Raw genomic sequence first — 144179 nt, forward strand, 5'->3', positions numbered from 1 at the left:
GTAACCATATCAGGGTTCTTAGAGATCATTTCACTGCCACAGTTCATCCAAAGTAAACTCAATGCATGTAATTCCTTCCATTTCATCTTGTGCTTATTTTTATTGACCGCTTTAAATAACCTGTTTATAGGTCAAGTGATCTTTTATCTCTTTGCCCTCTTGGCCTCAGAAAGGCTCTAGAATATTCTAACTACATTTTAAGCCCCTCCCCCAACTCCTAAGTTTTACCACAGGTTCTCCACCAATCACATATCACTTTTGAAGAACACCTACTGCCCCTCAGCTTAACTCCTGTTTTCCAAATACCCAAAATTGGCCCTCAGAGTCCTGCAGGTGAGTAGCCCCAGGATACATATGTTGCCAGTGGACAGAAGAAACATAACCCAGTATTTCAGCCTCCTAGTCCCATGCACTAACAGCTGGACCACACTTACCCTCCCCAACACCTCTGCTATGACACCTTCCTTCTTGGCACGTTTCCTTGCCATCCCTTGCTCTGGTCTTCCATTCTCATCCTTTAATTTTTCTTTCATCCCTTTTCTTCCCTCCCCTTCATCCACATGCATCACAGGCACTGGCTGTGGTTCTGATCCCATTTACACTAGTGTAAGTCAGGTAGCTCCAATGGAGTTACCGGGTGTAAAAGTGGCATGAGAACAAAATCAGGGTCATCATTTACAGGAAGCATTGAGTCACTTAGACTTCAGTTTGCTTCCCCGATGTATCATTCAAAATAAATGATCAAAAGCAAACAATTTTCTTAATGTATTCAAGCTGTGTATTTTTCTCCCACCTGCTAATCTACCCATGTCCCCAGAGCTCTTGAGCCTGCTAATTTTCCATCAGCTGCCTGCCCACCTGAAATGAAGCTAATGCACCCAGGAGACTTTGCTCTCATCAGTCACTGTGTGACATTTTCTAGGGTGTATAAGTGCTCTTATAGGTTAATCTCCAGTAGAAAATGAAAAAAGACTCGGCACCTGGAACCAGGAGGGGTTTCTTTTTAGAGGAAGATGCTTTTGCCACATGGTGAGAATAGTCATATGACTATTACAAGGGGGCTATTATTTTGGGTGGGAGGGCAGAGATAATTTTAAGGAAGCATTTGAGTGTGTATATGGGGTTATCTACTCCAGTGCTGTTTTAGCCTCATAAACTGTCTACAAGTGGGTGATGTTCTCCCTTTGATTCTAACGGGTCTGATTCTTCACTGCCTTGCACCTAGTGGAGCCATTTACCACTATGCAAAGTGGGTTTTAAATCTCTTTGATGTGGTATTGTTTTACCCATAATTTGCACAGGTGAAAATGTCTGTGCTAAGTGAAAGACAGCGGAGAATTAGGCTCCATTGTGTTTAATGATGTTACTGGAGATGGGAGAGTGGGGAAGGAGCATTGCCACGGTGTGTTGAGGGTTTCTGGGTGCTATTTCTCACTCTTTTAGGGTGCCTTGCCCTCTTCATTTCTTCATATTCTCCATTTAGTAACACTCTTTCCCCAGAGAAGAATCTCCCCAAACACTCTTTAAACACTTGTGCAGGGGGGGGAGGGCAGTTCAACATTCTAACTTGCAAACAAAATCTTAGCGGGTGAGAGTGGAATCAGTTGAGAAGTCCAAAGTCCCCCTCCCTCCTTTTGTCCCTTTGCACTTTGTCACACTGAAATACTGCCCCCCCCCAGTGGGTGCCTAGGTAGCAGCTGATTCATCCCACGGGCTTCCTCACTAGAATCTCTATTTCCTTTTCAAGGTGTACAATTTCTCTGCACGGCTAGTGCCCAGGACTCATTTTAAGGATCAGTGTTCTTACTGAGTGCAACTGGAAATCCTCTCTGAGTGTACTGAGGTTCATATGTCCCTGCTAAGCTGGAGCCATCTGTACCAACTAGCGTGTGTAGTAATTAACCTGCAGTTTCCACATAGTGTTCCAAGTCCATATGTGCCTTTATAACACAGCAGCTTTAACTTCCTAAACAGCAACAGTTTGGAATGGAGAGGTATTTAGTTTTTATTAAAGGTTCTGGAGTCAAGATTCCAGTTCTATTTTAACACCCACGTCAATAGTAAATCCAAGCTGCTGCTTTATTTGTTTTTTGGGCCAGTTTTCAGTTTTGATTTTGAAAATATTACTTTGAAGAGAATTATTTATATGTGCATGTTTCTCTGTGCAAAGCTATGTGTGTAGTATATGAAGATCTCTGGGAGCTTTTGGGATGAAATTTAAATGTCAAATGTTGTTGTTGATAAAATTAACTCCTCATTAATCTGGCTCAGCTGAAGGCAACAAATACTATACCACTGCCACAGAAATGGTTACTGCTATGCTTCCAGTTACTGGGAGTGCCTTAAATCAAAGCCCTGAGACTGAAGGTGGTGTATAGAAAACATGACCTTCATTGCTCATTTCTACACTACGTGATATTTACACAGCACTAACTAAACTCCTGAAGTTCTGTCCCATCTTAGAGTAAACAGGGGATAGATTCTCTGGGGCATAGTCTCTTTCTCAGCTGTTCCAAAGTCAGGAACATAGAAAGGAAATGACCAGAAAATTAGTTACAAGTGAGGTTGAAGTTTGAGGTTTGTCAGTCTGATTCTGTTGACTTTGTTTGACTTACTAGTATTAAAGTATGTAGTGTTGTAGCTTTGTCAGTCCCAGGATATTAGACACAAGGTGGGTGAGGTAATCTCTTTTATCAAAAGCTTGGTTCTCTCACCAACAGCAGTTAGACCAATAAAAGTTATTACTGCACCCACCTTGTCTCTCTAATATTAAAGTTCTAGTAACTACATCTGCTTATGTTTGATGTATGGGGAAACAATAATAGTAAATACTAATGCAGATATGTCTGCTGTAGACTGCATGTATTGTGTGGCGTTAGGCTACATCTAAGAATTGTTATTGTTTGTTGTGTGGCTTCCAAATATTAAGCAAAATCCCCTCCCTCAGCTTTTGCCAGTCATCTTTCAGAGGGAACAGTGTTTCTCCACTCTGTAGAGCTCAGCTCTGCTCTGCGCTGTGCTAGCTGCAGTCCAGTCCATAGCAACAACTTTGGAGCTTTCAAGAAGTGTTGATCTTGCTCATTTAAGTATTGCTGCAATTACCACCCTTACTGAAGGAGACAGTGAACAGATTCCTGGCAGCTTGTGTTTCATTCACCAGACTCTAAAAATGATAGCACCAACCTTGCCTTACAACATTAGCCACAGGCCAGGGCCACAAAGCTAAGAACCAGACCCAAACTTCTCAAATGTTTAGGGATGCTTGTATCCAGAGTTCTGGTTGAGCCCAGCTCTTTAGAATTTAGTGAATTATTTTAGCTAAAATAAGCCAATCATGCTGGTTTACCTGGAAAGTGAATGAGCTAAAGATGTCAAAATAGGAACCCAATTATCAAATCAAAATATTTAGAGAAACTCAATCACAATCATCATGATGAAGAAATGAAAAAGAAAAACTCTGCTTAACTGCATTAAGGTGGGGTTTATTAATGTTAAATAACTGGAACTTCATGAACTGCATCTGCTGACAAATGTTTCTCACAGCTAGATATTCTAAATAACACTGCAGGTAAGCCTTATAGTATGGTGATGCCAGAAATAAACCCAAGCAGTCAAGAGTACAGCAAACTTAATTTTTACTCTGAAGCAAAAAGCAGATCTGAACTGTAGAATATACAGTACCACAGAGAAGTAAACAACAGTGTGACATGGGAGAAATGACATCACCTGGAAGGCACAGACAGTCATTAGAAATCTGAGTCTACAGTGCCTGTGATGAAGACACACAGAACTCTCACCTGGGGCTTTTCAGAAAATATTATGGCCCTAGGGAAAGGAACAATAAAATATCAGTCTGTGGGTGGACAGAATTGTGGACACAGTAGCTTCAAACTACAGGAAAGGGGAACACTAGAGTATGAAATAAAACAGAAATGGGATGCTGCTTTTGATTGTACAAAGGAAAAAGTTAATAATTCAATGAAAGAAGTGGAGAGACCAGTTCTAATACTCATAACAGTTTATCATGGTATTGCTCTGGATTGTCATTCCATTTTAGGATTTTCTAGAGAGCTTACTGCATCTACGTTCTGTTTCATTGCTGTAGGGTGAAGAGATGGTGACGGCAAAAGATATTTGCTGGTAAGACTTGTGTCAAATTGCTGCTTACTGTTGGTGACAGGCAATTCCCTTGAATTTCAAACCCAACAACATGTTCATAGTGTTGTTTCTCCTGACATCTTGTGTCCCTAAAAGGATGATTTAGAAGGGAGCAAAATACAGCACATGAATAAGAGTCAGAATGCTGATTCTGAGAGTGACTGAAAGCAGGTCATCTGCCTTCTTTTCATCCCTTTCTTTGCTGAAACCCTCTACGCCTTTTTTTTTTTTTTTTTTTTTTTTTTTTTTTTTTTGGCCTTTAATTTCCACTGAGTCCAGCGTCTATTTGTGCGTGTGTGGTGTATCTGCAAATGATATTAACAAGACATGGCAGCTATTTTTTAAAATAGCCCCACTATTTCTGCTCTATTTTTTGGCACCAGGAGTTTGCTTTTTCCTGAGATGAACTCCACTGCTGGCAGGAAACCTGCCCAAATGGAAGAATTAGAGAACTACCACAATTAGCTAATTCACCTGACTGGAGTTGTCCAGTAGGAGTAGTTCATTATTGTGGTGTCTGATCAGATCACTCTCAACAGCTGAATAGATATTTTCATTTGCCTCCAAAGTAGCGAGGCCATCAGAAGAATTAATTGAGAGAATCCAAACCCACCTTATGCAAACTCCAGTGCTGGAGGCAGTCAAACAGATCCTCTATAACTTGCTTCATGTCTTAACTCCCTTTTAAGCAGTTCTTCCAGGCTGTTCTGAATTAGTTTTAGTCCCTTCCCTTAACATGAATAGGTTTGTGAGATTGAAAAGGTATTTTGTGTTTCTCAGAATTAATCTTCTGCTGTTGCCTGATTAATTGACTTTGTTTCCACTTACATGAAGTGAACCTACCATCACAGAACTCATTAGCATTTAGCGTCAAACTTGAGCTCATTGTATTTTTCTTTGCAAAATTGTACTGAAAAAGATGATGGCCATTATTATAAATGACCTTCCTTAACTGGGAATTCCAGAGCACTTCATCAAAAAAATGCATAACTGCCATTAATCCTAGCAGCACTCCAATTTATCGATGTTGAGAGACTCCCTCACTCATTTTTATTGTTTATATTTCAATAGCAGCCAATCAGGATTGGGGCTTTACTTTGGTAGGCACTTTACATAGGCGTCCCTGCCCCCTAAAAGGCATATAGATCATGGGGGAGAGTGTTACATCAGATGAGTAGTGATAAGAGTGATGGCAAGTATATGCATTGTTGCTGTAGCTGTGGTGGTCCCATGATATTAGGGAGACAAGGTGGGTGAGATTGTCTCTCTCACCAACAGAAGTTGGTCCAATAAAAGATACTATGTTTTGTGCTTCCACACAGCCCTTCTTCAGGTGTGGGAAACATACAGAGCTATGTACAGCTAAATACAAGGCAGAACAAATTGTTTAGCCTAAGTACATTTCCCACACCTGAAGAAGACCTCTGTGGAAGCTTGAAAACTTGTCTCTGTCACCAACAGAAGTTGGTCCAATAAAAGACATTGCCTCACCCACCTTGTCTCTCTAATAGCAGGTAAATGTCAGGTTAGCTCCGTGTCTTTAGACACAAAAGTCTTTATGGTTTTACAACACATTTCACAGAAGGGGACCCAAAGATTAAGGCCACTTGTCCAAAGCCATAGAAGGAGTCCATGTCAGAGCAGAGATTAGAACCAGTGTAGCTATTTGGAAGGCAAATTCTTCTTGAAGTTACACCTCTGCAACTCCACTGGCTTTAGGTGTAACAAAGAAGAATTTGAACCTCGCTGTCTTGCCTTCAAGCAACAAGTGGTGGGAGGGTCTGATTGTGCACTGCTTTGCCCCACAGGGAGTCACTGACTCCTATGCAAAGAGAAGGCAGAGAGTGTGTAAATGCTACCACAGCTGTAAGCATGGGGAGCATTCTGACGGTAGCATTTCACACCTATTTGGTCCTAATTTTGCATGGGAGTCAAGGACCACACAAGGTGTAGGACTGGAGAATCAGAATCAAGCTTGCTTTTCTGCAACACATGTTCCAATGGCCATAATTTTAGTGGGGAATCAGAAAAGACGTTTCCTTCCGACTTTCAGCCTGCTCTGAAGAGCAGGAAGGGGAAGAGATGAAGGCCCAAACTGCCTCCGCTTTCTGAGCAGTCTCCTCTTTTCCCTGCTCTCTGCCAATGCTCTGCTCAGCAGGCGGATCTAGAGGGCAGAGGAGAGCTTTCTTCTGCCAGGAGGCTGCATCCCCACAAGGCTGTGCTGTGTTTGTGGAGGTGTCCTGGATCTAAGGGAGCAGTGCTACACCCCCAATTTTGGAATGGTCTCTTGGAAGAACCCCTGCAATCTGTCAGACCCCAAGGGGTCTCACTCTTCCTTCAGGGTAGGCCTTGCCTCCTGAGACTGAACCTGGGGCCTCAGCACTCCTGCTTCACACCAAGAGCTCTGCCCAGCGAGTGCAGCTGAGATAGACCCCTGGTAGAGACTTGCCCACTCCTCAGGGATTAACACATCTCACTAAGTATTTGTGGTGACACTTGAGCAGCGTTTTCAAAACAGGCGGGTGTACTTAGTCAACTGGAACGCAGCATAGGATGGCCGTAGCTCAGCATAGAGAAAGGAAGGTTAAAGCACTGACCATTCTGGTCATTCCAGAGCAATCCACCAGCCAAGCTGGACTGAACTCCATTTTCAGACTTTCTGTGGCTATGTCTGCACTTAAAATGCTACAGCAGCACAGCTGCAGTGCTTCAGTGTAGACACTCACTACAGTGATTGAAGGGTTTTCCTGTCACTGTGGTTAATCCACCTCCCCATGAGGAGGTTTTTGATGGAAGGCACCATCTACACTAGGGGTTATGTCAGCATAGCTACATCTCTCAAGGGTGTGGATTTACCCCTGAGAGATGTAGCTGCACTGATATAAGTTTTCAGTGAAGACAAGACCTTAGCCTACTCTGAGAGCAAACTTAATCCTGTTTCCCCAGTGGGTAGCAATGTAAAATGTAGGGGGAACCTGAGGCACAAATAGGATTAATAAAAAATATTACAAAAAATTTCCACTTCCTCACGGGGGAAGAGAGAGAGGCCCCACTCGGAATCCAGGGGCAAAGGTACCTCTGCCAGGGGGTGAGTCCCCATCTTCAGTGGGGAGATAAAGAGCCCCTGGTGTTGGAGGAGAAGAGGTGTAAGGCACCTACCCATACCCATGGGGCTCAGGGAAAAACCTGATCAATTTAACTACCTGCCTGTACTCTCAGCTCTACAGGATATTTTCCCAGTGAAAGAGCCTTACACAACTCTAAACATCTATTTATTAGCCATACAGAGAAAATACATATGCCAAGCAAACCTGTTATGCTCACCACTCCCAATTCACAAACAAACTTCACCCAATGGGCAGTCAGGATCCATTCATCTGGGGTGCCAGTGATGCCTCTGCACGTCACGGTCAGGCAGAGGGGTAAGAGTTCTGGCAGCTGGATGCTGAACTGCAGTCCAGCGATGGTTCCCCAAAGAGCATTGTTTTTCATTTTCATTATCTAGGTAAAACTAGCCACCTCCTTTAACTTTACTAAACCTATCTCATTATTCAATACCCCTCGGTAACAGAATTTAATCAGTCACATGCTGGCACCTATATTTTCTCCCTGCTAAGTCTTTTTTTTTTTTTTCCCCCATTTTATTCCTTATGACCAAATTGTAACTTAGTTATGATCTTCTTTGTTTGTGCAGATGATTCACCATAAATTCGCTGGTCAGAGCCTATCTTAACTATCTTACCCTTTGCTGAGTCTTTCTGTATCCTCCCTAAACTTCCCAGTGCCTGGGAGTCTCTACTTCACAACCCTGGGTGTTGTAACTCTGGGTTAAGGGCATTTCTGAGGTGGGGGTGCTTTACCAGCAGTAGAGCATTTTTTCTTAATGTTTGTGATGAAATTCCCGAGTTTCACCCAAGGCTGGTTTAATATGGGCATGAGTTAAGTCCCAGACCTATAGGATGGCCCCTGGAACCTTTTAATTGCAGTGTGAAGAGTTCGCTGCAGGTTGATCCCTGCAGCATTTTCTTCTTTCAGAACCCCATCCCTGGAACTTTGATGTCTGTTCTGTATTAGGCATTGAAGGTTGTTAGATATGATAATATGGAAGCCAATAATTGAAGAATAAAATATACAGAACATAGCAATCTCATTAAATGATTAAAAAGGATCCTCTTCCCATCAGTCTATTACTGTTCTAACTGCCTCTATCGCACGTGTATTAATTTCTTCCATTACAAGTAAGGTTCTACCCAATCAATATATTTCTGCAAATGGCTCACGTACCGAATCAATAGTAATTTAAGAGTTTAACTCTGAATGCAGAGCTAATCAAGAAAGAAGGATGTTTTTTAAAAGCAGGGTTTTACATATAAATGATCTTTCCAGCTTTAAAGTAAATTTTGCTCCTGTGATCAGACCAAGCAAGTTCAGAGGAGACATACATTCAATAATCTAATTTAAAATCTCCAAGAACCTGCTTCCAAGATCATCATTATCACTGAAGGCTACAAGTGCCATGGGTATAAAATGGGTTGGTAAAGTTGTTTTGCCCTCATGAAACGGAGTGCACTTAGTAATGTCTATAGGTGTGTACGAAAATGACTCAAAAAGCTTGAGAGAGCCTGTGATGTAACGATTAGCCTCTAGACGCTGCCGTGATGAGTTCATTAAAAAGGAAGAGGAGGCTAGGTAGACGGTGTTCAGCAGTAGGCTCGAGACTCAGGCTCTGAATTTAAAACAACTGAAATAAGAAATTGTATATTATATTTTGAGTGACAAAAAGTATAAATTTTAAAATGGAGACTTATTCCATGCTCAACAAGCAAAGTAAAACTTATTGTAGGAAACTAATTTGTGGACTACAGACTAACCATATAAATTGCATAAAGCTCCTTCAAGAATGCATTGTACAAGAGGAAGTAACATTAATTGAAATGTTTAATCAATTTGTAAATTATAATGGCTTTTTTTTTTAATACGGTTGTAGAAACAAAAACAAATAACGGTAATTACTGGGACTGGTTTATGCAGTGACCGTTGCAATCCATTGCCATCACAGCTATTAGATTTGTTTCAGTATAAAGAAAAATACGTTTTCAGTACTGGACTTTTTGCAAAAACTTAACATCCTTCTATCCAGATATGGTAGCATCAGATTAAAGAACATGTTAATTTCCAGTTATTGGTTTTCTTTTAGCATCTCTGAAAAAAATTATTGTCATTTAAAGATAGGATTTTTTCCTAATATACAGCAAGGACATTGAAAAACAGATAATCAGTTTTTATTTGTAAACTTGCAACGTTTTTATCACCTCTCTTTTAAAAAAAAAAATGAATCTGATGCATTCTGGGATAACTAGAGCAAATCAGGGAAGTGCAAATGAATGGCATGAAATGAAATTTTAATGTTAAGCATTTTCTCCAAATATTGTTGGAACTTCCTCCATGTGTTTTTATAATAGCAGTGGTTTGATCTAGAAGGCTACTTGTCCTAATGACAAAGGTGTCAAACAGAGAAGGAGGATGGTCTTGTGTGTAAGGCATTGGACTCAGACTCAGGAGATTGGAGTGCATTTCCTAGCTCTCTCAGTCTTCCTGTCTGACCTTGGGCAGGTCACTTAATTTCTCTGTGCCTCAGTTCCCCATCTGTAAAATGGAAATAATAATACTGCCTTTCTCCACCCTTTGTCTGTCTTTTATATTACTATGTATTTATGTAATGCCCAGTATGGGGTCTCCTGATTTCAGCTGGGGCCCCTAGGCACTACTTATGTACAAATAATGTTCATAAACATGTATCCTTGCCTTTGTAGCTATGGGCTTTGAACTGAACCAACCAATTATCTGGACTACTGAGCGCCATCTGGGCTGCTCCAGTGCAGGGCTTGGGCTCATCTCCTAAACAGCTTTGTTACAAATCATAGCTACCTCTGCCCCTGAATAATTTTTCATTTATCAGCGCTGCAAATCTTGAGATAACAGTCCAAGCCTCTTCATGACTGCTCTGTTTTGACACACATTCCGGGAAATACTCATCATTACTCACCCTTGCTTGGGCTGTCTCACTGATTCCATTCTTGTAACAGTACATAACCATGTGTCTGCATTAATAACTCTTTCACCTGTTTGTATAAAGAGGGAAGCTTCCCATTTTGAATGTTAATCTTTGCAAGTGAGTAAAGCAAATACATTGTGTTTTTCTGCCACGACTTTGGGGTTTTAAAGGTTAAAGCCTATTGGGATTAAAGATTAGAAAAGCTATTGAACATAGTCTCCCAAGAAGTGATGAGACTACTATATATTTCTATTTAATGGACATCGTCGTGCCTTATTTGTATCTCTTAGTCACCTTTCTAATTGCATTTCTTGCACAAGTACTATAGTGGCAAATACATTAGTTTATTAATATGACTATCCTGTTTACAAGCCTCTGCACTTGAAATTTTATATTAATTTCTCCCACCTATTTCCAAAAAGCACAAGGATTCAAGCACAAGGATTCATTTTAAGCGGGCACTTATTATGTTAAGGTAATGATTACTGCCTTTGCAAGCAAGTACATCTGTTATTTCTCTGACACCTTAGTGGTGTAGTGTAGCAATTTCCTCCTATCTTCTGCATTTCATGTTTTATCACAAACATATCTTGTGACTCACCTGTGCTGCAAAATATGTTTTCATAAAATCCTTCCAGTGTTGATGTGAACTGAATGAAAAATAAAGGCTAGGTTCTGATCCCATTTACACCTATGCAAATCAAGAGTAATTCAAACCAGCAGCGTTACTCTTGATTTACACTGGTGTAACTGGGATCAGAATCTGTTCCTAAATCTTTAACTTTGGCAAAATGTTTTCTTCAGCTGCACTGGTAGTGAGTGTCCATTTCAGTCATCAATTGTGAATGCAGTAGAGTTGGCATGCGCAGCCCCTAGGATGGAGGAAGTCAGTCAGAGTATCTCCAGCCATCCCTTCTGGTAGCCTTAAGAAGTGGCACTGCTCAGCTCTGGAGAGAGACACTTGCAGCTTTTCTTGACCCAAGGGAAGGTCAAGGGAAAACAAAAAGGAGTGAGAAAGGTGATGGGGGGGATTCTGGATGGTATGCCTCTGAGATATCCTTCCATCCGTCCCCGATAGCTATGCTGTGCTCCAGGGTTTGTAATTACCATGACTGACAGAGGGCTCTCTCCTGCCAAGTGCTGTGTGCTCTTATTTTCATTGCTTCAATAGGAGCTGAAGGAGTGCCACACCTTGAGAGATCAGGCCCATGGTGACAAGTAGTCTTTGATTACGGGTACCTAGGCAAGAGGCTGTGATTGGGTCACAAGCCAGCTTCCTTGAGCCATAAGGCACTTATTGAGTCACCATGTTTCCTATAAATTAATGGCATCAGTAAGAAACTGGAAATGCAATGACCGGTAACAGATGTTATTTTCCCCTTTTCAATAGACCAGCAGCATTATGCTGTGGGAGGAGGGCATTAAATCTTGATTCAGAGCATAGCTTCTTTTGAAAACTAAATTTGATCGTCTCTGTATCTTCCAAGCAGCCTGGCTGTAAACTCGTTAATGCTGCCTAAGTGAATCATACCTCATTAAATACTGGAGCAGAGCTGGAGGTGAGCTGACCAGGTTGACCAAATGTCTTTATTAATGGTTAGAGGCCAGATTTTCAAAAGAACCCTGCACCCACAGCCAGACACAGATTTTCAAAAGAGCTCAGCTCCCATTTAGGCACCAAAATAAATAGCCAGATTTTCAGAAAAATGCAGTAGGCTGGGTTCTGAGCCCTTTTGAAAATCTGGCCCTATTACTTTTGGTACTTCAGTGGCAGCTGAGCTCTCTTGAAAATCTGGCCCCAGGGCTTGGAGCTGAGAATTGTAAAACCTGATGCTGGCAGGAAGTTGCTGAATCTGCCTTGCCACTAGGCTGTCTAGGGCTGTTTACTAGGACTCTTGTTTTAGAGACAAGGAGTGAACTACACCTGAAAGGTGGGTTGATGAGGAATAGCCGGTTGCTGCCTTATGAAACCCAGTTAGGTGCTGCTCAGAGTTAAACCAAGGAGCTTGCTAAAACCCAGAGCCCCTTAGGAAGCAAATGATTCTAGGGAGCAGCTAAAGGTTTGAACTGTATTTTGAGAGGGGTCTTTTCTTTTCAGTGTGTGTAAAAAGAATTTGTTCTGTCTTACAATGTGTGAACACTCAAACCTGGGAATAAAATCTTGGAAGGAAAATAACAGTGCAGCTGTTCCTGTTGAATCATGTTGGTCCACTGCTAGCTGAGTTAGCTGCTCGTCCATTTACAGCAAATCCTTCCTTTACCTGCGTATTTCAGGAGTGTAAAGGGGAAATGCGCTGTGCATGTGTCTGGATGAGGAAGAATGAGGCCATGACACTTTTAGCAGTGGTGTCTTTTTTAATACAATATTATGTTCGTATCCTTGATGCATGTTTAAAGCAATGGCTGGCTGAGTGCGTTAATTAAAGGAAAAGTTAAGATAGAAAGGATAGCTCCAAACTGGACCACTAAGCAATGCTGTTCATTGTCACTGGCAGATCTGCAGCACTGGTTTGGGAAGTGTGAGAGTGATTGGCAGTAGGAAATCTAAGCTGGGAAAGAAAAAAAAGTAGGGAGCTAGTGAAGATATTGGAGGGAAGGCAACTGGAGCATTCTATATGACTGAGGAACTTTTCTTATATGGAGTAACTGGGTGACAAACTGGTGTTGGTGAGATAGGAATAGACGGTGAGGGGGCGCTGTATTATATTATATTATACACACATCTTGTTCTTAACAACAGCTTAACTGGTTTTGTTCCAGCTTTCAAGAGAATAAGAAATAGCCTTCAGTCAGCAGCCAAGCCTGGAAAATTTTAGACCGAAAGGCGAAAGCTGCAATAGGGAGCATATATGGCCCTTTTGCAGTGAGCAGACTCTTAATTAGCAATGTTACTATTCCATTCAGCACCACAAGAGAATATGATGGAGCCAGATGATTGTAAAAAGTGGAGGTGGGGAGGAGCAAGGTTTTAGGCAGTGCTTCCAGAACTCAGTCAGGCATGTGAAATTCACGTCTGTCCATGCTCAGGAAGAGCAACCAAATAAATTGCTCTAGGCTTTAATTGTTTTATCAAAGTGTTTCATTGTCCTGTCACCCCAATTACTAGCTGTTTCACCTATCTCTAAGGGAGATCAGCACAGATTGACAATCTGTTTCCCTTGAGCTGCTAATTGCAGATCTTCATTTTTGAAAAGAGGGGCTCTCTAATTGCATACCTTCTCCCCTGGCTGCTGCTTCTCCCTTTCCTGGAACACCCTGTCACCATCTGCTCTTGCTTTCATCTTCAGACCTAAGAGGTGTTTCCATAGCACCTACCATATCCAGCATTTCCTTTGTTGTGAAGCATTTTCCAGCTAATTAATCTGACCATGAAGGACAGATTCCACAGGATTAGCTTTCCTCCTTCCCTGTTTGATTCACATTTTGCATTCCCTCTCTCAAACTGCCATTTGGATAGATTTCAGAATCTATTCAGTCAAATATATCTCTTTCCCACTGCTCCATCCATCCGAACACAATCTCAAGGGCTAGCACATGTGGAACACCTAGTTGTCATTAAACTGATAGCCCAGAAACACAAGAATGATGATCATCTCACAATAATGGGTCTCCCTGCAGTATATTTCCCTCTTCCTTAAAAAAAAAAAAAAAAAAAAAAAAAAAAGTCTCCTTTTTATGCAATAATTAACTAGGCTGCTGTGTGTTGCCAAACAAAACTGAGGGCTTCTTGGGAGAGTAAAGGGCATATTATATTGCATCTGAACACAAAATAGCAGCAAAGAGGCTGAGGTTTTTCCAGTTAAAAGTACAATTTGCAGACCAGTTATAACAGATGTGTGTTACGTACAATAATGGTGAATTGATGCTGGTTTTAATGGTGAATTGATGCTGTGTATCCTGCAGGTTAAGTGAACCCTGCTCTAAGCAGTGAATGCCTAGCTCCCATTGACCTGCCTAGAGGTTATGGGTGTGCACTCCCGCTTCCCCCCCAGTTTATAGTCTCTTTCTCGTCAGTAGTCAGTGTATCTGGAAATGATTTAAATTTCAAAAAGAACATAATGCCATTTTGTTTCACTTTATTCACAAAAGCCTCTGCGAATGTGCTGTAGTTACCTAAATGAAAATGTTACAATGAGGGGACATGCGAATAAAAGGCCTGATCCTGCAAGATCCTGAGCACTTTTGTCTCTCGCCAGTGCCAATGGACCCTCAGCATCTTCCAGGATCGTCCTGAATCTTTAGCCTAGTGACACTGCAAATGAGGGGTAAATATTAAGAGTCTGGGAAAATGGAGGGAGAGGAATCCCGCTGTTAATTAAAATCTCCGAAGTCTGAATAATACAAAGATACCAAGTTAAAAGCTCTGTTGTCATGACAACGTCGCCCCAGATACTCTTGGATGAGTCACGCTCCCTTTACTGCTCTGCTTATGTTCAAAGCTGCTTGCATATGTATGTGATGGGAGCTAATCTCCCAGATCTGTCGTGTACAGTGAGCACAGGCTTCACTGAACCAGAGAGAAAAAAGAGAAAATATGGCTGAGATCTGGATTAATTATACTTGAAACAAATGGAATGCCTGATAACTGAATTTAGTCTGATGGGGTAAGGTACCAGGCAATACAGTCTAGTGGTTAGAACAGGGGATGGGGATTCAGAGCACTGGCTTGTCATCACAGATGTCTATCAGTGACTTACTGTGTGAATTTGAGCAAATTATTAAACCTCTCTATGCCTCAGTTTCCCCATCTGTACTATGGAAAGGATATGGTACTCACCTTTGTGAAACACTTAGAAAGCTTTGGATGAAAAGTGTTACACAAAGTGCAAAGTATTAGTATTTATTAATGATCTAGGAATGCCCAGAAAACATGCAACCTGATGCTTGTATCAGTCAATCGCACACACAAAATGCAGAGTCCTCTTCTAGGGTATTTTACAAATAAAAATGTGTTGATCTTACAAGGGTACAGCCTTCCTAAGAGGCTGTGTCCTAGAGATTGATGGCCAGCTGGAGTTAGTGGTTTCCATCCTTTCCTCCAAACCAGTCCTTAATCACCAGAAAATGTACTTGATTGTTATTGCTTCATTAAATAGCTGGACTTGATACGGGAAAGGCAAGAGGGAATATTGCCAGCCTAGGATGCTCACTTTATTTGTTGCACCTGTTAGAAAATGGTATGATGAGTTTAAAACTGGGACCCCATTTTCAGTCCAACGTCTCCGCCACCCCATTAATTCATAATGATGTATTCTGTAATCCTGCCGTGCCTGCTGCTTTGTCTCGCAATGAGAACACAACGAGCAGCCCCCACCTACCAAACGCCACTCCCAGCTGCCTGAGCAATCATTTCTTGTGAACCCAGAGCACTTTAAGATGCTTGGTGCCAGACTGGACATCAATACCAGCAGTTGTTTCAAGGCTGTATTTCTTTTTGTCTCAGTCTTGCTGTTCACTAAGTGGGTGGAGCTGATTCCTTCCCAATTTCCCTTTACAATAAGGAGATATTAATTAATGTTACGTGACCGTGAAACAAAAAAGGGATTTCATGGGCATCCCCCATATTAAAACCCAAGGAGTTCGTCACCATTTATTCTGTGACAATGAATAGCAGAGAACAAGCAGTAATTTGCTGCTCACTTGGGTTTTGCTTTGCAGTTTATGAATGTGGTAAGATTCACATGCAGCCTAGTAACAGGAAATCCATACACACAGCTTTGCGCTAGCAGCAGGAAGAGTTATTTGAAACCCTGAAGAAGAGATGCAGTAGCATGGGCACTATTAGCCCCCATGGCTCTGGGACCTGATCCAACACTCTTTGCAATCAATTGAAAGGCTCCTACTGACTTCAGTGGTCATTAGATCAGCATCCTCTATGCAGGTGCCCAGCACTTCCTCTCAGCGTGGGAGGGGAACTCCTACTCCCCCAAAGTCTGCTGTGTGCTGAGGATGAGATTTTTATCATAAGGGTCCCATCCAGCAGTTAAACATGATTTAGACAAAAATCCCCTTTGGTTTCTGTGGGATATTTGCCCAGGTTAGGATGGCAGGATCAGCCCATCAAAAGGGTCAAAATGTCTTGCAAATTCATTAGTAGGCTGAGCCCTCGTTTACCAAATTCCAGCTAGGATGAATGTTTAAACTCAAGTTAAACATCCTGAAACCATGAACAGCTGATTGTTCAACAAAATCTAAGCGAGAAGGATACAAACAGCATCGCTATGGCCCAAATTGTCAGAACTGCAGACGCTTACAAATCCAGATATGTGCATGCACAGTTACAGTGAGGGAATGCGTAATGGTGATGATTATGTATGCAAAGCATCATTTAGATGGATCATCTGTCAGTTGATTTTGAATGGCAGCTAACTGGATATTTGCCTGTGCAGCTGCAGTGATTGTATGCACAAACACAGAAACAGCGACTGAGCAGTTTTGCAAATTATGGTCCTATAATTGCAAATTATGGGCCTGATCCTGTATTCATTCCTTGCACACCTGAAACTTTAAGGTCTCAATCCTGAAAAGTTGTAAGCACTCAAGTGGGAGTTTAACATTAAACTTTTGGATATTCCCCCCTGAAGTCAATGGGACTGGGTATGATGTTAACACTAAGCTTGTGCAGGATGGTGCCCCAACTGACTTCAAGGAAGTGCAGAATCAGATCCTCTAACTCCTGATAAAAGACGGTGTTTGCATTACATAGCTATTAAAACAACTGTCACGGATTTACTCATTTAATTAAGAAGTCAGAGTGAGAGGAGCAAAAGAATGAGACTCCCTCATTATTAGAGAGAACCTACTATGTTTCACGTGAACACGCCACTAAAAAGATAGTACATTGTGCAAACATCTGCTTGGAAAATGCACAATTGTGCTTCGTCTCTATTAATAACTCTCTAACTGCTTTTAAGACTAGGACTAGAACATACAGACGTCAATACTTGATGGCATTTGAATTAGAATTTATGATCATTTTTGGTTTTCATTAACCTGCACAGATTACATTGTAGAAATAACCTTTCAAAAGTTGTACCCTTCCAGTCTTTATGATGGCCACCTGGAATGGGGAGAGACACACAGGATAACCTCCCTTGCCTTTCTTTCTAGAGTTGTGGTGGACGTTGAATATTTCTTCTGACTTGCTTATGCATATGAGACTTTCACTCTCTTGTATGAGCCGCTGCATCAGTTCATCCCCATTTGTGCAGACTTGTGATGTGAACGTGACACACGGTGGCAAATTCAGAGTTGGGGTAACCAGGTAAAATTCCATTGACTTCAATGAAGTGCTGCTTAAGTATACCAGAATGCAATCTGGCCCAGGGTCTCCCCCAGCAGAGGTACAATGTCACTCAAAGTGCACTACAGAGCCAATGGGTCAAACGGAAAGCTTATTACAGTAGTTACCTCAATTACACTTCCTCATACACACTGCAGCTTTATCCAACAGACACACAGCAATCATTTCTGAGTATATTATTTTGAAGGTGATTATTTTTAGAAGATTTCCCCCTTACTTTCTAAAGATGGGGCTGTTCCTATTCCCAGGATCTATACACGGGACAGGATAAAGCTAAAGAAATGCTAAGAAACCTGCAAGCAAATGAGAAAATATACAGTAATGTCAAGTGCTAGTATGCCACCTAATGGACAAAAGTAGAAACCAAAAACTCTTTGTCAGGTGACAGTGATGAGAAAATTCCTCCAGGGTGGTTCCTGCAGACATGTTGTTCTTATCCCTCTGTTCTGCCCAGCATTGTGGTGATTTAATGATATGGTTGAAATGCCCATTAGACTGCCAATAAACCTTAATCAACGTGGGAAAGGAGCCCCCAGCGTGTGCAACTGCAGGATTAGGCATGTGGACCAGCAGGAAATACTAACAGTGGCCCACTGGACATATACCACTCAGTCATTGTCTAGCTCTGTAGCATTGTTATCCCATAGCTCCGAACGCTGTCTCAGATACACGTTCTGTACAGATGGGAACATGACGGCGTTAATGGCAGATCCCATCGTATCTTGTCGTTTTTACAGCATTCACTGGTACAGCTCGACTCTCACTCCAAAGGGAGTATTGGGGGGAGGGGTATGTAGTGACATCCAAGATGCAAGATCTAATTTGCACAATCTGAAATGTAGCTTTCAGATTCTACACCATTCAATATATCTGAAGGGCTTTCAATACCAACTGAAATCAGGAAAGACCAGAGAGGCAAATGATCTGTGCAATTGCTTTAGCCTAGCTGTCTTTATTTGTTCACCAAAGAGAGTCTCTCTAATGTCAGACTTGATAAAATCAGGCAGCTGGCTCTAAGAGGCAGCCAGCCCGTCATTAAGGGAGCCCCCCTCGTGTTGCTTTTGTTTGTGCTCATCTGCTTTACTAGAATGGACAAGCATAGCATGAATATTTAAAGCATTTCATTGTGGCTTGGATCCTTCCGAGCAAAATTCTGCTTTAAAAAAAGCCACTCAGGCAGGAATGAGATCGAGATGGAGGTGGGGGTGGGGGCGGAGGTTGTTTGCGGTTTTTTCTGCACAGCAAACCCCAAGCGCTAGCTAAGCCTCCTCTGTTTCAGCGGTAGTGGATGTTCATCTGCTTCTAAATGGATGTCAGGATGAAGAAAAAGCCTGTTACAACAGAGATTTACGGATTTCTATGCAGAAATACTGGCACCTAGTGGAATTTTGTTCATTAAAAGTACAAATATTACAATAATTATAGGAATTTCACATTTCCTCTTTCCTCCCTTCCCACCTCCCAATCAGCAGCAGTGCATGTTGACCATGAGCTACTTTTTAGACACCAGCCTCCTGGGGGGTTGGCTGCAACTTATCCCTGGGCCCTGGATATGGTACCCTGGATGCATACAGAGAAATTGAGACACACACAAATGAAGAAATTGACCAGAGCTACCTTAAATGTTGCAGAAGCCTTGGCAGAGTCACATCCCTGCCTCTGGAATGCTGGATTCAAGCTACACTGAACATTTTTCATGACAATACAAATTGACAAAATTTGGTTTTTTGATTGTACACAACAAGACGAGTGGGGAGCCCTTGCAGCTGTGCCCAGCAGCAGAGGGAGGTGAAGGTACACCAGTAAATTCAGCTTGCTACATTCATACTGCCATGAATTTCACACACATTGGAAGGATCCTGCACCCTTTGTAGGGGTAAAACTCCCACTTGATTTTACTTTGGCCTGTAATCACTGGTGCTCAGGCCCCATATTGGACAGATTTTAGAGTCGACAGGAATGAGGTCCAAGCAATCAAGACATATTCTCAGAGATAATGTGGAAATGGCTTCAGTCCCTTATCTTTCTGTAAGCGAAGAAGCTTCAGCTTTTTTTATATTACCTTTTAATTTTGAAAAGGCAGAGGAGCAGGTTGAGAAGTTGACTCCCAAAATGGAAGCTCAGATTGAAAACAAATGCCACTGGTCCCAGTCTTGTAGCCCATTCACAGCCAAAACTCCCACTGACTACAGAGAAGCCATGTGAAAAAAGGCTGCAGGACCAAGTCCCACCTTCCAAGTCCTTTGTGTTTGTGTGAAAGAGCCAAAGGCAGAAAGCAATAATTCTCTGACCTTCCTAACTTCTTCCACTCAAAGATCTCAAAGCACTGGACTCACTGATTCTCCTGCCAACTCCCTCTCCCTGGTGCTAGCTGCTGCATTAGCACTGTTTTCTGGCTTTAACAAGCACTCCCGTAGTTTCTTGTGAAGTTCATCATCAATTCTTCTGTCGAGTTCTCTGCAGAGAAACAAAGGAGGAAAGCCAGAAAGACACAGCAGCTGTGCTGTGAGATGACAGGAAGTCAAGGAAGATGATAGTGGCAATAAGGGCGGGAGAAAAGGCAGAAATTAGAAGACTAGTAAAGAATTTTCATGTCTGTATCCTCACAGCTTGTGTGGGCAAATAGGTGGGGGTAACATTAATCTATCAAGGGTAAACCTGGCCTGCAAGCAAAGCCACAGTAAAAGGGTAATGGCAACTGCGTGAGACGCTTGGAGGTGAAGGAGTGTCCACGTAAGCCCCTTACACACATCCAAAGGCATTCAGTGTTTCCCATATATCTGTCAGAGCACTGCCCTGAACGTGACCTGCCCTGTGGATTGAGAATCCCACGAGAGGACATCAGCCCTTGCACTGCCTCTGAGAGATGGCAGGTGATTCTGCCTCTCCAGGATGGCCTGTGTGAAGTCCACAAAGAATCCAAAGCCCGACTGGTTTAATTCAAAACAAGGGTTACTCAGGATCGAGAGAGATCGGATGACAAGACAATAAATGGCTAGTGATCTATCTAGGCTGACACTGCCGAAGCTTAGGCCAGGTGGGTCCATTTGAGTCTAGTTACGGTGACTAGGAAATAGCTCATGTTTCCAGAGAGCACTTCCCCTCTTCCTTCTGACCCATTCAGCCAGAACGGGGACAACTTCAATACCCCATTTTCCTCCTTCGCTCTGGGTTCCTAACATCCCCCCAGGGCTCCCACTGCGCTCATCCCTTTCATCTTCTCCCTAGTTAAGAACAGAAAAGCTTACGTTATTGCTGCCACTCCAAGCCCCTCTGATCACTGTGGCCACTGAGGCAGCACCAAGGAGACTAAGAATTGGGGGTGACTCATGTGACCCTGCTGTTTACATGCTTCGACAACAAGCCCTAGTGTGCAGGACAACCCCCCCCCCCCCCCCTTGGAGCTCACATGGGGATGGGAATACACCCTGTGCTGGCTCCTGGCTGCCTGCACTCCCTCGTTCCCCTCCCTCACACAACAGAAAAGCAGCATTTCTGCCTTGCATGTCTGCAAGAGCAGGGAGCAGGAGTTGGATTTGCCTTTACATTTTATACTGTGACACCGAAGCTGCATTGGCTGCCTGGCAGGTACCTAAGGGCTGCACTCAGTTTGCAATAAAGGGGCTGACCACAGCTACCCTCGGCCATATTTTACTAGTAAGTCTAGCCTGTAGTCTCACGATTGCAGGAGAAATAAAATCTACCAGGAGTTGAACTGAGTGAGGATCAGTGAAAGTTTAGTGATTGACGTCATGTGGAGGGAGTTGCTGAGCCTGTTGTGACAGGAACTCAAAAAGGCTTGCTATAGCTAGTGTGATTGGGAGGGGCAGGGGGTGGAGGATTGAGTTAGTCCAGAGACTGAGTAAAAGCTTTGGCTGGAAATTTGATTCCAAACAGTTGGAAAATGTTTTTGAGAATTGTTCTTCTATTGAGGAAATAGCTGTAGCGCAGTCATGCTCTGGTTCAGTCAGAGCTACTTTATTGCTGTTGGGCATTTCTGGAGTGGGCTCCTCAAATGTGGAACTGGCTCCCGCTTTCCTCTGCATGATCTCGGATCTGATAGCCTTCTGGGCATGCTGCGCTCCTTAATGGGCTTTGGGGTGGGCATCAGCTGGGAGGCTAGAGGGTTTTTCTGGCTATTTATGTAAGGGCACTCCTTGATATTGTATTGTATATTTTAAGGTACGGGGTAAGCCCCTACAGCCAGATTTACACAGTCAATTATTTGCCAGAAGCTGCAGATGGGTGTCTTGTGGGATTTACAGAAGCACCTGAGCAGATAAAGTGCCTAACTCCTATGGCTCTTAGAGCATTGAATGGACACCTGTAGAGGTTTGTACACATTGGAAGAAACCAATGGGGCAAATTCTGGCAGGGTGCTGCACAGATGACCACTGAAAGATCACACTCATAGCCAGATATATTCCACCCAAAGCCCATGGAGAGGCCATTTTGCAGGCCGTTCATAAAACGAGCTATGAAGGGATACTCCAAGGTGAGGTATGGCGTAAAATTTTTGATGCAAGCTCCTGATCTGGCAATAGCAACCGTGTGCTAACTACATACACACACCAGCAAAAACCCACACAAGGCTGCTACTGACCAGACTGTTACCACATGTAATTTCTCTGAATACAAAGGGCTAATTGCTGTACAAAAATATTTTACAGAAGAAAATGTCACAGGCGTCACTGTCCATTGAAAAGTAAGAGGCCCCATTGCTAATCTGATAAATTATAGATTGATTAATCTTGTAGGAGATAAGAGATCTGCTTCTTAGCTTTTAGAAAGCTCTATTTGACTGTTCTGTTGGATGAGTTTTCATCACTGACACATCTGCAGAGTCCAACGAAGTCAAGAATGAGAACAACTGAGATTTATTCTAAGATCCCAAAGCTAAGACTGTGAATTGGATTTTAGATCTTGCACAACACAAATGAAAAAAAAAATACATGTAGGGGTAAACTGAGTTCACAACAAAACCTTCTGAAAATCTTGCCGCCTTTTAGCTCAGATGAGATCTTGTACCAGCACTTCATTATGAACTGCACTTCTTTCTTTGAACCAATATTTACCACTGTCCTGCATAAACCTGCTGTTATAATTCACTGCGTAGTTACAAATTATTGGGATTATAAATGCAGAATAGTGAAGCTGAGGTTACAGAAAACATTAGGCTTGGTTAAACAAAAGAGCCCCACCTTTTTCTGCTCCCTCTGTTTTTTGTGATGTACTTAATCTGGGAGCCATGTCATTTTTAAAAAGGTCAGTATCACATATTTTGGCCTTGGAATAGCTCTGGGGTAACATTTTCATAAGTGACTAAGTAGCCTAAGACCCATTTTAAAAAGTGACATAAGCACCTTTTAAAGGTATTTAGGTGCCTAAGGATGCAGATTAGCCCCTCGCAGGATTTTCATATCCATCCACATGTCTAATTCCCTCTGAAGTTCTGTTACTTGGGAGACAGAAAGTGAAACTTGAATGATTCTCAAGAGTAGGTGAAAGCCATGAGTGCGAGGGTGGGGAAAGTTGCTTACTCCAACGTCCGTGACAAAGCATTGACAGTCTCTTAGCACAGCTGCAAGTAAACACACAAAGCCAATGTCCTTATGAAGGTTTATTTATAAAAGCCAAGATGTTTGGGAGTCACTGCTACATATTCTGATGATTCCTCTTCCCTTGTGTAAAATGCACCGCACTGTGCACATGCAATCATTTGTATTTCAGATCAAACATTTTCTTCTAGTGTTTAACACGTACACTTGACGTTCCTTAGTGCACTCTACAACACGCATAAATGTTAGGATATGCACAATGTTGAGCTTTTCCATGGCAAATGTTATAAAAAATACAAACAAATCCCAGACTATCCACAGGAGAAGCAATGTGCAAATGAGCCTAGCTACTCTGTTGTTTGTTTTGTTTAAAAGGGGGCCTTCATTTATACCCTGGGATCAGAGCTACCTGACTGGGAATCTAATATCTGCTTGGAATTGTACTTTAAAATGATCTAGTCAAACACTAAGCCCCTTCAGACTGGCCAACTGCTTCTGTATTGAGGTTAATATTTAGACCTGCTTTGTCCAGGGACCACTGATGAGTGCACCATGCTGCTATAACTATAGTGAATACACCTTTATATTGTCATACGTTGTTTGTCACTATGTTCACTATAAAATGCTTAAGGCTAAATCATGACCTCCTTGTGGATGCACAAGAAGGGGAGGTCCCCTCGTGATGTCTGTGCAGTCCCTTGTTGCAACTGCAGTCCCTGCGCTCTCCTGAGGTGAAGGACTGTTCCCTGCAAGTGCTCTTTGGAGTGCAAACCCTCCAAAAGAGACAAGGAGGGGCAGAAGGGAGGCTCAGCTATGACCCTAGCAGAGCTGGCTGGCCAGAGAAGGGATGTCATGCACTGGGTGCTCCCCTTGTGTATTCTGGAAAGCTCCGGTAAACACAATGCCTCCCAGATCTCTTTCCTGTCCCACACAGGGTTATTTCCCTCCCCCCATGCATGTTATTTGTCCCCCCACGAAGTTATTTGTCCCCAACATGGCCTGGGCCTTACGACACCCTCTGGCTCTTACTAGGTGAAACTCTCAATTGCCTGAAGAGTTTTACCCTTAGAAAACAGATATCTGTGCCTGGTGCCTGCAGCCACGGACGATGGAGGCCAGACTACCAGCACTCCCAAAGCCTGTTTCCTTGCTTAGCCCACCAAGTGGAATGTCACAAACTGTTGCTGACTCGAATCTAGCCACCGCACAATGGCTCTGCTCAAATAGACACAGGCTGATGTGCTGCCATACATCACAAAAGCAGCTCTACCAACCCACCCTTACAGAACTGCGGCATGCAAATACAGTGTCATTTACACTTTGAATGGAGGTTAAGACTATACATGCATCACGTTGGTTTGTCTTGAACACACAAGACCCCATTAAAAAACGTAACTGATAAAAAATCATTAAAATGTAAAAAAAACCCAGCCAGATGCACTTGGGATCTTCCCCCTCCCCCACCAAAAAAACCAACAACAAACAAACCAAAAAGCCTGAAGAAGGGAATAGATAGGAGGAGACAGAACAGATTTCTTTTCAGGCTGAAGATTATCCACATCAGAAATCTTTGGTTTTGGGGACAAAGATACTTGAATCAAATTTCTTCTCCCATATGGAGCCTGATATTGCAAACCCATAATCAAGTGAGAGTAGTTGTAATGCAGGCAAGTAGCCCCATTGGTTTTAAGGATGGCTCACGTAAGGCTATGCATGATCAGGACCATGTGAAGGAATTCTGTCTCCTTTTTTTACATAGACTATTTGGGTCTATGTCCATTCTGACAGCAAATCCTGCATTGCGGCGGGGGAAAACCCACTGGTAATTCCACGAGGTCCCCTCATAGAATTTGTTTCCCATTCTTCCCTTGAGGAGGAGGAGGAGTTTCTAACCTTGTGCTGGGGAAGGGAGAGGGCCTTGAAAGCTCCTCAGAACCCTAGACTCCTCAGGGTAACCCTGCAGATACCACTTTTATTGGCCCTGATTTAGCAAAGCACTTTACGCTTATCAGGAAATCAATAGGATTTAAGCATGTGCTTAAGTGCCTTATACAATCAAGGGCCATAGTGCAGAGATCCAGCTCTCCCCCACTGCACCCCTCAGAAGCGGTGCTGCCATTGATCCCTGCCATGTTACAAAAGGCGTACATGGCAGAGAGGGTGAATTTATGCTGCCTGAAGCAGCACTGACTCGCAGGCAGATTTCTGTTCAGGAAGCTGCCAGGTTCAGAGGGGAATATGCCACACACACTGACTGCTCCCCTGGCTCCCTCACCTCCTGATTTACAGACCCAAGGCCAATGTCTTTTGTGGGCTCAGAGGTGCCAGAGCATGCCAGAACACCACTCATTCCCTTTCCATAGTCCCCTGACCAGCACCCTTTTGCCAGCACAAGTGATGGGGAGCATGTAGGCCAGGAAGAAAGGCTAATGTTTCAAGGGTATCACAGGTTGTTGGCCCCAGTTAAACACCTTTAGCTTTCTGAAAGGATTAGTATAGCTAAACCAGCTAACAGTATCCTTCCTTACATTTAAATATGATCAAAGCGAACCCCTGGCTCTTTAACAGACTCAAATGTTGGCAATGACAAAACATATATATGGCTAGAACATAATGTCTGATACTATAAAACTATACACAGTACAATGAAATTATATTGCAAACTAAACACTCCACACAATCTTTTGACAACACCCCACGGATTTGTTCCAGTGCTGTTGCATGTTGGGTTTAATTACTGCTGCACAAGTATCTTCCATGTGTTCAGCACAATGTACAAAATTCTGGGCTAACACCCTGCTTCAGCAAAGCATTCAAACACGTGCTTAAGTCTACCCACAGGCACCAAAGTGCTTACGCACTATTACTAAAGTCCCACTGGAATCAGGCACGTGCTTAAGCACTTTGCTTAACAGGGAATGAGTGCTGAATCAGATGCTAACAATGTAAACTAGGTGATTGATACATTACTCTTCTTCTGATTTTTATCCACCTCTGGGTACAGCTGCTGCTGCCCTGGATTAAATATTTTACTAATTCTTTCTCTAACAGGTCCTGAGAACAATTCTTTAATTTATATTAATAAATGCACATAAGTACCAGAAATTTAAAAAAGTCAACAGTGGTTCAAAGCAAAACGAACATTGCTCAGTATACTGGCTTCCATTAATGAGATTTATAGCTGCAAACCTTGCCTTCTGTTTAAGAAAAAAAAAAATCCTCAATGAATAGAAAAATAGCTACGTGTCATCATTAAGGTATTCTAGGTTTGGCAACACTTATATTTTTACTTTACATCATGGAATAAGAATACAAATGTCAGTGTAATATTGATGACGTGATCGGCCTAACTTAAACAGATGTAAACAATAGACTTTGATCATACTCACAGATGGAATCTACCTTACACAAGGTAGAATCCTGCTGATTCAGCGGGGATCTGTACATGTGCGGAGTTCCAACTGCATGGATCCGAATGCAGGACTGGGGACGAAGGACATTGATCCTGCAAACCGGTATTGGCATAAGTAGTCCCTACTCACCTGAGTAGCCCATTGACTTCAGTGGAACTACTCACATGAGTGAGGATTATTCCCATCCTTAAAGCATTGCAGGACAGGGTCAGAAAGCCCCATTTTATATAGAGAATCCTTTATCAATGTAAAATGATCATTTTTAGCAGATTAAACAAAAAAGGACTAAAAAGATTCAATATGATTACAGCTGATGCTCAGTAAGACATATTTTACCTCTAGGTTGTAGATATCAGCTTAATATATTCCAATAAAACAATTATATTTTCATAAAAATAAAACTAAATATGAAAGTTAAAAACAATTTTAACAATGAGAGGGGATGGTAACGGAAATGAGCAACCTTTATTACAATGATTTTCCAGTGTCTTCCCTTTTGACCAGTGGATGATCTGAGACTGCTACTGTGTTGGGTGCCTTCAGTACCTCTTCACATCCTCCATGGCATGGCTACTGCCGGTCTCCTTCCACTCGCTTTTTACGAACTATGCCAGTAAAATAAAAAATCATACCTCAGCATTAACTTACTAAGCACCCGAGCACACTTCTAAACGTGACACTATTTGGGACTAGCAAACTGGGTTGTTTGTACTTCCCTTCTTAAGCACCCAGTCAAGGGAAGTGCCTAGCACCCTCAACTCTCACTGAAATCTATGGGAGGGAAGGCCCGTCAGTATCTTCTAGGAGGTGCAGGACTGTGTCCAGAGATTTCACAGATTCATAGAGTTTAAGGCTAAAAGGGACCTACGTCATCTGGTCTGAGTGACCAGATACCATAGGCCACAGAATTTCACCCAGTTAGCCCTGTATTGAGCTCAGAATCTTGTGTTTGGCTAACGCATATTTTCCAGAAAGGCATCCAGTCTTGATATGAAAACTTTACGCGATGGAGAACCCACCATTCCCCTTGATATTTTGTTCCAATGGATTCAATTTAGGTTATCAGTATGGCTTGTATAATGTGTTTTTTTAAAAAAGCCGTATTGCTCCAGCTAACTAAATTAATAGATACAGGTACTGTGTGCTGTGTGGCAGTGCTAGATTCTTTTCTTTGGATTCATGGAAGTGTGATGTAGCCAAAAATCAACAGCCATTCCAATTACAAAAGCTTCTCTTATGGGATTACAAAACAAGTAAAAACTCTGTTGTTTCATATGATAACACTGCATACAAATATGTCATTTGATGTCTTTGTGGGGAACATTTCTGTATGAAAGACTCAAACATTTTATAATATACTTTCACGTGTTACTGATTACTAACAATAAGGAAAATATCAAATCAGACCCAAAAGGAAACATTTTAGTCTCAGCATAGATCTCTTTATTGCACTGATCATTGGATAATACAGTAAACCCTCATTAACTCACAGATCTGCACTGAAAATGGATTATTTGGGGGGTGTGGGATGAAGTTTACTGAAGCACAGATCAATGACATTCTACTACTCTGCCCTGGGCAGAGCTAAACTGGGTGATGTCTTATTCCCTGAAATACAATGGAGGAGTCCCCAGACATCACCATGACACTCAGTAATGCACTGTAAGAGGGCCTGGGAAGTTCTAACTAGTCCGTGGTGCCAGTATCTGCACCAAAGCGTGGGATGCTAGCTCATTTTTCGTTAAGTTGTTACTGGGGCAAACCCAGACTGAAGTCAATGGGTGTTTGCCTGAGAAAGGACTGAATCAAAACTGATTAAGGACCTCAGGATCTGGCATTATTTGATTATGGTTTGCCTACAAAATGTATAAGGGGGCAGGACTTGGCCTGCAAGAATTGTGATGAATGTCTGTAGCATCTTACCTAGATCATTATTTTTAGTGATAGCTGCTGCTACTCTGGTTCTTGGACCTTGCTTTGTGAACTGGTATCCAAATTTGAGAATCTTGGAGTTCTCCTCAAGCATCTGGGCAATCTCCATCTCTACAGCTGTCCCCAGCTGCTGCCTCTGTTGGGTGACACACAGTGAAAAGAAAAAGAAACATCTACTCACAAAAGAAAGAGAAGTGGTTACATTCCAGTAACGTGCTATAATCTGGAGAGAGAAACCCATCTCTGGAGAACTTGCTCTGGGCTTTATTTTTAGCACTGGACAGTTTTGTTTTCTGTTACTTAGCTGCATGTGCTTGAAAACGAGGTGCAAAAAGGCTGATCCATGGGATTCTGCCTTGCCTCTTTGATAGATTCCAAATCTAAAATATTATAGAAGAACATATGGAACCTATAGAAACTAAACAAAGCAGACACCAGTTTACTGCCCACTCCTTACCTGGTTGTCAATTTTGATCTCTGTCAGGGTTTCATTCTCTTTTAGTGCATCGATCAGTGCCAGAATGCCAGCCCCAGTGATGAAATTGGATTCTATATTTAGACTTTTCAGTGTCTTGTTCACTTTCAACATATCTGCAAAAGCCTGAAGAGTCAGGAAGAGGTGGTATGAGTTTGAAACTCCAAAAGCTTCAGAGAACACCAAGAATCTGAATTGTGGTTAGTACCTACTACAGCATTGCAAACAGACTCATGGAGGAAGAGTGTATTCCTAGAAGAGAAGAGGTTATATTGCCACAGTGCACAGTCACAGGAAACATCTGGGAAAAAAGCAAACCCCTCCTAGAGATAAAGGCTGCTTTAGTGAACAATTAGGTCTTTTTAAGCAGGTTTTCAACTTACAATAGCAACAGGGTCATTGCTTCGACTGGCTGCGAGGCTGAACTTCTTCACATAGGTGTTGGTTTCCAAAGCCTTGGCAAATTCTTTCAGGGTTGGAATTGGAATATTCTACATTAAGACAAAATCCAGCAATCACTGCAGCCAATCACATCGCTAGACATTTACTTTGATTATTAGTACATTGATTAACACTGCCTCTCTATACAACTTCTTAGCCATCCCCAGTGCTTTACAAAGCCCTCTGGCCGGAGCGCTATAACTTACTCAGCTTGTGGCTGCCCTTGAAGACCACTCAATAGCTTGAGCTAGGGCAGAATGCAGCCACCACTCGTTAAGCAGGGCAAGCTGAAACAAAAATCTAACTGTGCTCTTCACTGGTTTTTGTATTTATTGCCAGGTGCAATTTAAAGTGCTGATTTATCTGTAACGTCCTAAGCAATCTGAAAACTGATGATCCTCGAGGCATCTCTTCTACTATGCACCATTCTGGAAGTTAAGACTGGTGGCAAGCTCTTGCTGTCTGTCTGCAGGGTTGAAATCCTGAACCTGAATGGCTTGGCCATAATATTCTCATCTTCAACATAGGCCCCCTCTTGTAATCTGACAAAGCCTGAGTTTGGCCCCATAGGATGGAGCATAAAATATATTTGTTCAATCTGGCTTTTTAGCTGGGACACAAATTTGCTGCTGGCTGGTGGGAGGTCTACTAATTGGTTGAGGATTTGTTACCCGCAGGTGAAAGTGAGTGGTGAGCAGTGGTATGGTTTTGTGGTTGTATTGCTGGGTCATTGGTATTGCTTATTTTTTTTAAATGTACCCATGTGCCCAGAAACTGTGTGATGAGGGGTGAATAACCAATCCATAAACCCTCAGTACAACAGGCAGTGTCAGTTTTGGGCATGAGCCTTAGTCTTGATATGGAATTTGACCCCTGGAGGTGAGATCACTACCACCCTTGTTATACTGATAGAAAGGATACAATGAATCAACTCAGAACCACAGTCCTGCTGGTCCTTTTAGAAAATTACTTAGTTTTAAAACTATATGAAATGAGAAAGGGGGAAAAAAATTAATGAGCTGCTATTTGTCATCACCTCGGAGCTCAAAGCAAACACTCACAAAAGTTTATTCTATTCCTAGATCCAACCAGTTACTCTAAACTGTGCAGACAAAAAACTAATTCTCCAGCTTAGGGGGTGGGGGAATGTTCAGGGTCTGAGCTTCCCAACTTCAACCCTTTTCATCTGTGGGCTAACTGAATTAGGCCAACAATTGTGCGGTGCCCCATGAGATATCTTGCTTTACCAGCTGTTAGAGAAACGAAGGCATAAGGGAACCCTTGCTTGGGGTTCTAATTGGCAGCAAATTCACTGTCAGGTATTGGTGGCCCTTGGAACAACTGGGACAGCTCCTGCCTGCCCCTCTTTCTCTCCTGAGTGTCCTGCTCCTCCCAAATATTGTTAATGCAGCCACACATTTGAAGACAAAACCCCACTCGTCTAAAAAGACTTCGCAAATCTTGTCATCTCAAATGAATTCTCCTGCAGCAAAAAGAATGAAGCCACACAACCTGTATCCAAATACCTTTATGTTGTTCAGATTGACTTCCAGGAGGCTAGGATCATTTGCTTTCATCCTTTGCAAACTTGCTTCCACATTGGTTGGATTAGGCGGCTCCTCAAAAACTGGCTTGACCTTTTCACCTTTGACCACATCTGAAAGACAGGATCCAATTAAACATTGAAATGATGCACATGCATCATCGGAAATAAATTGCATTTTCAAAACTCTCACTTATGTTTGTGTTGTGGATGTTAATATCCTGGCTGTGGAGAAACTCATTTCTGTGATGAAGACTTGTAAGTGGTGGAGCACTGTAGAGGAAGGATTCTGGATTTCTGACCAGTGTTTCTCTGAGATGCTAATGCTTTTGTGGCCAGTAAAGAATGGCATCAGATCCAGTTGGCAACTTTCTAGCAGGCCCATTAACATGGCCAGGTGAAGGTGACATGAAGTACATGGTATGAAATTCACTGTGCTATATATACTAGCATTAGTGTTATACACCAAACTGTGACCAGCCCTGTCCTCTCCCCCATTCTTACATCTCTCTGCAAGGGCCAGCTACAATGCAGTTGGGAGGACAGGCCCTTCTCTTTCCTAGAGCCCGTGCAGTGCTCTTCCAAGAGGTAGGGGCTAGGTGAGCATGTGGCCACATCTCACTCCCCTCTCCACACTGGCCAGCAGAGCAGGCTTGGCATGGACATACTGCACCTTCTCTGGTATTGGTGTAGCTGTTGAGCCGCTGCACTCTGCTAGGGTGCTGCCAGGAAGAGACTCTGGCTGCAATGTATCCCCTTTGCATTCCCTTCCGGCACATCTAAAGAACACCTATTTTCATTGAAATCGGAACAAAACAAAACCCAAACTGTGCCATTTGGGGTGGACAGTCACCCTTTCCTCCTTCCGTCACTGTCCTGCAGTGGGAACTGTGAGCTACTTTGGGTTGGATCCTGTCTTTCCTGCAGATCTTTGTGATCTCTTGGAAGTTCTGCCCTGCTGTGGCTCCATCACCACAAAGGAGAGAGTGTGGCAGGAAGTCTGCACTAGAGAATCTGCGGACGCAGTCGGGTCAGTTCCAGCTCCTTCTGTGCATCTGTCTTTGGGAAGGGAAGCCTATGGTATGTGAGTAGAGTCCTGAGCTGTGTCATTAGGGACAAATTCTGTCCTCAGCTTTATGTGCAAAGCTCCCAATGCAGTTACTCTGGGCCAACCATGTGCATCCGACTCTGAGGGAAACATTTAATCTATTGCACGAGATACAAAAGGGCAATATGGAAAGGAATCTAGGGGTTGTTACGGTCCTGCCATAAAACCTGCAAGGGGAGATGCGCTTGTGAATATATTTGGGTATGTGCCCTTTTCCTTATAAACAGACAGTGCTAACATCAAAGTCTGTGGCAATGAGGCCCCTTAGCGGTTCACCTCCATCTCTGACATTAGTAGCCGATCTATAAATTCAATTAGCTCTTGTAAAATTGCATCATCCGCACATTCGAAATAATAAAACTATCAACGCATGAAAAGCAGCTCTCTGCCAACACCAAGATTTATTAAGTCTTTGAATATCCCTGCTCCAAAGAGAAACAATTTTTAATGTTGGCAGCCATGTACTATAAAAGCAAATTGATCATTCCAGGAGATGCATAAAAATCATGGCATGCAACACAATTAGTACCTATAATTCCCCAGCTTATAATTATGGAAATGAATAATATACCTTGCCCACCCAAGCTGCTACAGCCAAGAAAGGAATGTGTTGTTGACCACAACTTTGTTTAAACATGGTTAGTTTGTAATGTAAAAAGCGATTTCCTAATCACATTCTATTCAAGGGTCTCGTGTTGAAACCTGAAAGTTTACATGTATTTCCATGAGTTGCAATGAGTGACACTCACCCTGGTGCACAGGCCAGGATAAAGCCAGTGCACCAATTAAATCACACTTAAGTTCTTAGTAGAACTTAAGTGGTATATAAGCCTTGAGCTGGATTTCACTGTTTGCCCAGATTCTAACCATTTTTGCTATGGAGCACGTCTCAGTCCACTCCCCAGAGGATCTCTCATATGCCTCCATAAATACTCCAGTAGTAGCCTTTACAGAAAGTTGCTGATGTTGTTAGGGATTGCTAATAAAATACATATGGAGAATTCACCATCTTTTGGATTCAAAGTAAAAACTACACCAAAACATTTTTGCATTTGTAGCAGCATTCTACTAAGCTGAGAGCCACGACCAGCCAGTAAAGGACTATTTGTTAGAGATTGTAACCCTGCCCCCCGGGTAGACTTTCTAGTGCACCATGTCTTGAGTAGTTAGCAGTGATTTTCTCCTCCTGTTGTGCTGCCTGCCACTGTCCATGAATTTTTATCTTATTTATTTAATTAGGGAACAGTTTTGATACATTAACAGTCAGCTCTTGAAATGTGATCCTGTTTTTGTACTGAAAAATTATACTTAACTAGGAAAAGTTATTGCTTTTGGACCAAGGAACAAAGTGATCTGACAAAGCAACTTTCTGGTTGTTAAAGTTGTGATTGGAGCATAGTTTAGCAAACCCGCATAGCTGACATTTTGACTCAGTACAACAAAAATAATCTCCAAGTTTATATGAATTCACAGAGTCATAGAAGATTAGAGTTGGAAGGGGCTCAGGAGGTCATTGAGTCCAATCCCCTGCTCAAAGCAGGACCAACCCCAACTAAACCATCCCAGCCAGGGCTTTGTCAAGCCAGGCCTTAAAAGCCTCTAAGGATGAGATTCCACCCCCTCCCTAGGAATTAGTAACATATGCAGTTGCATGTTCTGGGATAGCCTGCAACTTGCACAGAGCCCCACTGGGGAGGGTTGCAGAGCAATCTCGACCCTGGAAGGGCACTGGGAGAGACTGTGTTCTGCCTACCTCCATGCCCTCCTCTTGGGTGATCTCTTCACACAGATAAGGGAGGAGAGGAAAAGTCCCTGCTGACAATAACTGCTATTGTCACAGCCCATATAAAAAGGGAGGCTGCTTGCATGACCACCTTTTCCTTTGCACTCAGGGAAGGGCCCATCACAATCTAATACTGAAATGCAGAGAGGGACCCAAAATCGGAGCCCTGGATCTGAACATCCCTGAACTCAAGGTGTAGAAAAGCTTTGGATCCAAATTGTGCAGCTTCTCCCTAACTCTGTCACAGGCTGAGCCAAACCCCTGGAGCCAAGAACTCCAAAGATTAAGGGAAGTTCAGATCTTGATCTAAACTCTGCAGCTCAATGTCTTCTCTGATGAAAAGGAATCGATACTGAAAAGGAACATTATTTAGGTTTTTTTTAACAACTCTGAGTGTTCTTATTATTTTTCTGAGTACTTACACATCCTGCAGAATGTACTTAGCCACACAAAGAACACAACAGCCAAACAATACTATACTATCATTGAAAGTGTGCTGGGTGTTATTTTTCAAGTCCAACAAAAAAGCACAAGTGACAGATCAGTTGCAATAATAGAGAAAGCATTATTTTCAAGTACCCTCCTCACGCCCTCCTGAATGCAGCTTGGTGGAACTGACATATTGTGAATTGTACTGGAAACACTCTGCATCAATTTGTACTGACCTGGAATTGTCTCAACTAGGGATACTATCCAGTTACTACGTACTGACTTTAGAGCTCCACATCCATACGCCCATGGATGCATGGAAACGTAGATGCCTTAGCTTCCCATCCCACTCCCACACTTGTTATCCTGTGTGCTCCCAATCCTCTCTTCCACCTTTATATAGCATACGTTGCTGCTAAGGAAAGCTGAGCTCTCTGCTAGAGTGATTTATTTGTATAGCACACTGCTGATAGTTTAATTTTTACTTTAAATTACATTAAATTTAAGAGCTCCTTCTCATGATTAATGATGTTGGGTTAATCAAGGATAGGCCCAGTGATACTATACTGATTAGACAAACAACTCCCAACATGCTAAGAACAAAAGCAGATTGCAAAGGAAATCTGTTTACTTACTTCTCACACTTCCTTTTCCATCTTTACTGCTGTCTCCTTCTTCATCAAACTGTGGGTTGTTGACCATGTTGTGCACCCCAAGAACAGCTATAAATACGAAAATGCCAGTAGTAGAATCCAATGTTAATAAAGTTTGCAAAAGAAACATGCACTTAGTAAATTCCAGTTTAGTTCCCTAACTAGATTATCAATCAGAGAGTTGTTTGCTGTCTTGGGTCATAGGTGTTCATAGGTGAGGCTTGTTAACCTCTAATATTGAAAGTTGAAAAGTTGAAAGTCTGGAGAACTTGACTATTGGTTCTTTCCTACAAATGCACCAGTCAAGTGTGCATATGTGGTTATAACCTGATTCACTTTCATTCATATATGCATATCATAACCATCCTGGGATTTCTTTGGGTGCTAAAGTATGGGGAGCAGGGGAAAAGAAAACATTTAAACATAATGGAAGATACAGCAATAAGGATTTAAACGAGAACTAATAGACTGATGTAAGAAACCAGACTTCAGTAAAAGAGGCTGTAAATAAAATTTATCTTAGGATGGAGGCACTTTCTACAGTATTCTATCAGGAACCACGTAACAGTTGGGTATCTGATCCTTCTACTAGGAATTGTTGCCTGCTTGGACATGAGGAATCCTTTCTATCATGTAAAGGTATCCATGAATAAAGAATGAAAACCCCCCTGTGAATTTTTACCTCTACAATCATATTTTCCTTACACAGACACTGAAGAGTGTGACTGACTATTACACTGCTGTTATGAGCTATTTGGACACTCTGGTTGGTAGGGCCATGATACAATCATATACGAGTCTTTATTTGTTCTATACATTCTAGTACAGTGGGTTGCGTACTGACTAGAGCCGAGCAAAAACTGGAATTTCCATCCCAGGTCAAATTCTACATTTGTTTTGCCCTGAATGATGTACTACAGTAATATGACTCCCATGATTCACCACAGGGTTTGGTCAGAGGAGATACTGCAGTGCTTCATAGGAGACATGGTCTAGTAAAGGAGGACAGCACACAGAAGAGAAGCAGGGCATGCGGCATCTGAAATACAACTCCTGTGTTGCAATGTAGCATCTTAGGCAGATGCAGTTTAATGTTCAACTGACTCAGAATGAAATGGTTCAACTCAGTTCAACAAATAGAAATATTTTATTTAGATTTTCCCTATGGAAAATTGAAAAAAATGGAGTTAAGTTGACATTTTCCCACAGAAAACTTTAATTCTCTGAAAACTGAACTTTGTTTGGTTTTTTTTAAATCATTTCAGTGGAAAATTCCCAACAAGCTCTAGTACTGACCATTGTAAAACACAAACAAAAATCCTAATGTAGAGCCACATTTTATCCTTAGTCTTTTCATTCACACCAGCGGTAGAATATGGACCAGAAACTGTAGGTAGCATATTTTTGGTGAGATGCACATTGTGTGTAGCTGGACATTGTTCAGGCTGATTGAAATATGTTTGTTTATACACAGAGTTGTATCTCTTTTTCAAAATAGTGAAAAGAGTTGCAAATGTTCTGAATTACATTGAAGGCCCAATTCTAGAAAGTGCTGAGCACATCCAATGATGCTGTGGGAATTAAATGCAATGGAAGTGAAAAGACATTCATGCAGATCTACTCTTTGAGCTGGGGGTATGTTTCTATGCTTCAGGAGACGTACTGGCACTAACTCTCATCAAGCTAGTGTGCTAAAAATAGCATGTAGCACAGCAGCAGCAGGGGCTAACCACTCCAAGAATGTACATAGGGTCTTGATGGGTACATACTTGGGGCACTTATACTTGGAGCCACTTGTGCTGAGGCATCTACACTCGATTTTTAGCATGCTAGCTCGATGATAGCTAGCACAAGTGTCTCCTCAAGTTGCGAATCACACCCCCAGCTTGAAGTGCATACAATTAAGTGCATTAACTACACCCTTAGAACCAGGCAGGCTTGAACCCATCCTAGCACTTATGCACCAGTGTTCATGCCACATTTCTAACCTCTGTGCACGTCAGAGGCCTAGATTCCACAACGGCTTAAAGAGGGGCTGAAGATAACCAGGTCTAACCAGTGTAACTATAGAGCATGCTGTGACAACTCAGACTCCTGTTGGAAGGGCCAGGCAGTGCTGGGCTGAAGAAGATTGCACACTTACAAACATATTAACTAACCTGCCAGGTCATAGAGCTCAGTATCAGAGGCACTGGCCAGGGCTTCTTCTAATTCTGGCTCCAGGGTCACCTTCTCCTCGATATGGGTTTCTATGGGCTTTTCTTTAGGGACAAATATTTTTCCTAAGAGGGAAAAAATCCAAGTGAATATTGAATTATTGTGACAACTCTCCCCCATCCTGACAGTACAGGGAGGAGACCTGTGTAAATGATATTGTTCTGTATTGTGTACCAAGTGTATGTTTCCCCATTAATTTATACACCTTCCGCACATTTCTACTGTATGTTGGGGTTGTTTATTTTTGTGGAAACAAAGGTCCTAAAATCTATACTTTAGTGGCACATGAGGCAACCCATTTTTCCCACTACTGTCTGTCCAGAGCAAGATATTTGATGCCATGGTAAGCTGTCTCCATGATGGTTGCATTCTTTTTGATCATCCTGTGATAGGTCATTCTTTATCCTCCATGCCTTCTCTTCCCTCCAGGTGGGATCCAAACAAAGATGTATCTTGTGCATCTGCCACGGGGTAGCCTGATGGTACAGCCAAACCACTGTTGCTGTCTCTGTCTAATTATTGAGTCTGCAGTCTGCTGACCTTTGCAGCACAACACTTCCACATTGGTTAGACAATCTTTCCAATGAATTCCCAAGATTATTGTTAAACAACATTGGTGGAGTGCAGTCAGTTCCTGTTGTGTACTTCCACCATCTGCTACATTTCTGAGGCATACAGTAGTGTTGGGAGGACAATAGCATTGTACAATCTCATTTTAGTGGGTGGATGTATCTTCTTACTCTTACAGATGTTTGACAAACTGAAAAAATATCCACTGGCTTTGCCAATTCTTGCTTTCACTTTTTTTAGTGAGCTGACCATTAGCAGATATTGTACCTTCAAAATAAATGAAGTCCTCAACTCTTTCAAACTCTTCTCTGTCCGTCACTCATCTGACAGTGATGGTGATTACATATGCAGGTTATACAGAATGGTTTGGGAAAAGGAGATCCATCCTAAAGATTGCAGAAGTTTGTTATCTGCAACAATCCTAAAAAAGGTGATCACTTTATTTGTGATAACTGGAGAAGGGCATCAGGAACCAGACCAGCGATGACCAGCTGCTGGCCTGCTCCCTGATTAATTTTGCTGCTAGGCAACCAATATGCCCAACTGCACTGCCTTAGAATCAACAGAGCCTCTGACTGGCTGCTAGTTTAGTAGCCCTGCTTATAAGCCTGGCCCCCACAGCACCTGCTCAAGGTGCACTGGGCCTGCAGTTGTGCTTGTCCTTGGTCCAGTCCCTGATCTCGCTTTCTTTCAGCCCTTGTTCCAGCCCCTGCTCCCCTCTGGCTTTGATCCCTGGTTCCGCCTCTGTCTTATGACTCTAGTTTATCCTCTGGATCTGACAATGGGCTTCTGTCTCTCTGGTACAGACCCTTGGCTTGTTTTCTGGACTCTGTCCATCCTGGACCTAGCTCTAACTGCTAGGCTGAACTCTTGCTTCCATCACCAGGTCTGACCACCCATGTCAGATAAAATGCAGTGTCCGTGGCTGGGATTTTCAAGCACTCACCTTGGGCATTGACTTGTATGGATGTAGATCCAGGCCAATGCTGAGTACTAATCCCATCCATATGTGGATCTGTTTAAGGACAGTGTTTTCTGATGAGCCGGAGGCAATTAAAAAAATCCCTCTGGAGGAATCGTCCACTCAACAGAAGCCTGTACAAGGGCACACAAGCTGTGAAACCCATTCATAGGGACTGCACTACCTCCTACAGTAGCCCCATGGATTTCCTGTTTAATCCAGCATTCTGTGATATTCACTGCAGTGATTAAAATAATGTTTGTAAAGAACACCTTCCCAATGCCCATATGCTGGTCCCAGGACCATAGGGCACGAAACTAGGAGTGAAGCAGATGTATTTGCTACTTCTCCCCATAAACTGAAATAATGGCCACACGTTATCACCCAGGTACCAGGGGAAAGGAGGAGGAGGATTCAATTTCCCTGATGCTTTTGTGTAATTTCCAACTTTCCCAAAGGCATTCTGCCCTCTCTGTCTCATTAGCGAATCATATGATCAGTCTTCCCAGGGTCAGCTGTGCAATACTGGGGAAGCTGAGCTGGATTTAACCACATGTTCCCCAAGGCCCAAGTAGTTTCCCTGCCACAGATCCTTGTACATCCTATCCTAGACCCTTCCAATTCTTCCCCCACTGTATACTGCCCTTATGTACACATTAGCAGATGTTTCCATGTAGCTTTTCCCAAAGCCCAAACCATCAACCTCTGTGGTTCTTCCTGTCTATGACAGCTGCATCGGAGGAAAATCTAGGTCACTTTCATCAGGAACTCGATAACATTAAAAGTCAAGCCACTATTTTACGCTGTATTCATTCCTATAATAATTTACATTTTGAAAACAGACAACAGTCATTAGTAAGCAATGGGGCAACTGCACTGGATAATAATATCAATCTAATAAAATCAGTGATTCCCTCTTTGTTACTGTCCATACTGTTCTTAGACTCATATAGCAGAAATGCAGTTGAGCAGTTCCCTTTGTGCCTTAATCCCTAAACAACTAAATTTCAACCAGGTTTTAGATAATCCCATTGTACTGAGACAGCACGGGCCTTTGGATACAAGTGGATTTGGCCCATTGTCAGTTCTAAATTGTCTAATTCTTTCTGCAACTTTTGACACTGTAAATGAAATGCTTGAAGCATATCCTGGGCCTTTCTGACCCTGCTATGAAATAGCTTTATTTTCATTTGTCTCAATGGTGTTATTTTGTCACCATAAATAAATGTTCTTCTGATATTGCTTCTTTGAATTACCCCTCATGTGCCTTTTGCTTTTCAGAGGTTGCATGCTTCTGTGACTTAAATCTTTTTCAATTATGATCCTGATTAGCATTTCTAGGCAGAAAATACCCAGATGCATTTATTTCTTCCAGCAAGTGTGTCTGCAGCAATCTCAGTACTGCCAGCCTCCAGGAATGAGTTTAAAGACTGAATAGGCTCAGGAACTCTTGAAATGAAAACTGAAGACATACTGTCAAGGCTGACTGGCCCAGGAGTTTACGTGCCTTCTTGCCCACAAACACTTTAATTTTTAAAGGCACCTTCTTATTACAGAAAATATCTATTCTACAAGATGAATTGCATAAAATGCCAGCTGACAAGTGACTGATAAAAATAAGACTGTGTTTCTGTAGCACATTCTATCCAAGGATCTCAGAGCACTTTCCAGGCATAAATGTATTTCACTCTCAGTACATCTCTGTGAGATAGATGTGTCCTCATTTTACAGATGACATGATCCACAGACATCCCAGCAATATCAAAGAAAACAGTCAAGTGCAATGTTTGTGTGCATAGTAGATAGAAAACTCCTTGCAGCAAGAAATACTTGGCTCTGTTTCCAAATGAAGGCAGGTTACATTTGTTAGGCTATCCACAACTCAGAACAGTGCTGACAGATGGGATTTGCAGATGCTATGATGAAGGAAATGCAAATACTCCTAGCCATACCACAAGATTTAAAAATCTCCTTGTGCTGCAGCTGATCAGACTTAATGTCTGGTCATCATCATGCACCCATCTGTCTTGAGTCATCTGTGTACCAGGATGACTTAGAAGGAGCAAATCCACATTTTCAATGATAAGAGAACCAAAAGTAATCAGAATATCTAAGTAAACTATCTGTAGAATGGGCCACTGGCTGTAGAGTAATCGGCCTTAAAGAAACCTGACAGCCACTTAAGCCCATTGATGTTAGGTAGACTAAAGACCTTAAGGAGACCTGACCTGTCTTCATCCATGATTGGTGATACCAGTAGGCTATTGACCTTGCATTGAGTAGCATGAACTAGCCAGGTAATGCCCTGACCTCCAGAGACGAAATCCCAGACAAGGACAGCAGGGCTGACAAATGTTGACAGTATGGTCTATACCTTCTTTCCTGGTTTCCCATATCCCTCATCAGAGGGCCTAAGGAGCCCAAGACCACAGAAATGGCTCTCCCAGTTGCCCTGCTGCATAGTTCCTAGCAACACTGCTCAACCACTCAGCGACCTTCCAACAACATTAAAGAGGCATCGATGCCATAGCTAGGTTTAACAACAAGGTCCTGCCATTTCAGGGTTCCATATTGATAAAATGCTGATGAAATAATCTTTTGAATGGCTTACTGCAGTCAGCTTTTGTATAACCTAAACAAAATGTGCCACTGATTTTTGTGCCTCCCTACACAATTATGGATTTGAATACCTCCCCACTTAAGTAGTGTAGTAGGCCAAATGTCCTGTTGCACAGTGAGAAATCCACACTGATGAAAAACAGTATTGTGTAAGATACAAATGGGAGTTTTGGTTCAGATTTTTTCCATGCAGCTTGTGTATATATATTTTTAAAAGGCATTTATCAGGCATATGTAATTCTCCAATTGCAGCTTAAGTCTTTTTTAAAATGCATACATGACCCTCAAAGATAGCATTGTCTAAAACATTCTTGGCAAACTTTTTGTAAGAAGAAATTCTATTACTGATTATATGAAATATCTTAAGGACCAGGAATATGTCAAAGACAAAAATATATTTTTAATATATGTCTTTGTTCGCTGCCATCTGCTTTATAAAAATGAACTCTTCTCTGTTATTCAACTATTTATTTAAGAATCTATTTTTGCATAAATAAAGAGTAAAAAGATTCAGTGCTATAGTAAATAGAGCCTATAAGCTCATATGCTTATAGCAAAATATTGGAAATTCCAGATATTGGAAATTCATCATAGTCAGAACTATGTATCGTTGCTGGCAGACAATTGTAAACCAGTTTCACTTAGTTGCATTGTGACCTCCTTGCAGTCATGGAATATAACGAAGAAATAATGCTGATTACAGCTTGCTTCTTGCAACGCTTTAGTGCAAATGCGTAATTGAGCTGAATGCATGAATCTAAAATGTATTATTCATAAATATGGAAACATTTTGTAGATACTTGGGAAAAACCTGTCAAGTGTCTTTATTTTAAAGCAAGGGTTTATGCAGAAAGGCCGATCAAATGAAATATAATATTATTATTTTTGGGTATTCATGCATCTTCTAGGTGCTCATTCACTTTTTATGTTTTATTTTATTAGGCTGTTTGCTATTACATTCCATCTAATATAAATAATTCTGCTTCTATTATATCTGCCTCCCAAATACATTAATGCTCCTTCCTGATTAATAGTGATAGCCCATCTTTTTAATGATGAAAAGCTTGGCACCAAGCAGTAACATGTATCTTATTCAAAGTTAGTTCTATGTTAATAACACTGGCCTGCCCCACAAAGTCTGGTCTGTTTGTGTACAAAGGTAATATATATTCTAGCAGACTGATCCTGGTATCCTGTAGACTAGTATCTACAGCTTCCCAAGCCAGGCAAAAGCCCCCAAAAGCTGACTGGGCCAAGGGAAAGGGCAACTCACTGAAGAAACATAAAACACCACAAATCCCCATAGTGGGGAGCTGTGGATCTACCTGGGGAAAGGAGAGTTTATGCAAATATGTACGTTCCCTATCTTCCATGCTCCTTTATTTCCACTCCTCCTCCTCCCCCCAACATACACAAACATTGTACAGGCCTCAGCAGTTAAAACCCAAGGATTGCAAAAACTCCCAAATGGTGCTGTGGGGGTTGAGAGGAAAGATGACTTTGAGTTCAGCCTCTGCGTGCCCAGGCTAAAATATGAAAACTAAATATACTTGGCAGTGTTGAGTGGAAGCTTCCCCTCTCCTGCTCACTGGACTGCCACTCTTATTTGGTAATGTTTCAGTCTGACCTTGCACAGGTATAAATGACTCAACAAGGTGCAAGGCAATGGAGAATAAGGCCCTGAATGTTAACTTTGAATATGGTTTTACGGAGGATAATGGCTTCACTTCATAATAGACATGTACATTCTACTGTGCTTTGCCACTTACTAGTGTACTTTCTTCTGCTACTAGTTCCATTCGGATCTTTGTTCTCTTTCTTTAAATTTTTTCCAGTTATTACTACTTACATTGGATGAATCATTGAAAAATGAAGTCCTATTTATTCTCGATTACAGAATGTTTGGGTGACCTTTGATGTGAAATTGAATAATGTTGGAACTCTGCCTTATGTAAATCATAGACAAGATTCACATTTTCCATCTAAAGTAAAATATTCTTTCCTTTTGATGTTTACTTAAATTCTCCTCTAAAAATACTCTATTTAAAATGTAATTAAATGAATTCTTACCAGCAGTACACTGAATTATAAACAAGAAAACTGGCCTGCCTCAATTTTGTTGAAAGCTGCAAACTAGCAATATAAAAATAGCCTCGTATAACTCCTGTCACATTAATACACCTTTCCATCAGGGACTACTTATCCTATGTTATATCACATTTTATCCAAAAACAAACAAACATACAAAAAAAACCCACAACACCCCTTATGTTTAAAGATCATTCAGGTTGCAAAGTCAAGCACTCAAAAGTTCTCATAGTGTCAAAAGTGTCTGTCACAGGGTGGGTGGCTGGCTCCTGTAAATAAAGTAGGTCCAGCTCCCCTGTGCAGAACAAACCCTTCCAGTTGGGCTAGTTAAGGACGGGGGAGCTGCATCCGAGTCTATAAAGGGTCAGAGAGCAACACAGTGAATCGGCACTGGCTGAAGGAGTAACAGAAGCAGCATTACTACCACTATCCCTACCAGAGTCCCTTGGCAGGGGAAGCCATTTTGTTTAAGTTTGGACAGGAAACTTGCCTAAAAGGGTCTGTGGGGGCTGCACCGTGTCTTTGAGAGCTTGGGAGAAGCCCTGCTGCATTATACGTGGTGGAGAACATGGGCCCTGCATGTCCCTGATACAGGAGAAGATGAGGAGGATTGCTGGTGCCAAGAAAAAAAGAAAGGGGGAAAGTGAAATCTTGACAATTGATTAACCCCACCTAGTTTGGGTGAGTAAGAAAGATGGAGGAGGTGTGCAGCTTATTGATGAGCTATTGATGAACTATTTATTTCCACGGGTGGCACACAATGGGTAGTGGCTCAAAGATTACGGGACGTTGTGGCTCATGGCTATGTCCTGAGACAAGGTCAGTAGAGAAAATGATGGACCAAGTCATCCTGGAACGGTTCCGAAAGGCCCTTCCCATGGAAGCTGAGATCTGAGTAAAGCAATTTTAACCTGCCTCAGTGGGTGAGGCAGTCGAATAGGCATGGTTCAAGGAGATAAGCATGGCAGAGTGAGAATGGCCATACAGGGGAAGTCATATGGAGAATTTAGCTGCCATCCTCTAACAAGTCTCTGCTGAGTATGTGCAAACTAAGATTTTCAGAGCCTTATAACTCAGGCAAATTTTCATGGGACTCACAAAAGGCCCGGCCCTGACACCAGGGTGACCCTCACCATAAAATTTTAAATCCCTGCTCTAAAACATGAAGACTCAATGAAACAGATGGAAAAAATTACTTCAGACGGACAAAACAATGTCTTCCCCCACAATCTTGCTCTTGGAAACAACTCAGCCATTTTAGCTGAAACTTTAAAAAAAAATGTTTAAATCGGCCTGAGGCAGACACCCAGCATGGGAAATTTCAGCCTGAACAGTTTAAGTTTGGCAAAGCTATAAGCAACTGAAAAGAGGGTATTATAATGAAAAGTGTTGAGCAACCCTAACCACAGGCTTCCCCGCTTACAATATTGTGAGGGAGTCTATGCTAGAGGTTACAGCCAACACTGAACATAGGTTTTAAAGCTCCAAAAAGGCTGAAGACGCTGCCAAAATGTCCGGCAAAGCAGCCAACAGTATTTTAGCTGTGGAGAGTGAAAACTAACTTTTGTTTATCAGTGCAAAACAAAATAAATAAATAAATAAAAGAGATTCTCCTCCAAACGAAACCTTCCACCAGCCAGAATCTCCTATTACAATACTTAAACTTTCCACTCTTATCAGCTGTTTGATATGTTAGTTCAGGTTTCTGCTTCAAAGAAGGCTATATAAAGCCCTCAACTTGAATGCATTATCAGAAAAGCACCTACTGTAGTACAGGGTAGGGAAAAAATGCCCATATTCATTCTGAAAATGACTGTCATTATTTTTATTGCTGAACGCTGACAGAATTCTTGGCACATGCAAGATACAGGCTGGTCACTGCTTGGGAGCGGGGCTGACGAGAGCAGCTTCATGAGAAAAGCTCTTGTTTAGTCATTATGTTCCTCCTTTTTTCTTTTGTTTTTCAACTGATTGAAAATTTTTCACATTTAGTCACATACCGAGGGAGTGGATTTCCCCTTCTCTTCCCAGCACAAGTCCTAACGGACCTGATCCACTGGAGTCTTTCCACTGACTTTGATGGGAGCTGGATCAGACCCAACATGAAATTGTTTGGCAAGGAGCAGGGGACAGGAGATATTACAGAAAACAAGGATAATGCTGGAGGACTGACTGGAAACAGCAGTATTGGATGCAAGCAAGTAAAGATGTATCCAACTTTAACTACTTACATTCTAAATTTGATCGGTCATATCCTAAAATGTTTAAAAACAGGGTTTTTTTTCAGTTACAGTTTGTTAGTATCACATAGGGGCAACCTCTGCAGGGGAAGCAGAAGGGGAACAATTGTTAATAATACACAAAACTGAATCCTGGTAGCACCAAAAGACCTCAAGTGAGATTGGGGTTCCAATAGGCTAGATACTGTACATGCTCATAGTAAGAGAGAGCCCCTGCCGCGAGGAGCTTGCAGACTAAATGAAGGCGGGAGGAAAGGCAGGATTATTGTATTTTCAGATACAGGAGACGGGGGGGGGGGGGGGGGGGAAAAAATATGACGTGACTTGTGCAAGGTCATTAAAGCAATCTATGGCAGAGTCGAGAACTGAACCAAGGTCACGTGATTGTCAGTCAAGTGCCCGAGCCACAAAATCATCCTTTCCCTTCCCTAAACCTGTTCAGTTTTAGCCACAACATAGCCCCAGGGAGCTAAGTAATCTCACTCCTGTGTCCTCCCAAAGGATTTATTTTCAATTTGATTGTGCCTAGATAGCATCATCATCAATGTTTAACATTCTGGGACTTAATCCTGCCTTTCCAGTGCACCAAACCCTCCCAAACTTACAAGTGATGCAGGGACGGGCCCCATAATTGTTCAAAGACAGCAGACTGATCCAGCTGTATTTAGGTAATGTAGTGGGTCATTATGCATATCTCCTGAACTGGAGTTCATTGCCTCTTATATAAGAATTGTTAGAGCATGTGTTATAGATAGGAGCTAGTCCAATACATTACCAAGTAAACATTACAGATTGTTGGTCACTTTGGCTACAAAAATCATTTGCCTCCATCTCATGGCTGCTGCTCAATGTTAATGGACCCCCTGCTAGTGAATTTGCCAGACTGAACAGACGTGTTTCACATCAGCTCTTGAAGGTCACCAAACCTCTGCTTTGGGAGCCTGCAAGTGGGAGTAAAGTCCAAAAATGAGGAACCTGCAAAAGCTGTGCCCACTCTCTACACTCTTCAGGTTCACATCTGGGAACAAATAACCAATACAGTTTGAACAGTGTAACTGATCTGATGGGGCATATGCGGAGATGTGGTCTCTGTGATAACTCAAGTTCTTGGCCATCTAGGATGCAATCCTCAAAGGTGCTAAACGCTTGGGCCCTTATTCAGCAAAGCACTTAAGCATGTACTAAACTTTATGCACATGAGTAATCCCATTCAAATCAGTGAGATTACTCACATGCTTAAATGCTATGCTCAACTAGGGGCAGAGCACTCAGCACCTTACAGGATCGAACCCTTAATTCCTTAGAGCAATTAAATATTGCGAGTTACGCTAACCTACGGCAGAGGCCCAAAACTATAATGCAAGCCATACGTTCAGTTGTTTTTGCCAAATACTGCAATCCCCACATAACATGATTACAATAAGCTTACACGGCAACTCTCCACACTTCTAAACCCCCACTTTGAGCTTGTGTTTAACACTTCCTGTGTTCTCACCACTCTGAATGTCTCCCCGTTAGCTTTGGAATTTGTTTTGGCTTGTTGTATAGCATAATCAAAACCTTATGTCTGTGTTAAACATGTAAGAACCAATGCAGGCTACTAAATTTCATCTTTCAGCCGTCTGGTTGATGCTGGATGCTTCTTTGTCAAGAACTCCCTGATGAAACACCAACAAAAAAAAAGGCAGAAACACTGGATAAGGAAAAATGATGAACCACAAACTCTTCAGGGAGAAGGGGAGGAGTTGGATATTAAAATACATCTCCTTTTTATCTCACCACAGACGTTCCATGTCAAGGTAAGCTTTGCAGAACGCCCATAAGAATGTGTAGAAATGTCACTTAGCAAGTGGAACGCTTCCTTCTTGAAAGAATATATTTCCTAGTGGAAGACAAATATCAAAGTGCAAAACAGTGACACAACCTTAAACAAAACTTGATGCACATGAATCCCACAGACATACAGACATCCCTCAATGGGAAATTGTGCTAGGTGGTATACTGGCTTCTGTGCCTCCCGTTTCTAGTTTTACAGAACTGGAGGCCCGAGATCTTAATTTTTAATTAACAGTGTTACCTTAAAATTAAGATGAAATTGTAGGGCCTGATTCTCATTTTCACTAAGGCCTCTTTACATTGCTCCAGCAGTGTAATGGGGCCAGAAAGTGTGTGAATTATATATACACACACTTTCTGGCCCCTTTACACTGCTAGAATGGTTTATAGGGGCCATAGGGCTTGTGACTTTTTTTACTCCAAAATAGAGTGTCCACCTGGGGAGCTATCCTGGAACAGCCATTGCAGAATAGCTTATAGCAATAGCTATTCCAGTCAATTTCCCCATGTAGACATGCCCTTAGTGTAAATATGAGAATCAAGTCATTAATCTTTCAAAACAATTATGCCATAGTTACTTATTCAGTGAGTTTTGCCAAGCTAAATAAGTCTGAGACGAGGAACGCTGGTGCTTAGACTTATAGCCAGCCATACTTGCTGCTGGCCCTTAAGCAACATTCATCAGCATCAGCATCAAATTAGAAAAGGATCATCTTATAGCTTGAGGGAAACCCGCAGTGACGGTTTACGTGGCAGATGGGTGTCTCAATAACGTTGTTTTATTGGACTCAAATTACAGAGGGCCGCATCTCACCTTCTGTGTAGAACACAGGGAAGAACAAAATGAGGCAGTGAATGGGTGAAATTCTGACCCTCTTGAAGTCAATGGGAGGTTAGCCACTGACTTCAGTGTAGCCGGGATTTCACTGTGTTTTCACTGTGGATGAAATCAACCTTAATAGAAGGCTCCTGTTAAGACATACACTTCAGTCAGATGACAGCACACACACACTCCAGCAGTCCCAGCATGGGGGAATGCCAGGCTTAAGGTAGGCAGATTCTTTCTTGAAGTCATGCACCCCTAAACCAGCACTCAAATTGTTTGACAAACCACCAAGCTCTTAGATGCTATGGTGCTGAACAGGACATAAATGTCCATATTGATCTAGTTAGATAGATAAATCTTAAAATAATATAGGTATATAGTCAGTCTTAATAAAAGAAGGCACAGATATTGTCAAGGGATTTGGCCACCAACTTCAATGAGAGTAGAGCAGAATTCTCTGTTTAGTTAATTACCAAATAGTTACATAATGCAGTGGTCATGAGGTTTCTTTTCATATGTTTTAATCTGGTATGGCTCACATTCGGGACTCAGTCTGAGACAAAGAGCCCAAATGAGGGACACAAGAGAAAAGGGAATAATTACCTTAGCATGAAAACATTGCACTGGTATGACATCACAGTTCTAATAACCCCCTGAATCAGCATTTGTGATGTACATAGTTTACAATAAATAACTAAGATAAGAGTGGCTTTGTGTGCAAAGGAAGCTGAGTTAGTTCTATAGTGAGGGATAGGTGAGAAGTTTAGTTATTTGTGTTTTGTAGAACAGTCATGTTACTAAATCAGAGAAGCTATCAGGATTAATACAATCAGGACACTAGTGGACAAGTTGAAGATTAATGTATTTTTAAGAGCATCAAAAGAAAACCCAAAGATGAGAAACTACCCAATATCATAGTATAGAGTGACACAGTGGTGGACAACACAGTGGTTAGCCTTACGTAGAGCAAGTGCAATCCCAAGGTTGGTATGAAATCCTGCACATCATGGGACGCAATTTTGTGTGTAATGTGCGTAAGGTCTGCAAGGGGATTCAAGCAGTGGTTGCTCAAATTCTCTAGTGTAGACAAGACAAAAGACAATAAATTCTTACCTCTAAATCAACATTAAAAATCATTAAAATCAGACATAACTCTGACAGAACCAGTGTGAATATGCACATGCCCAGGATGGATTGATTTAAATCTGAGTGATTTAAATCACCAGTTTGAATCATGATTTAAATCAGCAAGCAGGAGACTTTGATTTATAGTATCAATTTTAATCTTGTTTTGCATTTGTACCTTTTAGTTATTTTCCTAAAGAAAGGCTGATTCTCATTGGTTGGTAATGATTAAAACATATTGATTTGTAATTAAATATAGCCTTTACACTGAATTTGGTACTTTTATTTACTAACCAAAATGATATACAATATCTACATAAATTTATTTAAGCAATTATATAGCTTAACATACATATATTCAAAATCTTAATTTTTTATACTTTGTTAGAAAATGGTAAATGCATTTCTTGTTTAGATGATGATTTTTTACTTGTGTTTTGTGTCAAACTTTGGATGTATGGAAATTGGAGTTCAATTAAAAATGCACAAAAACAGCATTTTAAAATTATTTTATTACTTAAATAATGCTACCTTAAATGTGCTAGATACATAAGACAAAATTTTATCAAAACACATTTTGTATTTAAAACTGATATATTAAATAAAGGAAGTATCATCTGTAGTTATTAAATCGAATTGAATTGTTTCTAGTCATCATGTTCTTCAAGATTTTAAAACTAGTAGATCTTATCCTCTCACACCTAGTTTTTATTTATAGATTGGAAGATTTCCTGCTTTTTCAGCTCCTAATCTGTTTCTTAATTTTGAACTAGTTATTAAATTGAACTGGTTGAAGAAACTGAAATGAAGTAAATATTTTCTCTACACCTCTACAGAAGAGGCTACTAGTGTCAAAAGCTCTGGTTTAGCATTTCAACAAACTCTGGTTCCAAGTGCTTAGCCAGTGACTTCCACCAGTTCAATGGTTTGACTTTCTTTAAAACTTTAGCAGCAAGCATTTATGGCCTAATATCATTTTTTATTTAATTTAAATAATTGTAATAGATTATGGTAAATTTAGGTCTTAGCATAATATCAAATTACATTTTAAATAGGTTTATTTTTAAAAATAAAAATGTATGTAAATTAAAAATATCTGATTGTTAAAAAATTATAAACTCATCAAGTGTTTTTGTTTCTTTAATCCATGCACAAGCCTGATAAGACTATAAGAATCATTAGTCAATCATACAATAGAAATCTGGCACAGTCTTAAGGCCTGAAGGGGAAAATTAGGCCAATTAACCTTAGGCTGCACATAGAGGAAACCTAGGGAGTGCTAGGGCCTAATTGCAGATGAAGTCAAGCTGGGAGAAGGAGTTGAGCAGGATCTATAAAGGGGTGATGTTGGCAGGTCGGGAGGAGGCAACCTGCAGTTGCACTCCCTGAAACAAGGGGGAAGAGCAGGAAGCTGCAATGATAGAGACAGAAGCAGTCCAGGGAAGGAGCAGTAAGGGTTGGGAGAGCAAAAGCCCAGAGCTGCTGAGTTGAGGTTCCCTGGACTGGAATCTGGTGTAGAGGGCAGGTCTGGGTTCCCTACCAGCCACTGGGGGAGTGGCACAGACCAGAAAGCAGGGAGCAGACCACTGGGATAGTTTGCCTCCAAGGACTTGTGATACCCTCCAAGGAGGGAGAACTTTAATGTGACTTAACTGGAGGACTAAGCCATCAAGAGAACAGTGCCACTGCTGCCAGCGCATGAGTGGCCACAGAATAGCTGAGGGGAAGGATGGACTGAATAACTGCTGGAAGGGACATCAGACCAGGTGGCAGAGCTAATTCCCCAAATGAGCCACAAGTAGGTGCCACTGAGCAGTGAGTGGCTCAGTCGCCATCATACAGTCTAACATGAAGTTAATAGATTCTGCATAAGAGATCAGAAAAGAGAAATCTAGCTGTCATGGGCTCTTTGAAAAGATTATTTATGTCTTCTTTTTTTTTTAAAGGACAAAAATGAAATGTAATAATGGTAACACTTAATATATAAATTGCACTTTATATCTGCCAACCACTTTTGCAAACAGTAATTAAAGGCCCACCAATCTTGGTCCCATTAGAATCAATAACTTTGCCATTGACTTCCCTGGGGGTCCAAGTAGGTTGTTAATCATTTAGTCACTCAGCTGGCCAAGTTTTCAACATAAGCCTAACTTTAAGCAAGTCCCACTGAACTAAATGGAACTACTTACCTGCTCAGAGTTAGGTACATGCTTACATACCTTGCTGATAGGAGGCCTCAGGCAGATGTTAATATTATTCTCAGTTTAATGATGGGAAAAGTGAGGCAATGATGCTAAAGGGACACAGTGGACTTGAAATCTAGTCAGTTATTTAAGAAGCGAATTAAAAGTAGTTTGAAGTTCCACTCCTGCCTGAGTCTCCCTGCCAATATTTGGGATTTTACAGTCATGCTTTCCTGCTTTTTTTTTTTTTGTAAATGTTTTTATCTCCTCAGTGACGGTATGACAAACCCCTATAAAGGGGGAATGGTGAATCTGAATGTGTGACGAGTGCTGTCAAACGTATAAAAAAAGCAACTGGAAAAATAATTGTTTGCTCAGTCTAATCTCTGTCCTTTACAGTGATTTTAGATGTTACTTATAGCAATATCAGGGAACAATCATCCAGAAAGGAGTGTGATATTTGACTTGACAATGTCTACATAAGGGTCTGAGCCAGAATAGTACTCACGTACATGCTTAATTTTACACATATGAATAGTCGCAATTAATTCAGCGGGACTGCTCAAGTACTCTGCTGAATGAGGCAGAATGCTCAACAACTGACTGGACTGGCATCAAAGTATCTTCCCCAAGTGCACAGAGGCACTTGCTGTAGGAACTGGGATTAGAACTTCACAGCTATTGGCTGCTGGTCTGGTGGGCAGGACACTAGACCACAGATAAAACTAGTGTTTTATCTGGTTTGCTTTAAAAAGTATTTTTGACTCTAAATTTAAAGCCTATGATTTGACCTCCCTTTACCTCCCTGTGGTTAATTTCCCTGAGAAGTCACACAGCTTGTAATTGCTATGTTCAAATACCGCATTATTGCAGGCATATGTGAATGTGAACCATTACCTTTCTTCTCCCCTGTAAAGGGCACAAAGTCTTCCCTGTCTTTGTGTTCCAGTGCTTGCTTCTCCAAGTATGAAAGGAGTCGATCTCTGTCGAAAGGGCCCGTGGCAGCTTTACTGGTCTGGTCTTTTTGTCGGAAGCCCGCTGGCAGAAGTGCATTCTACCAAAATATGAGATGCAGATACAGAATTGTAAAAGTGTTGGTCTGGGAGAGTCCTCAAGAAGTCATCAGGTATCATGACAGCATGATACTATTTAAAACATAGACACCTGGGGCCAGATTTTCAGATGGCATAAATTGGCATAGCTCCACAGACATCATTTGAGTATGCTGAGAATCTGGCCCCTGATGAGGAAGCTTTGGATATGTAGCTGGTAACACAGCACTTTATAGAATCCTAGAATCACAGAAATGTAGGACTGAAAGGGATCTCGAGAAGACATCAAGTCTAGCCCCCGACGCTAAGGCAGGACCAAGTAAACCTAGACCATCCTTAACAGGTGTTTGTCCAACCAGTTCTTAAAAACGTCCAATGATGGGGATTCCACAACTTCTATTGGAAGCCTGTTCCACAGTTTAAATACCTTTCTAGTTTTTTCCCTAATATCTAATTTAAATTAACCTTGCTGCAGATTAAGTCCATTCCTCTTGTCCTACCTTCAGTGGACACAGAGAAGAATTGATCACTGTCCTCTTTAGAACAGCTTTTTACATATTTGAAGATGGTTATTCAGTCCCCCCTCATTCTTCTTTTCTCATGACTAAACATGCCCAGGTTTTTTTTAACTTTTCCTCACAGGTCAGGTTTTCTAAACCTTTTATCATTTTTGTTGCTGTCCTCTGGACTCTCGCCAATTTATCCACATCTTTCCTGAAGTGCAGTGCCCAGAATTGGACACAGTACATCAGCTGAGGTCTCACCAGTGCCAAGTAGAGCAGGACAATTACCTCCCATGGCTAACTATATTAGTCTGTTTCACAACTGCATCACATTGTTGACTCATATTCAATTTGTGATCCACAATAGCTCCCAGATCCTTTCCAGCAGTATAATTAGCCAGTTATTCCTGATTTTGGAGTTGTCTTTGATTTTTTTTTCTTCCTAATGGTAATATTTTGCACTTGTCTTTATTGAATTTCATCTTGTTGATTTCAGACCAGTTCTCTAATTTGTCACGGTCATTCTGAATTCTTTTCCTGTCCTCCAATGTGTTTGCAATCAATCCCAGATTGGTGCCATCAGCAATTTTTTTTAGAACCACACTCTCCACTCCATTATCTAAGTATTAATGAAAATATTGAATAGTACCAGATGCAGGACTGACCACTTTAGGACCCCACTAGATACACCCTCCCACTTTGACAGTGAACTTTGATAACTAATCTTTGAGTACTGTCTTTCAGCGATTTGTGCACCCACTTTATAGTAATTCCACATAGGCTGCATTTCCCTTGTTTGCTTATAAGAATGTCATGTGGGACTGGATGAAAGGCCTTATAAAATCAAGATATATCACATCTACTGCTACCCCTCTATCCATTAGGCTAGTAATCCTGTCAAAAAAGGAAATTAGGTTGGCTTGGCATGATTTGTTCTTGACAAATCCATGCTGGCTATTCTTTATAACCCTATTATCCTGTAGGTGCTTACAAACTGACTGTAGAGAGAGTGATGCCATGTTTGTATAATGTTCTGAATTTAATCTCTGCTATAGGGAACCCTTTTTTAAAGTGGAGCCATTTCTTCACATAATATTCTTCAGTGGCAAATAATGTGCAGCAATGTATTGACTAGATGTAACTGTTAAAATGACATTTTCAAATATTCTCAGTCAAATCTCTCGTACTTCTTATTAACTATGTTTTTACAGTAATGCTAAGGGACCAACTGAGGCCCCATTGTGCAAACATAGAGTAGTACAGTTCCCTGACCTAAAAAGTTGACAATCAAAATAAACAGGACAGGCGAAGGGCAGAGGAAAGGGTTAACCTCCCTCCCTTTCTAATTTTATCCACTCTTCTTGATGTCTTTCTCTTTCCAAGTCTCCCCTCTTTTTCTTCTGTTCTATTTCTACTCCTCTCACTCCATTTCCCCCCACTTTTATTTTTATCCCAGTACAGATTACTATGAGTCTAATATTAATAAATAAATTGAGTGTACAGAAATTACTTGCTGGAAAATATGGTTGGTTACTGCCATTACAAGCCTCTAATTTTCAATTAGAGTGCTATGAAACTGGAAATTATTAACCTCTTTTTTTCATCCTTACTTTCCTCCCATGTGAACCAGATTTCATCTGCTAGTTTAGGAAATAAGATAATTTCTACTGGCCAGGGAGCCAGGTTGACTGGTTTGCTAGCAGTATGGAATGTCCTTGAATAATTTGTAGTGTCCTTGAAGGTGCTTTCAAGTTCCATTCCATTCTATCTTGTTTAACATCTTGGAACAAATATTTTCTTTTGGTGAAAACAAGCAAACTGATGGCTGTAAACCTAAATTCCTAGGTCAGTTTGAAAGCTTTATGTAAGCACCCACAGTGCAAGCTTCCCAGCAAGAGCCATATCATTGACCTCTGCCCCATCCTTGTATATGTGAAAAGTAATCTCTTCTCCAGGCCACAGGTTTTTAAGCATCCTGTGAATGCCCTTTGAAAGTCTGTGACACTACCATATTTTCTGAATGTAGCGCTCTAGCGATATGGCTGATGTATAACTGACTGGAGAAGACTGATGTTTGGATCAGTTAAGTCCTGGCAAAGCAAATTCTCCCCACTTAAAAAAAAAATTGTATGTTGAAAATAGAGAGTCAATATATTTCAGAAATTCAAAAGCATGTGATCTTCACAAACAGACAATGATGATTTGATTACATCTGTGCCTAAAAGCCCCAACCAAAATAAAGCCTCATTAGGCTAGGCACTGAACAAACACAGTAAGAAAATCTCCATCCTGAAGAACTTACGGTCTAAATAGAGAAGGGGTGGCACAAAGACTTGTCCAGTGACAGAGCAGGAAATAGAGTCACGGTCTCAGAAGTCCTAGTTTAATGCCTTATCCTTTAGAACACATCACCTCTCATGTGCCTGGAATATAAGTAATCCTCAGTCTCTTTTTTACTTAATTTTGAAACATCAGTTCCATTTCTGTCCCATTACCTACCTCAGGGTCAAGGTCATCAAGAACATGTTCCAGCTGTTTCAGCTCTTCCTCCGACAGTTTGCTGAGAATTTCATCTTCGTTGATGTTCTTATATTTTTCTAACTCTTTCTGGAACGGCAGCGACATGGTTCCTGCAGCACGGCGTCACTCAATGCTTTCCTTGGAAATTTCAACCATTCAGCAGGCAATCTTCTTGGTGTTCCACTCCCTGTGAACAGTAAGTGGTTGTCAGTGTCTCCTTTTACACTAGATAGCTATAGCGATCACTTGCGCAGGGGCTCACCTTTGTATTTTGTTTATGGATTAACTAAAAAAAGGAAACATTCCCTCTGGCTCAGCACTGTAAGGCTACATCTATGCTTGAAGCTAATGGCATGATTCCCAGCTCAGGCAAACATTCATGCTAGCTTCCATCAAACTAGCGTGCTAAAACTAGTAGAGTAGCTGCGGGGTACCCAGGAGTACGTATCCATGGGGTCTGGGTGGGCTTGTGCTACGGAAGGCTAGCCCATGCAACTGTTCACCACTGCCAGTGCTACCACAGCTACACTACTATTTTTAGAACACTAGCTTGATGAAAGCTAATGCAAATGTGTCTACTTGAGCAGTGAATCACACTCCTAGCTCCAGGTGTAGCCTATGAATGGGGACAGCATCATGCTGGCCTATGCAGTGAGTATGCTAGAAATAGGAATGAAGTTAGGACATCCTATCTGCAGTTCAGGAGATATGTATGTGCAGCATCAAAGGGATGCTTCAGGCTTCACATAATAGAGAACGGAGATTATCCTTCAGTTGGGAGATTGTTTAGTTTGGGATATTTTTGTGGCTTCTACAGGAACAGTAGCATCTGCTTTGTTTTTCTGGCTAAAGGGAAAATATGGTGAGTGTCATGCGCCAATGGTAAAAAGTCACTTTTCTTCTAACAATGAACAAGGAGCTTTATTCGAATAAGGGAAGTTATATTATCCCAAAAGCTATTCTGTCTCTTCTAAGCTTCATTGTAGAGCTTCTGTCTAGGACCTGTCCCACACCATTCTGCCTGAATTCATGCGAAGGGTTTTAAGAAACAGTTCACATCTCCTCATGGTAATGTAAGCAGCTTTCCAGCACACTGGTTTATAGTCTTATTTTAGACTTCTCTGCTGTCTGCACTACAAATGGTAACACTTTTCAGCAAAACAAGAAATCCCGCTGAGAGAAATTGCCAATTTTAATTTAAAACATCATTTCCAAATAATTTTACTGCATGTGCCCCTCTAAACATTCAGACTGTGGGGACAAACAGTAAATTTTAACATTTCATGAACCTTGTGGTTTTTAAAACTCTGCTGTTGTTCATTTTCAGATGATGCCGAGCTGTTCAATAACAAAAACGAATCATTTATTATGATGTGGTCACAACTAATAAGATAATTCTCCCATAATTTGTATGTGGTGGCTCCCTGCTTCTGGTTGTCCCCTTCTTTCTAGCATTGGTAGAATGGCTTGCAAGACTGCGTAAAGGCTGAAGAGGGAGAGAAACTGCTCCTCAGAGCAGGAATAACATGATGCATGAAGCAGATAGTGGCAGAATCCAAAACATAATCCAGGGCTCCCAGACCCCTGCTATACCTATTAGAACTCATTGTCTCCCAAACTGAAATATATATTAGCTGTGCAGATTACAGCTAAGATTCTGAATGCACAAAATTCAAAGTTACAGTCAGACAATTGACTCTTACTCATCAGCACAGATTTATAAAGATGAATTGTGATCTTTGTGCAATTTTACATGAGAATTTGCACAATGATTTGTGTGTGCAATTACTACAATGCATGTATAAAACAGACATTTGTGTGTGCAATGCTTATTAGGCATGTCACAGTTTGTGTGCACAATTGTAGTTAATGCACATACAAATATAGGTGCTCAAAGGTGCACAGTCTTCAGGGGTTTTGATATGTACAATTTTGGCCCATTAAGACATAAGAAAGTAACAATCTGTTCAGAAATATTTACACAAAAGTTGATAGGGCAACTATAACACTGAATTTTCTGGACCAGATCCTCAGGTGTTATAAACTGGCAAAACTCCATTGACTTTAAACCAGTTTACGCCAGCTGACTGTCTCGTCCTTTATTTTTTATTCAGTCAAAATCCTAACCAAAGAGTTCATTTAATTATAATCACACTCTTACACTTACACTATAGTTTTAAACTAAAAAAAAAAGAGAATTAGAACCAAAATAGAAAAGTAAATGGCAGAAAAATAGATGAGCCCAATAAGTATTTTAAATACATCTCTTGGCTATTGATCCACTTTCTGAATAGAAGTCAATAGTCCACATGACAGAAGAGAATAATTTATGGGATAGGCTACAAATTTGAAAAGTCCAGAATTATATAAACGTCTTATGTTAGGTGTGGGGACCTTCAAAAAAAATTTTTTTAAAGTCAAATCTGTTAAAATATTAATAGAATTAACTTATCATCCTATCATACAAAAGGAAACTTTTTCATTATACTCCAACTTCCATTGCAATATAACAATACCATAAAGTCATTCCTGGCTTTAACAGTATAACTAGAAACATTTTTAGGGTTCCTTTAGGAGGTTTAGTAATCTTCTGACCTGTCACAAAGTTCTGATAGTTGTAAAAATTCCTTTGTTATCAAAATCCTAATACATGTGGTGAGTATTAGATAAGTTTATGCAAAAGTAGCAGTCAAAGGGGTTTATTGAAATCATTTGGGGGGGTTTTCTTTCGTTTTTGCTACTGAATTCAGCATTAGCTTTACAAAAGGCTAAGTGATTCACATTGTCCCAAAATCACCTTTTAGATAATTAAACATTTTAAATAAATGTGCCAAATATACTGTACCATAAAACCTCAGAGTTATGAACACCAGAGTTACGAACTAACCAGTCAACCACACACCTCATTTGGAACTGGAAGTATGCAATCAGGCAGCAGCAGAGACAAAAAAAAAAAAAGCTAATACAGTACAGTACTGTGTTTAAATGTAAACTACTAAAAAAAAAAGGAAAGTTTAAAAAAAAGACTTGACAAGGTAAGGAAACTGTTTCTGTGCTTGTTTCGTGTAAATTAAGATGATTAAAATCAGCGTTTTTCTTCTACATAGGAAAGTTTCAAAGCTGTATTAAGTCAATGTTCAGTTGGAAACTTTTGAAAGAACAACTAACGTTGTGTTCAGAGTTACGAACATTTCACAGTTATGAGCAAGCTCCATTCTCAAGGTATTCTAACTCCGAGGTGCTGCTGTATTTCAACTGAGTCAAGTTCAGATGCAGTACAGCACTTCTGTTACATGGACTTCAAGGAGCCTTCTAAAAGTTTCTTTGGTTAAACTCATTAAACTCCTTGCACGCTAGCTAGCAGTCATTAATTGGGATGAAAAACTTCTTTAAGGAGATTACAACTTTATTAACTGTATTTAGTGGTTTAAAGGCTGATTTCATTAGAGTTTAATGATGTCCCTGGGAAAGACAGAGTTGTAATCCAGATGTTAGAATATTTTATCAGATAGAGCTGGGGAAATGATTGATTGCTTTTAGAAACACAACCAGCTACAATTGCTGAGGTTCCATTGCTTTTATCATTTTGAGTCGCAAATATCTGTACCTCAGAATGGGCTGGATTGCACAATCCTTATTTATGTTGGTCAAGATTTACAAGGCACCTTTGTTGGTAGATCCAGCCAAGAGTATAATTAAACCTCACCACCACCTACCACCCATTAACACAACTTTCTGCAATCCACCACCGCACATCCGCTTGTCCACCTCTCACCACTGGAGGCTGTACTGTCCACGTCAGGATTGAGGTACATTGTCAAGACAGAGTCTACGTTCTTAGGGTAAATAGAACATGTTAGTCTCCACGATTATCAGTCTAGCACTTTTCACCAGCCTTGATTCAGGAAAGCAATTAAGCACTTCCTTAAATCCATCTCTATTAAAGACAGCACGTGCTTCACTTTTTAAGTATATGCTTTAAAGTGCAGTTCTGAATAGAGATGCTTTCCTGAACTGGAGCCTGAACTGGCACATAATTTCATAGGGTTTTTTAGATACTAAATTACCTGGAAATACCTAACCTGTTGAACAATTCCTATTAGTATTTTAGTTTTTGTGGGTGTGGTTACATTTTCTTCATTTAGCTCTGGAGTAATGTTATTTGTTTTACAAATAAAGACAAATTCTCAGCTCTTACAGTAGATTAGAGAAGTTAATAAATATTGTAAACGTTTTGTAATAACCTTTTGGTATAAAAATGGTATGTAAAATTACTTTGGGATATAACCGCCCAAATGTTTGTTTCTAGTAAAAACCTTTAACTCTGTGTTCTAGTGAGTAACTATCACGTAACTGGATTTATTTTTTTCTATGTGCCTGACCCTCCTAGTCAAGGCAATCACAGGATAATTATGGCAGGAGGAAAGGGAAGAATGCAGAGAACTAGATTTGGCTTTTAGTTTGACTGTATTGATGAAAATCATTACTCACATTAAGTAATGGTTCAGGCTAAATTTTCCAGCACTGCATGTAGCTCATTTCCTGAATAGCTATCTAAATTATGGAGATGCAGGAGACAGTTGTACAGAAACTGCTCCCATATTTTCATTTTTTTTTTAGTTCCAAAGGATTATTAGCTCTAAAAAACAAACAGTGAACTTGCTCTTGCCATTTAAACTGAAACAGGAAAAATATCCACGTATTGTCAATACATAATTATTAATCATAATTTGTAACAAGGAAACAATTGCAACCGGTATAATATAATTTATCATCACAACCTACAGCAGACTAAATTGATCACACATAATAAAGAAAATTACTTTGTTTCCAGTAGATACTTTCATGTTTCAAATAGATATGAATAATGTTAATTTAGATTTACATTTTTTTAAATATTATTATATGAATTCATGGGGAGCGTCTGCATCAAAGGGAGAGGATTCATTGATGCTCCATCTTCTTACTTTTATTCCCCATTCATTGTCTTTCATCTTATCTGGATCAAAGAAAGCATGCATCTGATTTCTATAAAGAGCTAGAGACTCACATAGATATCTTTGTAATTTACATGATGGCTAGTTTCTTTATCAAGGCCCTGATCCAATTCTCATTAAAGTAAATGGATGTCTTCCATTTGACTTTAATGGGAGTTGTCAAGCCCTACATAAAGAAACTAATTGTCATGTAAATTGCAAAGTAACAGATGCATTACCAGGATGATTATGGACTGTCTGACCGCTGAATGGTCAGCCTAAAAATCCAGTCCTAGTCTAATATTACCAAAATAAAAGTTCTAATAGGCATTATGTATGACTAAAACAGATGCTAGGAAGATAGTGTAAGCTAACACTAAACTTGCCCTAAGGGGAAAAAAATCTCTATTTAAAGAGACATGGTTTCCGTCAAACAGGTTTTAAACACATCAATGGAAATTTACATGACATAATTCAGAGACATATACAGGAACCCTTTATTATTTTTACATGAAATATTACCTTGTTGCTACAGTGCTAGGATGTAAGTTCTTACTAATAATCAAATACCTAACAAGTTAGTATGTTCACACTGCAATAAATTAGTCAAATAAAAAAGCAATGCATCACAGACCTGGATTTGCAAGACCAGATATTATCTGTTAGTGCATATTAATTCTAATTTGTCTGTGGGGGGAAAAACTTCATGTGTATTATTAGGTCAGAATTACACATCTGGATAATTTTCAGCACCTGCTTTGAATTGAGGGATTGATGCAGGAATCTGCGTTACTTCAGCTCGTTAAGCTTGAAGTCTAAAACATCCACCTGGATTTTCAGATAAGGAAGGCATTAACACCGTGTGATTTTTTTTCTATAAATGTAGCAAGTGAGCAAAGGGACACTTATTCATTTACTAAAAGCTATCAGAAACAGAAATCAGTTATTCTTTAGCAGCACAGACGCCTTCTTCAATGAACGTGTGTTGAGGGAATAAACATTTTAAAGGAATACCTGATAAATCAATTTAAAGACAGAGAAAAATCTAGTCTGGGGAAAAAATAGGTTGCACAACATTATTTATAATTTGATTAATGCCAACAAACACCGCTTGTGCTATACAAGATAAATAAAAAGGCAGTTGTCCTGAGGGACTTCCATTCTAAGGGCCTGATCCTGCAAACCATTACATAGTTGCTTAGTTTTTGACACACTAAGTGGTCCTGTTCCTGTCAGTGGAATGACTTGAGTCAGAAAGGGGGTCCAGAATAAGACAAGTCATGCTGGAAGAGCCAGAGGAAAGTATTGAAATAGATTCCTTAATTTCTAGATTCCTAGGGTGGTTTTTGCAGAACTGGAAGCAAACAGAAGAGAAAAATCAAAGAGGATCCTGGAGGATCAATCCCTATTGCCCTCAGAAAAGAAGATAAGGCTGACAAAGTCAGTGTATTATTATGTACGATATTGGATTATTCATTTAATTACATATTATATTGTCACCTCAGTGGCCCTGATTAAAAAGACCTTCCACATGATCAGTCTTCTCCTTTTTTCCATGTGGTGCCTTTGTGAGGTTCTCTTTCTTTTTCTTCCTCTGTGCTTTTTACTATTGTGACAGGATCTGTAACTAAAGCCATTTTTGATCATATAGAGAAAAAAAGTGTAGGTCTTTTTAACACTTCACTGTGAACTAATGACATATGTCTGCGACATGCAGGGCCAAGCGGTTCCATTTTGACTCTCCTGCGGTTTCTGAAATAAATATTCCTGGTTCTAAACCAAGGCACAACTTTGTACTGCAGAAAGTGATCTCTGACGTATCTCCCTTATGCTCCTGGTTGCAAAACTAATCTCACTCCTGATTTTGTGTTTACATTTAAAATTTGTCAAAATAAGGAACTTCATTTGGAAAAAGCAAATGTCAGTTTAGAATGCTCAATACACGCAGTTTTCAACAACCTGATTTTCAGAGCTGTTCTTGGAGACCACCGAGACTGGACTGGATTAACTGTATACTTTGTGGAGAGCTCCATTTGCTGGGTGGGAACAATCATCCCAGTTTTACTGCACATCTGTTCGTGTTAAAAAATACTGCTCTTAATTATAATGGACCCAATCCCATTTATTGGATCCAGTATCTATGTAACTGTGATTTGTTCCACCTGTTGTATCAGACTCTTTTGTTCAGCTTTCTGAAGGTATTCAAAGAAAGTGAGGAATGTTTCTACTCTTTCAAATATGTCAGCATTCATAAGAGAAACATTCACGAATATTACTGGAATAGTTTAGAATATATTAGTGTTCTGGTCCTTGGGGGAACATTGTCTCAGGTCTGACTGTAAAAATCAACAAAATTTGAAAAATCCTGTTGGATTATTTCCTTCAAAGTGCATGTGTCCTTCTCCCAGTGCAATGTTTCACATTGTTCGGAGCTGTGTTCTTAGTCTATAGTACAATAGCAAAAGTGGGGAATTTCAGCATGCTGATTTACACCATCTGCATTGCAGGAGCCTTGTTGCTACAGGACATAGGCAATATCATGGTTTTTGAGGTTAATAGCCTCTGTTTTAAAAAGCCCCAAAGGCTTGATCAAGCAGAAAACAGCCTTTGTAGCTGCTGGTCCTTGGAAGCTCCCTTATAGCTCAAGGAGCTCTGGAGTTCTCAAGAGACCCAGCTCACTGAAGTCCTCACTGGGCCCCTCCTCCTTCTGACAGATTAATTCCTGTACTGTATTAACTCCTTTTGTGGCAGCAGTAACACTTTTCATGATGTTGTGGCACCATCAATAATTAGAAACTGCTTATTGCTGAGGACCCTTTTCAGTCGCCTGTTAGGATTGTAACACAGCAGGTGTAAGATGTGTAAGCAGTAAAAGTCTTATGCAGTCTTTGAAGAACAAGTCTTGAACAATTGTAAACTCTTGTATTAGATTGTAAACTCTTCAGGTCAGGGACCACGTCTCCTCTGTATTGTGAAGCACCTAATATGCTCTTGGATACTGTAAAATGAAATAAATCATTCCTAATAATCATGAGTTTTAAATGGGCTTATTTTATACAATAATTAGATCAAAGGAAACAAACTGGGTGGAATCTCTAAAAGCAAGTGACATACACACACTCAAAAAATATCAAGTGACAGGATGATCAGCATCACAGAAAGGGCATGGCACTGTTTATATGCACTAAACTAACAGGGTGGAATCCAATTAACAAGGTGGGGATGGTAATCAGCTGATATATCAATCTCCAAACAATGAACTCAAGTCTTCACCATTTCCTTCTCCAACTGAGCTGTGCTGAATTACTCAGTTTGTCTCGTTCCCTTGATCTGAACTAAGGTGACATGTCAATACAGAGAGTGAGCCCTGAAAAGAAAGTCTTGCAGTTGAGAAGTGCTGTTAATACTCTGTGTTCCAGGGTGAAGCCTCTAAAGAAACCCGTGCTATCTACAATGGTTGTGAGCAGAGAAACTCTTTAAGCAGCATATTTTAGATTTCAGGCTGTGAAGAATGAGAGATGGTTGTGTATGGGAAAATACTGGGAGATTTTCTAACACAAATTTTATATACACTCTGAAATCAGGAAACACATGACTTTAATCTCTGCTGTGCATTAGTAACTTTGAGACTGGGTTTGTTAACCAAATGTGTTGTGCTATTACAGGTGTTAAATGGATGGATCTTTAACTGTTCCAGTTTGTTTCTCTCATAATGATTGAAGGGAAACTACCCAGGCCCCATCCCTTTGAGATTTACCATGAAGAGATGAAGATCAAGGTACCAAGAACTGTTGTTTGAATGCAAAAATCCTTCGGATTCTGCATGTGTTTTTACCCTCTCTACCTTGTTACATACTGCCTGGCTCTTAGCAATCCATAGAGAAATCAGAACAGTCTAAAATACAAAAACGTGAGTCCTGCAGTAACTGTCACAATTCCCATGATTTGTGCACAGCCCTGAGTAGTGACTCAGTGTCACACATGATGGTGGCTTTTATGATTTGAATGTCTGTTCCATAGCAGCTGGCCTAAAGCCACCCCTTGTTTCACATAGGCCACCAAAAATGGTAGCGCCAGATATAATATGCTAAGACCTTTCACTCACTGCCAGTCTGCACTAGATTTGAACTATTCTAGTCTATTCTATACAGTTTCTTATACCTCATTCATCACTGAAGTACCTGCGATCTACAGAAGAGAAGCTCTTGTGTCCATTTACCAGTCTCCCAAATCCTGTATTGTAAAAAGAGTTTTATATGTGATCATACTTACACCAACTGCAAGGCTAACATGTACATTAGACAGTAGCAACTTTTTAAACCAGAATTGTCAAAAAAAAAAAAAGAGCCAGATTCTGTTCCTCTTATCTATCTATCACACTTATATGGCCCAGATTACCATAGCACTCAGACAGCACCTTACATTCTTCAATGTCTTTATTCTCACAACATGCCTCTGATGCAGGAAATGCTCCAATCTCCATTTTACAGACGAGGCCCAAAGAGATGAAGTGTCTTGCTGTCACGCAGGCAGTTTGTGGCAGAGTAGGGAACTGACTCAGGTCTTCCAAGTTGTAGGCAAACAACCTGCCCATTGGACCATCCTTCCTCTCGTTGAGTAGTACCTCGTTCCTTGAGTAGCCTCAATGATGTCAATGGGCCTGCTCATTCAGCAAGATGCTTCTCAATGTGAGAAGGTGAACAGACCCTGAACTAAAGGCTGGGCTATAAATATACATTGTTGTCAGCAGAAAAGTGATCACTGATGATAATTATCACATCACTTCTAAAAAAAAAGTATGTCTCGCCCACGCTGTCCTTTCCCATTATGTGGTTTTGTGCATTTTAGCTGGTAACCAACTAATAGAAACCATCTGTAATGTGTACAACTCGATAACTGTAGCAATAAACAGCATGAGGAGCTCTACATTGAAATATACAGAATACTTTTAAATTTTATTACAGCTGCATCAGAGATGGGAGGTCCTGGAAAAGACAAGACTACTGATTTTTTTTCCATGTTGGTAACATTAATGTGAAAAATATATCTTGATAATATTCTGATAATTATTGTTCCGCTCGCACTGACCTTAGCTATCTAAAATGTGCTGCCCGTTTGCCCAGGGCTAGCCCCAGATTCCCCTGCCTTATAATTACAGTTGTCAGACCTCTAGATCCAGCTGCCTCCTGAGATAATTATAGTAAAGATGGATGAACAAATGTCCTAGTATAATTCATCTTTTACACATCAAGGAACACAATATAATGTAGATCAAATGCCACCATTAAGCAGAACCTGGGACAGCATTGCTTCACAGGTGGAGGCAAGTTCTGGGTACTGGCTAAAGCCTACCAGTTAACCTCCACCACAGACCCACCATATGCAATGGTATGTGATGACAGTAGCTAGCTTCAGCCCAAGACACTGTCAAGCCTCCTCAACCTCACGTCAGGAGGATCCCCAGACACAGTGAAACATGGAACCAGATGAAAATAAATCTGACTCCATACTTGTTTACAATTTCTGCAAACAACTTGCAAAGGTAAGTAAGCAAAGATCCATGGAGTTTGCCTGCTGGGAACTGTAAAAGAGTGAAAATGAAAAATGATGATCTGGAAGAGAGGAGTTGAGCAAATAGGGAGCAGCATTTGCAGAGGACTTTGAGGAAGTTCAGAGAGACCGAACCAAGCTAGATGAATGGACAACATGATAGCAGATGTAAATCATGTTGGCAAAAGCAAGTAATTCACAGTGAAAGGAATTATTTGATCTACTCGCATAGCTTCCTAGCTTCTTAATTAACTGTAACAATTCAGAAAAAGACCTGAGCATCACTTTGAACAGATCAATGGAAACCTCTAATCAATGTGCAATAGTAATCAAAAAAAGCAAACACCATGGTAGGATGCAAATAATTGGAGAATAATACTGAAAATATTATAATGCCACTATTGGAATTAGTGGTGCACCCCCCCCCTGAATCGCGTTCATTTGCCTGGTCACCATACTTCAAAAAGGAGATAGCAGAAATACAGGAGAGTCACAGATGGCTGATGAGAATATTCTGGGGCAGGGGGAAACTTTCATATGATGGGACAGTGAAAAGATTGGAACCATTTACCTCAGATATAGTAAATGATACAATGCTAGAGCACATCTGATACCTGTACATTGCAGAATGTTGTCTGATAATTCAGTTACATTGGTTTGTTAAGTGATTCATAGTCCAAGTAGGATCTAGATGCCCACATGAATCTCACCAATGTCAGACTATATTTCATACTTCGATGTAGAGGGATCTAAGAAATATCACAAGGACCAAATTTAAATATATTTTTCATTTTAAAAATTGCCCTTTTAAAATAGTTACTTTTTGCCCTTATATTGTTAAAGGAAAGACATGCTGCAGGCTGTCTGATTTGCACTTTAATTTTTAAAAAAAATCAATCGTTTAAATCTGTCATTCTAATGTTAAAGCATTAGATGATATTGTGAAAGTGTATTTGCAGGGGCTGGAGTTTAAAAACAAGACACTGCAACGTTCACTGTACCAAATCGACCCTTCCACCATTAGCACGCCAGGGGGGAACTGGGCATGTTGCTTCCAGTGCATGGAGACGGGATGGTAGCTCCGCTCCAGGCAGGCGGAATGCCTGAAAAGGGTTTGACAGCCGCGCCGCGATCCAGGGCAGCAATTATACCACGGTGGGAGTCCCCGCAAGATCCTTTCACTGGACAAGCCGACCACCGCTCCCTTTTCATCCCTCTCATGCACGCACACACACGCACACACAGACACACACACAGTTCCGCAGTCTCCTGCAGAAGCTGGTGCTCAGCTCGAGCATCCTACGAGGCTGCACCGCCCAGCCGGCTGCGTGCAACACACCCGGGGCGCTGCGAGCCTCGGGGCGCGGCTTCTCCCGGCGGGGCTCAGCGGCCAGGCAGGGCGCGCGGCGCGGCGCGGGGATGGAGCGCGGCACAGCGCCGGGGTCCCTGCCGGAGGCTGGAGCAGAGGCACAGCCCCCAGGCACCCCGCCCCGGGAGGGAGGCAGCGCGCCCGCGGCACTGGGCGGGGGATTGCAGGCTTACCCCACTGCAGCCAGTCCGCCTGCCTGTCACCTGCCGCCGCTGTCCGTCCGTCCGTGAGCCAGCCCTCCCCAAACAGCGCTGTCAACAGGCAGGTCACGCTCGTCCCCAGCCAGGCGGCTGCGCAAACTCAACCCCAGCGCGGAGCGCGGAGCAGCCTGGGACTCGTAGTGCGGGCTGGAGCGGAGCGGATGGAGGGAGACGCCCAGCCAGGGGTCCTAGTCCAGCCAGGACAGCATCCTACCCCCACGGGACCAGGGACCCTCCCCATCACCCCCACACTGTATCCCCTCCACCTCCCCCCGCTGGACCAGAGACCCTCCCCACCACCTCCCACGCCGTATCCCCTCTCCCTACCCCCCCCCACTGGACCAGGACCCTCCCCATTATCCCCACACTGTATCTCCTCCACCCACACTGGACCAGGACCCTCCCTATCACCCCCAATCTGCACCCCACCAGTACCACGAGTGGCAGGTTTGTCTCTCTTCCCCTTCCTCCTCTCCATCTCCCTGCATAGCATATCCCTCTTCCTTCAACAGCCAGGCTAGTCTCCTCCTGAGTCCATTCTCTCTATAACCTCCCTCGTCTCCACCCCCAGCTGCAAAATTTCCTTCTCTGACAAGATTTCAGACTAGGATTGCTTCCCCTATACTTCACTTTTCATGTAGTACTATCCTTTTCCCTCCCCAGCAAGTCTTCTCTATGCTAAAACAATAGCTATTGAATATAGTGGGGGTTGGATGGTCATACTCACATGTGCATATTGCTCCTGCATGGAGGCTGTAATTGCAAATGGCTAGTTACACCCCCACTGGCCATCTGGGTGTGCAGTCAGTGCATTTGCACATAAAGGCCTGGCACCATGCACACAAATTCCCAGTGCATATTTTCCCACGTGCAGTTAACAGCTAGCTCAACACAAACAAATTTTATCAGAATTAAAATATCCTCCTCCCAGCGTCAAGGGCAGTCTCCTTAAACACTAAACACCTGACTAAACAAAAGAAAGTCTTGCCTGCCTCGAGAGCTACCAAAGCCTGGAGTGCTGGACTGCCACAGAGAGTGAATTCCAGAGGTGTGGGTGCTCCACAGAAAAAGCTCTGTTCCTTGAGAGGTGAGTCCCAAAACCTGACTGCAAAATTGGTTTAGTAGATTGTAAGCAGAAATGCAGGACACAGAGTGGAAGCAAGGCAATCCCTGAATGACTGGTTCCCATCCATTCAAAGCTATGTAGAGCATAAAGAATACCATGACATTCACATGGAAACCAAAAGGTAATTGGTGCAGTACACAAATGTTATGTGCTCATAGTGGATCCCTCCACTCAAGAGACACAAGTCACTGTATTTATTCTGTGCTAGCTGGAGCTTCAAGGTGTTATTCAAGGGTAGCTCCAGTTAGACCATGTTGCAGTTATCTGGCCTGGAGGTTACTAAGGTGTAGGCCACTGTGACAAGGTTGCATGAGAATCGTCACAACCAGCTTTAGATGAAATAAGGCATTCAATGTTACTGCTCTCACCTGTGAATCCAAGAGCAGCAATGGAACCAACATGCCCTCAGGCTGTGAACCATCCAGACTGACTCTGCTTGGACATAAAGAAGGTGCAACCATGGCCCCTGTTCTTTTCTCTAGACGTTCCCTTGCCAGTTAGCATCACTTTCATCTTATCTTATTTGATTTTCAGCTAACTTGCTCTCAACTACATCCCTACCTTTGTCTGCTATTGAGAAAGAACTAGCACTGGTAAACATGTTTTTCCCTAGCAGAACAGTTTTCCATCAGAAATTCAGTTTAGTCTAAATTGAAACATCTCATATGAACATGTTGATTGTGACTAAATTTTTGATGTGAAAGTGTCAAAACAAATAATTTCGACTTTCTTGTTTTGTTTTGATAATGTTAAAATGTTTTGTTTTGATAAGGTAAAAACACTTTGTTTCAGTGTTATAATTTCATTTAAGTTTGCTTAAACGTTTATATTACATTATAATAGTAATTTGAATATTATATTATGTTTGCAGTACATGAAAGCCTAATGTAATCCATAAAAGTGCAATTCGAATGTAAGCATAAAGTGGAAAAAAGACAAAAATGGCTGAAAACTTAAAAATTGAATGGTAACAGACTGCAAATCCCAGTGATGACTGAACCTGGTGATGTTCTAAACAAAAAGATCTTTCAGCCACATTTGTAGCTGTTTTCATTGTTCCACACTGACTCAGACATTCTAGGTTTCAAAGTAGCACACACAATAACAATCCTGGAATCTTATTATATAGATCTCTTATGTTAATATTATATAATATATTTAATATTTTATATTATAATGTTTTGACATTGCTTACAAAAGTTTCAATATTATTGGACCAAAACATTTTGATGTTTCCAAATTGATTTTTTTTAGAATTTCTGTTCTGTAAGAAATTTTGACTTTTTATTTTGATTAAACAGAAAAACAAAATTTAAAATATTGTAATTTTCAAGGGAAAGAAATTCTGTTCTATCAGCAGCTCTACAAAGCATAGATACTAGCACTCGCATTCATGAAAAAGTAAGATAGCCCTAAGTCTTTATATTGATATCACTACAGACCACAGGGTTTTGCTGTCTTCTCAATGGCTTTCCATGCACATTGAACAAGAAGAGTGATAGGATGAAACCCTGCAAATACATGTGTATACAAGTTCTTTAGATGGAAGAGTAAGTCTTTGTCACTACCTTTTGGTACTTCTCAGAGAAGAAGGAATGTACCAATCTGAAGGTTGCCCCATCCACTCTCACCACCAAAACCAATTAAATCTCATTATGAAACTCAGCTCTTACGATAAGTAAAATCAGAACAGACACTTTGCCAATGCCCATTGCGTGAAGACTGAACAAACCACAGATAACACAGCTGTCTCCACACTAGGATCACACCTAAAACAGACGGTAAGTATCAAGGACACCTGTGGAATAAACTTCCCTGATATTTATGTGTGATAAGACGTATTCATTTACTTAAATAATATGAATATTTACAGCGTAATGTAATGAATATCCTAACTATGATGGGGATACTGGAAAGTGTCTTCATAAGAAGAATGACCATAACACATCCTTTCATCACGCATGAATATAAATGGTTATTACAAGTATCAGCCACTGTGTACTTTCCATTTACAATACACATAAAATTATAAAATAATCTGCTTTCACTAAATAAATATAGATCTAACAGTAATAAAACTACTTTGGGAGAACTTTGGCTAATGTCTAACTCTTCAGAAGGTAGTTTCATTAATGGTTAGAACAAAGGAGTGGGAGCAAGAGATCTCAGGGTTTTAATCAGACAGAGCTACTGGGTAGTGAGCACTGTGTGCTGAGCAGCTTAGTATTGGACACTGGGTGTTGATCAGACTGAGCCATTTCAGTGCTGAGTGCTAAGCAGTGAGCCAGTAGTCGCAGAGCACTTTGGGCCACTGGACGAATCTTTAAGATGTCCATGTACTTCATGACAATCTGGCTGGAAAGCTGGATAAAAAAGCAGGACCTGAATGCACCTCACTGAAAAGCAAATGCTGGATCTCAGCTTAATTTTCCTGTGGAAAGAAAAAATGCAATTCTGAAATGGGACAGCTTTAGCTTCACTCCGTACACTGCTAAAGATGTCAGGCACAAGTGGCAGGACCTTTGGTAGGAAGAAAAGAGGAAACTCACGCACTTACAGTGACAGTGACAGAAGTGGGCTGCCTTGGGAGCTTCAGTCACTCTGCTTGGGAAAATACCAGTGTACCAATAACATGGTGTACAGAGACAGCCACCTCCTTGAAACTCCACATCACCAAGCTTCAGGTGAAATGAGACTCAGACCCTGTCTACACTTACCTCCAAGATTCAGTGGCAGTCAATGGGAGTTACGCAAGCTACACAAAAAACTTACGTAATTCCCGTCGACTTCTCTGCTTCTCTTCTGCACACCATCTTCACTGCACTGTGCTGACGGGAACCGCATTCCCGTCGACGTAGCGCTATGCCACTTGAGAAGATGGTCTTCATACGTTGATTTCTGGATCGACTGAGCAGGTCTTCACTGACCGGTCAGTCGATCCAGAGAAATCGATCTGACCGCGGCGACTTTGCCACTGTCAGTGTAGCCATAGCCTCAGATCCAAACCAAACCATCCCAACATTTCCCATAAGAAGTGGGCCAAAACCAGAGCCATTTATGCCATGTCTCTCCTTTCTCACTGTCTTGAACAATTTGGATGAAAAGGGAAGATGATCTGAACACCCTTTGTTTTGATTATCTGTGTACAGTACTAGAGTCAATGGGGAAAAAGCAAATTCAAATTCATTTGAAATAAACCACTTTATAAATAGTGGCTCAGATCTAAGATGAAACTTGTCAGTGAATTTTGGATTAGGTTTTGAGTTGATGCTGGATTGCAAGCATATGCTAGGGTCATAGTTGGGGCCAGCTTAGATGTATGGTTGGGGCCAGTTTGTGGGCTTTTGTTAGGTATCGGGTTGGGGCTGGATTTTTCACTAGGGATAAGGTTTTCACCAGGATTAGTCTTGGAGCTGGAGGGACTGGGTGAAGGGAATTGTAAATACGCAGTGGTTAAGGACCTGGCTGCAGGTTGGAGCAAAATGGATACAGAACTCCAAAAACAAAGACTGGCCTTGCTAAATCCAGGATGACATCATGCTTATTCAAATACTGATAAGAGAAAATATGAAGTATCAACCAAGAAGCAAAGTTAACTTTGTACATTTGTTCTCTGATAAACTGCCTGAAGTTTTCAACTCTACCCAAAGCCTTTAATCCCATCTTACAATATTCTTGACAAGTTGAAACTATTCATTTGAACATAGAGATACTTTCCCATAGGGATTTTCCCTTTCCTTTTGTTTTCTTTTTGGCAGTTAATTACTTTTGTATCCTTCCAGTTAGAAATCTGACAATCCTCTTTACAGTCTATGTGATGTGGCTGGAGGCAGTATTATTTTCCCCCTTTGGCTGTGATTTTTTAAAATTGTTTCTTTTTTACTTTTACCACATGAACAAAATTTGCAATTAAACAATTAGACACATGAAAACCAATCCTAATCTCAGAAGAGAAAATGATACACAAAAGAGTGTACTGAATCTGATACATACACACAATAAAATACATAATATAACAATGCATGCAGATATATACAATAATATATATGCAGGTATAAGAATAAAAATACTTCCCAAAACAACAGTATATAGACAAAAGCAAGTAACTCTGCCTATTCCTTTGTATATTTATATTGTATGTTTTCTATTGCAAAATAATTCTTAGTTTTCCCAATATTATTAGGTTGTGATTCAAAGGATTCCAACACAGCCAACAAACCTGATAGCTGTTGTGCCCCAGGTTCCCAAGGTCTCTTTGCATCAAAGTACTGAGACTGGTTATTGAGTATATTTGTACTGCATGAGAACCACATGGCACTTAACTTGCAAAAGTATGTCTAGAATGTACTAGGCCCTGTCTAAATCTCCAGATGGATTGTTTGGGGTCACTCTATTCCTCTTTTGTACTGGAGGGGGTATTCCCATGGCATTTCAACAGCAGATTAAGTCATTTCTTTCTTTAAGGACAACCCTAGGCCAGATTCACCAACCACAGGTGCAATTTGCATAGGGATAGTGTTACCCAAATAACAAATATTACAGGATCTTATTAGGGGATAAGGCAACAAGCCGCATTTATTGTGAACACAGAAACTTCTGTAGATAGTATCCAAGAAAAGAAAAGTATCAACACTGTAATAACATTAATATTGTGCTCTCCTTAGTGAAATAGCATTAATAATAATGTAAACACTAGGAAAACAGTATTAACATTATATCAATACTACAAATTACAGAGACATGTTTCAATTGATGCTTTCATTCACATTCACACACACTGACAGACACACACAGATAGAGACAGACAAACCATACATAGGGATCTTCCAGATGTCATAGTTACCAGCTTCTTGGTGCTCATGATAGTCACTGGCCAGGTGACTAGAGCATGAGGATGAGGAGCAAGGTTCTGCCGATGCGCATCGGTACTCCTGGCTGATGTGATGTTGTAGACCCGAACCTCCAGCCTTCATCTTCTTGTCCCATTTTATAGGGAAAGGACCCCATGTAAGTCTATGGGTTTTGCATTGTCATGCTGCAACTGCATTCTTGGTGTGATCCTCAATCACCCACATTGTTGCAAGCCTGATCAGATTTTGTCCTTTGAAATGGGCTGGCTCCAAAGTTATCAGGGTGGGCTCCTCTTCGGCCATTTGATCATCTTTGCTTCTTTCTTCTTCCCTCAAGCGTTTTAGGTGAGGCTGGTGTTTTCTTCATGCTGTTTCGATATCCCTTACTCAGACCAATTGTTCAATCACTCTTTTTGTCTACACCCAACTCAATTGCTCAGCCATTCACACTTCAGTCACTCAGGGCCCAGCTCATCTGGAAAAAGAGGATTCACCTCTGAGAGGGGCAACTTTAATACTAACATGGGATTCCACAGCAGCCCCACTAACTCTGAGTCAGGGCATTTCCTGCCCTCTCCTGGACCAATTCTACCTACTTTTGGGGGTCCATAGGCTGGCTCCAAGTTCCCCATGTAGAACATGGATTGTGAATAGCTGGTGTTATTCCATCCCCCTTAAAGAGGACTGGCTTGGGGAGGGTGGATGCAAGCAGTGAAATATGGGTTGTAGCAGTTTAAGCTCTTGGATCTTAAATATGGGTATCCAACAACCAAATATGGTTGTGAAAACTATTGGTAGCTAAAATTTAATTTTGTTCATTTTAAACTTAATTCTTCTCCCCTCCCCTATAGTTTTATAAAGTTAAAAGGGACCATTGCGATCATCTCTAGTCTGACCTTCTGCAGAACACACGCCATAGGACTTCCCTGAATTAATTACTGTTTGAACTAGAGCATATCTCTTATAAAAATATCCAGTGTTCACTGTTGTGATGTGCGCTTTGATCTGCTGCTTCAAGGACAAGCTATTGGTTAGGTATAACCTGAATTTAAAAATCCTTAATTCAATGGCTGACCAGCTAGCATCCGACCTGAAGCTGAAAAAGAAATCTGACTTCCTGTCTCAGTTCCCATGTAATTAGCACTGAGCATCTTTAATGCCCCACTTGATGCTATGTACTTAGCACCAGTTTGTATAATCCAACCTCAGATCATCTGAACCAGTTGGTCCAGTTTTTACGGCGTACTAAGTGCTTAGGAATGCATATTCACATTTTGGGCACTCTGAAGATTGTGGTTTTTATAATAGTATGTAGCTCTTATATAGGATGATCTGACCCATCAAAATCAAATCCGCAAAATCTGATCCATCCATTTGGATGTCACTGGCTGCTTCCCCGGCTGCTCCCCCCATACTGTACAAGTGATGTGAAAGCAGGGAAGGCAAGGCCATGGCTCTACTCTTTCTGCCGCCTGTATAGTGACCTGCACAACAGCAGTGAGCAGGAGCATGTGGTCCCTGTGCTTGCCAGAAAGCAGGAACTGCTAAGGTACGTGGTTTCATCCCCTGCCCCAGGCATAGCTATGCAGGGCCCATTCACTGCCCAGCCTTCATTCTTTGCTTGACCAGTGAGCATCCGCCCGGAGGTGGAAAATGAAATCTGGCTTTCTGCTTCAGTTGCCATGTAAATAGCACTGAACTTGAGGAATCAGGGCCCCTGGTTCAGATAAGTGCCTTTGCAAGTCAACAACATATAACAAACATGACTTCAATTTTATCCACCCAACACAAGGTGTATTGGGTCACTTTGGAGATATACTAAACATTAATCATAGAAATGTCGGGCGGGAAGGGACCTCAAGAGATAATCAAGTACATCCTTCTGCACTGAGAGGCAGGACCAACTAAAAACCACTCTTAGACCATTCTTGACAGGTGTTTGTCCAACCTGTTCTTTAAAAGCTCCAGTGAGGGGGATTACACAAACTCCCTTGAAAGCCTGTTCTAGAGTTTAACTATCATTGTTAGAAAGTTCTTCCTAATATCTAACTAAATCTCTCTTGCTGCAGATTAAGCCCATTACTTCTTGTTCTCCCTTCAGTGGACATGAAGAACAATTGATCCCTGTCCTCTTTTTCAGGACTAAACATGCCAGTTTTTTTAAATCTTTCCTCAGAGGTCAGGTTTTCTAAATCTTTTATCATTTTTGTTGTTGTCCTCTGGATTCTTGCCAACTTAGCCACATCTTTCCTGAAGCGTGGTGCCCAGAATTGGACACAGTACTTCAGCTGAAGCCTCTCCAGTACCAAATAGAGCAGGACAATTGCTTCCCATGTCCTACATACAATACTTCTGTTAATACACCTCAGAATTATATTGGCTTTTTTCATAACTGTTGACTGACACTCAATTTGCGATCCACCATAACACCAGGATCCTTTTCAGCAGATCCATCTAGCCAGTTATTCCCTAGTTTATAGTTGTGTCTTTGATTTTTCCTTCCTCGCTGTAGTACTTTGCACTTGTCTTTATTAAATTTCATTTTGTTCAGACTAATTCTTTAATTTGTTAAGACTGTTTTGAATTCCACCCCTTCCCTCAAAGTGTTTGTAACTCCTCCCAGCTTGGTGTCCTCTGCAAATCTGTCATCTCCACTCCATTATCCAAGTCATTAATGAACATTTTGAGTAGTACTAGAACCAGGAGTGACCCTGCAGGACCATCCAAGATACATCCTCCCAGTCTGACAGTGTGTCACTGAGAACTACTTTTTGAGTACAGTCTTTAACTAGTTGTGCACCCATCTCATAGTAGTTTCATCTAGGCTGTATTTCCCTTGTTTGTGTCATGACTTACAGGTATCAAACCTGGATAGGTTTGCTCCAACCCTCCAGCTGGTAAAATGCTGATGCTTGCTCACCTGAGACCCATGAAGCCCAGCCCCTGTTTGAGGCTCTGCCCCTGCAGTTCTATTGGTGAAGTCCTGGAGCAGCTGATTGGCTTGCTGGCACTACATAAGCCAGCAGCAGGACCAGGAAGTTGTCTGAACATCTGAGCTTCACCCTGTTATGGACTGTATGCCTTGTACTTCCTGTTCTTGTGGCTTGATTTACTGGCATCTGGTTTGTCTCCAGCTTCCGATCTCCTGGCATGCTGATTCCTGTCTTGTGACTGTGCACTCTGACTCTGACTACTAGGTATGGCTACCCATGACCTGGCTTTGATAGTTTGCTTATGAGACTGTCATGTGGAACTGTGTCAAAAGCCTTACTAAAATCAAGATTCCACATCTACTGCTTTTTCTCTATCCACTAGGCAAGTAACCCTGTCAAAGAAGGAAATTAGATTGTTTTGGCATGATTTGTTCTTGACAATTCTATGCTGGTTATTTCATATAATCCTATTATCCTGTAGGTGCTTACAAATTGTTAAATAATTTGTTACAGTATCTTTCCAGGTACTGAAGTTTCACTCACCTATAATTCTCTGGATCCTCTTTTCCCTGTTTTTAAAGATAGGTACTAAGTTTGCCCTTCTCCAGTTCTCTGTGACCTCACCTATTCTCCAGGACTTCTTTAAGTTAATTGCTAATGGTTCCAAGATTGTTTCAGTTAGTTCCTTAAGTATCCCTAAATATTAAACATAACATTCTGACAGAATATGGACTGTGTATCAAGGGAGCCAGGGCTAAACTGTTTTCAGTAGCAGATTCTTCACTAAGACATGAAATTCATCTCAACCTAAGCTTAGCATCTTTTGGGAAAGGTTATAAGGCACATCTATTTGTCCAGCTCTTCTTTCTACAGCTACCTAGTTTACTGACAATATCCTTCCTGTCTCTATCCTTTTAAAGCCATGATGCTTTTGGGAGTCATTGTGCATTAGTTCCCTATACATGGAAACTGGGCTTGCCTTAGTCTCAGCCATGTACATTGAACCCAGATACTACAGATCAGTTCTACACAAATGCCTGAAATAAATAAAAACATATTCAGCTCAGGCTTTGCATATTCCTTATATTTCCATGGGCTGTATAGTGCTATGAATGAAAGTGCAACTGTATTGTACAGTATCTGCTGTTTGTCTTTGTGTGCATGCAAATCATTTCAGAGAGGGTGCAAGTCCCAGTGCTGTGCAGACCTTCTCTGTGCTATGCTTTCACACATACATATAATAGTCTTTAAAATATTGTTATTTATATCAATCATTGAAAAAGAACTTACCCTAATCCCTTTGAGGGCATTATATTTGACCTCTGACACATGCATTAGGCTGTCAACTTGGAAGAGGTCTGCATTCTAAGGACTGAAGGATTATAATCTATTGCTAAGCATTTGTGGGAGTACTCTTGTGATTATAAAAGTCTCTTCAATCACCCTTAGGCTGGGTGCCAGAACTACTGAGCTTTGCTTTGTGGGTCTCTCAGCCTGAAAATTCACAAGTGAAACTCACAGCTATTATAAAACCCAGTGAGATCACTAGCTGAATACTTCTAACCTCATAGTTTTGTACACAGAGAGTGTTTTATACTGTGAAACAAAGCAGCCTTAGATTGTTCCATCTTACATATTCGACTGTTCCATTTTTAGTTCACCCCAAGGGGTAGAAACCTCAATTTTAATAAAATACAATGGGTAAAATCCAGCTTTTCTTAAAGTCCATGTGAGTTTTGCCATTGACTTCAACAGAGCCAGGATTCCATCCACTATCTCCCATTAATGTAATAGTTATTTTAAAAATATTTATAATTTAAGTAATTTACAATAAACATATTACATATGCCCTTTTGTACTGGATATGTTTTATGGGGCTGGAAGATTAGGGGTTAATCCTCACAAAACTCCCATTAACTTCAGTGGGGCCAGGATTTCACCCTTTGTTTCCATTCCTGGAATTGCCACGAACTTCCTATGGCATCTTGGCAAGTTATGTAAAAGCTTGGTTCCTCAGCCTCCTCATCTGTAAAATGGAGATAATGCTGCTGTATCTCCTAGACAGAAATTAAGACAAATGCTTTTGTTAGAAAGATGATTGGAGAGAAATGTAGGGGCTGCTGTCAGGAATCAACAGACACAATTTATATGCTTTGGTTACATCAGGTGTAGAGATGAAAAATAACCTGGAGAAAGTTATCATGGTAGGAAAGATAGTGGGGTCATTGTAGTAGGAGTTGATCAGCAAGGAGATAGATAGATAGGTGTGCAGCAGACCCCTGGGAGGTCACTTGCTAAGTGCTTGACGTTAGTAATGGATTGAGAAGGCTTCCAAAAATTCTGCTATGATGTCACCAATATTCATGGATATGATGACATGGATAAATGGATTTTACTTACTTATGCCACAAAGGTGTTGTGAGGCCCATTAATATTTATAAAGTGCTTTGAGATTTCTAGATGCAAAGTGCTACAGAAATATTATTGGTTATTAGTATTATGCTGTAAATGCCCTATACTATAGGCAGGGCTGACAACACCACCTATTCTTATGGTTGTCCAATACTTCCCCTTATAAGACCCTTTTTTCAATTGCTATAACTTTGTCAAAGTTTAACCATTCAGGTTGAAAGTTTCCATGCCAGATGGCTGGCTCAGGCCCTTGGGTCAGGGATGTGCCCTTTGCTGTTCCTATGGAAATCTGCCCAAATTTGGCCAAATGATAAGACTTTAAAAATCTCAGTTCACACACGTGCTCAGTAGAGACGTCTTAGTATTTAGTAGCTAGAATCTCCAACGATCCAGTCCTTATTGAGCATGCTGTAGCCCCTCACAATTCCTAGTGCTGCCTGGACTCTGCACGCACCATTCCCACAGAGTGACTGAGCATGCTTGAGCTGAGGACGGGAGGGGCAAAGCTGGACTTTCCCTGTAATAGCTGCTGTGGGTCATGGTGGGGTCGGGCATTGGAAATGAGAGCAGCAAGCCTGTTTCTCATGTTCTCTAAATGACCCTCCAGGCAGTATAAAAGAGGAAGCCACCTGACTTGAATGCTGAGGGGACAAAGAAGTCGTTTGAGACAAGGAGCCTAGTGGGACTGGAGGATGAGGGTGCAGGGACAGTTGGCAAGCCAGGGGCAGAAAAGGAAAGTGAAACTGCGGGAAAGACTGGGACTGAAAAGCAGCGGCAACTGGGACTGGCTGGACACGGAGAATTGGAATGGGATGAGGAACCAGAAGTGGGGAAGAGACAGGACAGGGACAAATTGGAGGGGATGCAGCAGAAGGGGTCAAGCTTGGATGTGAATGGGCAGAAGAGTCTGTGACTATCAGAGCACATTCCCTTTCAGAGCCTAGAATGGCATCCAGGATTCCTGAGTCTCATCATTCCTCTGCTGTCAGCATATATATGTGAAACCCACTGGGAAAGTGTGTATCTCATCCCCCTCTAGTGCTGATTCACATAGAGGATGACAATCTACTATTGCTATCAATTACCCTGTTAACTCAAATGGCAGATGTCTGTTTGGTGGATCCTTAATTCTGTCGTTTACTAACTTTTGAGTGCTTGACTTTACAAGTTTAATACTATTTTAACATAGCTTTGTGTGTGTGTGTAATTACTATATATGCTCCATGCAGATATACACCAAAGATAGTATTTATGATGGGGAAGGGTTTCAGGTTTACCGTAGTGCTTTCATCCTCATCAACAGACTCCCCTGACTTCTGTAGGTCCCACCCTCTATCTTCCCATCTCCAATTATAATTCCCATATCTTTAAGAAAGTCTCCTACTATCTGCTCATATGGGTGGTGAGTCTTTTAAATCTTACACACTTCTGTAGTTGCCCTTTCAGATAAAGATGTCACTCAGGGATGCTTTAGGCAAGCTCCAGAAGTTCACAAGATTTCATTAGGTGCCTCTGGCTACACAGGGAATAATAGTACCCACTGCTTTACATGTTCAAAGTAAAGTACAAACATTAAGCAAATAACTATTACGCCCATTTTAGAGAGGGAGAAAACTGGGACATAGAGAGGACCTGAGCGTGCTCAACTCCCAGGGACCAGGCCATCTGTGATTTCCTCCTGAACAAACAGCAAATTAAGGGCAGAGCCCCGACTAGAACTCAGGAACTCCTGGTTTCAATTCATTCTACTAGACCAGTGGTTCCCAACCAGAGGTATGTGTACCCCTGGGGGTATGCAGAGGTCTTCTGGGGGGTACATCAACTCATTTAGATATTTGCTTAGTTTTACAACAGGCTACATAAAAACCACTAGTGAAGCCAGGACAAACTAAAATTTCATCCAGTGACTTGTTTATACTGCTCTATATACTATACACTGAAATGTAAGTACAATATTTATATTCCAATTGATTTATTTTATAATTATATGATAAAAATGAGAAAGTAAGCAATTTTTCAGTAATAAAGTGCTGTGACACTTCTGTATTTTTATGTCCGATTTGTAAGCAAGTCGTTTTTAAGTGAGGTGAAACTTGGGGTACACAAGACAAATCAGACTCCTGAAAGGGGTACAGTAGTCTGGAAAGGTTGAGAGCCACTGTTCTAGACCATTTGCATCTGCTACTCAATGATTGTCATTAGGCCTGAAGTACCCGGCTTTTATCCACCTACCCCATTGTTATCTATGCCCTTGGATATGTATATGTTGCCTCCTATACATGTTACCTATTTTTGCTGTATCATTTCTACCAACTGCATCTGAGGAAGTGAGCTGAAGCTCACGAAAGCTTATGCCTGCTGAAATTAAATTTGTTAGTCTTTAAAGTGCTACAGAACTCTCGTTGTCTGTACTAGACCATGTTGCCTATGACAAGAGTACAGATAATCTAGGCTCCATTATGATGTCCTCTTAAAGGTGGTATATCTATTAAGGCTTTGGGGATGGGTGGGTGGAAGTCCGCCCACATCTAAAGGCCCATGCTCCCCAGGCTAAGGGGAGAAACCATTGGACCCAGGCATCAAAAGATTACTGAGGACAACAAATGAAAAAACAGGGAAGGGAGTGAGAGTCACAGGTTCAAAAGCATGGTAAGTAGTTTAGCAGCAAGAGGATTATGGAACAGGAGACAAGGGAGGCTGTGGTGGGGCTAGTGTTCATGATATTTGGGTTAGGGTATATCCCTAGTTCCCAAAAGGCTCCTCTGTTTGTATTAGATTCACATTTCATTAGGGGCAGAACCCATCAGCTTTGCTGTCTTGCTCAAAATCTACAATAGTTCTTAGGAGACACTATCATAATAGAAATGAATGTAAACTCTTGATGAATTGAGTGCTTTGTGAGTATTGTGGTACAAGAGATATAAATCTCAGCAGTCCTGGCTTCTATATCACAGATTAGATTACATTTATTCCCATTCTGACCCAACCCTGCATAGAGGTGATGTCAGTCTGTCCATCGGCTTCAGTGAGAGCTGGATCGAGGCCTAACAAAGCAAGGCACAGCTTGACTGACAAGATATAGATACCTCACAGCAGCATGTAAATAAAATGTGAGATAAAGAACACACAAGCCACCTTTGCCCCTCCATAAAAATCTGGCAGTTCCAGCCCATCACGACCTTGTGACCAAGATATATTCAGGGCCTTAACAAGTCATTTGCCAGTCTGGTACACCCCATGCCTTCAGGACAATAAACAAACAGAATACGATCAGCATCTAAAATCACAAAACATCATCATAGCAGAAGACGGGTTGGTCGATGCCCCTAACCAACATAGCCATGCCAGCAAAACCCCCAGGCTAGCTGCAGTTACACCGGCAGCACAGTCCTTTTGCCAGCATGAGCAGTGTTTGTTCAAGGAACTGGTATAAGCTAGCCTGGCACAAAGACCCTTTTGCAGTAGGGTTGCCAGTTTTGGTTGGACATGTTCCTGGAGGCTCTCTCACATGGCATAATCTTTAACTAAAGATAAATCTTTAATGCCTGGAGACTCCAGGACAGTCCTGGAGGGTTGGCAGCCCTACTCTTTGCAGGCATGTGCTGCATCTCCGCTGTGACAGTCTGCTGTTATCTCTATCGTGGGAAACCCTTTCCAGTGTAGACAAGGCCTGCCCGTCTCCACACACACACAGGTGCCTGCCCCGCTTTAACTCTGGGCAATAGAATCCAAACAGGACAACGCCCGCGTGCCCCGCCGAGCCAATCAGCTCACCCAAGACTACAACTCCCATGATGCCTGTGGCTGCCCTGGGCTCAGAGAGCGAGGGGGGTGCGCATTGCGCAGGCGCAGTGTGAGGGAGCCGCCGGACGGAGCAGCCTGGCTGGGGAGGAGCGGTGGCGGTTCGGACTTCGCTGGGTGCCTGCCGGGGTGAGTCTGTGGGGGCAGGCGGTGGCTGGCTGCCTCTGGGCAGAGCCCCCCGCTCCCAGCGTGCGAGCGGCGCTGGAGGCAGATCGCGGGGCGGGGGGTCGCCGAGCCGCCCGTGCGGGTCTCGGGCAGGAGGAGCGGAGCTGGGCTGGGCTGGGCTGGGCGTTGCCAGGAGGCTCCCCCCGGGCACGCTCGGGGACGGGTGTCCCCAGCAGCGGGGGAAGGTTTTAGCCGCGGGGGAGCCAGAGCTGCCCCTTCGCTGGGCTCTGGCAGCGTCACAGCTCCACGCCCGGGGACACTTCCTCCTTCCTTTGTGAGTGCGCTCAGCCGGGCCCCCCGGGGAGCCCTTCCCTGCCTCCCGCTGCCTGGCTTGGCTGGTTCCCTAGCGTCCCACCAAGGGAAACCTCTCCTAGCCCTCCTCTTCTCTCCGACTGGCTTTCCTCTGCCTCTGAGAGCTCAGCACCTTTCCCACTCTCCTCCCACCCCTACACATGGCTCGGTCTCTGTGGGAACATGCAGCCTTCAAGAGGAGGGGGGGTTTCTCCTTTCTTAAACCATTTCTGTCCACCTCCCGACCGGCCACTGGTAGGTTACAGCATGGTGCTCGTTGCCTTGGTCTGTTGCTTTGAGATCTCTCTAGCTGAGTGTTGTTAACTACGGGGGGGGGGGGCGGAGAAATGCCCTGACTGAAAACTTTCCTTGTTCATGTTGATTAAGTATTAGAAAATAAACCGGGATATGTGCAAAGCAAGGTTTGGTGTTACAGGAGATATGTTCATGCATCACCCAAGTCGACAGATTGGAAGTATATTGTTTTTCTGTGTTAGTCTTGGAAACAGGTTCATAAAACAACTTTACTTAAAAATGTAATAGAATAAGCATCACTTACAGGTTATCTGCAAAGGGAGGAAAAATTAGGCTACTGCTCTGTTTAGCTTTTTTTTTTTTGAAGTACAAAGAAGGGCTGAAATGACTTTCGCAAGAAAAGTCTGGGGGGTTACTTTTTTTAATGGTTGCTTTTTTACATTAGAAATTCAAGTCCTGTTTAATTAGACTCCCTTTTCATGATACTTTACAATTCTTGGTGGTTTAAAATAACACCTATTTAGTTCAGTAACATTTTGGAAAAGGGAAATCTTTGTTAAAAATTCAGTGCCCCCCCCCCCCATCCCTTCAAGTGAAGCGTGCAACGTAATGATGTGCTTCTTCTGAGACCCTGAGTCACTCTTTCAGCAAAACCATAGAAAAGGCACATCACAATTGTTTAATAATCTTCTTCAGATCACCTTTAATATGTGAATACCAATATTTTATTTAGCTTTTTATTGTTCTGAAGACATGAATTCAAACACTTATTTTTCTGCCTTCCCAAGTAGCAGGTATGCTAACTTTTCATCAGCAGTCCAACTGATGATATAAAGTAGCTATGATTTATACTTTAAAAAGTTGGCCTGCAGAAACAGAGCTCTCTGTTTCTCCTCAGCTTTGGCACAGCTCTCTAAATTTTTTTTGTACATTTCCTACAACTTAAAAACTGCATGTAAATGATGTTTAGAAGTCTAATTACCAAGGAATGCTTTTCTGGCATACCTATTCTTAACAAAAGGATATGTACTATTAGTGTAAAAGTCTTCCGGTAATGAAAACTGCATGTCTCACAAGGCTGCGTTCAAACAGGAAATAGGCCTATTATAAAGGTATGTTTTTGTCAAGACATGTAACTTGAATGACAAGGCTCAGTGGGCCCCTTTGCTGTGCAAATGTGCATATACTTGACTGTTTCCATGTGCTCTGAGCTTTTCATAAACAAGCTTGTTGTATTGGCCTGTGAAAGGTAAAATGTGACTGAGTATATCCTAAAACATGGTGTTACGTTCTTTAAGCTAGAAAAAATAACTCTAGAGGAAGGCAGAAACAAATATTTTAAAACTATACTTTTTAAAATAATTGCCATGTTATCAGCAGTGGCAAAATTAGAGGATATTTGGGTAAGCCCAGAATGTAATTTAAAACAGGAAAATAGAGTGCAGGCTATTTCAGTAAATAAATTCAGATCATAGGTATTCAGACAGCTCTGTTTACAATACCCTGTGGCAGTAGAGACCAGAAAAGAAATGGTATCTGGGGAAACAAAAATTATTCTATGGGGGGTAATTTCATGTTAATATGCCTTTAAAACAAATTTACTTTAATGCAAATAATGTGTCCTATACAATTACCTTTTGCTAACTCATTGTATATATAGATTTTAATACGCAGAAGCCTCATGGGATGGATGATTTGGCATGGGCTAGTCCTTCAAAACTTGTAAGGCTTGGTCTTTTGCTTTTCTTTTCAGTGTTGGACTACGAAGTATGTGGGATGAATTTAAAATAGCTTGGTAACTGCTAAAACTTGTTCTGATATTCTAGATGAAAAGATAAAAGGGGAGCATCTTAAAGTGAATTTCCTTTGTCCTTTTTGTTTCAGGCCATGAGTGGATTGTCACTGCTAAATAAGCGAAAAGGGAGAAATTATATTGTATTCTATCCGAAGAATTAAAATTGAAGCATACTTCGTCTTTTCTGTTCTTTTTAGAGGATAACAAATCGCTTTTGAAAATGCTCTGTGTATGTGCAGTATATGATCAGGAAGTCCTTAAGTGTACACACACCTGTAACCTGAGCAGAGGATTTTTCCCACAGGGGATTTTTCCTGAGCGGAGTTGTTAATTGCAAGATTTTAGCTAGTTTGAATTAATGTATGTTAGGGCTTTATTATTATTCTGATATGCTCATCTTTCTAGTCTCCAGTTCAAGCTCTGGCATTTGTCTGTGATCATAATACCTGCCCTTCAGCTAGCAAGGCTAACCAGTCTGGAAATGCCTTTAAGCAGGTTGTGATGAAGAGCACAGCCCATTCACCTGCTGTCCCCAGAAGCTGTATGTCATTGCTACAGGACTTTCAACCCAGTAAATGAAAAAGCCGGTGTTCTTAAGTCAGTCTCCTGTGGGAAATCTCATGTTATCTACTAAGTTATTTTACTGTTCCCCCCTATCTGTGTGATTCTTTGGAATGGGTGATTGTATATTTAAGAAATAAGCATCCAGATATAGGATTTTATTGGACAAGATTATCTGGAACAATGTAGCTGTCTCTTAAAACAACCAAATACTATGCACTCTCTGCATCTTTATTAATGCTATATATTTATGGACTGAAAGCACAAGCACAAAAAGCAAGAACTGCTAAGCTGAGAAGAGTCAGTAGCTCTTACTGGTGTGTGTGTGTGTGTGTGTGGGGCGGGGAATTAGCAGGTATTGGGCAATACAGGTGCTTCAAAATATAATCTTTGGTGGAAAGGTTTTTTTTTTTTTTCTTTGTAGGTATGTGAAGGTGAAAATAACATCAGAGTTTGTGATTATGTATTAGGCATCCCAGATGTCCACAAAGGCATCTGCTAGTTTGCATGGAGAGGTGCTCTTGTTTGAGGTTATTTGACAGGACAGATGGCATAATGTATGTAAGTTTCATTATAAGGTGAATTGCACTTTCTCCAACTATATTGAAATTTACAGTGAGAGAAATCTACAACTTGCACTATAGGAAAATTAGGATGGTATAACCCGAGATGGGAATCCATCTAATGGATATATAAATCTTTAGACCTCTAGGTGATTCTGGACTGGATTGGTAATAAAGAGAAAATGATTGCTATTTCAAGGCAGGGCATGTGAAACAATTTGGTGATGTCAGTTTAATTCTTAGTAGTAAGTGGCCCTATCACCAATTACCGTAATTCTCCAAAAATGGCACTCTGATTGGAGAATTCAGCAGAAAGGCCAAGGACTGAATGGCTCAAAGTAACAGTGCATAGTACTATTAATGAGAGATCCCACAACCAGATTCTTAAACTAAGAACTTCTGGTATTCGTATTGTCTTTGTCACTTTAAAGTAGACTTCTTATTTCTTCTAGTGTTGGTAAATGAAGATAAGTTAATGAGTCTTGTTTAAAGAGTTAATGTTCTTCATAATTGGTTAAGTGTATTCTTGTATGTTGAGAGTTGCTGCCATTGTAAGACTTCCTTACGGGAAAGCTTTAGATTAGGCTCCATTAAGCAGCTGGAACTGTTTCAGGTCTCTGATTGATGGTGGAATGCTGATAAATTCTACCTCTGCCCTTCTCCCCTCCCCGCTTCCAATTTATATTCGTCCGGGGGCTGATTGGAAGAAAACTCTGGAATAACAAATGAGGGTAAAGTGAACTCTGTAAGCATGCTGGCCAAAAACAGCTCCATTTGTTTTTATGATGTCACTTCTATTTTAAAATATGAGCTAAAAAATAGAAGTTTAGTGGACTTCAGCAAAGCTGAAGATTTAAATTCTAACTCACTCCCACAAAACTATGACTAGAGAAATATTAGGGCCTTGAGAGTCTTTAAAGGTGTTGGAGGTAAAGTTCTAAGGTTTGTCTTTGAAGACAAATAAGAAATTAGATCTTGTTAAGCATTTAGTTCCAATCCACATTTTAAGAGAACACACTTACAGACTAACTCAGGTGTTGAGCTGAGATCTGTGAAAGTGGCTGAACAGTCAGTCCTTCAGGGGTTGATGATTCAGCTAATGCAAGCAGTGTAACATAAGAATACTTCTGTCCCGTGTCGTTTTCCCAGGCAGCAGAAGAGTGACCTGATTCTTGTCTTTTTCACTCCTGTCCATAGTGTTCTAACCAGTCTTGTGTTTTAACTCTTCTGATGCTTAATAAACCTCTGAGCAGCAGAGGAGACATTGGAGTTGCCTGACTGCAGACTGGAGAGCCCTGCATTATTTCACATTTGGAATGTAATACTTTTAATGATGATTGCTAAAAACGCTTTTTAAATGAAAAGCTAAAGTTTAAAAAAAATAATGGCTTTGTCCTCCCTCCCTCCCTAAAATTAGTTTCCTACTCAACTGGCAAATGGGAGAATAAATTCCTTAAGTCCAGCTTTATTGTTTTAGTATCTTAGTACTCTGAGGATACTGACTTTTCAGACTTGTATGTGCAAAGTTTAAGCTCTAAACTATAAAGTTAGATCAGTGGAAAACAGTGGACTCTAGATTGGCAGGGAAACTGAGAGATGTGATCTGGAATGATTAATTCAAATAGCAACAGTATTAACATGGCTGTAGTTCAAAGCTTTGTGAAAATAAAATTATTTAGTGTAGTAAGTTGAGATGCTGTTTTGCAGTAAAGGGCATTATGTGCCTCCAAAGAGTTTACAATCTAAATAAATCTTCATGCCTTCTGTGACGGAGTGGTAATTTTCTGTAATATTTTGTATGAATATTGCGTGTGCCTCAGTTTTCCTTGTATGTGGTATTGTTAACTAGGTGGTGGGAAAAGGTTTGTTTACTCTCTGCAGGGACTGAGATACAGCTGTGACCAATGCTGAACTATCTGGGGGCTGAGGCCCATATCTATGGAGAGTCCTGTACATCAGCAATTGTGCCTGTGGCACTAAGTTTGCAGTCAGTGGGTAGGGTGGGTGGTGGTCTCCCATTAACAGGTGTCTGTAGAGTTCTGTAAATGGATGAGAAGCTTGAAATCTCTTCCCTACCCTGGAAACCTGTAGGTCACTCAGGTGACCTAATCACTTTGGAGCCTTGATTGGTTTCATGATGTGCCATCAATACAACCATCAGGCCTGCTAGAACAGATTCTGAGATCAATATAGTGATTATATAGCATCATATATAAGACAAACAAGGTCCATGCACTGCAAGTGGAATCTTAATATATTAGTCATATTTGTGTTGTGTAACTTCCATCTTACTTTCTCAAGGTAGAAGAGCTAAAGACAGTAAGTAGAAGGAAATTGTGGGATACTGACTAGTATATGCAGGGAAGAAACAAAGCCTGGTTGAAGAAGGCATGTGGTACTGGGGCTGATGATACTGTTTGGTGGAGGGGGTTAGTTACTGAGCATATCGGTATTTTTTTAATGGATTTGAGTCACTGTCAGCATTGCAAATTGTTTCAAATGATAAATCTCTTGTGATACTTGAATGCAAACACTTGCACAGAGTTGAAAAACAGCTTATTAACTTGGCACTCAGTGTGTGCAGTTTCATGTCTGACAATGCTGTGTAATTAGCTTCAGGAAATGTTTTCCTTTATGATACCATACTTAATGGATTCATTTGAAAGGAAGGGGAAAAACTTTCCAGTTCTAGCATCAGAAGTTTGTGTGCATATTGTGTGGGATCTAGTGTGCTTACATTTAATTGCTCTGCAGATACTGTGAATCCTTACCAAAACATTTCAGAAATACGATAAGGCTATGGCAACTGTAGCAGTCTGTGTGCTTGAATATAAGGTACAGAATTTAAATCGATGGGATCCTCAGTTAATTTTGGGTCATCACCTTTAAGCACATACTTTCGGTACTTTCATAGAATCATAGATAAGTACGATTTCCTGAGGTCCCTTCCAGTCCTAAAGTCCAGCCCCCCCAGCGCTGAGGCAGAACCAAGTATACTTAGACCATCGCTGAAAAGTGTTTGTCCAACCTGCAGGGATGCCACAACCTCCCTTGGAAGCCTATTCCAGAGCTTAACTACCCTTATAGTTAGAAAGGTTTTCCTAATATCTAACCGAAATCTCCTTTGCTGCAGATCAAGCCCATTACTTCTTGTCCCACCTTCAGTGGACATGGAGAACAATTGAGTACAGTTCTCTTTTAGAACAGCCCTTACTGCGTTTAAGGGGATTCTTGATAGTTTTCAGTTTTCTTTTCTCAGGACTAAATTTTCCCTGTGTTTTTTAACCTTTCCTTGTAGGTCAGAATTTCTAAATTTTTCATCGTTGTTGTTTTCCCATTTTGTCCACATCTTTTCTAAAGTGTGACAGCCAGAATTGGACCCTACTCCAGTTGAGGCTTCACCTGTGCTGAGTAGAGTGGGACAGTTACCTCCTATGTCTTACATACAGCACTCCTGTTAACTCCAGAACATTAGCCTTTTTTGCAACTGTGTCACATGGTTGAATCATACACAATTTGTGACCCACTATAACCCCCAGATCCTTTTCAGCAGTACTGCCATCTAGGTAGTTATTCCCCATTTTGTAGTTGTTTGATTTTTTTCCCCCCTTCTTAATTGAAGTACTTTACATTTGTCTTTATTGGATTTCATGTTGTGAAAGTCAGACCAATTCACTGATTTGTGAAAGTTTGTTTTGAATTCTAATCCTATCTTCCAAAAAGCTTGCGCACCCTCCCCCCCACACCCCCCGTCACCTAGTGTTATCTACAGATTTTATAAGCATACTCTTCACTCCGTTATCCAAGGCATTTTTGAAAATATTGAAGAGTACTAAACCCTATTTCTCTGTCTATTCAATCCCTTTTTCTAGTGTTCTCATAAAATATTAACACTTCCCCCTCTAGCCAACTGTCAGACCAAGTCCAACACATTAGACTTTAATCCCATTGGAGATCTGGTGGAAGCCACTTAATTTAATTTTACTGATACTGGCTCTGTGACTTTTTTGCAGTCTCTTGAAAATTTAGCCAGTGTTTGGTCATAGTAATCTGGACATAGACATCTGGATGTCCTAGTAATACCAAATATGCAGTCACAGAATATCAGTGTTACAGCGGGTAAATTTGTCTTTAGTAAAATACAAATTTCACTAAATTGAGATCACCCTGAGAATAATTGTAACCATTTGAAGCAGTATGTACCTATACACTTTTAGTCTCTTTTCTTGTTAGAACAATTGAAAAGAAAATCTGGCTTAACAGAAATTGCCTGTAGTAAGTACTATTGTGGACTGTGCTATCTATAAAATATATGAAGTGTGTGCCAAAGGAATCTTAGCCCACATTCCCACTGTTTACTCACCATGAGTACAATGCTGACTAACAGTGAGGCAGTGATCAAATAATCAGGAGACTTCCCTTAAAGTACACAGATGAGTTGAAAGAATTCAGTAAACAGAGCTAGTTTGATTTTTTTGATTTGTTTTGTTCTTAATTTTGTTTGGTATGTGTGTGGGGAAAACAATTGCATATTGGTCTGCCAAAGATCATGTGACCTGGACACAATTATAATTGCAGAAATGAAATAATGAATGCAGTGTGTTATGCAAGCACCTGAAATGGTATTTTGTGCATGCTTTGGACAAATAAAATCAGCATTGAAAAATTGACTCTGGCTGCATGCACAGCCTCTCTATAGATTATCCCTGCCAGAAGCAGCAGTGGGGTTTAAGTCAGACCAGTGGGTCTTGGCCCTATTCCCAAAGTCTACTATGGGATACATTTCCATGACTTTACTCTTTTGGGGAAAATCAAGTAGAGTGCTCCTCTCTCCTTCCACCTTTAGCTATGTTTTTTTGCATGTACCTGTGCGCACAGCTGAGTCAAGAATTTGGCCAAAGACAGCAACGTCCCAGGCCATCCACTTTTTTTTAAAAAAGGGAGGGGAAATAAATGAAACTGTTCCCTTTTACATTCCTTAATGCACTAAAAAAAAGAATGGTCACTAGAATATGTGGGTATGTCTACTCTAGAAATGCTACAGTGACATAGCTGCAGTATAGACACTACAGTCATGTAAGGAGTTCTTCTGTCACTGTAGTAAATACACCTCTGCAAAAGACAGTAGCTCCCACCCAACCTTGCAATGTCTAACCTGCTCATTTTATATTTAGGTCAGCTTTATATTGCACAGGGCATGAAATTTTCACAGCCTTGAGCAATGTCGTTACGCTGACCTAACTTTGTAGTGTAGACCAGGCATGTATATCGTACACAGGCTTTGTTTATATTTCATAAGCAACAATAGCTCCTTATTGTATGAGGTAGCATAGTAGGGTTAGAATGGAAAGTTCTGTAGCTTACTCAAAAAAAATCTCATGTTTTCAGGGTTTGAAATTGAGAATAAATTCTGTCTGTGGCATGCCATTTATTCAGCTGTCAGATTATGTAGTCTATTTCTGAACATTTTAACTGTTTTGCTAGGCAGATGCTTTTTTACAGCTACCTGTTGTATTTAAACCTTTTACATGAATTTTGACCTGGGGCTTGTTGTAGTAAGTCAATCCATAGGATTTTTTAAATTCGCAACTAACACATAACTAGAGTCAAAATGCAATGAGAGATATTGCAATGTTAGTCACTGGGCCTAAACTGGCCTCTTTCAAGTTATAGGAAGGAAAAAACTGACCCAGGGAATGCTTAATTCCTGATTCTCTACATCTTTGACCTCCAGCAGGCAATTAGGAAGTAAAAATTGAATTGGCATCTCTTGATTATCTGGCTACTGATATTTAGGAAACTTAAAAAGAAAAAGTTGCTAAGCATTTTGACTATATACTTGTTTTTAATTTGACAGAATCAAATGTTACTTCTCAGTATATAAACTCACTCAGCAGAAGTAGATGGCTACTTTCCTCTGCCGTTATTGCTGTCTCCTGTCCTTATCTAATTAGTTTGTAGTTTTAAGCTTCCTTCCTGTGCCTCTTCTAATCCAGCTGTAAATATGACGTTGAACAAGAAAAATATAAAAGATCATTCTTAACTACCTACAGAACGCTTTTGACGTCAGTGCTTGCAAAAACTAATGGCAATAGGCAGAGCTTAAACTAGAGAAATACTTTTCATAACTATTTTTGTTTTTTCCAATCCTTTAGTATTGTAGCTTTGAGTGTCCTGTTGATATTAATAGAATAAGTAAAATTGGCATTATCAACATTACAAGCCAAAACTTGACTTTTTCACGGTGCAGAATGATTTGGTCTGGAGAGTTGGAGATTCTTCCAAATTGCTGCCAGGAGCCCAGCAGTGCTTAGATAGCATGGTGATGGACGTTTTATAAAAACCTGAGAGCATTTATGATACGTGCTACTGTAGATCAGCAAAAATTGGTGTGTACATGTGATGGAGGGAAAACCTTTTCCTGAGGAAATGCACTTGCACACTTGGAAGAGTGAAAACATAATGCTTTTGAGAAAATTCCTTTAATTGTGCTCTTTTTTATTCTTTCCATAGCTCTGTTTAAGAACAGAACTCAGCCTCTATTAGAAGTTTGAAAAGCTTAGTGACTTTCTTCAACCCAAACCATGACTCTTCCATTCCTAAAAGATTTGGACAAGTACAAGGATCTTGATGAGGATGAGCTTCTTGGCAAGCTATCAGAAGAAGAGCTGAAACAACTGGAAACTGTTCTGGATGATCTGGACCCTGAGGTGTGTATTGGACAGCAAACAGCCTTTTTTTGTAGCACTTGTTTGAGGCACTATGCTGACAAACTAGTGCCTCTTTCTTTAATTCATCTTCTATTAAAGCCTTTTAGTACAGAACAGGTTTTCTAATTTGCTTAAGAAATAATACTACTAATAAAAAAAGATCATGTCTCAAAGCTGTTTATTTCCTATTTTCATCATGAAACAACCAAATGTAAAGCGAAATGACCATGCACACCTTTTGGGGAAGGATTTATAATTATAAAAAGAAAAATTACAATTGGTGGTGGTTCCTGTTTGAAAGTATTTCTAGCTCTATTATCCTGTTTTCAGCATGTATTGATCACAATCATTTTGTACCCCGTTGTCCTTTTCTGTTGCATGTACTCCCGTAGTATGATGAGGGAAAGGGTGAATGTCTTCTGACTCCCAGTCCTGTTCTTCAGCTTGATCAGGGTTCTAATCCCTGCTCTGTCACTGACTTTGTCTGTGATCTTGGACAAGACATGTAACAACTAAATTTCTGTGTTTATATACAGTGCAGAACAGATGATATTTTAATAACGTACCTTGATTTACACAAACAGTTGACATTGTTTAGCTCTACTCCTGTAATACTATAGTTTTGTGCTCACTCTTGCTTCACTTTGAAATGTCCCACTTTACTGTAGATTTTGATGTAATAATCTCTAAATCTGTGACATTGTCAGTAGTATTATAATATACAACTCAGTGCTAAATAACTTGATCTGTAGCAGCGTGTTCTTGTAGAATACCAATAGTTATGTATGGTTTCTTACCTGACATGTTGGTGACATGCATAATTTTTAACTGTGGGAAAACTGTCAGAATAGGTTTTGTTTTGTTTTTTAAATGACCATCAGAAATCTTCCCTCTTAAGTACTGCTCCCTTCTTTCTATACACATTTCTTCCTCCATTTTTCTATAACTATCTCCTTTGATTCACATTATACCAGCAGTTGAAAAAATAAATTAAATAGGAGTAAAGTCTTCTGCATAGAAGTACTTCCTTCGTGGTGTTGGTTGCTGACTGAGTTGACTAGAATACACCGTTGTGAATTAGGAAAGGTGTAAATAGCCTCCTGACAGAGATTGAATGTGCAAATGGGATGGATGTTTTTATTCATTCCTCCACATGCAATTGAAGGGGGCACTGACATTGAAAAGGAAATGTGAAAGAACTACTGTGTGTTTAGTACTAGGAGCTCTGGTACTTCTCAAGCGTAACTGTTTCACTTTTAAAAACACTAATCGTGCACAATATGCAATCCATTTTAATAAGGTTTTTATATGTAGACCTGGCCCCCTAAAAAGTACTGGAGGGAGGTTCAAGTTTTTCTGAGAAATAGAATAGAACTAATTTGATTTTCAGAAAAAGTGAATTGAAGCTGACAACTTGTACACGAGGACTTTTTAAGCTTTGTTGTAATTATTCCTTTTGTTTTGTAGAATGCTCTTCTGCCAGCAGGCTTCCGACAGAAGGACCAGACTGCTAAAAAGGCCTCAGGCCCCTATGACAGAGAGAGACTCCTTGCTTATTTGGAGAAGCAAGCACTGGAACACCAAGACAGGGAAGAGTTTGTTCCTTTTACAGGGGAAAAGAAAGGTAAGTGTGCCCTTAGCCAGCATGTTGACACTCATTCAGGAATGTACTTTACTGTGTGGGCAGTTTTGACTTTCTTCTTTGGATGGAATAGCTAGAAACTGCCCTCAGCCAGTTTATTTGAAGTGTCATTCTCCCTGTCAGTAGTTGGAAATGCTCCTGTAGCTTATACAAACAGTGCTGTGGGGAATTGCTTATAGACGATTCCATTAATAATTTGATATTACATTTGGTTATAACAAGAAAATTCCATTGAAATAACATGATCTAGGGGACTGAGCACAGTATCAGGAGCCAGGAAGTCCGGAGTTCAGATTCCAGGTCTCCCACTGATCTGCTGGGAACTCCTTTCTGCTTCCCCATCTCTAAAACAGGAATGCTACCAACCTCAGAAGGGTGTAGTGATCATTAGTTATTGTTTGTATAGTGGTTTCAAAATGTATACGTGTTGTAGAGTAATATAACAAACTGTATATATTACAAATAAAGCCACTTTTATGAAACCAGAGAACAAACAGACGGGTCCGACATGGTTATGGGGAAAGGGAAGAAAGGCTGTAAATAGGAGGGCCAGTAGTGGTCTTATTAAAAGCCACCTGTCGTTGGAGAGATTGGATAGTTATAAAAAGTGAGGGATTGCTGTGACTGATTTAAAAGGCAAATCCTTTCTACGACTTGGGGCCCAGTACAGCAACAGGCATTGCCTGCCAGCCTCAAATGAGATGGTAGGATCCCTTGCAGAAAAATGGTCTCAGAGCAAATTTAGGTTTCTGTAACCCATGAAATTGTATTATGAGAAGCTTCATGCCTCATTTGCACTTTATTAGTGATTCCGGTTTCTGGTTTAAGAATATTTTTAATACTTGCTGTTGCTCTGCACTTAAGGAAAGTGTGTTGTATTGGAGTTTTATTGGGAATGCTCTAAAAAGACACAACAAAAAAGACACGTTTGCACCACAAAGAAAATGTTGCAGATGAAAACACTTACGTGAAATGTGTATAATAAGAGTGTATATGTTTATATATACACATACACATGCTCAGAGTTGATTCTGGTAACTAACAATTCCGGCTGGTATAATTTTGTGTGTACAGCTCAAAAAGGATATAGCATTTGGAGATTGTGAAGAAAATGTCACTAAAATCAACTCTGCTTCCCAATAACTTAAAAAAAAAAAAAAAGTCCAAGTGTCCTTGTCCTGGAATATGATTTAGAATCAAAGTAAGTTTAAGTGTTTCTGACACTTCCTAATCTTGGCTACAGATCACCATTGTCAAACACATGTAACTGTAAAAAAAACAAACATATTGGCTAATGTAAAAGTATATTCAGAAATGCTGACTTACTCATAAAGCTTCTGGAACTGACATAGTAATTAAGAATTTTCTGTAAACAAGATTCTGATTAACAGCTCAGTGGTTTTGTCCTTATGGAACAGTTTCTTTCCTGTCCCAGATTTAAAATTGAGGCTGTCAGTCTGTCCTAATTCACCCCATTATAAATAATGATTCTGTTGGCATAAAGGACTTAAATGAGTTCAGTATTTTCCTTTTTGGGGAGAAAAGTCCTCGCCTTCTTACTGTTTGGTGTCTTCAGGCTCTGCTTTCCACCTGTATCTTGTACTCATTGGTTCAAAACACTAGATTCTAGTTTTATCTATTGGTGAATGAGCACCTGGTTCTGGATTTTCAGTTTTATGTACATTAGCCTGCTTAATATGCATGTGAAATTATTGATTGTGCATAGCAATTAGTTGCAGAAGTTTGTGTGAATGTTTTCTTTTATAATGCCTGCAACTACAGTGACCACAGCCTCTTCTGCCTCTACTGGCTTGTATTTGGCTCTTTAGTATGCTATTATTTGACCTATCTTGTTCTGTGTTTCTAATCTTGGCCAGATTTCCTAGCGTATATAGTGAAAATGCTTTAAGGGTAAAATATAATGGTGAGAGGAGTCCACTGGGTTCCCTCACCTTAAAGGCCTTGTCTCTAGTCTAGCACCAAGGAAAGTTAAACTTGACTACCTCTGGACCTTGCTGAAGCAGTTCTTAGATTGACTGGCAGGATTTACTAGAGTAATAAAAGTAATGCTCATTTCTCTTTACTCCACATACCACCCACTCTGATAACTCTACCTCCCCAGATTTCCCAGCCCTTGCTGGCCTGGGAAAAAAAAAAGATATTTTTTATTATGGTTTTCACTCAGCTAGGGGAATGCCTTCTAAAGTTCCTCCAGCTTTCTTGTTATTGGCTTTATAGACCAAAGCCATGTGATTAATTCTGGAAAATAGAAGGATCCAGCTGTAGTATAAATCATGGTCAACAAAGATCAGATGTCACTTCCTTTTATGTAATGAAGTATTACTAATGGCAACAAGCTGTTCAGATATAGCCCCCCACTACAAAAAGGATGTAGACAAGTTGGAGAGAGTACAGCGGAGGGCAACAAAAATGATTAGGGGGCTGGAGCACAGGACTTATGAGGAGAGGCTAAGGAAACTGGGCTTGTTTAGTCTGCAAAAGAGAAGAATGAGGGGGGATTTGATAGCAGCCTTTAACTACCTGAAAGGGGATTCCAGGGAGGATGGGGCTAGACTGTTCTCGGTGGTGGCAGATGACAGAACAAGGAGCAACGGTCCCAAGTTGCAGGGGGGGAGGTTTAGGTTGGACATTAGGAAAACGTTTTTCACTAGGAGGGCGGTGAAGCACTGGAACGGGTTACCTAGGGAGGTGGTGGAATCTTCATCTTTAGAGGTTTTTAAGCTGCGGCTTGACAAAGGCCTGGCTGAGGTGATTTAGCTGAGGTTAGTTCTGCTTTGAGCAGGGGGTTGGACTAGATGACCTCTGAGGTCCCTTCCAACTCTAATATTCTATGATTCTATGAAAGTGTCGTGCCAATTTAGCCATTAAAGATCCCTTTACTCCTAAAAAGAAGGTTCTTTTTTCCTAATTTTCCCCTTCAGCACTAAAGGAAAAGATATTTTTAATTAAAAAAGGAGTAAATGGGAAGCATATCTTTAATATTATGTAAAAAGTGAAACTAAGCACTCTTCAACAAAATTAGAGCTATGAAAGCAGAATTTTTTCAGGGTATAGCAGTGAGGAATTTCTTGTACATCTCACTTTTCATTGGGTGTAGTTTTTTTCTTGCATGGGAGAGTGATGCTGACTGTCAAAATTTAACCTTAGCTTGCTGCCACACTTAAGACTAAGATGTGCAAAAAGTTGACTGACTTTAGGTACTTTAAGTTTTGGGTTCAGAACCTGAAACTTTAAGGGGATCTGATCTTCAGAAAGTACTGAAACCTCTTTAAAAAACCAATCCCCCCTTTAGGGGCATTCTAGCCCTACATTAAGTTTGACCCGTTATATTGCATAAGATTACATCCTGTGTGGTGTAGAATCATAGAAAAAAGGCAGTTAAGTATTCTGTATTTGAGAGCACTGGAAAAATAAAAAAAGACTTACTTTACTTTTGAGTTGAATATAAACTTTCTTTCATCTTCTAAAGTTCCTCTCTTTAACAATAAAACCTGATCAGAGAACTTCAGCACACAACATTAATCATTCTGAGGAATTTCCATTATAACTTTCTAGGGCTCACCTTGATAGAAAGTAGAATAGTGGTATAAATCAACCTAAGACAACATCTTGTACCTTGCCATTCTGTGCTTAGTCTGAACATTTTATTGTTGTGGGGGTGATTGTTAGGGACAGTAGGAGATTTAGTTTATTCTTGTACCTGGGTTATTTACAATGCTGCAGGGCTGCTGCTTTTGACTGTTTTGTAAGTATTTGTTAGATGTGCCTATAGAGTCAGATAGGTGCTTCTTGTTTTAGAAATAATTTTAAATTTTATTTTTATCATCTCACTAGTTCAGGAGAAACTAGAGAAATGACACTGAATATAAAAATTGTATGATAGAGGATGGGCCTACACAGAGCCTGAATGTACTTTTAATTTATTTATAGCTTTTTGTTCTAAGCTCCACTAATACAGTTCAGTCCAACTCATTCATTTACCTTTTACCCAGGGAAATGATTTGATTGTTTTAGTGTCATGCCATGATTTATATTGTTTTTAGCACTATCTCTACTATGATAGATGCCGAAAAGGCCATGAATGGAAAGTAATGACTGCATTTCTGAATTAACAAGTCTTTGACCTAGCTTGCAAACAATAGACACGTGAACAGGATAGTACTTCACACTAGCTCTTAGTGCTCTTCATCCCCAGATATCTCAGGCTTTTGTCCACAAAACAGTGGAGGTGTACGCGTTGAAATGCTCCTCCTGACAATGTAACTTCTCTGCTTTGCCGACATCATAAGCCTTGTGCCTCTCGTTCATGTGGTTTTATGTTGCTGTAGTTAGGGTGACGCAGTGTCAGTGTAGATGCTGCGTTCCTTACGTTGGCTGTTGGTGGTCGGCTGTTGGTGGTTGGTGGTCATTCTTGTCAATTTCACGACAAGAAAGCTGGGGGACTAGAGCCAAGAGGCCCCCTGGTCCTCTGGAGAGCTGCTTGGCTGGACCCTGCTCCCGGCTGGGAGTTGGGGCAAAGTGGCTGGACCCTGCTCCCGGCTGGGAGTTGGAGTGAGAAGCCCATGCAAGGAAAATCCACTGACCTACCTCCCGATGTAGATAACTCTCTCATCAGAGTAGGTAGCATCTTCACTAAGTGCACTGAAAGTGTAGATAAGCTCTCAGAGTAACAGACAGACCCAAAGCTTCCGTGAACTCAGTCTGAACGGATGCAAATGGGATGTGGGGTGGTAAGGAGAGGGAATCTTGCTTGGGTGTTCAGTTAACAATATTTCCCACTCATCTTGTGACAATCCTTGTGTAATGTGAGTTCAGGTTTATATTTTTACCGAGGATCTAAACTAGCTAGAATAAATTCTGATCTGGGCTGCTTCTGCTTCCCTACATGCCGTTTTGTTGGGACAGAGACTTGACCCTGTTCAGCTGTCAACTAGAATAGAACAGAAACTGATTTGAGCCTTATATATCTGACTCTTTACATTTTAACTTCATTAGGTGGCAAATCTCCCCATTTCTCTCTTCTCTCAAAATATCACACCTATCCTGTTTTATTTAAATCTTCTTTATCTTCACCAATGAGCTATTGTGACCATGGGAAGCTTTATAAAAAGCCTATTTTCTATGGGATGTTTATTTTGATGATACCACCTTGTGCTGTAATCTTAGTGGATCTCATATGCTAAGCAGGACTGGGCAGGGAACATGTGGCCACTCAATGAAATGGAATTGGTGAATCAATCTTGAGTCAGTGCTGAACTGATGTTCAGCATGATGTTAGGGGCCTCTGGTGGTCCTGACCATTTGAGATTATTTAAGAAGTACATGATGGGAGGTGTTAAATACGGTGTTCTGGCCAAACACAGACTCTGGTAACTTACACTCTGCCTGCTGTTTCAATTGAATATGGTGTTCTCCTTCACTTGTGTCTGAAATAGTTTAGGGTTGATGTGCATTGTTAAACAACTGCATGATTAATGCCAGAGTTGCTACATTTCACTAGTGTGTCATGATTTCTCTACATTTTAGGACCTTTAGCTACCTCACTGTCTTGTGAAACTTGGTTAGCTTGAAATGGTATTCTAAAGCACTTTGAGGTAATGAGCGGAACAGAACTATCGAATTGTGAAGCATAACAAATGCTATGTAAAATGAGTACAGTATACTCTTTCCAGTGCTTGGCTTTGTTTCTAAAAGCATACTATCAACATCCACCCCTTCTAAAAAACAGACTTTGTTTGTGACCAGTTTTAAGAACTTGAAAGTCACATACTGTTCTGATTAAGTTTTGAAACACATAGTAAGGCATTGTTGACTGAAGATAATCCAGGCAAAGGATTGATGTAACAAATTATCTTTCATAAAATGTCACTTTAAAAAACGGCAGTAACTTCAGCACAAGTAGGATTGTGTCTTGGATCTGTGCTCTCTGCGAAAGGGATAGTTAGGCAGAAGCACAAGGCTGGGAGTGAGGAGATACGAGTTCTGTTCCTGTCTGTCTGTGAAACAGACATCCTGTGTGTCTTTGGGCAAGTCACTTAACCTCTCATTGCCTGCTTCCCTAAATGTGAAATGTAATAATTGCTTACCCTCATGGGATGATGTGAAGATTCATTTATTAATGCTTGTAATCCCTCTGAAATCCTCAGGTGGAAGGTGCTGTGGTCTTACAAAATATTAGCTAAATATTAAGTAAATTAGGCTTTGCATCTCAAAACTTTACTCTTTTCTAGTCTTTCCCTCCCATCACCTCCTCACACACTGCATTCTTACTATGGCTTCTACGCTTCATGGGTTTGCTGTTCATAAAACATTGTTTCTGCTTTAACTTAACAGTAAATAGAGAGGACTAAAAACTGTAACTGTGTGTGTTATGTATCTGGATTGACCCAGGCCACTTGGCTCAGGTTCATTTAAATTTACTGATGGCCTTTTTAGCATCATGAATTATTCTGCAGGAAAATCCCCCAGTTGTAGTTATACCCAATTTAAATGGCTCGTTTTTAAAGAAAATTTTAGGGAACTATTATGTGAAATGATAGAGAGATTAAAGGGGGACAGCGGTGTTGTGAGTTATACGTCTCAAGATGCTTTGACTATAGGAGGAGGTGAAAATTTAACAAATTGACACTTTGGTTAAGTGCTATTGTACAGCAAAATACCTTTACATGAAAGCTAGTGTGAGAAAATGGGTTTATGGAGCTGTGAATTGAAATGTCTTTCAGAATTTTATTCTAATGAAGAATAACTAGCAATATTGTTTCTGAATGCCTCGGGCTCTGTGAGAAAGAGATTTGTCACCTGTATTTTACAAAGTTGTCATTCATTTGTGTTCAGAAGAGGAGTACAACATAGGATTGATAAGCAAAACCTTTCTCCACTATAGAAATAAAGGAAAACGGTGGATACATTTGATTGTATAATTTTTAATGTTGATTTAATTAAATATTTAATCTTGAAGCGCATGGAGATATGTCCAGTTTCATTGCCCTTATTTTTCTTTGTGGTACAAGAAATCATTAGGGCATAAAATAAATACTATTCAGTTGTCCTCAGCTCCCAGGTTCTTTGGTCCCAGGATTATTAAACAATCTTCTGCTGTGCAGATTGTCAATTACCACTAACTTCAGTGAGTTGATGGTGTTAGGTGTCTTGCAGGTTTGGTCCTTAATGAGTGCATGAATGGAAATGCCAGTATAAAGTGAACAGTTCTGATGAGTACATTACTGTATTTTTTAAAAGCCAGAGCAATAACAATGTGTGTTGAAACCTAGACTAATTGCCATCATGCATAGAATCACAGTACATAAAATAAGATTAAAAGGCTTGGGGAAGTCCAAGTACATTCCCTAGTCTGGAAAGTTTGGGTTACAACTGATCCTAAATGCAGTAGCAGGAAGCAAACAAAATAGATTGATCAAGATAAATAACTATTTCAGTGGTCAAATACTAACCATTTCTATAATCTGTCTTTTTTTATATCATGTTGTTTGTTAAATGCTGAAGTATATCAGTGGTTCCAAAACAAGCAAAGTCTGTTACGTTTCTTCATGTGATCAAATTTTAAAAAAATGAAATGTTCCCAAATAGTAAGAGATGGTTTTCATAGCCCTCATGGGCTGATGTGCAGATGTGTCCTTTTAGAAGTGCTTATGTTGGTGTGTGTATAAAGAAAGAAATATCCCCGAAAGCTCTCTTGGCAGCAGTCCTCTAGTTAGATCATTGTTTCCTAAGACACAAAGGTTTTATCTTGAAGGAACTGAACAATATGCTAAATCGTTTTGAAGTATTTGCTCATTAACTGAAAAAAAATTAAGCTGCTTTCACATGTGCAATATAAACCTCTGAACAGACATGATTGCTGGGCTTGGCAAGATGAGGCTTGTTGAAAACCTTCTCAGAAAGGCTCCATCTACACAAGGCCTACCTGTTTTACATCCAAAACTGCTTCTAGCCCAGTTAAGCCAGATGGAGTGGACTGGGCCCATCAATGTTAGTACTGTTTTAAAAACTCTTCCCCGCTGCCTCAGCAAGTGCTGAAGAGTAAGGAAGAAGCCTGAGGCTGCAAGTGAAGGGTGCGTGCAGTAATCCTCATTTTCTGACCTCTTCATTTTTATATTTTTTTACCAGACCAACCAGGCACATTGTAATGTATAAAAACAGATTTTGGTTTTCACGAAAATTTCCCTACTTTTCTATTCCTCCCCCACTATTATTGCAGGTTACCTTAAGTGGCTCAAGTGATGCACAGGAGGGGTAGCGGGTCTTCAGCCGGCCCTCTGCTAGTGTGACTTTCATCTTGTGAAACACAAAACCTTATTCCTTCCCCTCCTCTCAAACCAGGGGTTCCTAAACTGTGGTCCACAAACCAGGCAGTTTGTGGAGAGAGATCTGGTCTCCTGGTGCTGGACCCCCCTCCTCTGTCTCTAGCTTTGAGAAGCAGAATGGGAGATAAAATTAAGAGCCAAAGCTTTGGGGCTGGGAGTGGGGGATAATCACAAAACATACTGCATTAAAGGCAGCTGAACTTCCATTCCTTATATTACTTTCCATGGCAACATTTGCTGTAGTTGCCACAGGGAGATTATGCATTCATGAATGAGCCATAAAACCAGCTCTATTAAGAAGTGATCTAAATAAACTATTCAAGTTTGAGGAACTCTGACTTAAGTGATAAACTAACCAAAGATTGGTGTCACACAGGTGAAATTTCTAGCTTTGCTCTTAAGACCCACTAACAAAAAACAAATCCACTAGAAGCCATTGTTTGACACCATTTAAAAAAACTCTATTAAAGCACACTTTCTGAACTTAGTAGACAGAAGTATACACTCATCCCCCCAAAGCTGTACCATCTCACAAACCTTTCCCCACTTTTCTTCTATTTAGCTCAAATCCCCACCTCCTTATCTTAAAAATCATAGAAGATTAGGGTTGGAAGGGACCTCAGGAGGTCATCTAGTCCAATCCCCTGCTCCGAGCAGGGTCAACCCCAACTAAATCATCCAAGCCAAAGTTTTATGAAGCCGGACCTTAAAGACCTTTAAGGATGGAGATTCCACCACCTCCCTAGATAACCCATTCTAGTGCTTCACCACTCTCCTAGTGAAAATGTTTTTTCTAATATCCAACCTTAGACCTCTCCCACTGCAACTTGAGACCATGGTTCCGACTTCTGTCATCTGCCACCACTGAAAACAGCCTAGCTCCATCCTCCCTGGAACTCTCCTTCAGGTAGTTGAAGGCCACTATCAAATCCTCCCTCACTCTTCTCTTCTGCAAACTAAACAAGCCTTGTTCCCTCAGCCTCTCCTCATAAGTCATATTCTCTAGCCCCCTAATCATTTTCATTGCCCTCTGCTGGACTTTCTCCCATTTGTCCACATCCTTCCTGTAGTTTTAGGGGGGGCCCAAACCTGGACACAAACGTGGCCTCACCGGTGCTGAATGGAGGAGAATAATCACTTCCCTCTATCTGCTGGCAGTGCTCCTGCTAATGCAGCCCAATATGCTGTTAGCCTTCTTGGCAATAAGGGCACACTGTTGACTCATATTCAGCTTCTTGCCCACTGTAACCCACAGGTCTTTTTTTTGCAGAACTGCTGCCCATCCAGTCGGTCTCCAATGTGTAGCAATGCAATGCATGGGATTCTTCCGTCCTAAGTGCAGGACTCTGCATTTGTCCTTGTTGAACCTCATCAGATTTCTTTTGGCTCCAATCCTCTAATTGTCTAGGTCACTCTCTATCCTATCCCTGCCCTCCAGCATATCCACCCCTATCTCCAGTTTAGTGTCATCTGCAAACTTGCTGAGGATGCAGTCCACTCCATCCTCCAGATCATTAATGAAGATGTTGAACAAAACCGGCCCCAGCACTGACCCCTGGGGCACTCTGCTTGTTACCGGCTGCCAACTAAACATCGAGCTGTTGATCACTACCCGTTGAGCCTGATGATCTAGCTAGCTTTCTATCCTTATAGTCCATTCGTCCAACCCATACTACTTTAACTTGCTGGCAAGAATACTGTGGGAGATTGTATCAAAAGCTGTAAAAATAGATGAGAGAGCTGACTTAGAATCTTGTGATAGTCCAGTGGAAAGTTGTCAGAGAAACAGTCTGTACTGGCAGTTTCAGAATATGCAGAATTAAAACTTAAATAGTTTTATGAACTTTTTTAATATCCCCTTACAGCTATACAAATACAGACCTTCATGCTGATAAAACTGATTGAAAAATTGCATGAAGTTCTAAGATACCCTGGGGGTTGTGGATTTTTAGCATGAAGTCATAGAGTTCACAGGAAATGCCCACTTAATATGGGGGGGAAATGAGCATGAAACCCGCTGACTCTGCAGATCAAATGTGACATGCTTATGAATGCAGACTACTTCTCCAAGCCTGCGGTTTCTTATAAAACAAAATATTACCACCTTTAGGTTTTCAGGGTTTTTTTCCCTTGTGTTCTGAAGTCCTGAGGCTTATTTTCCAATCTGCAAATGTTATCAAGTGCCTCGTGTGTGTGTGTGTGTGTGTGTGTGTGTGTGTGTGTGTGTGTGTGTGTGTGTGTGTGTGTGTGTGTGTGTGTGTGTGTGTGTGTGTGTGTGTGTGTGTGTGTGTGTGTGTGTGTGTGTGTGTGTGTGTGTGTACAATAACTGTAATAATAGCTATCAAAGACTCTAAAATCCTGCCTATCCTGTGCTGGATGATCCAGAGGTTATTGAAAATGTGACCAAGTAAATTACACATTTTCCCATTTATTAGTAGACAGCGTATTAACAGATAATCATTTTGGTCCTCAGCATGTGATGCTGACAAAAATCAAATCAATGCTTTTATCACATTAGATATCACTTAATCCCCCAAATCTCCTGTTCATTCAAAGGTTCCGTTCAACATGAATCAGGAATGTAACATCACTTTTTCTTGATTGCTCTATTGGCATCAAAGATCACGAGCCCGCGGGAGTGCATTATCAGCTACTATATCACAACTATATTCAGTACAGTAATGTAAAAAAATAGGTTTGCTTTCTACTTTCAGACATGCATAGAACATGCCATGGGTTTAATGTGCCCTGTTGTACAACTCCCCGAAATGAGAGTACCTAAGAATGAAAATGCTTCATGATGCTGGCACTGGTTTGTTTGTGGCTTAGGGTCCTTGTTATACCAGCTACATGTCAGTGGAGGAAAACCAAAAATCAATAGACTGCTCTTTAATCTGTTGCTGTAGTGGTGCATCAGTGCATTATAGAGAGCACAATAAACCAGCATAATAGTGTGTGGGAATTTTATTGCTGCTTGTGTTTGCTGTAGTGTGTGGATTCCGTCTTCAGTGCATTATATTCTGAATTTTAAAACCAAAGTTGTTTAAACGTCCCGAAGTCCAATAAAGTCCCAGTACCCTATCATCCTAATAAAGTCCCTGTCATTATGAGGCGGTGGTTCTCAACCCACGGCTCGCATGCTACTTGTGGCCCAATCAGCGCACAGCTGTGGCCTATGTGACACCCTCAGGGCTGTGATATCTACAGATAGTGTATATATATATTGTGTGGATATGACTCTCATAACCCAGAGAGCTGCATATGTGGCCCACAATGGTAGATAGGTTGAGAACCACTGCTATGAGGTATTTAAAAATTCTAAATATAGGCTCATTCCAACCAGCAAGTAATAAATATTTATTTTCAAAATGAGGAAAATATCTCAGATGTTTGGCTTGTGACCTAGCTAGCCTGCCCATGGTGCACAAGGATCTGGGACTAGCCAGCACGACTGAGGAACCTGAAAAAAGAACATTTTAGATGAGAATATCGAATTAGGTACACATTGCTGATGTAGAATTAAGATTTTATGGTGGAGTTGCCTAAAACAGTATTGAAATGGTTATAACTATATTCTAAATTAATGGGATAGTATTGTAGCAGTGGCAAAGGCCATAAAAGTCCTTTGCAAAAAGAGTGCCTAGAAAATTAGAAGCTGTTAGTTTTTATTTCATGAAGGGCTAGTTTTGGAAACCACAGAGCTGCATAATCACTCTGTTTTGCAGAAAGGGGATTTAGAGTGTGCAGCATCATGAAATACTTTGCTTTTGCGTTTTCATCTTTAAGAATGCCTAAAGCTGTGTAGATGTACCTTCTAGGATGGTAGGGTTGGAATACAAACATGAAAATCTGGGACTGTATGTAATGTGCTATTTCTATCTCTGCATTCTATTTCTCACCTGCAGCCCTCCAAAAACAAATGCTTGCTTTTATAAGGCAGTAACTCAGGTTGGAGAGCTAAATGTGGGGTAAGAGGGTGGGGGAGATGAGTAACACTGAATAACCATATAATGCAGAGGAATTTCAAAATCTTTATTTTCCCCCTACGCAGGAAAAATATTTATCCCCAAGCAGAAGCCTGTACAGTCTTACAGAGAAGAAAAAGTGTCTCTTGACCCAGAACTGGAGGAAGCCTTGACAAGTGCCACAGATACAGAACTATGTGACCTTGCAGGTTAGTTTTTAAGCATGTGTGTATTTGTGCATATTCATAAAAGCCTAATCTTTTATAGTAAATATTTAGTAAATATTACTGTATATTAGTCACCTGAAACATGGCAAAGCCTCATGAAGTCTAGTTGTCTTAGGGTACATCTACACTGACGGCGGCAAAGTCGCCACTGTCAGATTGACCTGGATTGATTGAGTGGTCAGTGAAGACCCGCTGCGTTTTTTTTTTTTTGTTTTTTTTTCGTAAATGTGTGCTACATCCCTTCCTCAAATATGGGGATGTGATGCTATGTATCTTGTAGAACTAGCTTTAGACTGACAAAGCAACAAGCAATGTAATGATGTGCCCCTGTTTATATGAGGATTGAACTGCACTCTTGGCTGTGGTGTATGATGTCTGTTGGTGGGATTTTGATGACTGTTTTGAAAACGGACAGGCCAAATAGAAGTAAGAAACCTGTTAATGGCTTTAAATTATTAGAATTAGTAAGAAAATGGTAAACATTTTTCATTGAACAGCTGACGTTTTCCAATCAGATGCAATTATTAATCTCTCAAATATTCTTCAGCTTCTGAAATTAAACACCAGGGAACAGTAAAATTCTTCTCTTACAGCTATCCTGGGAATGCACGACTTGATAACAAACACTCAGTTCTGTGACATAGTAGGAAGTAGTAATGGTGTCAGCAATGAAAGCTTCACAAGTGAGTATTTATAGTCAAGATCTAAATAAAAACCTGTGTACAATACCAAGTATCCAGTCATTTTTCTACTGCAGCATGAACTGTGTAATACATTACACTTATATTTTGATACGGAAAAAGTATTTAGTTTCCAAGTCAAAACTAAGCTTGTATATAAAATATTAAATTGTTAGGTGAGCTGTGGAAAGGATGGAAATTAATAAATAAAATCTACTCACTTTGTGTAAAAGTGGAATGAATGAACATGTATTTTATTTGCGATTGAGTCTGCGTTTTAATATTTTCTTTTGTAATCCAATTCCCAGCTGCTTTTCAAAAAACTATTATGGATGTGAAAGAAGAATTTATTTAAAAAAAAAAAAAAAAAGTTACTGTGTGAAAGTATGTCCAAAAGAGGACAGCGTGGTGTGATGTTTCTTCGTTTTTGGCAGGATGGGCAGAAGATACAAATTTTTGGCAGATGACTAGTTGGCTAGATGTGATGTAATAACTAGTTGTGTTCCATTTATTACACTTAATATGTCCAATGGGCTCTTTTGATTCATGTTCCTTGTCTCACGTTTCAGATATAGTAAAAGGTGAAAGAATTATACCAGTTTTAGATGAACCACCAAACCCCACAAATGTGGAGGAAAGTTTGCAGAGGATTAAAGATAATGACTCTCGTCTTGTTGAAGTTAATCTGAACAACATAAAGGTAATTGTTGGAAGACTACAATAACTGCATTGTTTTGCTCTTCTAAAAATAACTTTTCAATGTGTCTTTCATAGTTACAATGATCCCAAGGCCATTGCGATCATCTTGTCTGACCTGTATAACACACAGCTTCCCCAAAATAATTCTTTTTGAACTAAAACATATCTTCAAAAATAAATAAACTATCCAATCTTTGTCTTGAACTGTATACTTCTAAAAATATATCTGATAGGCTAATTTGTAAATGCCGCAACTTTTTCAGCAGGTGTCGTGTATGTGATCTCAAATCAGAAACTTTGAACTAAAATTTTTATTTAATTATGTTTTGTTCATGGAGAAGTGTTATCAGTTATGGTTATCGGAAACAGAGTGATGTTTGTCTATAGTATCTTACTGTGTTGTCATGTAAAAGGGGCTGGTTGTAATTAAGGTTATTTCTAGTAATAAATGTGCCTGTAAAACTTTTAAAGAGGATTAAAAGAGAATAGTTTTTCTTTTCCTTGTTCAGGTACATCAAAACAAAACCATAACATTTTTGGTGAGTTAATAACTAACTGAAACAACGAGAGTTCTGTGGCACTTTAAAGACTAAGTCAGAACTCTCATTGTTTTTGCTGTATACAGACTAACACGGCTACCCCTCTGGAACTCTTCTACATGGAAATAACTAACTGAGGTATCCCAGTATATTTCTCTATAGAAAGAAAAAGATAATAGGGAGGAGCTGAGTAGAAAAAAATAATTGAAATGGATATTCTAACAAAAAGCATACATTTTTATTTTTAATTCAAGAATATCCCAATTCCAACACTGAAAGAATTTGCTAAGGCTTTGGAAACCAACACCCATGTGAAGAATTTCAGCCTAGCAGCCACGCGAAGTAATGACCCTGTTGCTGTTGTAAGTACGGTCCTGTTGTGGGGGAGTGGGGTTAATTGAACTGAAAGCTATTTGTACATCCTGGTAATCCAGAGGATGAAAACCATTTATTTCCCCTTACACTCCGAAGTTAAAGAATTTTTCTGAAAGCACCTACCATTTCATAAGTGTGTAGAACTACATTAAAACTACTAGAAAGAGAAGATGGGTAAGGTATTGGACCAACTTCTCCAGTAAAATATACTACCTCACCCACCTTGTCTCTCTAATATCCTGGGACCAACTTGGCTACAGCAAAACTGTGTTAAAACTACTAGGTGAATGGGAAGTGATTCTTCAGTTCTTTCATCCTAGACCACTTTCTGAGAGAGCCTCATGTGGACCTCCTCCCCTCCCAACAACCAGTTCACCACTGCTTAGTTGTCAGTTTCATTTACAAACCTGTGGCATATACGGGACTGGGTTTGAAGAATCATTGTGTTAACAATGTATTCTTCCACTTTGATCCAGCAAGGCCCCCCAGTCTAAGCTTCAGGCTCCCCTAGCGGTCACTCCTCTCTTGAGGAGAGGGACATGTCCTACTCCCTGTTAGCTGGAGTATTTCCAGGCTGTTTATATACCTGACAATACTGTGATATCCCAGCAAGAGACCTTACTTAAGCAGGCCTGCTTACTTTCTCTTCAGGGACTAATAACAGAGTAATTGCCCACAGTTATAAAGTACCACACAGCACTTCCAATGCAAGTCTATTTTATTCTTAAGGTAAAAGCATTACAGAGAAAACGTATTAAAAACAAATAAAGAACCTACATGCATGATGAGAAGTTTGCCGAGATCACCCCCTCCAACATGGGCTGTGGCAGAAGCAAAACACCTCCTAAGGGGTTCCCTTGTGGTTTCAAGTTGATCACAGCTTCAGCTCTGAATAAGTACACGGTCTTATGGGGCCTCAATAGGCCAGTCCTTCCAACTCTTCACTAACAAATGGGGCCCTCTGTGGACCAGTGGTCCTGTGCATTTGCTGGATCAGGAAGAAGGCCCTGAGCCAGTTTAAAACCATACTATTTGTCCAAAACCCCTTTCTGTTTGTCTGGTCTCGTGAGGATCCAGTTTGAACTGGTATATGCTTACCTCTTGTGGGGGTTGGAGAAGAGAGCTTCCAAGGGCTGATAACTGGGGGTATTATATCAGCATCCCCCATCTTCTTCCTAGAGGAGTTGCATACAATTGCACAAGAACACATACACAACTGCATTTTTAATACAATGGATCCCAAGGGTATTAAACCTAATTCATTAAGGTTTAACTCAATTTAATAAACTATATCTTAATTCCATAAAGCTTATCTAGGCTAGGATATTGCAGGATATTGGCAGTTTATCACATATGGAATGAACCATTGTACTATTCCATACATAAGATTCCATACATAAGATTCTCTGCTGAATGGTGTTTCCATAGCAGACAGATCAGACAAATAGTAATTTTGCAGCACTCTGCAATCGAACATTGGTGCAAGAGTGATCTCATCTCTACTGAGACTTTTTTGATCAAGGTCACTGTCTCAGCAGCTCTATTCTGCTATCATTTAATGACTATAAATGGTACATATTTGTACCCTTCGCTTCCCAATTTTTCTCCTCCCTCTGTTTGTTCAAACTTCACCACTGTTACAGTGCCCTATTTCGTAACATCACAAGTAGAGTTCTGCAGGAACGAGAATTTTTGTTTCACAGAAAATGTCACGATTTTGAAATTTTGGGATTTTTAAAATATCCTATGAAATAACATTTTTGTCAAAAAATTTGTTTTGGGTCAGTCAAAACTTTTCATTTCAATTTAGATCTATTTTATTTTATATTGTATTATAAAATAATAAAATATGTAAAAAAAGAAATTCAAAAGTCATTTCAAAATGAAAAATCAAAACATTTTGACTGTATTGAAACTCTTTGTTTCAGTTTTTTTCACTTGAAATTTTGTCAAAATAGATATAAATTCCTGTGGAAAGCTTTAATTTTGACAAAATGGCATTTTCCAACCAGCTGTAATTAAAAGTACTTTATTGGCTATTGGTGACTAAAAGCAGTCTCTTGTATGTTACTGTCTGATCAAATGGGCAGAGATTATTAGTATTTTGGAAGTCAGATCTCTAATCTAATTTCACTTGCCATGCGAACAAGAAGTCAGTTATTTTTTTATTCTTTACTATTGAACAGCTTGTATTTCATCGTGTGCCATGGAGGGTTTTCTACAAAGGCTTATAAAGTGGATTTGGTCCAATGTGCTAATTAGAGACAATTTATATTCTTTGAAAGTTTTTAGTTTGCAGCAAGTGTAAAATGCAAGCTGTTTCCTAATTGTGTACTATACAAATGAAAACTTGTTTGCATTGGAAAAGGCTGATTAAAGATTCTCTTCCCAGTCTCAAATGACCGGTAAAAGGCCGTGAAATTATGTTAAGCATCTATAAAGTGTTCTAATTTTGGGCCGGATCCACAGATTCATAGACTCTAAGGCCAGAAGGGACTAATATGATCATCTAGTCTGACCTCCTGCACAACACAGGCCACAGAACCTCACCCCATCCACTCCTGTAATAGACCCCTAACCTATGACTGGGTTATTAAAGTCCTCCAATCATGGTATAAACTGGTATAGATCCATCTGGTCTAATGTGTTAAGTTTACTGTAGTACAATTTGCTATTTAATTTTAATGATCCTTTTCCCTGCATTTCAAGGCTTTTGCAGAGATGCTGAGAGTGAACAAAAAATTGAAAAGCCTAAATATAGAATCAAATTTCATCACCGGGGCTGGCGTTCTGGCACTGATTGATGCACTGAAAGAGAATGAAACCCTGACAGAGATCAAAATTGATAACCAGGTAAGTGAGGCTAAATAGAATTATACAGTAGTTGAATTATTGTGCTCTCACTTGATCTACTCTAACAGACTGATCCACCTTTGAGAAAGCAGCTGCTGATTCATGATATTTTCAAAAACGTTTAATTAAAAAAAATTTTTGTACCTAAATTAATTTAAATATTAGTCTTGCCCCATTCTTTCCTTTACAAGGCACTTCCATCCATTGAAGAAGACAGACTAAATGTCTCTTGGGAAATGATGGGATGCTTTTTTCATCATTTATTCATTAATTTTTATCATTCTAATATGAATGGGGATGTTTAAAATGAAGAATTATGATTTAAAATAGATCAGGAAGACATGAACCCATGAAAAACAAATGTTCTGTTTCTATGTAGTGATTAAGGATGGGGAAAAACAGTATGTGTAAATTAATTTATTGTACGTACATTAATATGTACAATATTTTAAAAAGCTTTAGCTGGATGGTGGAGATCAGAGCTGGTTAGGTAGAAATCCCTCTGACCACCCAAAATAAAAAGATTAAAGGGAGGGGAAAAATAGCACTAAAAGTAGCTGAGATGCGCCTTTTAAAACACAGGCTGAAATGGAAGAAGGCCTGGGTGGACAGGCATATCATGTCACACAGCTTCCCTCTCTACCTCCCAGTGGAATGGATAAAGATAGTTCAAAGAGCCATCCCGCTGGAAGAGATATAGAAGCTGGGGGCCATCCTGATATAGATGGCCAAGATATAGAAGGATGGGGCCATCCTGCCAACCCCGGGATGTAGAGAGCAAGGGTCAAAAGCCATTTTAAGGCTTTTGATATTGTCTTGCATGACCTTCTCATAAACAAACTAGGGAAATACAAGTGGATGGAGCTGTTGTGAAGGTGGGTGCATAACTGGTTGGAAGACCTTTCCCAAAAAGTAGTTATCAATGGTTCACAGCCAAGCTGGAAGGGCATAACGAGTGGAGTGCTGCAGAGATCAGTTCTAGGTCTGGTTTTGTTCAATATCTTCATCAATGATTTAGATAATGGCATAATGATACACTTCTAAAGTTTGCAGACGATACCAAGCTGGCAGGAGTTGCAAGTGCTTTGAAGGATGGCATTAAAATTGAAAATGATCTGGACAAACTGGAGAAATGGTCTAATGTAAACAGGAGGAAATTTAATAAGGACAAATGCAAAGTACTCCACTTAGGAAGGAACAATCAGCTGCACACATACAAAATGGGAAATGACTGCCTAGAAAAGAGTACTGCAGAAAGGGATCCCGGGGTCATAGTGAATCAGAAGCTAAATATGAGTCAACAGTGTAACAATGTTGCCAAAAAAAAAAAAAGCAAACATTCTGGGATGCATTAGCAGGAGTGTTATAAGCAAGACAAGAGAAGTAATTCTTCCACTCTATTCTGCACTGATTAGGCCTCAACTGGAGCATGTCCAGTTCTGGGCGCCACATTTCAGGAAAGATGTGGACAGATTGGAGAAAGTTCAGAGAAGAGCAACAAAAATAATTAAAGGTCTAGAAAACGTGATCTGAGGGAAGACTGAAAAAATTGGATTTGTTTAAATCTGGAAAAGAGAATACTGACTGGGGACATAACAATTTTCAAGAACATAAAATGTTGTTACAAGGAAGAGAGAGAAAAATTGTTCTCCTTATCCTCTGGGGATAGAACAAGAAGCAATTGACTTAAATTGCAGTAAGAGTGGTTTAGGTTGGACATTAGGAAAAACTCCCTAACTGCCAGGATAGTTAAGCACTGGAATAAATTGCCTACATAGGTTGTGGAATCTCCATCACTGGAGATTTTAAAGAGCAGGTTAGACAAATACCTCTCAGGGATTCTCTAGATCAGAGTTCCTCAAAGTGTGGGGTGGTGGGTGTGGAGAAACAATTGGGGAAGTGCAGCTGGGCTTAGGCCTGTCCCCACGGAGGGAAGTGACACCCAGCCCTGCCCCAGCTCTGCATCAGGTCTCGGTGCGATCCCGGCCTCAGCCCCCCCATTGGCTTTGGTCCCTGGCTGCAGCACTCATCCCTGGTTATGGCATTGGGCCTCAGCCCCGGGCCCCCAGACTCCCCGACCATGGCCCCGCTCCCAGCCCCAACTGGGGAGGCAGGAGAACACGGACAGGGGCAAGGGGATGTGTGGGATCAAACGTTTGAGGATCCCTGGTCTAGATAAAGCTTGGTCCTGCCATAAGTGGAGGCTACTGGACTGGATGACCTCTCAAGATCCCTTCCAGGCCTATGATTCTGTTTTAAAACCAGACCTTTTTATCCTGGTCTAGAGAGATCCTCAGATGTCAGAGCAAGAGATGGGGCTTATTCCTGTTCTGAGGGAAAAATTCCCAAGGGACTCTTAAACCTTTCTAAAAACAAGTTACCTAAGGAGGTTCTGGAATCCCTATCGCTGAAGGTTTTTTTTTTTTTTTTTTTTTTTTTAAAAGAACAGGTTAGACAAACACTTGTCAGGTATGACTGGGGCATTGGACTAGATGACCTGTTGAGGTTCCTTCAAGCCCAACGTTTCTGTGATTTCTATATAGTATAATTCTATCCATTTAAGAATAGACTTCCCTTTGGGATATCTGCTTGGCCTGACATTCTCAAGTGACACACATGGAAAATTAACTGCCCTGTAGATTCATTGCTTGGAATAAAAAGAACTAAATATTCTTAAATATTTAGTTTAAGATGCTGCTTATGTACTTTAAAATGAATAAACAAGTTTGTTTGACTAAAAAGCAATATAAAGATTAACTGTAGAGTATATTCTGAAGTTTATATGTGAAAAGAGTTTTAGCTAGAACTGTCCATGTGCCTAGGCTGTCTTGTAATTGAAATGTTATTACAGCAGAAAAACATCATTTGATATGTGCTTCTTTTTTTACATCTTAATGAAAGTAGTCTTTTTTTGCCTCTTAAAATTTTGTTGACATACTTTCTTGCCAGGTTTAGTTAGTGTTCTAACTAAACAGCACTGGGAAATTCTGGTTATTACACAGAATTTGTTAAACAACTGATTGCTCCTACTTTGTGGTGGCAGAGGGGGAGAACTCGTTTTTAATGGTTGAGCCTACATAAACCCCCTTAACTGAACTCTCATGATGATTTGAGTAAGTTTTCCTCTCCATTTTAAATTTACATTAGCTCAGCAGGTCCAAAAAGTGTCTCTGGCTACTAGTATCCTACTCTAGATGCTGCAGAATTGATAGCTTTCCGGGGCTTTCCTCTGTGTTGTGCTCCAGACTGCACAGTATTCTTTAGGAAATCCAAAAGTGTGGGGAAACTTGGTGCCACCGTGAGAGCCAGCAGGTAGGCCACAGACAAGAAAATATATAGGCAGCCAACAATGGGAAGAAGAAAGGCATATAACTAACTCACTGAAAGAGATGAGGATGGGGGTGCTTCATAGGTTTGATTTAAAATTCAAATGGCATCCACTTGAAATTAGTGCCCAGTTAATTTGGTAGTTGGTGCTTTGAGAGAGAGAGAGAGAGAGAGAGAGAGAGAGAGAGAGAGAGAGACCAGTACTCTCAACTGTTCATGTCTTTCAAATCAGTAGAAGTGAAGAGGACTGACTATCTGTCACCTTAGTGTGCTAAAATATTATAGGATTTTTGTAGGAAATCAGTATAACTATATTGAAGTTGTAATGTTTGCTTACAGAGGCAGCAGTTGGGAACAGCTGTAGAAATGGAAATTGCCAAAATGCTTGAAGAGAACACAAATATCCTTAAATTTGGATACCATTTCACACAACAGGGACCGCGAACCAGGGCAGCTGCAGCTATCACAAAAAATAATGATTTGGGTAAGGCCTCTTTGTAGATTGTTGAATGAGCTAATGGCACAGATAGTGTTTTTGCTTTGTGGTTTAATTATGATGTGCCTCTGATAATGAAACACGAGTAATGCTATTTCAGTTTTCTTCTGCACTTGTGTCCTACTCTCCTACTTTTTTTCCCCTCTCTTAATTTCCCCCTTTTACTCAGTTTTCACAGACTGTCCAGATCCCCAGGCTAGACTCCAGAATTCTTCAGTGTCCTGTAGAACTAGCATCAAGAAAATAAGAATTCCAGACAGGACATAAGTGAAACATGCCTAACAGTTCTATATACATTTGGTTTTGGTCTGGATAAGATTCAGTATTTCTTTAAAAGGACACACCTTGTCTATTCTGGAAGTTAGCTCCTGGATTCCAAAAAGATGAAGAGTATTATTTCTCATGGTGGCTTTGTTCTGACATGCAAAATAGGAAAAATGAACAAGAGCCTGTTATCTGATCATCCAAACCCATTGACTTGCGATAGTTGCCTAATTTCAGGCAAAGGACATATCTCCTATCTTGCAGCCCCTGTGAGCTGGGGGGCCAGGCCACTCCACTTACTCTTTATTACCTCAGTGGAGAGACTAAATTAATCCCTATTGCCACATATATACCTACACCGAAGCTTCCAGCTAACACTAATATACACACACAGGGCAGGAGGGATATCTCTTCAGGACTGGAGGTGGGGCAGGTGCTTGACAGAATAGTTTCCAACGGTCCAAAGAAGCTTAGAGGGGGACCTGTTGAGGGCAGATGCCTCAGGTTTGAGAGGCTGGTGATAGGTCCAGAGGCCCCCTTTGAGGAAAGCTGTTTGTGGGGAAGGTGAGCAGCTGTGAAAAGCAGGGGAGAGAGGAGGAAACAGGAGGAAAGATCTCATTTTAAGGGAGCAAGAAGGCACCTAACACACTACATAGTTACCTCTGAAACGGCCTACATTTGAGAACAATTAATTTGATCTTTTGTCTTATATCATCATATTTCAAGTGCTTCTCTGCTAATTGTGAACTTTCCTGTTTTTCACCTGTTCTGATTTTAGCATTTAATTGCTGGAAATCTATTTCTATGTTTTCTATTGATATCTTGCCTTTTTTTCTTGCTTTCTTAGTCTGGAGTATACGAGTAAAATTTTCTTCAAATGCCTTTTCATCTCTTCAGCCCTGAAGCTACAGAGACAGGTTATTGTGAATACCCACTTGGGTATTGAGCACTGAAACTGAAATGTTTAGTCTCACATCACTGTCTTTGTATGTTTCTTCTGACAAATTGTCTACATCTTTTCTTCCCATGTTTCTCTCATGCTGTCCTGCACCCCAGTTCTTGTTTGTTTGCCTGAGACCTTGTGCTAATTTATTTCTAACTGCTTTTGATTGGAGTACAGTGAGAAGCACCAGTAGTATGAACCTCTTCATCTACTTTGCGATCAGACTAAAAAAAATAGAGATTTGTGAGAGAGAGATTGAGAGCAGGTCCACACTGCTGGCAAAATTCAGCGGCAGTCGACTTCGTAACTTCCCTTTACTGTGCCATCTCCACTGTGCTGCGCCAAAGGGAAATGTGTTCCCATTAATGCAGCACTATGCTTTTTGCGGAGGTGGTTTATTAGATTGACTTCCGGATCAATTGAGCGGGTCTTCATTGCTGGAAAAATCGATCTGACGGCGGTGAATTTGCTGCCATCAGTGTAGACATAGCCTGAGAGATCTTAAGAATGTAAGTTTAAATATCTGTAACTTTTCAAATGAGTAGTACGTTTTAGGCTTTGATGGTAAGTCTCTCTAAGTACTAAAATTTGTAAACTCCAAATTCAAGCATCAGTGGAGTATCTTTTCTAGCCGTAAAAAAATGATTATTCCACTCTGATTTTACAATATAACATTAAAACCTTTCAGTCCATTATTTGAACCAAAGCTGGAAACAGACAATTTGATTTATGTAAAACTGTAACAGATACATTTATCATTTTTATTAATTTATAGTGTGATTAAGTATTTATTTTAAACCACTGTTATATTGGGTTAGTTTTCTGCAAATATATATCTTATAGTTTAAAAAATTAATGTGTAAACATCCTATCTAACTTGACACTTAAAACTTTTAATCACTTTCAAATCCATTATATCCGCTCAAACAGCGAGAAATGAATTTGATGGGAAAAGAGAAAATACAAGACAAACTGATTATTTCACTTACACACTGCATACAGCATTAGGGTTTTACAGTAAACATTGTGTACTCCAATCATTCAGTCAATACTCCATATTTGTTAACTGTAAACGGCATGTGAGTTTAAGTAACTTTATTCACCTATCTTTTGTTTGTCCCTTGTGTAATATATTGTTTTAGGAGATCTGTAAACTTATTCACTGTAATAATGGATTGAAGATTATCAGATTACTGAACATGTGTTAATATTCTAGAGATTTTTACTAAATCTTAGAGTTCTGAAGTTTTTGTATATTCCTGATTAGAACTATAACTAAGCACAGTGCTAGAGAATGGTACATACGATATCAAGAATAACTGTTAAATCTGCTCACCAAATTTCAAGTGATATGAGATTAATATACTCTTTAATTCTTATCATACAAAGCTTAAAATGTTAATGAGCATCGGAACAAGGTAATCAACGCTGCTAATGAGCAAATTCAAAATGATCAATAGTGCTAAATGTTTTAATTAACTGTTTTCTTGGAATGAAGTCTTATATAGCTGAAAATTGTGGTTTAAAAGGTTAATGACTATTAATGGTCCTATTAGGTGTTGAGATATTGTGGAGATCCTTAAGAAAGTTATTACTGATTTTATAATTGTATTTTCTCTTTTCTTATGGACACAGTTCGCAAGAGAAGGGTTGAAGGAGACTACCAGTAAACCTTGCTGCTGCTAGAATTGCATTGTGTGGAGATTTCAAAGGTCCTCAAGGCGCATTTGCTCATCATGGGCGTTGGCAATCTCAGACTTCATTTATTTGGGTAGAAGGGAAAAGACTGGAAACCCCATTCCTTTTTAGTAAAGTTATATTTAGATCTGTGTGGTATGCATCACATTTTTCAGTTTGGGACATAGTAACTGCACCAGACTTTGCAAGATCAGTTTTAAAGAACTTTTTTGTATTTCAAGACTTTAGCTATACTTTCCACGAAAATAATGTAAATTCTGAAATCAGTGGAGTAGTTGTCTATATTCAGAGAATGACACATGAAGGGATCAATGAAAACAATGGATTGGAAAGCTGGAGATGCTTATTTAAGTGGAAGGATTTGTATATTTTTTAGAACAATGTTTTAGTGAAAAGGGATTCTTCACACAGAACAGTTGGACTCTTATTTTGTAACTATTACTTCAGCCTTCTTGTTCATATACACTGAACATAAATCTTTCACAGCTGTCACAGTTGCAGTTCTTCCTCTATCTTTTTAGTTGCTTGATTGGCTAATATGCTTTCTTGATACTATGATAAAGCTCAAAAGTCATTCCCTTTTTGATGAAAACGTGAATTGGATAAGGGCTGTTTCTGTTCTCCAGTACATTTGGAGGAGAACTAATTAAAGACGAGGTAGGAGCCTTGAAAAATCAACATCTGTACTAAATCAAAAAAGCCTCCAAAGTAGCTTACGTTTCAGAATATTCTAAAAGACTGTACTTAGTTTTGATGTGTCTAAACTGGATATCTTTAGACTGATTTAGTATGTTCATCTGCATTGTTTTAGGTTATATTCTTGTATAAAAATATATATCTAAATAACTTAAATGACATAGGAGTTTTCTAGTAGTAGTGGACATGCATTCTTTATGAAATGCTGGTAGTATGCATAGGAAAAGCACTCTTGGGCAGCTGTAAAATCATAGTCACCTGCAGCAGGTTGCAACTGAGAAATCCTGTTTTTAAGCTATTAAACTAAAAAGAGCTGTCAACCATGCATCCTGTGAAATAGTGACCACTTTACTAGACAGATCTTTACCTTCCACTATGACAAAGGGTCCTCTTGTTCCATCATCACAACATGCTATGCAGAAACTTAACCAATGTAGTGTCTGATCTGCATGGAGTAATAGGTTCACGCTGTTATTCCAAGCCATTTATTTGAAAGAGAAATATTTAGAGCTCTGTATTGAGGAAAACAAATTAGTAAACAAAAGTCACTTCAGTTTCTGTACATAACAGCCATGGACTCTTTTGCAATATTGTGAAACTGAGGTTTTATTTTCCTTGTGCTATTTTTGAATTGCACTATACTTGATTGCACAGTGTTGACCATTAGACCATAATAGAAATAAAAGCATGTTCTCAGGAATTGGACAGTCCATTTACAGTGACTTCTTTCAAATAACTAATTTCAAATAATAAAATCAAATAACTATTTCTAAATATTTCAACTAACTTAACTGTCCAGTATTCTATAAAATGAATATAAATATGGTAAGTTTTTGTACAAGCCATATGTAGGTGATGTGGAGAAAAAGGAGATTTTTGCATCATGCTGTACGTAGAGACTTACAGTATAAAAATTATTCTTTAGAATAGTCCCCTATTATTGTGCCCACTTCTATATTACCACAAATCATGTTTTAGTCTTTTTTTTTAAAATAGACTTCAATCTGAAAATGAATTAAAATGTTATGGCAATTGTATGGCGACTTTTAAACTATAATACCTTCAATGAAGATATAAATAATTAGGTTATAAGGGTGGAAAAGTTAATTGTCATTTCAAAATTGGCAGTGTTCTGGTTAATTCTGAATAAATGTCAGCGTGTCATAGCCTAAGACATGGATGTAACCATGTAAAACGAAAGGAAGTAGGAATGAATTGTATTGAAAAACCAAAGATTTCTGTACCGCACATTTTCAAGTGGACAGAAATACAATATTGTTGGTCATAAAAAAGATTCCTTTTGCCTTTGGCTTACAATATTTAAATTCTTTACATAACTTAATCAGGCTTTGCTGTGAGAATGCTATCCTAAAGTTTAAGTTCTTATATATTTGTATGCAAACATATATTAAAAGTTAAATGTCTTTTCAAGAGATGGTGCTATACAGGTGTGGCCAAAGCATGATATACATGTATTAAGATGTCTGAAACTGTATTTTTACGGTGCCTAATGTTTAAAATACCAAGTAAACATTTTGTGTCAAATAAGCAGTCTGTAAAACCTTCTCTTCCTTCTGTTGTCAAAGGGTTGCATATTTATACTGTCTGATTTTTATATTACCTGTTCGATCAGCATCAAGGCAAATTAGCCAGTTACTTTATATTTGTAATTGAAGATAGGAGGAGAAAAGTGGAAGACAGGGAGGTGGGGATAATTGGTGATTAAAAGCATTTCTTCTTCTCTGCGCTACTTATTTGAATTATGTCTTGCTTATCAGTGGCATAAGTAGAAATCTGTGGGTGATAGAAGACATAGTGGTCAGGAGTCTTGTCACAGTTGAAAGTAATGGGTGTCCTTGTGCTAGGTTCTTAATAGCATAAATAGATCCTAAATAGCTTAAAGCATGAAGTAAATGTGGATGCTCTGTTGTAAACGGCTGAGGCTAGTAGCGACCTTAACAGAGAAGTCAGACAGGTTGGACATGGAGAATGAACCATAGAGGTTTGTCCCTTCATGTTAGGTTTGAGGCACATTTGGCAGAGCAGTATGAAGATGCTTTAACAATTGCAGCCTGTGATTTACGTGATCTGTGGATAAATGAAGGAATCCAGTCTCCAGAGCTGTCAAGTACCATAAGCAAACTCAGCAAACGTAGCTGATTTTCTGATTTACTGGCTTCAAATATATAATAAGATCTTAGGTATGATGAGCTCATATTTTATGGGGTATGTATGGTGTTACTTTAGCAATAAATTATCATAAAAGGCAGCTTTCCCAAAAGAGGTGGTGATTGTGCTTTTTTTTTACTCTGTAGTTGAGTCTTGGTTAAGTCACTTTGGTTTTTAAAATATGCACTAAATCTGGAAAATCAAGTAACCACACATTTTGTTGATAGTTTTGGGTTCCATTCTTAATACACAGAATCGTAATATGTTTTCTAAACAGTCTGTAAATTATCTACTTACAATTATACTCTAGATAAATGTCCTCATAATCTCCATTGCTTTTTGGTATGAATAATACTGTTTGTAAGCTATGAATTAGAGTCTGTTAAATTTAAGTTTCCATTGAGGAAATATGAATTGATATTTTAGCATATCTGCACTGTATGCTACCAAACGGTATTGCATTAAAATTTCTGAAACATCAAAATATTGTTTTTGTTTCTTTAACCAAACACTAATTTAGCAGAAAGGTGAAACTGTTGTACAAGCAGGAGCCTGAAGTATACCTTTGCCAGTTGGGAATGCTTGTGCCCAAACAGCTCTTCTGGGAGTCAACAGCTGTCCTTGGCTAGAATTTGATTTTCACATGTGGAAAACATTAGTTTAGCGTATGGCAGAAAATAACATAAAGGATGGCAAATTTGTCGTCGTCAGCCCAGTTCCGTGCACACAGCCATTTCAGCCTATGGACTAGATTTGTATTAGGGTCTGCTGGGAGAACGTAGACTGCAGATTCCTGGCAACACAAAGTCTGCAGCCCTGCTCCAGCAACAAGCTGTTCACTACCTTCTCCCTCTGCCTTAGGGAGCTTAGAACTGTGGGCTGTGCTAGTCAACAAATGGAGCGTGGCCAGGGGAGATGCAGGGTCTAAATACCCAAGATATGCAGTATTTTCAGTACATCCATTAGGAATCTCTACCACCAGGCTTCTGTGGATCCCCCGCTGGAGCAAAACTCCTTCTTCAGATCAGCTGCCCCCTTAGACATGGTGGAATCAGAATTTGCAATCCAGCACCAACAAGTGTAACTCTACCCCAGGAATATCTGCTAAAATATAATCTAGGAAAGTCCAAATAATTAAAAAGCAATCTGTTCCATAAACTGTAGTCTTCTATGGAACTCATGGAGACACTTAGGCAACCTTTGTTGAGGTCAGTTCATAAAAGCAAATGTCCGTTTGGGTAATAAGTACATTATGTATGGTCTGTAGAGAAACTACTTATGTTCCAAATTAATACTTGGAAACATCTGTCTGTTTTCCAACCAAATTTCCTTTGAGCTGTTGAGTCATATTAATAGACATATTACATAATTTTGCCTAGTAAAAGGACTTGCTGTCTTCTCCTGATAGGCAGTAGTGGGTAATATCTCTCATAAGTTACATTTCTAATGCTTTCCACTTCACCAATACACAGGCCTTCAGATGTATGCCAGACACCTAGCCAGGAACAGATTGGAAAAATCTGGAAGGAAAAGGGCACTATTAACAAAATCTCTGGTGAGAATACCACCCAACATCTCCCTTCCCACCTCCACCCCCAAACAGCTACTGGGAGTCCTACCACAGTCCATTCCTGGGCCCTGCTTGTGAGGGGGAATTTCCTCCTATCAAGTGATTAATACATGTAAAGCCACCATCCTCAGTTGTTGAAAGTGAGAAGCATTCTCTGCTGCCTGTCCCGGGGTGCCAACTCTCTTTTGTCTGGGGATGGGAGTAGGTGGGTGTTCTATCTGCCACTTACTCTCCTGGCCTCAATTGTTTGGATCCTTCTGCCTCCTGAACAGCTCCTGCTTTATGCTGCTGCTTCTCTGATTTCAAAGCAGCAATGGATTGAAACAGATTGAAAACAATTATCTTCATTACCATGGGGGTTAGAAATTTAACTTTTTTTAGTGAAAGCTTAAATTCTGCAACAAGGTACTTAGTTTCCCCTCCTTGCCCCTCACCCAAAGGCCAAGGAAAATTTGTGGAGTAAATGGGCTGTTTCCAAGCTTTTACAATACAATATTGAAAAGTCCATGTTGTGCATTACAACTGAGAGAGGATTTCTTTTTAAAAAGAAAAGTCAGCTAAATAAGGCAGCCTGCATGTGTTGGAATAGTGATGTGCAGGTTTCGGAGAATGTCCCTGCAAAGAACATTCTTTACCAGTCAATGATTTAAACACTGGGAGAGAATGCCTATAAAAAGAGAATATGAGAAATGTATAATGTAAATCCACAGATTTTAACCTCTTATTCATGACTGAATTTTCCTCAGATTTCCATATGAGTTGCATATATTTATTCCCGGCTGCATTTGCCCTGCAGTGCCTTAAATCATCAAAACATTGTACAAACATTTTAATTAATGTAATATTTAATCTCTGCTGCAGTTTTGCAATGTGCCTCATAGGGGTGTTAATGAGAATTTGTTTAGGAAGTCCTTGGTGGTCCTTTTCAGCCTCAAAGTGCTAATGAGTCCAGGAAGGGAATGGGGTCATGCGAGGAGAGGTCAGGTCCATTTTTTTAAATGTTGACCGTGACAAACTGTTACATTGCTTTAGTGAGAGAGAAGGAATGAAAAAAGCTCGTGGGAAAATCTGACTGAATATTGCCAATTAATCACTGAAAGTCCCTCGAACTCCCCATGTATGATGTAATCTAATGGAGGATAATACCTCATTTAAATTAAATTTCTAATAGTTCGTACAGCACTGTTTATCAGTAGATCTCAAAGCGCTTTACAAAGGAGGTATATATCATTATCCCCATTTTATAGATGTGTAAATCATTTAAATGCCTGCGTGAACTTAGACACATCATCTCCCTGGCATCTGATTTTCCTTGTACAAATGTGATTGTACAGAGGCAGTCTTAAAGCTATCTGAAAACTTAATCACATATGGATTATCCATTTCTATTCTGTTTTTTCACCATAATTTTTAATTTCCTGAGTAGTTTTGTACTAGCAGTGTGCGGGGAGGAGAGGGCAAGAGAAAAATGGGACACAAAATGGTTATTTGGTGTTTTCAGTTTGTAAACTGAACCTAAAGTGTGTTAAAAAGTAGTTAGTAGGTCAAATTCTTTCACTATTGATTCACTGTGGTGTAAATTAGAGCAAAACTTTGTCCATTGTCTCCTAGCAAGGTTTATACATCGTGAAGCAAAATTTTTATTTTATTCAATATTTGCACATTTTAAACTGCTCATTTACCTTTTGGAAACATGGAAAACCAAGTCACCCTTCTGGTAGAACACTTACGAACACAAGCGACTGCTTGACATGGGTTAGTAATGGCTCATAATTAGACTTACATTGTTTACTAGTTATAATGGTGCCTATTTCTGTCACAATAGTGAAGGGCTGTAACAGGTTGTCCCCAAACCCAGCATCTGACCTTGCTTCTGTCTTGGTTTCCCCATGCTTGTCTAAGCTGCTAGGTCAGCTTATAGGCCAGTGCATCAAAGAGGCTCCCACAAGTGTCAGTATTTCATTTCCTTTCCTCAGGAATGCATTTATTGTTAAAACATAAACACAGTTCAGCATCAATCAAAATAGGAAAACCTGGTCCTGCTGCCTGACTCCTCCTAAGACCTTTGCTCCAGAGGGCTTCTGCTGCCGCCAGCTCTTTCACTTAGCTGCTTTGGCAAGCCCCCTTCCTCACAGCACCTTTTCCTAACCCAGGATCTCCTGCAGGAGCCTCTCTGCAGCTTATTCTTAAGTGAGCTGCTTGTTGGGGTTTTATTGCACAAATTTGGGAAGCAGCTGATCAGTCTAAGTACCTACATGGGGAACAAATATTTAATAATGGACTCTTCAATCTAGCAGAGAAAGGTTCTGCAAGATCCAAGGGCTGGAAGTTGAAACTAGACAAATTCAGACTGAAAATAAGGCACACATTTTTAAGTGATGGGGGAGAGAGTAATTAACCATTGGAACAATTTACCAAGTGTGTCTGATGATGTTTAAATCAAGATTGGATATTTTTCTGAAAAAATGCGCTTTGGATTATTTTGGGGGATGTTCTAAGGCCTGGCCTATGTTATACAGGAGGTAAGACTAGATTATCACAGTGGTTCCTTCTGGCCTTGGAATGTATGAATCTATGAAAGGGCTATCCCAACCTGTGACAAGGGCTGGTTGAAAATGTTTTATTTTAGCTTCCATCTGTTTTTCAGGTCCAAAGCATAATATACAAAAGCTCAATGCTCTGCCATAGATTTTATGCTAATATTTTTTAAGTTACTGGAAATATCAAAAAGCAATGACTAAAGTAATTTTTAAGTTGGATTTGTTAAGATGGATACCAAGAAAAAAATCCTCAAAGTACATCTTTTTTCTGTCCCTTCCGTAAATACACATTTTGGGTGTGTCTCCAATAACAGTAGCACCTAAACTCATAACCTTGCTTGTGCTGTGATCATAGAGAAATTTTATGACCCAAGAGGGCTGTGGGAGAAACTTGCAGCATAGTTGTTTGCAGTTGCTATTGCTCCTAGTTTGACTTGGTCAAGATTTGAAAACCATTTTAGCAGGGGATTAAAACACAGAAAGCTATTTAATATTTTGACCTGCTATGATGAACTGGGTAATTATATTATTTGTATGATGATAGTACACGCTTCTCTGTGTTTATAGTGGGTACTTGCTATGGTGTTAGATCAAAAAGGATTGTTAAAGAAACCAAACAGGAAAAGTAAAACAATGTCATGGTGCAGAGCATAACCTCAAACATCAGTCATGTATACAGCTGTGTTGGGAAGGGGGAGATCAAAGGCAGCAAGCAATAAACCATTATTGATCTGAAAGCCTGAAAAAGAAAGGATCACAAATATATATTATTGCTGCTGTAAATAACAGGCCCTGCTTTATTCTGAAGTTGTGGAACAGGTGGCATAATAGAGTCACAAGCCTGTCCTATCAGTGTTGGATAACACAGGTAATTCTGAAATAACCATTGTCTAACATTTCTTGTTAGACATCTAACATTACCATAGGCAATTCCCCTTTAGGTTCAGCAGTGCATATTTGCCGTTTAATTCTAAGCATTTTTTAAAACTGAATTATTTAATTATTTAATTGACCCTTGTACTGAAAATAATTATTGCAGAGAGTTTCTTCTCTGATGGTAGCACACTGCTACGGTCTCTGGCCATATGGCACAAACTGGATGATCAGTATATATTTTAATACCAAAGCTGTTTTATGTCAAGTGTCTGCTTGCAGTGAGAGCACCCTTACCTCTGGCACACAAGTTTGTGTTTATCTCTTATGCCAGAACTATGGCTTATCAAAATGCTGAGTTTGAGAAAGGGGTGTTTGTTTCATTTGCCTATTAAAACACAACGTAACACGGTGAGACATCTCCTCCTCCCAAGGTTCCGATCCTGTGCACACTAACTACAGTGGACGGTTCTTACAAATTTTCTTGTTGACATTATTTGAGCTACCTTATCACCATGCACAAAAGAACAACCATATTTGGCTATTTACTCACTGCTCTAGAGGATTTAAAGTAAGACACTATTATAAATTGCTTTGTTGTGTATTACTTCTGACAGGAGATATTCAAAACCAAATTCTACTTTTAAATTAATGAAAATATGGCAGAGAAGAGAATAAACCCATAAATACTAACCCCAAAAATTGAAGTTGCTATGTAATTTTTGTATAGGTTAGGCAGCATTATAGAATGAAGATTATAAAATCAACCACAAGTGGTGGATGTGCTCACTAACCTACCTGGACAGATTTGGCTAATGAAAATTATAGAAGAGACCTATTCTGTCATCTGATTTATCCTGCTGTTGATGCAAAATTGTTCCTTATAGGGGAAGTTCTGTGTATTCCACGATTCAGCAGCCATAGAATATCGTACAGTAGCCATAGAATGTGATCCCTCACCACACAACTATGAGAATCTCCACTTTCATTATAGAAATAAATGTTGTTTCTAGCCCTCAGGTTATAAAGTAAAGCTTGAAAACATGCATTGAATGTGAACTGATGCTGGCCAATCAGCCTAAATTTGCAGACAGCTAGAAACAGTTCTGAGTGTGGTCAACTGACCCCACTCATCTTAATGGATTGTTGACTCAGAAACATAAAGCATCTGCAGCATATTGTGCAATGAAAATGTGGGGTGCAGTGCAAAATTTAAGGAATTTGATACCAAAATAAAGAAAATGGAAATGGCTGCTACTTCCTATATTCAATATTTTGTTTACAATTAAAAAAGGTAAATGGAGTAAAAATATATGAAAAGCAGATTTTATTTATACCTTTTCAAAAGGTTGAATGTCACTGAGAAAAGCATAATAAGCTTTAGCTAAAACACAGATAATCCTGCCAGAATAAGAAGTATTTTAGCAGCTTTGTTCCAAGTGATTTATTAAAGGATTAGTAAGTGTCGCAGGGGAATTTCCACAGAAAATTGCATAAACGTTATATGTCTCAGTAGCAAAGTAAGAGAAGAAAATGGACGGAGAATCAGGGTAAGTCTGAAAAGAGCAACCAGCCCCTTCTCTGCCGATTGTTCAAACATATTTAGTAGATTGTGGAAAATCCCAGCTCTTTGATTTGTAATAGTTCATAACTATAACTGGAGCCAAGTAGTCAATTTGCAGCAGTACCTGGCTAATTTAAATCTAAATTTACTCTCTTCCTCCCCCGATTTCTTCATTTTCGGTGTCATTTATCCTCTCTCCACCAGCGTGTCCCTTTTCCCTTATCATGGCAGGAATCTTCAGGGACTTCATTGCACTTAGGACTCCTGACCCAAAGGATCTCACTCTAAGTCAACGGGGTCAAGGCATACATGATTTTCCTCTGTTTGTCTCCTGGGGATGGAGTACTTGATTCTGCCCCATTTCAGTTTGTGTTTGCAGGACACACAGTGCCCTGTCATGTGGTTTGCTAGAGCAGGATACTCAATCCCACCCTGGGTCAGTTTAGTCACTGGTAGGGTAAAATAAGGATAGAGTTTATTACAGGACTGTGGGGTGGTAACTGCCTGAAAATAAACTTTTATCTGATTCAGTTCTGTTGAGTAGCTCCTTTTGGCTGCGATTACAGCGCTGGCTGAGAGTCGACCTATCGTCTGCTGACTTATTGTGTTAGTGTAGACAAGGCCAGAGCCCTGGATGGGACTCACTGTCCCCCAGCACAGCCCCTCCCAGTGGGGGGCGGGGCGGGGCGGCGCAGGCGGAGCTGCCTAGAGAGACTGGCTGGTCCCAGCCGGCCGTACGGCTCTGTTAGCATTGGAGGCGAGGGACGCTGACAATGACGCTGCCCCTTTAAGACTCCCCGCCCTCGCGCTGGCGGGCCACGCCCCGTCACCCCTGACCCCGTACAGAGGAGCCCGTCGCTCCGCAGGCGCGTCATTGGCAGGCGCCGCGGTTTTGCGGCAGTGCCCAGTTCCCCCAGTGGTGCGGCAGCGCCGGAAAGGAGGCGAGGCCTGGCCTAGCGCGCTTTGCGGCAGTTCAGGGAGGGGAGTGGGACTGACCGAGGCTGAGTCTGCTGTCCGCGCCCGCGCCATGGCGGACATGGAGGACCTGTTCGGGAGCGACGTCGATTCCGAGCCCGAGCAGAAAGGTATTTACTGGCGCCGGGCCTGCAGGGGGGCGGGGCCAGGGCCAGGGCCAGGGCCAGGCCAAGGCGCTGCTCGCCCCTTCCTCCGCTTAACTTCCGCTGTCCTGTTTGCCTCCTTCCCCCGTCCCCCAACAATTGGCCCGTCCTGCTCCGGGGTCTCTTCCCCCTTCATCCTTTCCGGCGTCTGGTTCCCCTCAGTCCCGCCACCCCCCTTCCCGGGGCTCCCGCAAGGCCTGGCCCCTCTAACAGCAAGCGGCGGCTGGGCTTTGACCTGCTGTTTGTACCCTGGCCCGTCGGGGCTGCCTCTCCGCCGCGCCTGCACCCCGGGGAGCCCCTGCCAGGGGAGAGGGCGGCGCGTGCTCCTGGCCCCTGCTCTGCAGCCGGGGGGTTTCGGTGCTAGGGCTAGTAACAGCTCTGTGTCTTCGCTGCTTAATTACAGCTGGTGAGCAAGTTACCCAGCCCCGGTGTTCGGCTGTGGAGCTGCCAGGGGGAATTGTTTTACCAGGGGTGGGTCCCCATATTCTCTCCTACACCCGCTTTCTTTCTCCTTCATAGATCATGTAAAGGACTCCAGCTCTTTAGTGAAACAGATTGGCACATCTCAGGCGCACCTGATACACATTTGATGTGGCTGGATTCTGTTGTTCTGGTGTTAAGTTTATGAACTGCATAAATAAGGGCAAACCTTTGCTGCATATAAACTACTATTTATACACTTCTGAGGGTTGCGTTATTGTTGTTCTGGATTTCCTTGGCAAAGCATTTTCTTCCTGGGTGTGGTGCAAAATTAATATTTTAATAGTAAAGGAGGGGAGAGAAAAAACACTTTTTATCACCCATCTTTTGGAAATCTGAGTGTCTTTTTTTTCTGATTTAGTCTAGGACTTTTTTTCTCCTTATGTTAGATACACAATTTTTCATTTTAATTTTCTTTTCAGTATATTGGTTCTAGTTAAAATACATCTAAAATTGAAAGTACAGTTTCAGGACTGAGAGTTTAGTGAAGGTGCATCGTAAGTTTTCTTGGAAGACTGACTTTCATGAAATTGCTGCCAAATTTGTTTCTGATTCCAAGTTTGATAAGTCAGCCTTTAAATATGTTTGTATTCCATGAGTTTCCTGTTTGTTCCTTTCTATCTGGAAAAATAATTTGCTGTTAGTATAATTCCTATTACTTTCTCTTTTTACATATATTTATGATGGTTACGGTTCCTTAACATAATTCATACATCACAGTTGTCATCAACAATTCAAAGAAACGTGTTAAAATAACTTCTTTATGGATATTATCAAGATTGACTTGTCCCAAACTTAAACTTTTTTTTTGTTTGCAAAGTCCCTGTCACTTTTATGTAATATACTCTTCAAAACAAATGCTATTTTTTCTTGAATAAAAATAAGTGCCACAGACTTAGCTCTCATGCGTAGTTCTACTGTAACAAATCTGTCTGTGGGCATCTGATGGAGAGGGGCAAGCAACTTGAATTTGAACACAATTTCTGTTTTGAACTCCCAAGATGTTATAAACAATAAAAATTTAGTTTAAAAACCCCTTTTTATTCTATCAAATGTATCTTTGTATCCATATAATGTCTAATCTTTGATTCCTAATAAACTCTTGGTTTTAATGATGCCCTGTATCAGTTAGGACCACAGACTAGTTCAGTCTTTAAAACCAAAATTCCTCATGTCTCCTTTTATTTTTTTCACGCTCTTCTAAGCAGTGCTAATCTTTTTATTATCTCCTCATATGGCTATCTTTCCCCTTAATCACTTAAGTGGGTAATGTTTATTTTGCAGATTCTGACTCTGGATCTGACTCTGACTCTGATCAAGAGAATGCTGGATCTGGCAGTAATGTTTCTGGAAGTGAAAGTGACAGGGATGATGACAGAGAGGCAGTAAAGCCCAGTAATAAAGAGTTATTTGGAGATGATAGTGAGGATGAGGGAGCATCCCACCATTCTGGGAGCGACGTACAGTCTGAAAGATCATACAATCGCTCTGATGCTTCGGGACATTCAGAACATGAAGATAATGACCAGTCAGATATAGATCAGCACAGTGGTTCAGAAGCTGCTGATGAAGATGATGACAGAGGACATGGATCAGATGAAGGTAGCCATCACTCCGATGCAGATGGATCTGAAAAAGCACATTCGGAGGATGAAAAATGGGGCAAAGAGGACAAAAGTGATCAGTCAGATGATGATGAGAAACTGCAGAACTCTGATGATGAGGAAAGGCCGCAGAACTCAGATGATGAAGAGAAGGTACAGAACTCTGACGATGATGAAAGGCCTCAGATTTCTGATGATGAGGAAAGACTACAAAACTCTGATGAGGAGAAAATGCAGAACTCAGATGATGAAGAGAGGCCACCGATATCTGATGAAGAGAAGACGCAGAACTCTGATGATGAAAGGGCCCAGCATTCTGATGAGGAGAAGATGCAGAACTCTGATGATGATGATGATGATGATGATGAAAGGGCCCAGCATTCTGATGAGGAGAAGATGCAGAACTCTGATGATGATGATGAAAGGGCCCAGCATTCTGATGAAGATCACAGGCGTTCAGATGATGAAGAGGAACAGGAGCATAAATCTGGTAGGATTGAATACAGTGTTAATGATTTGACTGTAAATAGACAAATGAAAATGTTGTCATCTTTGACATTCATTGGGTTCTTGTAGTGGTTTCATAACTGGGACCATTAATGAAGACATTGGGTGATCTTTTCTCAAAGATTGATTCTAGTCTTATCATAAAGAAAACCAAATAAAATCTTTATTTCAGTTCTTAATGCTGAACAGACTGAACTGTCATCATTACAATGAGGACTCTAAGTCATGTGTTTGTTTGTTTGACCTGTCCATAGTTATATCAATTCTGTTGTCCTGGCTTGAAATGATTCAGATTTGGTTATAAAATTATCAGTTCCAGCTGACTTTTAATGGTAATAGAGTATTTTTATAAAGCTTTATTCACCCAGTAAACTTTGTTTGAATTAGTTTTCTTATTAATACAAGTTATGAATAATGTGAGATGTAAAAAGATGCAGAATGAAGTTCTTAATTTGTTCAGAATATATGTTCTCTTTGATAGAGTCTGCAAGAGGCAGTGACAGTGAAGATGAAATTTTGCGAATGAAACGTAAAAAACCAATTGCATCAGATTCAGAAATGGATAGTGATGCAGAAGGACAAAAAGGTAACTGGCCGGTATTTCCTTCTATTTTATTTGATATTAGGCATGCGTCACAGAGCCCCTTTAAAACTCTTTATGATTGGTAGTATTATCTGAGGAGAAAACCAGTGTTTGATTATCTGGTGAGCTACAGATCATAACTAAGGGGCAGCAATAGAGCTGTGTGGAGAAGCTTGCACAGTTCTAAGTCATTTCTACCCATTGCTATTAGCCTTTCAGTTTCCTTGGCAACAAATTGAACTAATTTTTTTAATGAAAAATCTGGTGACATCATTCTATCCTAATTTCTTGCTGAAAGACCCTGGAAATTAGTGTCTGTTATTTGATTATGGGAGACTGAGGATATACGTATATTGTTACTTATCACGCTTTTAACTTGAACGGGTGGAGGTGTCAAATCTTTAAAAGGGCTGCCTTTGTCCAAAATGTTAATCATTGAAGTTAAGTTGGTATTAACAAAAGTTTAAATCATCTGCTCCAAAATCTGTCCATCTCGATTGCTCAGCTTTTACTTTTGGCCCTTATGATGTCATGGTTTCAGTATTTTTGTCATTATAGAGTCCTTCCAAGGTAAATATGGTCTGAATTTTTAAGTTTTAAACACATTTTTGTGGGGAAGAGACAAATAATCTTTTCAAGTCTTCTTTGTACATCCTAGAGAAATGTACAAAATAAGAAATAATTTTTTTTTGTACTTTCCAGGTCACTTTTAATAGCTAGATGGTAGAATGGTAGAATTATAACAATTTCTCTCTTTGTATATATAGTCATATGATTTTTCTATTCAAGATCATAGGGATGCAATAGATCTATTTGGAGGTGCAGATGACATTTCTTCAGGGAGTGATGAGGAAGACAAGCCGCCAACTCCAGGGCAACCTATTGTAAGTCCTTTGAAATAAATTGCCTGCCGTGCCTCTTGTTATACCTGCCCCGGCAGTCTAATATAGAGTTTTAGATCCTAGAAGACTGAGAGTTAGTACACTTTAGTGAAAGACTGACAATTTAATGAGAATTTATAAATGATACTGCCCAAGCAGAAAGAATCACTGTTAACTGTTTCACCTGTTATTCATAGCAAAGCAAGATAAAGTCACTTGTTTTTTTGCTGTTAGCACTCTGGTTATATATTTTGACAGTACTTTGTTCTGATTATGCCAACAAGTAGAATATAGTACTGGAACTATTCTTGATGCTTTTGATAGGGCCTGTTGGAAAAATATTTTGTGAATAGATAGTAATGGATTCAAATCCATTTACATCTAAATGCAATGTCTAGACAAAGTTACCACCATCTGGTGGCTCTTCAGTGCCCTATAGGAGACCGATTATATGGATCAATCCCATGCTTTTTTATTTCCATACTCTCTTGATACCCCGAGCTAACATTCATAACTGAAATCACTTTCTACAGCATGCTTGACTGTATGATATTTTTGTCTTAGTAGTGCATGCTTTGCACAATCCAATTACGTGTGTGTGTGGGGGGGGGGGGGAGGGAGAGTGTGTGGGGGAGAGAGAGAGGTTGATTGATTGATTTCTGGTTTGTTTCATAGCAAAAATTAAGAGATCAGTGGAAGAACCTGAATAGCCTGGCTTTTTTCACCTATCTAATATAATGTGGTTTTGCTACTCCATTAGGATGAGAATGGACTGAATCAGGAGCAGCAGGAAGAAGAACCTATTCCAGAAACACGAATAGAAGTAGAAATACCAAAAGTAAACACTGACTTAGGAAATGACTTGTATTTTGTGAAGCTGCCAAATTTCCTCAGTGTGGAGCCCAGGTAATACTATATTGGAGTCTATATTAAAGCTGTTAATTATTTATTTGCACACTTAGTATTTCCCTATATTGCTTTTGTTCTATTATTCCAATGAAATTTCTGTTGACCACATTAAATATAATTAACATGGGGGGTGCATCCTTTTATATAGTTGATCAGATATTGAAATCACTTTCATTTTACTATCTTCTTGGAAAGTAAATGTGTAGGTTCAACCTGTTAGATACATGTAATGCATTTTATAATTTTAAATAACTCCTTTTATTTTGTACTAATTTGATCCTGTGAAATTAGCCATTTTTAGCCTGGTCAACCTGTAAAATTTGTCATCTCACTCTTCTCTAAATCAGGACAAAAACTAGTGCAACTCAAATGAGTAATTGTCCTTTTTACATTTTTTTTTAATTGTCTGTGGCTGCATGGCAACCTTCTCCTGGATTTATAGCTGTCTTGCCTTTCTTCAGTACTCCTTTGGTTTTTTGTGAATGTTGATATTTTCATCCTGAATAATGGACCATGTGTTGTAAAACCAAATGATCTTTCTTTGAGATTTTATTCAGAGTACACCGCTTATTTAGGGGACCTGAATATTTCCTATATCCAGGAAATCTGTTTTGATGGTATTAATTTTATATGTATGGCTTTTCTCAATAGGCAACCTTGTTTTGGAAATCTAAAAATCATGTACTGAACATAATGTAAAAAGTGGGCTAGAGAGTCGCATAGTTGTGATATATCTTGTGTTTGAGATTAATACACAGCAAAAAATGGAATAGGTTTAAGTAGTTTAACTTTTACTTAAGTTAAGTTTACGAAGCATGTATTTATTTAATTTACATAGAATTACTAGAACTGTCCATGCTTTTCAGGTTTTTAACTTAGTATGTATCTTCACAGAACATCAGTTTTAAAAGTACAGTGAATTGAAATAGTAACTTGTTCCTAAAGCAGGGCTTGACAAACCCAGGGCGCCAGCTCGCCATGACACCTAGAAATTTAAGTCTGGCGCCTAGTATTTTTCTGGGGAAAGCGGCCGCCGTGCTCCGGCCAGGGCTCCACTGCACCCATGTGGCAGGGCTGGGAGGGGGAGTGCTGCGGCTGCCACGCTCCAGCCAGGGCGCCCCGCTGCTGAGCCCACGTTGTGGAAGAGCGGCGGGGGGAAGGGGCGGGGCCGGGAGGGGAGGGCGGCTGCTGTGCTCTGGCCAGGGCGCCTCGCTGCTGAGCCTACGTTGTCTGGCTCCTTAATTTTTGGACTGGCTCCTAGCTCCAAAACAAATTTGTCAAGCCTTGTCCTAATGAGTTCATAGTATTTTAAAGACAAGCTTTTAAGATTATCACATGAGTTCTAAACATGTAGTGTTCCTATTTATTCAGAATTTGAGACTTAATCTTCTAGTTTATTGTAAGATATTTAATCTAGCCAAATGTAATAGATATAAAAATGTTTTTGAAAAGTACTACTTTGGATTTTAGAATAAGGTTGTCCTCATCTGTTTGCTAAAGGACTATTTTTTATCCATTGAAGCCAAAAGAGACTATATTATGATCATTCAGACTGACCATCTGCCTAACCCAAACCACAGAAATTATCCAAAATTTGTTAGAAAATATAGCTCCATATAACACTACTGTGTGTGGCTCCAACTGCACATCAACAAATTACAAAGTACTTTTTCGGTCTGGCCTTTTCTAAACATACCACTGACCTGGGACTTATATTATTGGAGTTTGTAAAAGGTGTCCATCTCCCTGTAAATGTAGGCTTGTTCCTGACATACTCCAGTTCGGTGGCTCTCCCATTCTCCTGCTACAGACCACTTTGAAAGCTAACTCTTTTTTTAGACCACCTCTATCCTAATTCTCCCTTGCTTGATTTTCAAAATGTTCTATTCTGTGGACTACGAGGAAGGATTTGTGAACCAATAGCCTTTGTGATTGAGAAGACAAAGTTCCAGATGTGAATCTGTGTGTGTCAGGATGGACTGACTTCTAGAATCTGCAGACAGACTACTTCAGTGCTCTGCAGCAATTGATAGCTTTCTCAAACTGTAGGAAAGTGCAACTGACAACTCTGGTCACTTTCACTGCTTCTCCTACTAACCCTGTTTACAGCCATGATCAACAGCAGGATGGAGACATTAATAGGTCACTACCCAAAATGGAGACTAAGGGCTTGTAGACATTTGAAATGCTACAGCAGTGCTGCTGTAATGCTTTAGCGTAGACACTGTATGCTGACAGGAGGGGTTCTGTTGGCGTAGGTAATCTACATCTCTGAGAGGCAGTGGCTAGGTCGACAGAAAAATTCCTAGCACTGTCTACATGGGGACTTAGTTTGGCTTAACAATGCCACTCAGTGGTGTGGATTTTTCATACTCCTGACCAATGTAGTTAAACCAACCTAATTTTCTGGTGTAGATCAGGCCTTAGATAACAGTAATTTAGCATTCTAACAGCTTCTCTTATGCCACTTTCTTTTCCTTTATAGCAGCTGGGAGAGGAATAGAGACTCCTTCAGCTGTCAGGCTTAGTGGGGGGGAAATAGAAATGTTTCTGCCTTTCCTTTCTCTCAGATGGGCTTGGTGTGGGACTGTTTCAAATCTGACACCTATTAGTCAGGCTCATATGAAAGATGGCTTATCTGAACGTTGTCCTGGCAGGAATTCCTGCATCCTAATCTTGATCATTCACAATGTATTTATCACACTTTAAAACTCACTGGACCAGGCTGAACATTTCAAGTCCTAGACTCACGCCTGATCTCCTCTCTGTTACATTGGGGTTTCGGAGGCGGACACCACCTTTGAGGTAGACTTTTTCTTTACAAAAAGCTATTCAGAGGTTTAAAATGTTAAAAGTGGTTGCAGCTGATATTAGTGGGAGACATTAGGGCAGGTCTTCGTTGGTGTAAAACCTCTCCAGTTTATTACGTGGTTGCAGAAATAAATGTATGTGTACCAAGGCTGTACTGTCTATAGTTGTATGTAATACATAATTTAACTGAATCACAAATTTATTTTAGCAATCCTAGAATAACATGGTTTTGCTTTTTTAGAAGAGGGGTGAATAAAGAATACATTGTCTAATTTATTACAGACCTTTTGATCCTCAATATTATGAGGATGAATTTGAAGATGAGGAGATGCTCGATGAAGAAGGTAGAACAAGATTAAAACTAAAGGTATATCTATAATTGTCTTTCCATATCTCACCTTTTTCCTCTTTGGTTCTTTCGAACTGCTATATAAAACAAAAAACCAGGGAGGGGCTTAAGAAGTGGTAGTTTGAGTCACACTTTTCATAGACATCACCTGCTTCTTATTCTACCAAGAAATAAGCAAGTTCAGCACTGATAGAAATTACTCAACTGTTTTCTGTTGTTGTATCTAATTTTTTATTTAGATGCAGTGAAGATTTGTAACTGTTCTGCAAAAGCTTCTCTTTTACCATGCATATGCAGAAGATTCTGCTAACTACTGGCACTGTGATTCTTGGCCTCCCAAGAATATCTTTTTTACAATGTTCCTTAAAACTAGTTTACATTTTACTTTATATACATGCTTACAGACTTTCTGTTCCAACAGGTGGAAAACACCATACGCTGGCGAATGCGACGAGATGAAGAAGGAACTGAGATTCGAGAAAGCAATGCACGGATAGTCAAATGGTCAGATGGAAGGTTAGTTTAGGCTTGTCTACATTTTCTAGACTAGGAAACAACTGTCAGATGTTCTCGTATATAAAAGTGCGGGGTGAGTAAAATTTGGTGAAGTTCTTTTGCAATTGGGAACTATTGTTTCTCATATCTTTGAGCTTATACTGTACTACTTAGCTAATAATATTTCAATACACATATGCATAAAAAACAGGGAATGAGAAGGCTTCCTCCATACCAGAATGACTAATATGTGAATCTTTTTTTTTAAGCATGTCACTGCATTTGGGCAATGAAGTCTTTGATGTGTACAAAGCACCATTACAGGGAGATCACAACCATCTGTTTATCAGACAAGGAACTGGTCTACAGGGTCAGGCTGTGTTCAAGACTAAATTAACCTTCAGGTAAACATATAGTTTGTTAGCAGAGCTTGAAGTGATAATACAGCTTTTTGGTATGAAATATTTGAGTATTAAAATGTGGAGATTAATTGGTAAAGTAATGGATTACTAGTTTTTGTTTTACTACGCTTTGTATGGAAGAGTTTTTAAAAAACACTATTTTTAGAAGAATTTTCTGGCTCTTGAAAAGTAAGGCTGGTGTCACTGTGTACGCCTAACTATAACTCAGTCATGAGTTCTATAAGCTTTCTGTCTTCAGTGCTGACCACTGGTATTGGGAGCTGAATATCAATTGAACTGAGCCTGCCAAATTGTTTGAATTTATAATCAGCCTGAAGACCATGAAGAGCATACCAGCTACACTTGAAACCTAAAATAGATTTCTCTGAAAAATGACCCTAAAGTGGCATCTCGGGGCAGCCATGTTTGTCTCACCTTCTTACAAATGTAAATGAGGTCAGAATTTGGTCTGCAGTTAGGACTGGGTTAAAAATTGTATAAATGTGTGAGCCAAAATGCAGGCCAGCTCCCTTTCCTCTCCCATCGTATAATAGTAAATAAACAAATACAAATACTGTTTCACTTTCACTGAGTACATAGGGAGCTGAGCTATTCAGTAAGGTGGTGCCGTTTTTCAATATTCACTTTTCAGAATAGACCTGCGATTTAAGGTAGGTAGGTCTGAGGCCAAGTCTCCAGGCTTGAAAGGCCAGTATGCTATTTACTGCACTAGCTAGGCCACCTATATTTTTGTCTGTAATTTTAATATTTAATTTAAATTTTAAAATGTAAAGTTTGTGTGAATCAGAAAGAGTACTGATGTTCTGGGGGAGGGGGGGAACTCCATGTGATACTTCACTGCTATGAAGATGGTGACTATGACCAGAAGTGTGAAGTGGAAGAAGGAATATTTAGATGTGTAAGAGGATGTGGAGGACTTCTTGCGGAAAGGATGATTTTGCTAAATATTTTAATCTCCTGTCTGATAGTTCTTGTGTACTGTAATAGCTGCTGTACACATTATCTGTTCTGTTTAATATTTTTGCTTTTGTATAGCTGAGTCTTTGATTTCCCAATTGTATCTGTGGCATGTCTGTAATTGTTCTTAGAAAGCAGAGGTGCCCTTGTAAAAGTGTTTAACCTATAACAATTTTCTAACAGGCCTCACTCTACAGACAGTGCCACCCACAGGAAGATGACTTTGTCTCTTGCGGATAGATGTTCAAAGACTCAAAAAATTCGTATCTTGCCAATGGCTGGTCGTGATCCAGAGTCTCAACGCACAGAAATGATTAAGGTATTGATTGTGACAAGGAATTTTATTACTCTTTTGACCTAAACGTAGAACTACCTTTGTTCATCTCAAATTGCAAATGCCATGTCTGAAAATTCTTGGGTATTTACTGGCTTTTAGAAAAATAAATTGAGATAAAACCTCTGGTGCTGACATACAAATCACAAAAATATATTCAATCAACATCCCTTTTTATGCTCTGTGGATATGGCACCCAATACAGTGATTGCCTTGTAAGCTAAGAGGAGAAATTGTAAGAGTGTAAAATACCCAGTTAACACAAACATTTCAGAAATAAAAACACAAATTTTAAGAATACAATAAATGAGCCCCTTGAAAGTAAAAATTTGAAAAGGCTTCATTTTTAGGATGGAACACACATTCATTTAAGGTAACATGTTGTATTCTCCAGCAGTCACTAAACGATTCAGACTTTCTGATTCATATTTATCTGGCCTGAGTGTACTTAATTTGCACATTCAGAATTAGATTTCAAATTCATCAATGGCCTACGCAGCTGCCACTCCATTGTTCTATAGGGCCTAGCACAATGGGGCCTCAATCCCGGCTGAAGTGTCTAGATGCTGCTGTACTTGACGTTACTGTGCATTTGTCAGTGTAAGTTTGTACTTGTTAACTTGTATGGGCACTTCATATATGCATGAATAGGAAGAATTTGTTCCTTTATCATTTTTCCGTGCAGCTTGGTAAACACTGCCTCTTTGGCTGAGAAGGCAGAAGTGCCCCTGTAAGAAGTGATTAACCTATAACAGTTTTCTAATAGGCATCACTCTACAGACAGCACCATCCACAGGATGACTTTGTCTTTTGCAGATAAATGTTCAAAGACCCAAATGCGGGCATATATTAATGTATATTCTGTGAAGTTGGTTGTCAAGTGTGAGAGCATAGTAGCCAGTTGTATAATAAGTACAGTAAGATATGCCTCAGTTTTGTGGCAGAATTAATTCCCAAGTCTGCCATTTCGGGTTGACCTACTAAGGGGACTAATCCTTCTATTCAGAGATTATCTATGTCAGCCCTTTGTTGCCTTCTCATGGAATGCTGTGCCTCCTTACAACATTATAGAGCCAGTTGTAATTTCATAATTAAAGAAACTAGCCTGATTCTAGTCTAGCCCCTTTTATTTCTCTTCTAATCTCTCCCTTTCACTATTCCAAATCTTTTGGCCAGAAAATTCCCATGCTTAGCCTTAAAGCAGAGGGGCTAAGAGGTGCTGAACCATATCCAGAGTTTTCCCAATGTTCAGTAGTGGGGGGAGAAAAGCATGATGATTGCTACAAAGCATGGTCCCCTTGCTGCTTCTGAGCTCTGGTCTACACTTACCTGGAGATTCGGCAGCAGTCGACGGGAGTTACACAAACTACACAGAGTAGCTTGCATAACTCACGTCGACTGCTGTGCTTCCCTTCTTCGCGGTGTCTTCACTGCACTGCGCCGACGGGAACAGCGTTCCCATCAACGCAGCGCTACGCTACTTGAGGGTGTGGTTTTACTCAGTCGACTTCCTGATCGATTGAGTGGGTCTACACTGAGCGCTCAATCGATCCAGAAAGATCGATCTGGCGGCGGCGACTTTGCCGCCGTCAGTGTAAACATGCCCTGAGATTTGTATTACTGCTTTGATATTACAACTGTAAATATGTTATGATTCTTAATTTTAAGAAGAAAACAAAAATCTAGAGATTGGCCAGATTTACTCAAACATTCATGTTAGTGTGATGCTATAGATGTAAATATTTTCAAAATATTGAATTCACTGAAAATAACAATACAGTAAAAGTATTGTTAATTAAAATGGCATTCTTGGCACAGTGGGGTGAACAAATCAGTGTTTATCACATTTGTTCTATATAGGAAAGGTAAAACTTAGCCATTTACTTCTTGTTTCTGAATTGCTGGGTAACTTTGTTACATTTTCTCCTAGCATATTATGTGATTATAAAGAATTTAAGCTTAGTCATAGGTACACTTTACATTTGTTGCCTCTATCTTTAAACTTTTTAAAATCTTAGAACATTCACAAACCTGATTTTGTAATTTTGGAAACTAGGCCTTTAACTCTGATCTGCATTAAGGAAAAAGTTAAATAAAGAAACTTAAAGCTATAAATGTTTCAACCAAGAGAGATGTCAAATATAAAAAATGCTCTGCCTGATTCTCCATAGTTCTGCACTCTGTGTAGTTATTTATGGCAGTGCAAAGTGAGCATCAAGTTGTACCATTCTGATGTGATAGCTTTTGACATTTTCATTGCACTCATGTAAAATGACTACACAAGGTGCAGGGCATTGGAGAAACAGCCCCTCTGGGTATATTCCTCAGGCCCTTACATTCTGCTGCTTTTCCTGGACAGAAAGAAGAAGAGCGGTTAAGAGCTTCTATTCGCAGAGAATCCCAGCAGCGGAGAATGCGGGAGAAGCAGCACCAGCGTGGGCTGAGTGCCAGTTATTTAGAACCTGATCGTTACGATGAGGAGGATGAAGGAGAAGAGGCAATCAGTCTGGCAGCTATTAAAAACCGCTATAAAGGTGGTATAAGAGGTATAAATAAAATCTTAATTTTTTTTTATTGCAAGTATCCAATGAGTGCAGCCTGATCCATGGGATAGACCTGATGAAATAACAGATTTCTTAGAGTAGTGCAGAATGAAAAAGGAAACTACAAATAAGGCTCAGTTTTAATTATATTTTGTGTGTTCTTTTATAGTTTGTCACTCAGGTGATGAGATCTTGGAACGTTATTGAGGAAAATATAAGGAAACGCAGTGTATGTGATAGTATAGTTCAAGGTGCTTTGGAAGGGATTGGCATTTGGAGACCAGTCTTTACTGAGGTTAATTTCTCTTTTCAGAGGAACGTGCTAGGATCTATTCTTCAGACAGTGATGAGGGATCAGATGAAGACAGAACACAGAGACTACTTAAGGCAAAGAAACTAACCAGTGATGAGGTGAGAGAAGCATTTTATTTTATGGTAAAAGCTGGTTGACTGAAAATGAACAATTTTGTTTTTATAATTTTCAGTATTATTCTGAAAAATGACAACTACTCTCTGCTTGAATGACTTGATACATCATGTTTATCCAGCTAAGTTCTTGTACGATGACATTTTTCAAGGTTTTGTGGACCCATGAATTGAGCTACAGTTAAATTTGACATGCTTTCCATAATATTAATACCTAGCTTTTATATAGGGCTTTTTAGCCATAGTTCTCAAAACCTTTTGCAAAGGAGGGTAAGCATCATTCCTGTTTTACAGATAGGAAAACTGAGGTTCAGGGCGTTTGACATGTTTAGTTCAGATCACATAGCAAGCCAGTAGTAAGTAGAGCCAGGAATAGAACCCAGGTCTCTTGAATCCCAGTCCAGTAATCTGGTTACCAGACCATACTGTCTTCCTCTCCCCAGCCACCCCAGATAAACTTATGACAGTACGGTTGGTAAGAGGGGAATCCTGTTTCACACAGCACTATTCATAATTCAGTGCTTTTTAAGAGGAAGAGTTAAATGCTGGTATGCTATTAATCCTTTGATAAAAGGAGAGCTGTGGCACTTATGGCTCTTGTACAGTCCTAGACATTCTAACATGAAGAGAAATATTGGCTACAATATTAAGGTTTCTGCCTTTTTTATTTATTCCCCCTAAAATTATGAGAGCTCTATCTCTAAACAACACAATTCCATCCAATATTGCACTGCAATGTCATAATTTCTTTGGAGTCAAAATATTGGTGTAAGATTCAAACCCAGAACATCCTGGCCCTGTAGTGAGAGCTCAACTGATAGAATTCTGCTGACATTTACATGATGGCCGCCTTGATTGCGTGGGTCAGAGAAAGGGGTGCTAGAAATGCACAATCTTAATGGTTTTCTAGTTTACTTCGTTAGAGATAAAAAGATTATTTTTGCACTTGGACAATCTTGCTTAATCTTACCTTCCTAATTTCCTGTTGATGTCCATTGTTTAATTCAAATAAAATGTTATAATCTATACAGAAGCATAATCTATGGACGTTAAAAATGAAAGACTTATTAGGTCAGTGGAGGATTATTGCTTGCGGAATGTTCTCCAGGGCTTTGTTCAATCCTGATTTTTAAACGACTCAAACAAT

General features: G+C 40.3%; 3 protein-coding genes and 1 long non-coding RNA gene across 6 annotated transcripts in view; 3 read left to right on the forward strand and 1 right to left on the reverse strand.

Annotated features, from left to right (window-relative positions):
- The first annotated feature begins 932 nt into the window (after positions 1-932).
- On the forward strand, positions 933-18922 carry LOC137158359 (uncharacterized). Its single transcript, XR_010921390.1, has 4 exons — positions 933-1029; positions 4106-4140; positions 17324-17477; positions 18796-18922. It is a non-coding gene; the product is annotated as an uncharacterized lncRNA (long non-coding RNA).
- A 4199-nt stretch (positions 18923-23121) lies between these two features.
- On the reverse strand, positions 23122-67714 carry LOC137158179 (tropomodulin-2). The gene is made up of 10 exons (XM_067555837.1): positions 67660-67714; positions 55571-55778; positions 52414-52570; positions 37011-37133; positions 34834-34920; positions 30862-30992; positions 29278-29385; positions 28877-29020; positions 28411-28555; positions 23122-27092 (listed from the first exon to the last, which is right to left on the reverse strand). The coding sequence occupies exons 2-10, from the start codon at positions 55694-55696 to the stop codon at positions 27058-27060; spliced, it is 1056 nt and encodes a 351-aa protein (XP_067411938.1). The 5' UTR covers positions 55697-55778; positions 67660-67714; the 3' UTR covers positions 23122-27057.
- Positions 67715-82823: 15109 nt separating this feature from the next.
- On the forward strand, positions 82824-121445 carry LOC137158180 (tropomodulin-3). Of its 2 annotated transcripts, none has more exons than XM_067555839.1 (10): positions 82824-82937; positions 92952-93148; positions 94616-94772; positions 107187-107309; positions 107921-108010; positions 108577-108707; positions 109500-109607; positions 112330-112473; positions 116140-116284; positions 119139-121445. In XM_067555839.1, exons 2-10 carry the CDS (start codon positions 93023-93025, stop codon positions 119171-119173), a joined length of 1059 nt encoding a protein of 352 aa, XP_067411940.1. In that variant the 5' UTR covers positions 82824-82937; positions 92952-93022; the 3' UTR covers positions 119174-121445. The 2 variants fall into 2 exon arrangements, with proteins under 2 accessions (XP_067411940.1, XP_067411939.1); XM_067555838.1 differs by lacking the exon at positions 119139-121445 and adding an exon at positions 117408-117644.
- Positions 121446-129555: 8110 nt separating this feature from the next.
- Positions 129556-144179, forward strand: part of LEO1 (LEO1 homolog, Paf1/RNA polymerase II complex component) — a 23373-nt gene continuing 8749 nt past the window's right edge. For both annotated transcript variants that reach the window (XM_067555840.1, XM_067555841.1), the window contains exons 1-11: positions 129556-129698; positions 131496-132305; positions 132804-132908; positions 133695-133789; positions 134547-134692; positions 137789-137873; positions 138277-138371; positions 138620-138754; positions 139913-140048; positions 142423-142609; positions 142920-143017. In XM_067555840.1, the coding sequence (XP_067411941.1) occupies positions 129641-129698; positions 131496-132305; positions 132804-132908; positions 133695-133789; positions 134547-134692; positions 137789-137873; positions 138277-138371; positions 138620-138754; positions 139913-140048; positions 142423-142609; positions 142920-143017 (1950 nt within the window). In that variant the 5' untranslated portion in view covers positions 129556-129640. The remainder of the gene's footprint in view (positions 129699-131495; positions 132306-132803; positions 132909-133694; positions 133790-134546; positions 134693-137788; positions 137874-138276; positions 138372-138619; positions 138755-139912; positions 140049-142422; positions 142610-142919; positions 143018-144179) is intronic.

Source organism: Emydura macquarii, unplaced genomic scaffold, assembly GCF_026122565.2.
Source record: "Emydura macquarii macquarii isolate MOO-44397 ecotype Brisbane River unplaced genomic scaffold, CSIRO-AGI_Emac_v2 contig_1644, whole genome shotgun sequence".
Lineage (NCBI taxonomy): Eukaryota > Metazoa > Chordata > Testudines > Chelidae > Emydura > Emydura macquarii.

Excerpts from the sequence above, each read along its gene's own strand:
- LOC137158179 (XM_067555837.1), bottom strand. The coding sequence starts at position 55,696 with ATGTCGCTGCCGTTCCAGAAAGAGTTAGAAAAATATAAGAACATCAAC. Across the intron at positions 37,134-52,413 it reads CTTTACAGGGGAGAAGAAAG|GAAAAATATTTGTCCCTAAA; the intron begins GTAATGGTTCAC and ends TTTCCCTCTTAG. Across the intron at positions 28,556-28,876 it reads AGATCAAAATTGACAACCAG|AGGCAGCAGCTGGGGACAGC; the intron begins GTAAGGAGTGGG and ends GTCACCCAACAG.
- LOC137158180 (XM_067555838.1), top strand. The coding sequence starts at position 93,023 with ATGACTCTTCCATTCCTAAAAGATTTGGACAAGTACAAGGATCTTGAT. Across the intron at positions 93,149-94,615 it reads TGGATGATCTGGACCCTGAG|AATGCTCTTCTGCCAGCAGG; the intron begins GTGTGTATTGGA and ends TTTGTTTTGTAG. Across the intron at positions 108,011-108,576 it reads CAGCAATGAAAGCTTCACAA|ATATAGTAAAAGGTGAAAGA; the intron begins GTGAGTATTTAT and ends CTCACGTTTCAG.